Source organism: Carettochelys insculpta, chromosome 6 (assembly GCF_033958435.1).
Source record: "Carettochelys insculpta isolate YL-2023 chromosome 6, ASM3395843v1, whole genome shotgun sequence".
NCBI lineage: Eukaryota > Metazoa > Chordata > Testudines > Carettochelyidae > Carettochelys > Carettochelys insculpta.
This window is the reverse complement of record NC_134142.1, coordinates 102,112,105-102,256,283: the sequence shown is the minus strand read 5'-3', so window position 1 is coordinate 102,256,283 and position 144,179 is coordinate 102,112,105. Positions and strand designations below refer to the sequence as shown.

General features: G+C 42.1%; 2 protein-coding genes across 7 annotated transcripts; one reads left to right on the top strand and one right to left on the bottom strand.

The window, feature by feature from the left end:
- Positions 1 to 44,340: 44,340 nt before the first annotated feature.
- On the bottom strand, positions 44,341 to 133,606 carry STK33 (serine/threonine kinase 33). 6 transcript variants are annotated; one of them, XM_074999027.1, is made up of 16 exons: positions 133,365 to 133,606; positions 132,754 to 132,917; positions 98,812 to 98,947; positions 97,621 to 98,057; positions 90,436 to 90,552; positions 88,716 to 88,829; positions 83,022 to 83,126; positions 81,190 to 81,328; positions 80,024 to 80,112; positions 71,126 to 71,210; positions 66,847 to 66,922; positions 59,306 to 59,418; positions 58,945 to 59,030; positions 48,875 to 49,117; positions 46,692 to 46,775; positions 44,341 to 45,271 (listed from the first exon to the last, which is right to left on the bottom strand). In XM_074999027.1, exons 4-16 carry the CDS (start codon positions 97,828 to 97,830, stop codon positions 45,104 to 45,106), a joined length of 1,629 nt encoding a protein of 542 aa, XP_074855128.1. In that variant the 5' UTR covers positions 97,831 to 98,057; positions 98,812 to 98,947; positions 132,754 to 132,917; positions 133,365 to 133,606; the 3' UTR covers positions 44,341 to 45,103. The 6 variants fall into 6 exon arrangements, with proteins under 6 accessions (XP_074855128.1, XP_074855130.1, XP_074855131.1 ...); XM_074999031.1 differs by having other exon boundaries at positions 44,351 to 45,271; positions 97,621 to 97,738; XM_074999029.1 differs by lacking the exon at positions 98,812 to 98,947.
- Positions 133,607 to 136,415: 2,809 nt separating this feature from the next.
- On the top strand, positions 136,416 to 136,895 carry LOC142015124 (putative CENPB DNA-binding domain-containing protein 1). Its single transcript, XM_074998543.1, has one exon. The coding sequence runs from the start codon at positions 136,416 to 136,418 to the stop codon at positions 136,893 to 136,895; it is 480 nt and encodes a 159-aa protein (XP_074854644.1).
- Positions 136,896 to 144,179: the final 7,284 nt, after the last annotated feature.

The window sequence follows — 144,179 nt, the reverse complement described above, 5'->3', positions numbered from 1 at the left end:
ATTAAGAGACCCCCTCAGCCTACAGAGGAGAGGAATAAGCCTCTGTAATTACAACTCAAAATATAATGACACACACACGGGGAGAGAACTTTAAATCTCCAAAAACAATTTAGAAAGAGAAACTTAAATAAAGAATCAATAAGGGTAGGGCAGATAGAAAAGTGATATTAACTTTGTTTGATGAGCTATACAAGTATTTTGCATTCTCACTATGAATTTAGGACCAGTATATGAAGTTTTATTTCTGTGTAGCTCTGGTTGGCAAGATGCCATCACCAGCTCCCTTGTCTGTCCCAGGATAATATCATTGTGGCATTCACATTCATTTACAGGCAGCAGGAGTTGCAGCAAATGGATATTAGAGAGTCTAAACAAAGAGAAGCACCATTTAAGATTCTAAGACCACCTGGCATCTCTCTTTAGACTGTTAGCAGGTGCTCCTCTTCTCCCAGTTATTCCAGATGCATTAGCTCAGGTAAATTAACACCCTACCACCAGGCTTTTTCATCTCTTGCCTGAGGAACTACCAGGAATCAGTGGGAGTTTCCCCCCAGCCAGGATGGGGCTTGGTATTTTTAACCCATTAGTGAAGAACTTCAGAACATTTTTCATCATAAATCATAAAAAACAGCATGTCAACTCATCATGGCTGGCCTCATCAGAATAAAATACAGTCTTTAAAACATGGGTGTCCGACCTTTTGGCTTGCCTGGGCCGCATCGAGTGAAGAGGAATTGTCTTGGGCCGCATATAAAATATAGCTAATGTATATAAATCACATACTAATGTTAAAAGTTTACGATCTTGTGGGGCCGCATTGCTAGCTGTCCAGGGCCACATGAGGCCCGCGGGCTGGACATGTCTCCTTTAAAACCTCTTCAGTATACTTTTACCATCAGCTCCAGTTGTTTTGTTAATGCAGTCACACCGTCAGCCTGTACTGCAAGGTCAACACTGCCTGGATCTGAAAGGACAGGCCCTAAAGTCAGCTGAGGAGGGGAACTGGCTCATAAATGAAGATTTCCTCACTCAGAAGGTGAGTGACCATATCATCATGTCTTGAGGCTGCACATGGTGATGGAACAGGATAGTTAAAGTGAGATGACCTGAAGAACTGGAGGGAAAGATTCCTCGAGCTTTGCTCATTGACTCTTAATGGGCCAAATATCATCTGTGGAAATGGATTTTTATTAAAGAAATAGTCACTGCAGCAATTTCACTAAGTAAAAGTATTTCAGTATAAGGACTATTTTAAGCACAATGAGTTAAACCAATGTGACAACCTCGTGTGTTTTAAATACATGCTCAACTTTAAGTACCTACTAAGCTGAGGCTTTAATAACTTCTCAGAACTTGCACTCCAGTCACCAATCCCCTACGACTGGAATTTTTACTAACATAACATTGTTGGCTGGGCATCTACAGATGCAAAAGAGGACTCTCCTTAAGTAGCTTTTAATCTGATCCACAGAGATCATTCAATAAAAGGTGACCATCATCTTTGACTGGGAGATGACGTAGGAAAGTTTCATCCTGGAAGCACTCTGAGTGCTAGAAGCTGTCTTTTGGCCATTTTTTCCTGTTGCAATGGAAGTCAAATCTGAATTGTTAGTTAGCTCTACCACAGAGAAAACAGCCCAAACTTTCACTGCTTACTAGAGATAATATTTTAGGCTACGCTAAAATCGATTTTCTTAACATCAATTTATTAATGCTGGGTTTTATCAATTTGATTTTAAGCATCCTCATACGCTCCCCACAAAAATCAACTTATCGCCGCCACACACAAGTAGCTTAAATTGAGTGCTGCAGCAGTGTATTGTGGGAACCTATCCCACAGTTCCCTGAGCCCTGTAGCATTCTGGCTATTTTCACTGGTGCAGCAAGGCAAAAAAATTTCCTGCAAATAGATGTGGGTGTCTGACGATTTCTTCCCACATTTCATTCCACTCTTTCCCCTGCCATGTTAAATAAATGTCCCTTTTTCCAGACGGGGTCTGACTTGCCTTTGTAAGAGATGTGCTTTTTATAATTGAGGGGGAGAAGAGGGGAGGGGCAGTAAAGTGCTTAGGTTGGTTTAGAAAAAATATTCTGGGTTTCCCAACAGACAGGTTTTTGAAAATGGGCTGCAAAAGCACCGGATCTTTGCAGGCTTGGATCTGGACTTTGACCTCCTGGCAAAGCAGAATTTGTTTAAGTAAACATTGGTGCTACACTGAAACTGCAATGAATCATTGAAACAGTTATGGCTAGGGGCAGCTAAAAGACCCCGGGCTACAACCAGCCCTAAAAATCATGACCACCCAGGGAGACCCACCACCTACTCCTATTAACATGCATAGGCTTGGATCTAGGTTTGGACCCACATCTGGATGTAGACCTTCTGGAAAAGACCACCCTTAGAAGAAGAATATGATTAAGTAGACACAGGTGCTATGCTAAACCTGCAATGAATCATTGACCAGTTACAAGTTAGGGCAGGGGAAAGACCCCAGATTATAGCCAGCCCTGAAAATTGTGTCTGCTGTGGGAGACTTCCCCAGGCAGCTAAAAGATCCTAGACTACAGCCAGGTTTGGACATGCCAAAAAGACCCTCAGAACAAGAATATTCCTTGCAGCAAGCCTTACTTCGAGAACTGTGGTAATTGTATAGCTACTACATTGCCTTCATTGAAACTGTTAAGTCTAAGGGCATCTGAAAGACCCCTGACTACAGCCAGCACCCAAAAATCATGACCACCAAAGGAGACTTCCCCTGGGTGGCCAAAAGACCTCTGACTATAGCCAGCCCTCTGGCCTGTGGCTAAAGCCCATCCAAAAATTTCCCCAGAGGACAGCCATGCTAGTAACAAGAGTATTTTCTTCTGTTGCCCAAAAATTGTGACTGACCAGAGAGACTTCCCCGGCTGGCTGCAGGATACAAAGGCTGCCTGGCACCTTGTGTAGCACATTCTTTTATTGGTTCAGGGTCAAGCCAGGCGTGAGGCAGCTGGGCATGAGAAAGTTCCAGACTATGTAGCACCTCCAGGGGGAGGGGTTGGGGGTGGAGATTTGGGGATCAGGACAAAATGTAAGCAGCTGAAAAGAAGTTTCTCATCCAAGCATGGCCCCCCACCCACAGACTAGCTGCCATGTGCTGCAGGCGAGGGACACTTCCAGAATGTGTGGCACCTCTTGGGAGGGAAGAGAGGGGATGTCGGGGAGAAGACAACATGTAAACAACTGAGAAGAAGTTTCTTGTCCTATCACACAAGCATGACCCCCACCCACAGCCTAGTTGCCACATGGTGCGTCTGGGGGGCAGGGCGGGGCAGTGGCTGGCACCAGACAGCGCAGAAAAAAAAAAAGACAGCTAGCAGAAATAAACACAGAACCACAGACTCCACAGCTGCACTAATAGCAAATGAAAAGAACAATTTTTCAGCCTCTCATGACCCTACAGCCATGGGCTTCTAGGTGCTGAATTGAAACAGTCTTCCTGTCGCTTAATTCTGCTGCACCTGAGAGCAGTGGAGATGGAAGAGGCCAGAGCAGAGAACTGTGGGGCATTGTGGGGCACATGGGACATGGCTGGAGGCTAATGAATTCAATTTAAAGACATGGCACCTCCTCACTACCCTTCATTCGGAATTTTAATTTCAAATTGAACACTACCCCCATCAGTTAACTATGACATTACGATATCAATAGTATGTCGATTTTAGTGCACCATAAATCAAGCTAATGGAATTTACAGTGAAGACAGTCACTTGGAAATATCGGGCTAAATGACTCAAAATCGATATCTCATAGTGTAGACATAGTCTTAGTTTACGGGGTTGCGAAAGCTGTAGCATTCTCTGGCTGCATTATGCATTGCCAATAAGAATGTACAAATATCATCATAGGACATTTAACTGCTTGCAATCTCCCAGACTTGTCTCAACAGAGTCAGAACATATGAAGAGGGGAGGAGAATGTGTATTATGAAACGGCCTGTAGCTCTGTCATTCCTTGGCTGCAGATCAGTTGTGAGGAAGGCAAGAAGGCTGAAAAGTGCACAGTTTCCTGAGTACACAGCATGGCGGCTTGTGCTAAACAGCTAGACATCATCTGTGCCTGCTCATGGGCTTCTCCTTGAACGAATAAAAAGGTCACAGGGAGAAGTGGCAAATGAGCGAAGGACAGGACAAGATTAAATGGATGTTCTCACCACAGCAGAAGAGATTTAACACAAGCAACAGACTGTGTCTGGCCCTTGAGAGGTTATTGGCATGCTTTCCCCCTCTGCCTTTTCACCTGACCCATGTAAGAGCCATTCACAGGAGTTAACCCCGTGATCACTACTGGAAGCAAGTTACCCGGAGGGATGGAAAGGAAGGAGGACCATAGCCCCACACCAGACATCAGAGCAGGTTGAACACACCATGGAGAGCATTCTGTGACATCCTAATGTGTGGTACAACTGAGTGAATGCTCATACACACAGAGTGCACTCTGAACAGACAGCAGCCATCCTGCTTCCGCAGCAATGCACTGCTCCCGACACAGAGCTATGCGTAAGATGCCCAGTGAAACCCTGAGGGAGAAAAGATCAGGATTCCAAACAAAGGATAAAAGCAAAAGGCACACTGGCAACCACAGCGGTGCTGTTAAGGGAAGTATTTTGTTGAGCCAATAGTGTACAAACAAACAACATAAAAGTAATTTATAAAAAAAAGTTACCCAACTGGGAGCCAAAAGAAAAAAAAAAAAATCTGATGATGCCTTTCTAATTAGCAACAGAATGTGCTGCTGGAGCTAAAGGCTCCTTGAATTCAAGAACTGAAGTGCAATAACTGCCCTACACTGCCAGTCTAAGCTCAAAGGGCAGCCCTGTTAGTCTGTAACTTCACAGTCAACAAGCAGTCCTGTGGCACCTTAGAGACTAACATTTATTAGGCCAGGAGCTTTTGTGAGTAAAACTCACTTCTTCAGATGGAAAAAAAAAATAAAACCTTTTCTCTCACCTGAGGAAGTGGATTTTACCAATGAACGCTCATGGCCTAATAAATATGCTAGTCTCCAAGGTGCCAGAGGTTTGCCAGACTTGAGTGCCTTCCTACTATTTATGAAGCAAAGTTTTTCTAGATATTCATTTGTAAACAGAACACTTGGAAACCTTAACTCTAATGTAATTAAGTTCCAGTCAAGAGAAAGCATAACAAGGACCACATCCCTAACACAAAGCACTATGGAAATCACAACTTACAGTTACTCAAGTAATTCAGACAACCCCTGTAAAACACCCACTTCCTGAACACCTTTGTCAAACCTAAGCAATTCAAAAGGCTTCCTTGTCTTCCAGTCTGATTTCTTATCCCCCACCAGGTTCCACACCCCATATCGAACCCACACAGCTCTCAACAGGTTTAGAATACAGTTAAGTGCTTTGCACTTAAGCCCAAATTTTCAAAGTGCCTGGGGATTTGGGGCATCCTACTCAAGACACTTTAAAGGAAACTGAGCTCATCTCCTCCCCCAAATATCAGGTCCCTTTCCTAGGTCTCAAGTTGGGCCTCCAAAAATCAAGCTTAAAATTTCCAAGAAGTGTCCAAAACTGTAGGTGCAGTTCAAGTGTTATTGAAAAATGTAGACATCTGGCAATTAAATGTTAATTGTTCTAGTTTAATGAATAGTTTGAAACCAGAGTTGTTTTTACAACTAAGAATCCAATAAAACATTCTGTACATCAAGATGTGCCAAAATCGCAAACATTTATTTAGAGTCAGGCAGTTTACATTGTGTTAATGTTTAAATGATAGAAGTGACCCCAAAAGAAAAAAAAGCTAAAAAATTTTATATCATCTTTAAGTGCCCAATTTTTATATCTAATTCACATGTATTCTTTCAAATGCCACATAAATTTGGGTTCCCAGGACATCTCCTTGCAACAATTGTTTATTTTTAAAATACTCAATTGCTTTCAAAAACATTCCATGTTTGGTCCTCAGGCTCCCGGAAGGATTTGAACAACAACAAATACTCCCTCCACCATGTTATATTTTTAGAGACGACAAACACTATCCATGACAATAGTAAGAGAGGGCAGAGAAGCCAACCCAGACCCTGCCCCCAGCCCTGGTGGTTGACTGAGAAGAGGTATGCTGGGACACATGGTGTCTTCAACACTCCCCTGCAGCCCCTTGTGAGCCTTTCACCCAGCCCCAAGTCCTTTGCTAGCTTCATAGGTGATGGGGAAAGAATATGCAGGATCAAGTGCCCCCAAATTGCTGCTTGGCCTGTTGCCAGGAAGGGAGAAGAGCTTGGTCCTCCTCTCACTGTGCCTGCCTCCCAGAATGCCTGGCCCCTGTCCCTAGCAGCCAGACGTTGGCTGCCCCAGCCAGGCACTCTCTCAGGCAGTCACTGCTTTGCACAGAGGCAGTGACTGGGAGCAGCTGGCTTCAGCCACATGAGAAGCACAGCTCTCTCCAACCCTCCAGCCAGGGGGAGGCACAATAAGGACACAGCCTCTCTCACCCCACAAGTATCAGGGAACCAAGAGCTCAACAGCCCTGGAGTGGGCACAAGGTGGTGGGGTGGTGGGAGGTGGATAGATGTAAGACATGGGGCAGTCACACATCCTCTCCTTTTCATTATGTCCCTCACCCCCACACCCAAGTACAGGGAGACATACCCAGGACTCACTGCTGAGTTGTCCTCTTAGGACATGAGGTAGAAAGGTCACCTCCTGGAACGGAGCAGGCCCTCAAGTCGCTCAAACTCTGGTTTTCCCTTGGCTTCCAGGGGAAGGAAGATCTAACAGATGAGGCTGACAGCAGATCCTCCCATGGACAGTAGAGTCTGTGTACTCCTTACATCCCCTCTCCTTTACCAGACCAAGGCAGGCTATCTGTTGTCTCTTCCTGTTAACTCCAGCTAAATGCTAGGAGAGGCAGGAAACTGAATCCTTTTTACCCACAATCCTTTCTCTAGCTCTGCTATGGGTAGGGCAACTTCTGAGAGAGGAGCTGTTTGGTTTGCAGCTGGCCAAGCTTCTCTTGCTGAAATGCAAAATGGAGCACTCTTCTCATTACCATAGAGCACAATGGAAGGGCTGCATGCATACATATGCTTCTACTGCTGGGAGACAATTCTCTTCCCTCCCAACATTGGGCTTGTTTGGTCAGTGCCAGCCATGGGTGGAGCATTCTAGGCAGGGGTTTGGTTGTTCTAATGTGTCCATCAAGTTTCTGGCCCAATAACTCCGCCTCCCCATGGCTGCCTGGATCTCAGTTACAAGCCAGACAGGCAATTGCAGTTCAAACAGTAATACCATCCGGTGGAAACACACACACTTGGTACATTGTTAATAAAAAACACAATATTTTGCTGCAAATCTACTCCAGCTGTAATAAAAGAAGTCCCATGGAAACACATCTGATCAATAGCTCTACTTTAATGAAGTACACGCTTACAAAACTAAAGCAGACTCCTTTGTTATGAACACATGTTTAACCCAGTGCATTAAGGATAAGTACAGCCATCTCAACAAAAACACTAATTCCCTCTTTTTAAAAGACAAAATGGAACAATGCAAAAATACATGCCTAAAACTCAAAAGAGCAGTTTCCTCTATAGTAAATGCAATAGGGACAGCCTACAAGGGCCCTTAATAGAATCCCTCTAATTACAGATACACACCCCCACTGCATCAAGCTAATGAGGAATATTTTGTTTCTCCCACAGTCTACCTAAACTTTCTTTAGCTTAAAATAATAATCTTTCTTCTACTGAGTGTACCCAATTTGCTAAAATATAAAAGTATCTTCAAACCAGAATTCAGCTCTAACCCTTCTGCCCTCAGTTGTGTGTAAGTTTGGAGTCAGAGCTCAGTAATGCAGCTTTGGCCTTTTTCCTCCTATGATCCAGAGAGGCAGGATCTGATCACCGTCAGTGGAGTTTGATTTGAATCTGGACATCATGACTCAGGGGCCTCACTGGTAATCAGTGATCATTCCAGCACTTGTTTTGTTGACCAAATGGAGGTTTATATACTTCTGGGTTTTTGCTAATGGTTCCCCGGACAATTGTGCTCAACTTGGTAAGCTGCATTGAGAAGTTGTTCCTATGCTTTCTCTGACCCAGTTAATATTTAATACAGCATGGAATAGCTTCTACAAGAAAGACTGAGAAAGGCCCCTAGTTTGGTAGTCAGGGAACAGTGGAACACTTGTGAACAGTGGAAACCCATTTTCTCTGCTTCATTAGGCATAGTGGGGCGGGGAGATTGAACTAGGCTGGTTCAGAACCCAAATCACTGGGCTAACATAAGGCACTGAGGTAGTCCCCTAGTTTGAGGACCACAGTGGGGTTTAGATGAGAGAGAGGCACCCAGATACCTGCAAGAGACAGTAGGATGTAGCGAGTAGTAGAAGTTCTAGAAGTTGACAGTTCAGTGCCATGGAATCTTTTACAGGAAAAATTGAGTAAGGTTAGAAACCTCTGGAGTTAGGCAGCAACTGTGTAGGAGTTTTGTGAATTGCAAATCACCTAAATCAGGGGTTAGGCCCCTAAGCCCCCTTGCAGAGCTAGTCCTTTATTTACCATCCATGCCAGATGCTACACACAGAATTCATGTTTTGGATGTTTGTTTGGGTTTCTGTATTTTAAAGTCTGTGGGCAGATTAAACGAGGTACGTACCTCAGTCAGGTAAAGATGTTGAATGTGTTACATATAAACTACAGAGAGATTAACTTTTAAAGCCATTCTTGACTTCCTGGTGCTAACTGAATTCTCCATTTTTGAGTTCCTGCCATTTAAGAGCCAATGTCTTTGAACTCATACTGCAATTACATGTCCTTTTTACCAGACATCTCTGTTTATCCTATGATAGGTGTAAAGAGTGACACTCTTCTGTCCACTTTGCTTCTAAGGAAGCATAACCCCAACCACAGAAATGTAGCATCTAATACAAAGTAGAAGCTGAATCTGTATGACTTAGGTAGGGTTGCCAACTTGCTATTCACACAAAGCCAAACACCACTGCAGCCCCTTGCTCAATCTCCCCTCACTCTTCCACTCCCTCCCTCCCTCCCTCTCTCTCTGCAGGCAGTGGCAGGGTATGAGGTGCAGAAGGAGGTATGGGCTCTAATCTGGGGGTGCAGGCTCTGGTTATGGTCAGAAATCAGGGAGAGGAATCCAGGCTGGGCCAGGAGATTGGGGTTCTCAGAGGAACTGAGTGCTCCAGCTCAAGGGTAGGGACAAGGGGGCTGATCTGGGACTGAGGGTTCAGAGTGCAGGAAGGGTTACAGACTCTGGCTGGGAGCCTAGGCTTTGGAAAAAGGCTGGACATTAGAGCCGCATCTACACGTGCTGGCTACTTCAAAGTAGCTGCGCCAACTTCGAAATAGCGCCCTCCATGTCTACACGTGGCGAGCGCTATTTTGAAGTTGACATTGACGTTAGGCGGCGAGACGTCCAAGTCACTATCCCCATCAGGGGATGGGAATAGCGCCCTACTTCAGCGATGAACATCAAAGCAGGGAACGTGTAGCCGAGCCGCGTCCCGCAACATCGAAAGAGCGGGGTCTGCCATGGTGGCCATCAGCTGAGGGGTTGAGAGATGCTCTCTCCAGCCCTTGAGCTCTATGGCCGCCACATGCAGCGGCCCCTTAAAGCTCCCCACCCCTTGCATTCCTGTGCAGGAAGCTGAGAGCACGTGCAGGCGGCAGCACTGCCACATGGCCAGCCTGCACGCCCCTCTGCAGCCCCAGTCCACCACCCCCGCAGTGCTGGCTGCTCGCCAGCCCTCCAAGCACCCCCAGGGCACCTCCCCAAGGGGAGCCAGGGCTCCCAGCCAGCCAGCCAGCCTGGGAAAAGGCAGCGGGGCCCCTCCTGGAAGGAGGCCAAGATCCGGGACCTGCTGGGGCTCTGGGGCGAGGAGGAGGTGCTCCAGGTAATGGGGAGCAAGAGGCGGAACGCGGATGCGTTCACTTGGCTGGCCGAGGGCCTGGCTGCCTGGGGTCACCCTGCCCACACTCCTGACCACATCAGGAGTAAGGTTAAGGAGCTGCAGCAGGGTTATGCCTGGGCCCGGGATGCGGCTAGCTGATCTGGGGCCGCCCCCACCACTTGCCCCTTTTACAGGGAGCTCAGGTCCATCCTGGGCCCCCGGTACACCTCCTCCCCGCCGGCCACTCGACACCTCAGCCGACAAGCCCCAGCAGGCCCCAGAGACAGAGTCCGCCCAGAGGCAAGCCCCGCACCCCAGGGGCCCCCCAGGAGCCCACCCCTGGGATGCTGGAGGGGGAATCCTCCTCCAGTGACGGGGGGCAGGGGGGAGGCTGCAGATCACTATCCCGTCCCAGAGCTCCAGCAGAGCATCCTCCCAGAGGGTTTCCCCCGACCGTGGGAGCGGACCATCAGGTATGTACCCCCCCGGTGCACACCCCCCGGGGTTAAGGGGCGGGGACAAGAGACATGACCAGGGCCCTCCACATGCCCAGACGACCATGGCCCCAAGGACGGCAGTGGCATGTCCCTCAGAAGAGTGCATCATCCCCTGCCCCCAGCAGGACAGCGCCATGCCCCATCCCTGGGGATGGGGGGAGTGGAACCTAGGGTCCCCCGGGGGGGGACACCCATCAGCAGCAGCAGCATCTCCCGGGGATGGGGAACCAGCAGCAGAGGGGTGGGGGGACAAGGGCCACGGGTCGGGGCCCACACTAACGGCTGTCTCCACTCTTCCTCCCCTCTGTGTTCCACAGCTGCACCATCGGACGGCCCGGAGAGCGCCGGTCTCAGTGGTCCCAGAGAGCCCACCGGGGCCATCCCAGCAGGCCAGCCCCTCGGCAGAGCACCAACCAGCCCCAGGACGAGGCCAACAGAGGAGGAACCACCAGCTGGAGGTGTTGGTGCGGCACTTGTGGGTGGAGGAGCGGCAGCTAGAGCTCCAGAGCAAGCACTGGCCTGGTGCCAGGAGGCATGGGGGGCCTTCATGCGCACATTCGAGCGCATAGCGGAATACCTTGCCCCCCTTGCCGCTCCACCCGCCGCTCCGACCGCCGTCCCACCACTGTCCGCCACCCTGGGGCCTTCCACCGAGGGGGACCTGGGGCCTGCAGACACCTGGCGCCAGACAGTAGAGGGGTGCGGGGCCGAGGACGTGGCCCCCCTCCCCCTTTGTACATATCCCCCATTATTTGTATATAGTTTGTGTTGGACCCCTGTTCTTTTATGGTACTTGCCCCCCCATGTAAATAGTTCCCCCCTTTTGTTCTACTCTCTCTCTATATATATATATTGTATTAATAAGAGAATTCACTGTTTTTTGGTTTCAAAAACAACAGGTCCATTTTTATTTGCAAGAAAAGTGGGGGTGGGTGCTCTGTGGTGTGGGCGTGGGGGCAGGGAGTGTTGTGGAGGATTGGGGGGTGCAGTGGGTGGCCTGCCAGCGTTCACCCCACAGCCTGGTCGAAATGGGCCCGCAGGGCCTCCTGGACCCGGATCCCCTCAGGGTCCACCTGGTGACTGGGGGCAGCGGGTGGCTGCATGTCGGCCCTGCCAGCCTCCACAGCCCAGCCCTGGAAGAATGCCTCCCCCTTGCTCTCCACCAGGTTGTGGAGTGCGCTGCATGTGCCCACAACCTGGGGGATGTTAGTGGGGCCTGCATCCAATCAGGTGAGGAGACACCTCCAGCGCCCTTTCAGGCGGCCAAAAGTGCGCTCGACCACCTGGCGCGCATGGTTCAAGCGTGTGTTGAAGCGCTCCTGGCTGGCTGAGAGATGGCCCGTGTAAGGGTGCATGAGCCAGGGCCGGAGGGGGTACGCCACGTCTGCGACGACGCAGAGTGGCACAGGGATCTCCCACTGGGGCATGTAGGTCCCCGCCTCCAGCCGGCGGCACAGACCCGAACAGACTCCAGACCAGGACAGAAGAATTGGTGTCCTCAGGGTGCTTACCATGACTCCCAGGACAGGGATGTGGTTTCCATGTAGTCCTAGGCACATAGGTGGCCCAGAAAGCCCAGGGGCTCCACTTGCTGACACCGCCTCCTTCAGCTCCTATTGGTCACTGTTCCTGGCCAATGGAAATGCAGAGCAGGCTCTCAGGGCAGGTACCTCCCAATGTCTAGGGAACAACAGAGATCTGGTGGCCGCTTCCAGGAGCGGCACAGAGCCAGAGCAGGTGGGAAGCCTGCCTTAACCTTGGGCTCCTACTGATCAAGTGCCCAGACTTAACAGCCAAGCCGGCAGGACCCCTTGTCATCTGGGCTTTCCACTCAAAAACTGAGACTCAGCCCTCAATGTTGGTTTGCTGCACCTTAAACTAGTAAAACTTCCTGGCACACTAAACCCCATTCATGCTGTGAGGGTGGGCTGCACAATTTGCTTTCTGGCAGGGGTTGGGCTCTCCCTCCAGCACTCACCCCAGCAGCAGGAGCCATGGGAAGTGGAACATCCCAGCAGCTTCTGCCAGTTCCCAGATGGGTCGCTCTGCTTTCTGCAGCTTCTGCCACCACGTTGAGTGGGCAGGGGGTCTGACCCCTACTGCTGCCTACTTTCAAGTCCCCTGGACCTCATAGGCTACTATAAATATGCAGGATGATCCTGTCCATAGGACAGTTGGGACAGGTTCCTCAGTATCTGCCTTCCCACTCCCCCACAACATCCAGTTCACTTCCGCTTTCTGGCTCTACTTGCTAATGCCTTAAAGGGAGCAACTCCATTTTCAAAGCAAGAACAAAACACATGCAGTATTTACTTACAAAGCCCACACAGGGCCTTTGTTTTCCACAGTCTCCAATGATTTCCATTTTGGCTCTAGCAATTATACTCTTTGTCTGAATTCCCGTGGCTTGAAACTTAACTTGTACTTGTAGGTCTTTTCCACCTCTATGACTCTATCAAGTGCAACTTGCTTGGTTTTGTTTTCTTTTGTTTCCCAATGGTATTTGCCACTGTCCTACTGCTAAGCCACAGCTGCTTTCGGATGCACGATGTGTTCTTCCCATGCTGCTGAATAAATGACAAGATCATCCAGTTAGGCTAACAAATTGGTTCAGTGAAACCAGTCTCTGAACTAGAATAAGGGTGGTAAAAACCTCTAACTAATTATCAAAATGCTTACACCTTGTAGCCCATAGGAATGCACAAGACAGCTGTGGCCCTCCCAACCAGAACAGCCTGACTGCAACCACTTATCACACCTAATGTAGCAAATTACTTTGCCCTTTCCAGATCACAGAGGCAAGAATAAGGCATCTTTGTGCACAATAGACTTTGGTGTTTCAGAGACAAGCCCTAAAAGCCCCATATTTCCTAGGCTTCAAAATTTGGGCACATAACTGTAGCAGAAACCAATAGGTCTAATGTGCATGATTTGGATTTAGGTTTATAAAGACATTCCCATTACAGTAGCCTGCAGGTGCCTTTACTGAGATCAGGGGGAGGTGGGTTCCTGAGAGCAGAGTTTTTTGGTTTTTTTCCACATTATCCTTGCAGTGGCAGTGGACATGGGACAGAAGGTGATCTGGCAGAGGACAATCAACAATACAACATGGAAAACTGGCACAAACAGGGTTACATCATCTGAGGCAGAACAAAGTGCAGTACGGATCAGAATGGATTGTGGCCCCAGCAGATAATTCTTGCAGGGGAATTCTCTTGGGAGGAGCAGCACAGAAAATACACACTTGAGGAAGAGCAAAGGTGACTTTATGTTACCTTCATGCTGTCTCAATTCTGGGCTGCTATGGGAGTCAGAATGGTGCAGGGCAGGAGAAGGAGTTTCCTCAGGGATTATGCAGCAGTCCCGAATCCTCTCTTCTTTCTCCCAACCCTCAAGTTTGATATTGTGCTAATTTCCCTACTGCCACCAACATGGCTCCTGTTGTGGGGGTGGAATGGGTGAGCTATATCAAGTCTATGCAACAGCTACACTGAAGGACTTCTCCAGTTATTCACAGACCCTACACAGGGCAATATGTATGTCTAGGGAGTTGTCTACTGTATTAAAGTTGACTAAGCAGAAACCAAAGTTTATTCAGTCCTCTCAGAACAAGGCAGGACTGACCGCATATGAAGTATCTTGGAAATACTTGCTGCACATGGGCACTGCTTATTTTTAACAGTGTAGCAGGAAAGCATTTTGTCTTGCAATTTAACTATGTTTGTGCTTCATTTCTCCAGATCCTGTAATTCTCCTCTGCATTCAGTTTACAGAATGAATGTAGAAAGCTAAATATTGAGAAGCAATAAAAATAAAATATTCAGGGATCCTGGCACATATACTGTCATGAAACAAAGAGCAGAGCTCCATTTCCAACCAATCTGCTCAAGTATGGTACAAGAGGGACCCTAATTTTAGTCCTCCCAGCAAAACTGTAAAATGATTTACTTTCCAATTGGTGCTTTATATAAATGAAAGGTAATATAGAGCTTTTGATCAAAGCTCTGCAAAAGGATAACAAAAGGACACAGCACTAAAACAACATATAACAAATAGCAATGAGTCAATAGCTGGTGACCCTGTGAGAACAAAATATTAGATGGACAAGACAGCAGATTGGAGGAAACATAATTAAAAAGAGGGAATAATGGGGTGTTTTGAAATAGGATTTTAAGTCATAAAGAGAATCACGCAAAAGAGGGAGCAAGAGTTCTAAAGAACCTGACCCCGATGACAAAAATGTAGATGAGGATCAATTTAGAAAAGGCATTTAGAAGAATGAAAAAGGAAGGATAGGTAAATGGAGTACACAGGAAAACAGAGAAGAATCCAAAAAAATAAAATAAAGGAAGGCCCAAGCCCATTTCAGGCAACAGCATTAAATCTACGTAGGAGCTGTAAAGTGGCCATGCAGCCACAGAGCTAAAAAGAAAGGGTGGTTTTGCAGGTCGACCATGGAATTTGAAACTCAGGGGATCTGGGATCACTTCTGGGCTCTGCCACAGACTTCCTGTCTGACTCTGGGCAAATTACTTAATGCTTCCATGCTTCAGTTCCCCATCTGTAAAATGGAGATAGCAATATTTCCTTTCTCCCACTCATTGTCTGTCTAGTCTATTCAGATAATAAGCTCTTTGAGGTGGTGACCATCTCTTCTGGGTGGTTGTACAGCAACTAACACATGCTAGCCCTGATTTCACTTGGGACCTGTAGGTACTACCATACGTCACATTAATAATAATGATGATAAAGAGATGGTCAGAAAATGAACTGAAGAAAAGAGAAAGGAAACATAGTGAAGCAAAGCAAAAATTGGGCATGCTGGCTGGTTTTAGGCTGATTGAAGTGGCTGTAGAGAGAATTTTGGAAGGTCAGTGTAGGTGGGACTGCAGAAATGAAGGCGTGCAATCACAAGGGCATGAGTCTCATTATATTTCCCTTCTCTTTATTTTCTACCTATCCATTTATCATTATTATTATCATTAATTCAGTGCTATGGACATATAACTAATTTAACCTGAGTACTGTGCACTACTAAATGCAAGCAACACTCATGCCTCAGCCCACAGATGATGGTTGTCTTTGATGCTCCCTTTTAGTGAGCTTCTTCTAACTAGACTTTTGTTTTACTGCAACCTTTATAGATAAGAGAAGGTATGAAGCTGGCAGAGATGTATTTTATTTATACCTAGACCTAGCCTTAACAAGGCCTGACAGCACCTCATTCATTCATTCCCTCCTCCATCCCAAGGACTCCACTTCTTCTCATAGGTACAGCAGCAGTTCAGGAAAAGAGGTTCTTCTATTTTAATGCCTTTGAGCTTGCAAAAGGATTTTCCTTAAATCTCAGCACAGTGTTATTGCAGCCCTGCTTGCCACAAAGCCTTGCAAGCTGTTAAGGAGCTGTGCTCCTTCTTCCTCCTCCTCCTCTAAGGGTGGTTCAAATCAGCACAGGTATCAAGCTGCTTGTGTTACCCCCAATCTGGCTGCCAGTGTTATTTGCCAGCACAAATTATCTCTGAGTAGTTCTGCACATCTACAATTTTTAGTACGCGCCTTTTTTCTCCCATCAGCCTTATTCCCATTAGGAATAGCCCAGATTCTTTAAATGACAAGAGACTGCCCACAGTTTGACATTTTCATGTTAAACTAACAGTCACATTACGTTTTCATTTTTAAAAGCTACTATTCTTGATCAGCGCCAACACACATATTATTGAGTGCCTTTCAAAGCTGGCATTTAAATATTGCTAATGGAATTTCTTTGTAATCATTCCCACTGAGTTTAACTCTGTGCCGCACAGCAAAGCCATCCTAGCATCTGCCATCGACTCAAATAATAACAGAAGATTCATAACTGGCTCTCACTTTCAGTTTTTGTAAACATGATGAAACAAGAAAGTGACTTCAAGAAAGAAGGCTCAGCAGTGGAAAGTCTCACCTGGAGGGTAGTGGTACTTTGGGGAACCTCAGAAGACTTTTCTGAACATGGCAATTAAAATAACAATTATGCAAAGAATGCAAACCCATTCAGACTTCTTTTCTGTTGTTTGATTCGTCCCTTTGTGGACAGAGACAAACCGTGCTGCCATGCACATGCTGCACTAACAAAAGTGGTTCTTTCAGGTTCAAAATTTTACCCTTTTCCTTTTTAGAAATAATCTTCTTAATACTTATTCCTGAAGTGAACCTATCATTAAAATAAAATCTGGACAAGGACAGGTTGGTGGTCTTTGTTGTAGCTGAACAGTCAGCTGGTTTCTTTTAATCTGCTACTATTCTGGAAATAAGAAGATATTTTAACACTCCCAAAATGTGTCAGCCTGGTTTGTGTAAAATCGGAAGCATTCATCTGCAGCTGAGTCAAGTTCATTCACTCAGGTAGCCGAGCAATGCTGCAAAGTGGATTATAGGCTCTTTGGGGCAGGAACTAGCCTTTTTCTAGATTTTTGTATTCTGGTTAGCAAGCCAGAGTCCTGCTCTGTGGCAGAGGCTTCCAGGTGTTAACACAATGTAAATAATAAATACTACTGAGCTGGACACTTCCCTTCTAACATGGTAACCTCAGATAGCTGAGATTTGCCTGAAGGCCCCAACATAGGAAGGGAAGGCAGCTATTTTTTAACACTTGTGTGCCAGTTTGTATTTGTATAAGAATTCTTACAATACAAGTCAGACTCTGCTCTACATGGAAAGCACTTCTGATGAAGTCAATAGCATTGCATTCATGTAGCTCAGAGCTGAATCTTGCCCTATTAATTTAGAGTGCAGTTGTTATAGCAGATCAGACCAGTGGTCCATCTAGTCCTGTATCCTGTCTCTGACAGCATCCAGCACCCACTGTTTCATGGAAAGATGCAAAAAACTCCTCAGTGGACAGTTTTGAACTAACTTGCCCACTGGGGATGACTTTGAATCCCTGCCAGCCAGTGGTAGACATGCCCGGAAGCATAGGAATTCATATCTTATTAAAAATTAATTAAAGAAAAGAAAATATATAATTGGAGGTTCACATCTCCTAGAACTGGAAGGTTAGCTACTCTAGTCCCCTGCCTTCTTGGCAGGACCAAGCACCATCCCTGACATCTATTTGCCCCAATCCCTAAATGGCCTCCTCAGGCATTAAGCTCACAGCCCAGGGTTTAGCAGGCTAATGCTCAAACCACTGATTGATCCCTCCCCCTGTGGAACTTGAAGGGACCTTCAGATGTCATTGGGTCCAATTCCCTGCACTCATAGCAGAGCCTCTCACCCTCCCTGATAGTTTTTTTTTTTTTTTTAAATCTATGTACCGCCAGGGCCCTAAATCACCCCCTCAAGGGCTGAGCTCACAACCCCAGGTTTAGCAGGCCAATGCTCTAATCACTGAGCTATCCCTTCCTACTACTATCCTGGTTGGTGTAACTGTGGATCTTCATATTCTCTTATAAATAATATCTGGTCCTTTTTCAAGTCCTACTAAATCTTTATCTTCAAAAATATACTGTCGCATAGAGGTACCTGGATCAAAAACACACTTTTGAAAATATCTCCATTACTTTGAGATGCTCTTCATTGTGAAAATGGTAGATGAGAGTGCCCAATATTGTTCTCTAGTAGCCAACACTATCATGTCCCCTGCTATTTTTCTCCTCTTAAACTAATCAAAAAGCTTTTCAATTTCACTTCATATGGAAATTTCTCCCTGGAGTATCTTTTCGTCTGTCTTTGCAAACCTTCCATTTTCACTGTGTCTTTACCCAATGCCTACAGTAAGTACCGATAATTAAGCATAATCCTTTCCTAAATACATGGATACAGTAATATCTTGTAGCCAATCAACCAGCATGTCTGTGTGATGCTGTCATAGTTATCACCCTTTCCTCACTGCAGCTGCTACATCTCACTGGTTTCAATATTGTCCCCAATCTATTATATGGGATTCTGCACGTATGCTTTTCAAAGATAACATGGGATAATGAAAACACTGGCTATAATCCTCCAGTACATGAGAGAAGCTCTTTATCAACTCACAGTCCTGGATAGCCAAACAGGTCAACCTCCACAGTAGGCTGCGGCAGGGTGATTCATGCGGCCAGCAGACACACATCACTTGGTTTTACAAAGGCCATTTTATTTATCACGCAAAGGATTTGATTTCACTGAGGTCCTGTTCTCTTGTACCAATGGCAATCTTCTTTTGGATTTAATCTACTGACTATAGCCCCTGAGCATGGCCCTGACAGATTTGAGAGGTATCTGCTCATGTCACTCCTTTTCTGCAGCCTGTCTCTTGATACAGATCACTGACTGCCCCCGCCGGGCCTGGGGAGGTATGCTGGAGCAACTGTACACTACTGATGACCATGAGCCCCTTTGGCTCAGGCCCTATGTCAGAACTGTTGACTGGCTAACACCACTGTATCAGTTCCAGAATTATCACCCATGTTTTCTAATACCCCCAGAAAGATAAATGGGAAACTATTCAAAATGACAATGGATGGGAACGTATTTCTCCATGTTTGCAGTTACCTGCACTTCAGTTTTTATTTGAAGTACCTTGTTTATGAGTCTGAGAGCTCAAGAGAAATCAGACTAAGTTATGGTGCATTTATACTGTGCGAAATTACTGTTGCGGGCTAGCACTGAAATTATTTGTGTATTTTTATCATGACCTAAACAGCACAGCCACATCTACATGAGCAGCTTTTCCTGGTAAAACCAAACTTCTGCCATAAAAAAAACAAAAAACAAAAAACATGGAGCATCTACACGGTAAATGTGCTTTTGCAGAAGTTTGTTGAGAAAACCCAACACATCTGCCAGCAGGGTTATGCCTCTCATCCTTCAGGTATAACGCCCCTCTTGACAGTGTTCTGTCAACAAAACAGCCGTGTAGATGCGCCGAGGCCCTTTTGTTGATGGACAGGGCTTCCAGTTCACCTGGCAGCCCTATTCGCAGAACTGCCAGTCAGCCATTCTGTCAAGAGAGGGCCAGGCAGTCTGGCTGCTCTCTGTCGACAAGTCAAATTGCTCTTTTAATCTGCTTTTATGTGAAGGTGTGATCAGTCAACAGAAGTTTTGCCAGGAAATCCCATCTGACAGTAACTTCTGTCAACAGATGCTTCTCATGTAGACGTGACCTACTTGAAGACTGGTCTATTTTTCTGGACATAAAATACTAGTATACCACCTTGTTCTCCTAATTTTTCTGTGTTACATGGTACTTCAATCTTATAAAGCCAGAAGTTACAATTTTCTGTTTTTAATAGTTAGTTAAAAGAATAGTTCCTGGAGCCAGTACCAGAAAGTCCATCACATTGTAAAGTGACAGTCCTCTCAGTAACACTGGAATAGGTCAGGAATCCCACCAGTGAAAAGAATCTGCTTAGTGCTATGGAGTGTGGAATTTGGCCTGTGTTTGGCAGGAACAAGTCTCTCACTGTAATTGACCATCCATTACAGAATTAATACTTCTGCACTGATTCTTTTACTGAGATTGTTGAGTAAAAGGGACATTCCTATGTGAATGAAAGAAGTAAAGTAATAGGAAATAAAGGCTAGTCCACAACCAAACAAGACAGACTGGTGCTGAGGAACAAGTGACCTATTTTAATTAGAGTCCATTAGCGGGGCCAACAGCCATTGCGGGCCCCAAGAAAAGGTGTTCAGGGGACCTGGCTCTTTATCCTCGGAAAAGTCGGAGTCTCACTGGAAGGGATGGGGCTGGGCAGCTCAGAGAGCGGCTAGCAGGTGGTACTCCAGCTGCCACAATAGCAGCAATTGTGACTAGGAGCCCTGGGCCCTTTCGAAGTACCGGGTCCTGGGGCAATTGACCCCTTTGCCCCATCTCCCCCCCATCAATGCCCCTGGAGTCCATGAAGGCTTGTGACCAAACACAGTGAAATGTAACTTAGTGGAAGCGTTATGATGTTTTTACTTTCTGCCTTTCTAATGTGATAACAGACCTCCAGGCAACATATATCATCATACAGTTTATGGGGTTTCATGAACTATAGGAGCAACTCACGGATCTGTATCCTGGTTTATTTCCACATAGTGCATTCTTCAGGGTCTTACTATTTAGTTTTACACTAGAGATGTTTTATCTGGTTGCAGAGGTTGCCTGGAATCTGTAAATCTATACACTGCGGTTCCACTGAGTCTGCAAACAGAGCAAAAGAAGGTGCTATGTTCCCTCAGTCAGCCTAATTCAGAGTATGGCATTACTGCCAAAGCCTAATTGTAACCAATTCCTGCAGCCATTGCTGAAAATTGCAGAGTGTTCCAGCTGCAGGTGATGCACAGTTGATGGGTTCCTGTTGCGCTAAACCACAGACCAGACTGTACATTCCCTGCAGTGCCCTGGGCCTGTAGGAATAACCCTGCACTGGTCAGTGATGTTGCCATGATATGCTAATATTGTTAAATCATCAGCTAGGACAGAGCAGTTGTAGCATTTGGGTTCTAGCACCAACCACCCAATTAAAAAAACAAACAAAACAAAAGCACCTGAGCCACCAAAAATATTCTCATTGCCAGCTCTATGAACTGAAGCAAACGAATATGTTATTTATACTACGGGTATAGGTGATAGCTCCTTGGCCAGTGTCATATGGCATATGCCAATGGTGCCTCACTGATTTACACTAATTAAGTCTCTGACTCAATACATTTAAAACAGTTTCTACTCTGTAACCCAGAATTTACAGCCATTACAGCAGATCTCTTCCCTGGTTCCTGCAGCCCTGAGCAGGCCTATGAAGAAGAAATTTTCCGAATAAGTAAAGCAAAATCTCATTCATTTTTAAGTGCTGAGTATTTCGACTGTGGAATTCCATTTCCCATGAATCTAAAGATCATGTAAGCTATAGGTGGCCATAATTTAAATGCTCTTCATGCTGCCATCAATCTTAATTAGAGCAACACTTCACATTTCTTCCGGTAAGAGTATTTGAGTACTTCCCTTGTATACCCTTCATTTTGGGGCATTTAAAACACAGCCATAAACATAGCACCACACTGGAACTTGATTTCGAAGGTCTAATTCTGAAAGTAAATGTTTTCTTAGTAGTTTTGAAAAGAAAACTTATTTTAGCAATTTTTTTAATTTCTAACTGAACTGGACATTGACCTGTTTGAGGGACATTTTTGCCCTTGTCTACACTCAAAACAGCTGAGGTTTGTTTGTTTTTTTAAAATATGGAGATTGAGAAGTTAGCTAATGCACACACAACCTACATTTCATTAAGATTTCACTCATGAACCCAGAGGCAGATTTCCAAGACTGCATGTAGCAGATTAGATGTGAAACTGTCCCTGTGTATCTAATATATATAATCCTTGCCATGTTTCAATTTGATATGTATCAACAGCTCCAAAAAAGCAATACCAAATGATTAATTTTAAAACAAGTAAACACACCCATGTACATATTTAACTGGTACAGGAGAAATTTTTCTACTTTACTGTCACCATTATATAGTGGTCTGCTGGGAAGTTAATATGCATCTGTAAACACGCATAATATGCCATTCTGCATGCATAATTGGGAAAGCACCGGGGAGCCAACAGCCTTGCCAATCCCTGTACAAGGTGGGGCCCTCCTCCTTGGTCCCAGAAGATTCGAGGCCTCAAGCAGAAAGGGCTGGGGCCAGCTGGCTCTCAGCACCACAGGAAGCATCCTGTGCTGGGCTCCCCTCCCCTTCCCCACACCCAGGGGCTCTGACTCTGGCTGTCACTGCTCCTGCAGTAGCAGCAACTGTGGCCCAGAGGCCTGGGTCCTTTTGAAGCACCAGGCCCCAGGGCAACTGCCCCATTTGTCACCCTGGTTGGTGGACCTGGAAAGCACAAATATATCACTAGTGTACTTGCATAAGCCAAAGCACATCACTAGTCTAGTTTCTCATCCAAGGCACCAGAGCAACTCTGAAGTACTCAGACATGGCAACTGATCTGCATTATACCTAATATACTGATTTTTTTTTTTAAAAATGCTTTTGATACATGAATTAAGGGCCTGATCTAAAACTCATAAAAACCATTGGAAAGCTTTATTTACTTCACCAGCCTTTGGATCAGGCCCTATTGACACAATTAGTAAGGACTAACATGACTACCACACCCGACCTGAGCCCATGGGCCTTCAAATCATTGTTTCCTTTGTTGTATATGGGTTTGAGGGTAGTGCTACATGTTAGATGAGTTCTACCTAAAGTCCCATAGCATACCTGACTCCACAAAGCTGTCCAATATTTAGGATAACTGTAGACAGAACTGGAAGATTCTACATTAGATTGTTGGGTCAAAACCAAATGTTCCCTCTGCCCTTTTCCAAGCGTGTGTGAAATAAATTTTTATGTGCACCGAGGCATCTGTGAATGTGCACCACCAATGAAATATTGACAGCATGTTGACCGTGGGCAAAGGACAACATTAATTCAGCTATACAGGATTTTTAATTCCAAATTTCTTTTCATTAACATTTGTTGACTCTGTTTTGAACTCAGAGGAATGATTACTTGGCTACACATTTACATACAATGCTATAATTTACAAACCAAAACAAACTGCCTTGGTGTAAGGTAGCATGGAAATAATTGAACCTACCACTCAAAAGCATCTTCTAAAAACCAAAGGAGGAGGCACCTCATCTTCTCTTCGTGCTAGAACTGTCCCCTCAATTCCTAAACCGCCTGCAGACTAAATTGTGTGTCCATCAAGCCTATCCTTTTTCACAGATGTGAATTAAAGCATAATTTAGCCTAAACAGGCCTAGCTCATTAGCAAATTTATCTTTAGAGGACACAAATATTCTGTTAATTATTCATCATCTCTTTGTTTTCCTTCCACACCCTGCTTTTGTTCTTAGCTGCATGCCACCAGTCACTTCTGTTGTTTGGAGATCATATCCCACATCTAACACATGCCACTGTTCAGCATATCTGTAACTGCAAGCAAAACATTTCCATTCTGCAGGTTGCTGGCCTGCTCAGTAATTACTGTTCCATCACTGTCCCTAAGGGGGAAAAACCTGCCATTGCCCCATTACCAGCTGTCTTCCGATCTTAATGTAGCCGTGCTCTCCCTCAAGGTATTCCTGCTAATGTTGACTTTGTGTTTTCAGATGCAGTTTGTGATCTTTTTTCACATCGAAATGAATCCATTCATATATTTGAACATACAGCATTCTCAGCTCTCCAATCTCTATCGTGTGTTCAGGCTGCCAAAGACTGAAGTTTGCACCTAATCCCTGGGCTACTGTATATAGTGCACTGGGGCCATAAAGCATTTTTTGGGATAATTTTTGCTGTAACTGTACCCCGATCCAGCGGTCATTTACAGCTTTGCATATGATGAGACTTTTGCGGTTCAACTAATTTCAACTATCTCATTTGGAATGTAAATTGACTTTTCTCATCTCTTATCTCCACCCCCTTGCTGGGCTTTTCACGCCTCCATCCTGGATTGTATATTCTCACCAAAAATTTTTTGCCATCTTTGAGCTGCAGCAGAAAGAATACTCTTCCCCCATTTCTCATTCATTCAAAACTGTCAGTTTCCATTTTTTCTTTCCAATCTACAAACAATTTCCATTAAAGTTTCTTGAGGTTATGACACTGAGGGAGATTTCTTTTAAGAGTTATCAGGGAACTATCACTTTTTTAGCCCTGAAAATGAGCCTCTCCTGATATAGTAGCCCCTTTTGGAAAAACCTCTCCTTCAGATTGCAAACAAGAGGGGGTCTCCGTCCATTACAATCAGAGCTATCCTACGGTGACTGCTTTGTTCACACAGTCACATAGAAAGCTGGGGGGTTGTTCTGTTTTCTGTTCACAGGAAAAATAGTTGCTAGGGAGAAAATCTTTAGAGTAACACCTTCTAAATGGGATTCCTTTCAAGGAAGGTGAACGTTTAGGCCCAATAGCCTTGAATGAAATTAACCACAAACTTAACCTTTAATGCTTGGGTGGGAATTCAGTGGTGCACAGGCCATGAACAAGAGTGAATTTCACCCATGGACAATAATACCATATAAAGCACTGGACTGGGGCTTCATACAGTTCTACCACTAGATTATACTTGTGGCTGAGAAAACCTGAACTATCCTTGCTGATTTCTATAGCACTGTAGTTTCATTTTCCTTTCATACTCTATGCCTGTGTACGCGTCATCTTCAACAATGGTGAACAATCCAAATCCTTGAAAACCATGCTCTTTTATTTGGTAGTGTATATACAGGTTCATTTCCTGCTTCTACTGAGGTCAATGGTCATTTTGCCCCTGACTCCAGTTTGTGTAGACATGGTATCTTCATTCCATTCACATGACTTTTTATCCATTTTCATCTCTTTGCTGCAAGTCTATTCATGCTAGGAGTATTCAAATGCTGTTTTCAAAATATGAAGAAACAGGAAACTGGTTGATTGGGGGGGGTGATAATAGAATACACAGGGCTTTTCATCTTTAACCATTTGTCCCCCATTTGCCTCTGGTTGCTACAGATGACTGAAAAAATTATTCTTAAAGAGGACAAATTCAGGCCTCGATTGTGGAGAACATTTTCATAAACTAAGCCTAATTTTCTTTGAAAATACAAGGGCAGGGAACTGGACTTGATGACCTTTCGAGGTTACTTGCAGTTCTGGTATTCTATAATCCTATGGTTTTCAGAAGTAGTCACTGACTACTTCAGATTCTTGGTTGTTGCTGAACTGATTCTCTCAATCATATGCTAGTCATATTTGTATTTTTTGGTGAGTCACCTAAGGGCTTGTCTACACAAACAATGAGTTCATGACAGGCTGGTATGTAAACCTACCCTTCCCTATCCTACCATGCACTAAGGCTGTATCTACACTAGCAAGTTCTTTTGGAAAATCGGGCCCTTTCTCAAAAGAACACACGGAGCATCCACACACAAAATGCACTCATTCAATCAGAAATCAGAATGTTGCTCTATCTCCAGAAGCCCTTTTCTGCTCCCGGCTCAGGAAGAGAACCTCCTTGTGAAAGCTTCTTTTGAAAAAAAGCACGTGTAGATGCTCCACGGGCCCTTTTTTCAAACAAGCAGTCCTCACGGTGACAGATTTTTCAATCCCTGTCCCATTGTTCAAAAGAGCAGGGGCTGTGTGGACACTATCGAAAGAGAGACTTGATCTTTCAATCCACTCTTTTTGTGTAGGGATGCGTTCTTTTGAAAGAAGATCTTCCAGAAGAGATCTTCCAAAAGATCATCTTTCGAAAGATCGCTCCAGTGCAAACATGAACTGTATGTCCATGTTGACCCTGCTGCAGTGCACTTACAGTTCCACTGTAAGTAGAGTTCATTTTGATCTCTCTCACTTCAAAGAGGGTAGATCAGCGTGCACTAAGGAATGGTTAGCATGCTGTGGCAGCACCTGGAGTGCAGTGTTAGATTATACCTTGGCTTCCTGCAAAATAAATGCTTGTATAGATGAACTATAAGTTGTACAGAATTGTTTCTATATCCTGTTTGGATTAATTAAACTTTTAAAGCAGTTGAATTGCAAGTAATTGATGACTATTTTAGACTGAGATTTTCTAAGGCTTTTAAATAAATTAAGCACGCATCATCCACTGACTTTTAGCTATCTGTCTAACACTCCAAGTCCCCTGAGTTTGGATGAATAAAAGTGCTAAAATTCATGAAATTTTCAGGCTTCCAAACTTGTTCACAAATAGCTAGCAAAAACACAAGTCCATGAATCACAGCAGAAAAAGAACTAGTGCTTTTATTCATGAACATATTCACAAATAAATTATTTAGTATTCTAGTTATGATGACAATTCATGAGCATAGAGTTGCCCTGTGTGAAATTAATTGGGGATATCAGTCCAGATCATAGTAGGCTAGTATTTAAAGCAATATACTGTTAATGAATTTATACCGGGGATACATTTAATACCGTGGGTCAATATATTTTCTTTAATGGGACTGCACTAGTGTTACTGAAAGCAGGGAAACAGAGGTTCTGGGACTCAAAAATTCTTGGCTCAATTCCTGGTTTTGTCAGTGGTTCCCTGTATGACAGAGCTAAACCAATCACTTTGTGGTTCAGTTTTTCATCTGTAAAATGGGGATAACACATGTTATGTCTGTCTTGGCTATTTAAGTTTTAAACCCTTCTGGCTTTTAAGATGTGTACATACCATGGAGCCCTGAGTTTAACTGGGGCCACTAAGTGCTAAAATAATACAAAAATAAATTTAGTTTATAATGTTGGGAAAAGAAACTTCAGGGTAAAATATGAGCTTAGCACCAGCCCACACTGCCTGCAATAAAAAAATGTATTGAGTTCTAGTCTTGTCCTGTATGACTTGTTTTCAGCACACCTACCATTTGGAAATACTCTCAATGCCCCAGCAGCCAAGTGTGCACCCTAGTTAAAAAGCTAAGTCAACAGCCTCAGAGTTGCAGGAAATACAGTGCTAGAAACCACAGTTATGGCAAAACTAGTGATCAAATTATCAAGCTGAAAGGCTGCTAAAGTGAAATTCGTACCTACATCTAGCTAGCCTTGCAGCTACAATTCACATCTGCTGCATATAAATTCTTCACTCAATGCTGACAGTATGCGTTAGGCCACTTCTTTGAGAACCAAACCCCTTATCTGTATGCAGACTGCTTTGTCCCGAGCCTTTCTTCATGTTCTCCCTCTCTTCTTAATTAACAGAAAACAGTTATGAATATTAAAGAACAAATTAACAACAGTGTAAATAATTTCTGGGTGTTTGTAGATTCCATATTTAGTTTTTAATTAACCCCCACTGGTTTCAAAAGGCTGTATTGGAGACAGTGCTTCTTTTAAAATTCTCCTTGTGTGCGTGTGCGCGTGTATGTTTAAAGGTAACAGCACTAAATGGCAACTTAGTATTGCAGGCAAACACATCACATTTAGGCCACTGTTCAGGCTTTACCTTGCCCTCCCCGTAGCGCAACTTGGATTGCAGTTTCAAGAAAAAGTCATGTAATGCCAATGTCAGCTCAATAACATGTTAGGATTCTGTGCTCTAAAATATACAGTATAGCTATGGTAACATTTCAGGCTGTTTTCAGTCTTCAGTTGCACACATGCAGACATTTTGGTACGAATGAGACTAAATAGGAACATAGCAGTTGCCGGACTGGACCAGGCTAGAGGTCTATCTGGTCCAGTATTGTGCCTCTGACATTGACCGTTATCAGAGGAAGGTACTAGAAATGTTGCAGTAGGGTGCCTAGAATAACTTATATCTCGGTAGGTTTCCGCATAACTTCTTAATAGCCCTGAAACATAAAGATTTATTGTCCTCCCAAAGCTTTTGGCTTTTGTTTTGATCATCACAAGGACTGCCTGGATTTCCTGGATTGCCATATAAACATCCAACCTGTTTTTTGGAATCTTGGTAATTTCTCAACATCACTTGTACCTTTTGGCGATGAGTTCCACGGGCAAACTGCCCCTTGCAGAAAAAAGTATGTCCTTTATCAGATTCAACTGTGTTGCTGTTCAGCCTCAATGCATTCATTACAGATGACAATGAGAATCAGAGTTCGTGGTTCAGAGCAAACCAGTACCATATGAAGTGATATATGCATGTGTGCCAAGAAGAGCAATTTATCACTCTTTTAAACCTTAAAAAAGAAAGAAAGAAAAACAACTGGGACATCCCCTGCCATTGATCTATGCATATGTCCTGCTGAGTTGTGTGTGGGGAACAATGCTAGGATAGATGCCTTTGGGAAGCTAATTTAAAGAGGCTTCCGGAAAGCTTTAAACTGCATTTCCCAGGGAGCATAATGGGGCATGTCAGCCTCTCTTCTGTGCTCAACACCCATTAGTGTTAATCTGAATACTCTCAATATTCATTCTTACGCCTACAACAAAAAAAGCCACTTCTCTGTGTTTCAAAGGCAGTTCTAACGAATTGAGATAATAAAACAGACCTTAATCTGAAAAGAGATGAGTACTGTCTCTCTGCTGTAACTACAAAAAGCAAAAGTGTCGTCCCTTGAACTAACTCAGACCACAGAGAGGAAATTATGCTTTTAACACTGTTATTTTATAACTGGACACCTTGAGCCCCTAGGCAGGCAAAACTGGCTTTGCAATAGACACAATTGAGTCTGTGGGAGCTCTGCTTTAGTAAAGACTGAGGTTTTGGACACAGTTAGTATATTTCTGGGGAGCCCTTTCTAACCACCCCCTTTCCCTTGCTTCACTCTCGTTCATGAGCCTTCAGAAGAGAACCCTAGTAGAGCTACATTTTCTTTTGTCTTCAGAATATAATATTGTTACAATGAAAAGGGAAAATGAAAGGCAAGTGTGCTGTTAATTTGCTGGTAGTGACACAAGCCAACTGAAATAGCCAGTTAATAGGCTGACGAGAACTACCACCCATATTCTCAATAGAACCTCAGTAGAACCACAGTGGTTTCGCTGTGGGAGGTGCAATAGTGGGAGTTAATAACCTGCACACTTCAGAATGTCACTTGAATGTGGCCTTCGCCTGGGATCCACAGCAGGGACCTGGGAGCAGAGGAGGAACATGGCACAGTAAATTCATGAGCCAGCACATCCACCAAACTAAAGCCTGCACAGAAAGGCTGAGCCATTACTATAGCCCATGGCCAACAGTAAGTGGCTACATGGCAGAGGCAAAGCTGTCCTCAGACCTGCCACTGCGTGGGCACGTAAAGAGTCCATTCTCATTGGGGCTTACCTATGTCTGCCACAAAAGGCTCATTTACTCATGCTTGAGGGGTTGGAGAAGGGGAATGCCCAGCGTATGCTCCTCCCTCCCCCACATATGGAGGAAGTACCAAAACTGAGCAGTTGTTGTAGCAGGTGCCTCTTTGCACGAGAGCTCCCCAGGGCTGGAAAGAGAGAGACCCCTTTAGAACACCTCAGAAAAGAACTCCAATCCCTGGTACAATGTTACTTCAATCACCAGCTGCTTCAGGATCCCCTGTGCAAGACCACCAGAGTTCCCTTATGTGGGTGCACGCCCACTTGTGACATGCAAAAAAGAGCACAAAGGGTTCACTAATGTAGAAATACTTCCAGAGATCAGGGACACTGAAGTCATTAGAGCTACACCAATTTTTGCCAGCTGGGGATCTGGTCCCATGAGTGCAAGTGACAACATCAGCATGTCAGAAGAAGCAAGAAACAGGGCCAGAAACACAGTATCAAAACACCTAGTTATGGCCTCTGATGCCATGAAACCAGCAATGTGATCTGAACTAGTGTGGTCCTTGCCATGGCTATTCCCTCAACCCACTTTGCTGCTGCTGAGGGGGAATGACAGAATTCCTGGACAGATGCTCCTAATAGCATGTCTGGCAAGGGACAGGTAGCAAATGTTCTCTACTTACATCTGTTAAGTTACCTTTCTACACAAGCTGGCTTTCATGTTAACTAGGCCATTAGCAATCTGCAGTTCCTACATATTACAAGTGAATCCTGCCTCAGGAAGCATTAACTTACACTGAGTTTTTAATGTAACATCTGCAGGGTTGGAGAAGGAATATATGGTCTGAATATTTCCTCATAGGACTCCATCTACTTCCCCACTAACCACTCATGCAAGTCCCTCTTACACAGCAATCTGGGAGAGCAGAAAATACTTCTGCCTTCATGAGGCTACAATTATAATGGCAGCCTCCTGTATGTGGGTTTTTTGGTTTTTTTTGGCAGGGAGAAGCTGTTTTTGGTGTATGTTGAAGAATAACACTGACCAACTAGCTAAAGTGTATTTTCATGACTAAAAGCACTATATTCAATTCACTATGAATTACAGAGCATTTAAGGTACATGTATATGGGGTTAAAAGCTTTGCAGCAGTGTTGCGTCCGGCCCAGACTGTTTATTCAGGTCACAGGGCTCTGGCTGTATGGCTAAAAATCTCAGGGCAGACAGTCAGGCCAGAGATCTCTTCAGCCCTGGAGCCCCAGCCATCAAGCTCGAGTCAGCTGACCCAGCTGCAAGTGTTTTACCTCTATGTAGACCTACCCATTGTTCCAGATTCATGCACCCTTGCACAGCTGCTAAGTGTTTATGCAGATATCTGCTGACCTTGAAAACCTGTTACCAGATGCTTATTATTTAAACTATTTCCATCATCCAATCAGGGAGCAGAAACAAGGCCTCATGACTCAGGGACCATCCATGCAATATGAATGACACACAGCAAATAGGTGGAAGTGAACATTTCACAAATAACCTGAATGTGGGCCTGATTCACAGCAGATGTAAATCAGTATAGCTCCTTTGGCTCTGGCCTTACATGTCTGAACTAGTCTGCAAATGCTCCCAGTAATGGCTATATTTACAGATAATCAGGATCGGCTCACATTTGATCAACCAACTCTAAAAATGAGCTAAAGTCATAAGGCATATAATTCTACACTATTAGTTCAACCCAGCATGAGCTTAAAGCAACAATCTTTTCATCTGTTCATTTGTTCATTGTGGAGAATACTTATAAAACAGGCATTGATAGAAATTAATGTGAGATAAGGCACTAAGAACAAAAAAAAGACAAATTTGATGTAAATAGGTATCTGGAAACATTTCACAAAAGAATCTCTAAGGAAATCCTTGGAGAGCCTGGGTAATCTTTAGTTCAACAATTCAACTTTAGGTTCCTTTTATTTCCTTTTTCTTTTTTCTCCTTTTTTCAGATGTTCCCCAAGGTGTCTGTGCTCAGAAATATCTTTATGGCTAGACATGTTCAAACACAACTTAAAGAAAATGTATTTTATGTCATTTTTACAAGCTGAGGTCAGTACCTTACTGTTCAGTGAAGTCCCAAGCAGATAAAACACAGGAGAAAGTCAGGGACAAGGCAAAGCAAAGGAAGAGAATTATGTTAAATTGTTAGCAAACCATAATCTAGTTTAAACTGTGTTTTGCTAGTTAAAAATGAATGTTTCCTGACACCCTCCTTCACTCTTTGTCAGCTTCTTGCACAATCACCACTTCCACGCATCCTCACCTTACGTGGTACAACCTTCCTGAAATCATCTTGAGATGATTCTATCTTACCCATGCTCACTTCAGGACTTACTTCTGCCTTTGGTTTTTGTCCGCTGATTGCTTCTTGTGCTGTTACTCCTATTATTTCTAAGAACAGACTGAATTGTAGCTTCTAGACATGGCTATAATTTAGCTCCTTTCAGGATTGTTCCCTCCATTATATTTTCAATTGCTATGGCCAGGCTAGTTTTAAATTATCATACTATGGGACTTCCACCACTTGCTTTGGGAAACATTTTACACTCTGAACTAAGTATGCAATTTTCTTCCAAATAAGTACCGTCGTCTTCTCTGCTCTCATCATAAACAGGGATTCTCTCTTTATAAATAGGGATTTTCAAAGAAGCAAGAAGGAGTTAGGCTCCCAAACAGTGGTCTCTTTAAGCTGAGAACTTGGCCAGCCACCCAGGGCAGATTCAGGTGCTGTCCCACTGATTAGCAGAGTGCCCACAGCCGGCAGCTTGTATTTCTATTGGTGGTGCACATCTGCACAAGCCTTGGTGCACAAAACACTATTTATTCTACCCATGGATGGAAAAAATTCAAGGGAACACTGCTCCAAAAGCCCTTTAAAAATCCTACCGATGATTCACAGCTCTGCTGTAACCACAGCTGAACGGTTGTCTTAAAATGTAGCCCCACAAATGCCATTTACTCATCATTATTGAGTATTTTCATCTCCTCCATTATTGCTCCTAAACGTTCCTGTCCTTCTAATTAAACAGTAATGCCCTATGTGTTTTGATGTCTTTGAATTTGATCGTGTTTCTATTCATTAAGAGCAATAAAGGAACCACTTCCAATTCATAAAATTATAGTAAGTGATAGAAATACCCACTTTTTCTCATGTGAGCATCTGCACAGCTGAATTTTTTCCCTGTGCAGTTGGGAATCACCCATCACAGTACATTAATATTGTATTAGAGGATGTAGATCACTTTTTCGTTCTTAATTGGTACTTAAAATTTTCCTCTAGTGAAAATCCTGATTGATTGGATGTTTAAATGAACTTGTTCATTGCAACTGCAAATATCTTGAATGCAAAGTAGTTAAAACTAACAGATGTCATGAAAAAAGAGTGATAGATCTTACCTGGGAGAAAATGCTATTAAAAATTAGCTTTATGCCACTTTCACATCTGTATGAAGATACTACAAAACAATTTTGGGACATATGTAGACATATGTAAGGAACCTTGAAATAAGTCTGCAAAACTATGCTGCATTTTTTTAATGTTTGACCCTGAATGTTTGAAAACCATGACTCAGAACCCCAAACATCACGAGATTATGAAGCATAATAAATACTGTGTTCTTAGAATCATAAAAATGGTGGCAGGGGCTGAGGCTAGAAAGAACATTAAGAAATCATCTAAACCAGCCTCTTGTGCTGAGGCAGAAAAAAGTATATCTAGACTATTCCTGACAGGTCTTCATCTAACCTACATATAATAACCCCCAATAATGGGATTCCACAACCTTCCTTGTTAACCTATTCCAGAATTGTAGTTAAAAAGCTTTTCCTAATATCTAACCTAAATATTTCTTCTAGATGATTAACATATTACATCATGTCCTATCTTCAATAGACATGGACAACAACTGCTCACCATCCTCTTTGAAACAGCCCTTACAACAGTTGTAGACCATTATAAAATCCCTCCCACTCCCCAACCCAGTCTTCTTTTCGCAAAACTAAATATGCCCAATTTTAAAAATCTTTCCACGTAGGTCAGGATTTCCGATCCTTTCAATCCTTTTTATTTTATTTTTTGCTGCTATTCTCTGGACTCTCACCAATGTGTTTTTAGTTGCCTTCCAGTTTCTGAACTTTTTAAATTTTTATGCTTTCAGACATTAATCTATAACCATGATAGCTATAAACAATTTTTATCAAAAACCACTGAAATCCTTGAGTAATGCCACATGACTCCAGGAGCTGAAGCTTTACAAAAAACATCAAAAATCATAAGGGTAATGATAAAACCATGAGTTGGTAATGTTGATCTCTAAGCCATGCATCTTAGTTCACTGGCGTAATCTGTCACTTTTGGGGAAAAATACTCAAAAATGTGACATTGGAGTATTATTTTCCCCAGTAATCTTTCTCACCATTTAGGTTTCATTGCATTCTCTTACCCATCAGTGTAGTATGCTGCATGCAACTGTAGAAAGGAGATGGGTTTTCAGACAGAACATATGCTGGTGTAGAACTAGAGGCTCAGAAATGACAAGCTGGGGTTTGCTTCAAAGAGCTGGTTGGTGAAAATAGCAGAGTTTTAGCATATAACTTTGGTTTCTCACTATTTTCACCGATTTATTGAGATGACGGTCAGAAGAGATATTATGATCGTATAGTCTAACCTCTTGCATAATCCAGGCCATAGACTATCACCTAGTAATTTTTGCATCAAGCACTTACCGGATCTATGCTTAATAAAGCCATATTTCTCACAAATTTACTTGCTTGCTGAATCACTTATTGCTAATGAACATTGAACCCACAGTTCCATTGGCATCTGTACTAGTGAAGGAATTAAAGCTTAACTTTTGGTCCTTGGATCTATTCTCTTCCACACTTCCCAGTTTGTCTGGGACCAGTTGCAAATACAACCAAGTGAGTTGTAAGTAACCACAAACACTATAAGCATCAGAGGAAAAAAAAACAGTTATGAAAACCTTGAATATGTGAAGAAATTGTTGGGTTTTTCAGGATTAGAGAATGAGTCAGGAGTTGGTGAGAAAACAGGACTTGGCTCTCATCAAGGGAAGGTTAAAAAGCAGCTTGCATCCTGCACCCTGGTGGCCTCTATCTTTGGGTTAGTATTTCACCCCACCCAGCCTCTTGGACCAGAACAAGAGAACATCTATTAATTTACACACATTTGCATGAACTGCTGGCTGTTGGAGCCTTGGGATGGGATGGAAAGCCAAAACCACAAATACCAGTTCATGCCAGTAATTCCCACAGCACATACATAAATAAGCATCACCCCATCAGATACATAACAACTGCTTCACCCTCTCACTAAATCATTATGGAAGGAAAGAAACTCCTGCTCTGTTAACAGACACATGAAAACTGTGTGTCACTTGGACAGAGGGATAGCCCCAACAGACATGTAGCAGGAGCTGAGAACGCACCAGAAAACGCTTCGAATTGGCCGGTCGGCCATTAACAGAGCTCAAAGGAGAACATTTTCAAGAACTACTACTAAAAAGGGGCTCATGATCAACACATTTCCACACCAGGCCCACCCTGCAGAAATGTTGCTTGGTCAGCAGTGTTTGGGGGCATTTCCAGAGGATCAGCAAAGGACAAATGGCACACTAGACAGAAGCAGAGAGCTGCACCTGCCCACATACTGTATACGTGGAACAGAAGGCCCTGAAGCCGGCATTGACTAAGAAAAGGAATTCTCAGCTCCCTGTTGTACTTCAGCGCGGTGTCCGCAATGCAAAGCTCTTGTACCTTTTATCTTTGCTCTGGTTTTTGGAACATGACCTCTGAAATTTATTTGCAGATACGGTATTTTAAATCCATGTTTGGGAATAAGCAGCCAAATCCTGGTCACTTACCACCATCAGGCTGTATTTTAGGTGTTCTTGCTGAATACCACAGTCAGTTCAGCTTTAGCATTCTGTTTTCTAATGAGGGCAGAAACAGACGGGGAGAAGACGACGCTGGAAAGAACAAAGGCTGAAGGCTCTGAAACTATTAGCAAACACCACCCTACTGAACTTGTAACAGCAACGAAGGGTCCTGTGGCACCTTATAGACTAACGGAAAAGTTTTGAGCATGAGCTTTCGTGAGCACAGACTCACTTCATCAGATGCTGGTCATGGAAATCTGCAGGGCCAGGTATAAATAAGCCAGAGCAAGGCTGGGGATAACAAGTTAGCTTGTATCCCCAGCCTTGCTCTGGCTTATTTATACCTGGCCCTGCAGATTTCCATGACCAGCATCTGATGAAGAGAGTCTGTGCTCACGAAAGCTCATGCTCTAAACTTTTCCGTTAGTCTATAAGGTGCCACAGGACCCTTCGTTGCTGTTACAGGTCCAGACTAACACGGCTACCCCTCCGATACTTGCCTACTGAACTTGGAACTGAGCCCATTATTCCTGGGGCAGGGAATGCCAAGGAGAGCAAGGATGGTCTCGTTGATAAGGTGGTTAGAAGGCTGGCCCAGAGAATTGGATTGTATCCCTGTGTCTGCCTGAGCTCCCAGGTAATGGTAGGCAAGTCACTTAAACTATATTTTCTATACGTGGCCAATTTAGTTTCTGAGTACTCAACTTGAGGCACCTGGGGTCACTTCTACTAAAGTGCTGAGCATTCACAGCTGCAGTTGAGGTCAATGGGAGCTTTACCCTGAACATATGAAGTGCTAAAAAATGCAAAGTATTCTGGAAAAACAGCCTCTACACTCTTCAGGTTGGGCACCTAAAACTAATGAATATGTCTGGCAATTCTTAACTTTAATCTCTGGGCATCAGTTCTTCATATGTACAAAACAATACAGTCTCATTTCACCCATGACTCACAGAGATCCTTTTTAATGCCTCTAAAACACTAAGACACTACTTCTGCATCATAGAAAATCAGGTGAGGAAATTAGTAATGCCCTATTCAGTGCAGGGTTGGGATGACATGCAGGAAAAATGGCATGGGACCATACACTGGATAGTGAAAAATATATATCGACTAGCAATTCCTCCTTTCTGTGCACTGAATGTGGCAGGGTCCTGAGGAAAAAATAGTACATAATTGTGTAATGTGTTCTATAGTACATATGCACACAAGGGGGCAAATTAAAATAGCACAGGCAACCTTCATTCTAGCACTTCCAAACTTTTGAGTGCTTGAATTTGCAACCTTAATATTGTTTTAATATCGTTTCTTTGGATGTGATCTTAGAGGAGACAAAGTCAGTGTGTGCTCTGCACTTGGAGTGGTAGGTAGGGCAGATTAAATGTATTGTTTCTTTGAGGACCACAGGATAGATACATACATAAGTGCAAGATCAAAACTACATTGATTAACCTATTGTTAACCTATTAGCTCTGCTGTATATTTATTATAAACTAAACCAGTAAAATTGTAACATGGAATTTTATTAAATGAACTGACCTTTCTCAAAAGCTTCAGTTCTATTTCCCAACTCTGTGTAGCCTATTTTATGTTTGGTTATACAGAATCAAACATATATAAATACAATGGTCTACATAATCTAATGTAATCCAACTTGAGACACTCAGTTGAAAGCCCCTGAGTCTGACAAAATCCTGAGCACACACTTTGGAAAAATCAGGTTTCCTTACTTCAGCTCAAGCTGAGCACCTAAAAATTGAGATATTCAAAAGCCTTTGAAAATTTTAGCTGCTCCATTTATATGTTGTGACTTCTTAATTAAATTAAAATTAAATGTCCTTACTTACTGCTTTTTTCCATTATCCAAAAATTGATTTTGTTTTTAATAGAGCTGAAATTAACATGGCTCTTTGTTTTTTATATTTCTTTGTTCATCAGCATTGTTGATTATTTTACACGGCCACAACTCTGGAGAGGAGGTTTGCATGAGTCAATTAACGCTGCTGTAGAGCAGAGCCCAGGGGAGAAGCTCACATATGGCAAGATATGATGCGCAATTTGCTAATTTTTAATTTCTCCATCAGAGAATCTTGGCCTGTTTAATATTTAGAAACCAGAGGACATTCCTCATCACATTAGGATGTTTTAAGGTAGGCAAAAATTGGAATTTCAATAATCATATTATTTCAAATGTATAGATCCCTTTTGAGACAAGTATCTTAACTTCTTGAATATATACAGCAGCGAGATTTAAAAATCAAGACCTTTTTACTACTGAAAAATTTGCTTTCACTATGCATTTCCTTCACCTGAAAGTTACAGCAGAAAATCAGTAGACCTAATAATAGTGCATTAAAGACTGCCAGCTTTAGGTCTAAATTTTGTCCACATTTACATCTGTGTAACCCAACTGCTGGAAGGATGGCATGGCAGAATTTGGGCCCATATGTTTAATATTTATTAGAAATATTTCATTGTGACCGATGTTAGATACAAAAAAATCCTACTAGACCACTGTGGTTTTTTTCTTCTGCTCAACTATGGTCTCACCATGCTTCCTTTTAAATATGGAAAATACCATAATCATATTTACACCAATAATATATATGGCAATTATTTAATAGCATGTATCCTATCACCGTCCTTCTCTAACGTAAGCATCACCATGATGTTTCCTCACGGAGGCCATTTCTACACAGGCCACTTCCTTTGGAAGTGGTATGCTAATACAGGGAGCGCAAGATGCTAATGACGCGCGGATGCAAATTCCCCATGCCTCATTAGCATAACGTCACGTGATTTGGAGTCTGGAAGACCGTTCTTCTGGACTCCAAAATGCCGTGTACAAGCGCGGTCGCAGTGGGGGGGCTTCCGGAAGGAAGTCCTTCTTCCAGAGGCCCCTTCTTCCCAAAAATTTTTAGAAGAAGCACATCCTTCTGGAAGTCCCCCCCCACCCTGGCAGCCACGCTTCTACACAGCATTTTGGAGTCTGGAAGAACAGTCTTCCAGACTCCAAATCACGTGACATTATGCTAATGAGGCACAGGGAATTTGCATACACACTTCTTTCGCATCTTTTGCTCCCTGTATGATTAGCATGCCACTTCCGAAGGAAGTAGCCTGTGTAGAAACAGCCTGAGTGTTTTCACTATGGCCATTTCAGGGGGGAGAGGAGGGACAGACACAAGAACAAACCACAAGCCCAGTATGGATGGATTCTAAAGGCCAGCTGGAGGCCCAAGTTATGTGGAGGTCATGTGTCGCTATCCTTATTCTGTCAAGTATCGGGGGGGTGGCCGTGTTCGTCTGGATCTGTAACAGCAACGAAGGGTCCTGTGGCACCTTATAGACTAACAGAAAAGTTTTGAGCATGAGCTTTCATGAGCACAGACTCACTTCATCAGATGCCATCACTTCATCTGATGAAGTGAGTCTGTGCTTATTAAAGCTCATGCTCAAAACTTTTCTGCTATCCTTATTCTGTGCTCCTAGTGCCTTTCCCTCCCTGCCCCCATCAACACTCTGCCAACTCATCTGCAACAGAACCTGTAAAAGGATTCATCTGTTGACCCACCCTGTTACCAGGTATGGGAATGACACAGAGACACTTATTCCTGATGACTTGTTGCAAGGGAAGTGACAACTCTCTATGAGCACAGGTCTCTGGCCAGCATTAGGGAGGAAGAATAGACTCAGGTGGATGTTTTGGCCCAGGAAAAGGCCAAGTTTAGGCTAAATACAGAGGGTGTAACTTCTCTGCAGAGGGGATACTTCATTCTCTTCCTATAAGGAAGAAAGCTGTTGACAGTGTGGAATATTCCCTTTTCATTTTTCTGTGTCTTCTCCCCTTAAGGTACAATTGTCTTTAGCACTGCATTACATGTCCTGCTAATTGCCATGAAACTTCTCTTAACCAATAATATTTCTGTTAAACTAGCCAAGTTAATCATCCTATTGTACACTCTTTCAGCCCAGGCCCCTAAGAAGAGAAGAATCCCAGAACTGGCCCTTTTGGCATGTCTGAATCTTTTGTCTTCTGATCAAACTTCCAGTCTTTGGTCACCACGTGTCAGGGCAAGACCACCCATTGATATGTTAGGTCACTGCTACTCACTAGCAAGTGGCCCCAAGAACTTGGAATACAAAATGGATCCACAGATTCAAATCTAGATTGGTAGCACCTGAAACTCATGACAGTCTGTCTCTGTGAAATGAGCTTGGACTCTTGGTCTAACTCCAAAGTGTTCACATCATCACCGTATGCTGGCAGTCTCAGCAGTGGTGCCAACCGCTGAATAGGACATCGAAACTAGAGTACCTCATTACTGCTAGAGGTGGGCTCTACAGGTCAGGTGAGGGGCCAAAACAGCAGAACTGTCTAGGCAAGCTTGGCCTGTAGTTGCCCAGGCTGTCTCCCGTTTTAAATAAACCAAGGACATAAGGGATCAGAGCTGTCTATCAAGCACCTTTTTGAGCACTAAAATATACTCAAAGTAAACACAGAAAGGTCAACTGACTGTTCCTTTTGTCTTTGACAAGTGCTCTAACTTTACTTTATTATAAATTACGTGGAAACTTATTTCCTCAGCAGTCATTTCTAATAGCTGAACCTTGGTGCTGATGAGTTTTTACCTCGTCCGACTCACACAATCTTTTCTTTGATCATACACAGCAATGCACAAGCTTTTTCAACACATTTCTTAGTTTTAATGCTGAGAATGCTGTAATAACTCCCTAGTGCATTCTCTGAAAGACAGTGTTATAATTTAGACTGCTGTAGTACTGTGGACTACCCTGTACATATATCTTTTTGGATAATTAGCAAACCAGATACTTAAGGAAAAGGAGCAATTTTTACTGCAATCTTTTATTTTATTAAGAGACTCCAAAAATGGAAACAGTGATGCTTACAGTAGTTTTCTGCTTTTCGTGCAGATTACAAACAGATGCATGATGTTATGCTATACTGTGACATAAAACACAGCATTAACATGAAAGATAAATTCACTTCTTGCATACTTTTTAATTAAACTGCCTATTATTAAATTAAAATTATGCCAGCCAAAAATATTAGTTCAAAGTAATTGTGTATCATCTGTGGGGCTTCTTGACAGAGATTTGTTTTGATTGGTGTAGCAAAACAAATTAGCCATTGTCCTGGTTCAGAAATCATATGTGATGTAAATAAGTGAATGATGATGAAAGCTGTGAAGTACCCAGATCTTAGCATTCAAGCTGTTATGAAAACTGTAATTTTCCAGCACCCTCCTACATATGTCATGGGGGAAAACAGGCTTAAGGTACACCTCCAAGGCACGCTCTTTTCAGCAGTGTGTGGAATACATAGACTGCATACCCTTGCCCAGCACAGGTATAAACAGCAGTGTGGATGGGGAGGCACTGCTTAGTTAAGGAAAGACACACCTGAAGATGCTGGGTATGCACCCTATATAGTTATCTATCTACATTGCTATTTTTAAGTGTAACCCCCATCCAGGACTTTTATTACCGAAAACAATGCTCCTAAAGCCAGATTATCCCAGGAGATGGGCACGTGCATTTTCTAGCCAAATCAGCAGGAGCTGTGTGTTACTTTTCTGGGATGATCAGATTTCTGGCATTGAGATTACAGAATCATCCTGCCTTTTGGTCACTTAATAGCAAACTGTTACGCAAGGGTGGATTCAGGCTAACCAGTATCTATATTCATCAGCATTTTGGGTTCATACGAAGTTATCTCCCACCCACTTCCTTCCAGCCACCCCTTGCTAGTTAGCTTACTCTTAAGCAAAGCAGATAAAATCCTCCTAGCAAGCAACTGACCAGCACCAATCAGACTCATATTCACAAGTACTTAGGTGCCACAGCATAAAAAACACCTTGTGAACTTTTGCTATTAAGTCACTAGGGCAAAATATGCTACGGTGCAATAATGCAAACGTTCCGTAAGGAAAATTCTTCTCTTTCGGCGTCTGGAAATCAACAGGTCATCTGTTTTGGCCCCATCATGTGATAACTACTTTGAAACATTTTACATGCAAACTCTGAACACCTGAAAGAGGGGAGGTGCAAAAATACACTAGTCAGCCTCTTCCAAGAAAAGACCAAAAAAACTGACATTGCTATCACTTAATTAGGTCTAACCTAGCAACAAGTAAGTTTCTGATGTATAGTAAACGTGATGTCCACATGGCAAACTACGTGCTCAGTTCAAAACCACTGATCATTCCATATAGAAAAAGGATCCTGCTCTATAATTACACCTAACATTAATATTTGAAACATTCTTAAGGGTGATTGTAGCTTTTAAAATTTTATGTGTGGAATGAGAAATAAATGAACTGGTGTTTAATCAACAGTAATCTGATCCTTTAAAAATGAAAGCCTTGTCTACATTACTATTTCAAATTTCCCACCGGTAAAGTTCTACTGCTAGTGAAAATGGTGAGGGCACTAGTGTACACAGGCTGCCAATAGCCACCGACATTGAAATTACTGTGTCATTTAGACCTGCTCTGCACAGGGTTAGACACGACAGTGGTTAAAATGCTGATAGACAACTTGCATCAACTCCCCCAGCTTTCCTGCAGCTAACAGCAGATAGGAAGGAAAATGTCAGCAAAGATGCAGCACAAAAGGTAGCAGGAGCAGGAAAGGCTGAGGTGTAAGTTTGTAAGAGACACATAATATGTTGATCTGAATGTTACCATTGACTGATCTTTCATTTTAATGACACGGCGGCAGGCAGGTGGTAAGGGGATAGACTAAAAAAGCATTAGGAAGAGGTGGAAGAAACACACACACACACACACACACACTCTCTCTCTCTCTCTCCCCCCCTCCCCCACGCAACACACACACACACACACACACAGAGGATGGGGAAAGCACAGTAGTGGAAGCTGGTTAAGTGGCTATAAGTAAGATAGAATAGGAAGCAACAGAGCGTAGGACAAATGGGGAGAAACTGGCGTCATGGGAAAGGGGAGAAACAGAAGGGAAATAGGCGAAGTCCCTTGCAAGCTATTGAGCTTAGTGGAGCAGACAGGCAGTGATGCAGGAATGGCTGGGGAAAGGAAGACAGGAAGCAGTCAAGACATAATGAGGGAAAGGAAGAAAGACCAAATCAAAGAAGGAATGAAAGAGAAACTCAATTAAGAAAAATAAAGCTGTTAAAGAAAGAAAACGTCAACAGGGAGAAAAATGTGGATACTGGCAAGGAATGAAGAAAATCGCATAGAAGCAAGAAACAAGGTAAAAGGATGAGTAAACCACAGAGCTTTAGTAAGGGATAATTTTTAGTCTGACAATTACTGATTTAATGGAGGCTTCTCCAGCTGTGGGATCCTAACAAGAGACAGTGTCACAAGCCCTGCCCAATCCCTGCACACTTACTGGATGTTATATTTGATCCAAAAAATCTGAGGGATAAACATGGACATTTTATCAAGTGCATGAAGGAGGAAGGGTCTGTTATCACTTCTCAGTGGTGAACAAGAATGACAGGGAGAAAAGGGAAGCCAAAAACCATTAGTGTCTTGCCAAGTCCCCAAAGCCATACTGCAAACTTGATCATTTGCTGGTACACACATGAGGAGTGTCACCCAAGGAGCTGTACCCATGTAGTTGCAGGATCGGGTGGCAGAGGAAGGTGCATCCCTGCAGCACATGCTGCTGTCTGGAGATGCCGATGACAACATCCACTTGCAGTACTGCCCAGGTGCCAGCTTCCTCTTTGTGTGATAAGGAGTACTGGAACAGGGGTAGCAGTAATGCAGCTTTTAAGCCCTGCTCCCACCCGCTCTACTGCTGCGGGGGGGAATACCATTCTGTCTCCCCTTCCACCACTGCAGGGGAAGGCATATACTACTTCCTACCTAAGGAGGAAGAATCAGAAGAGCAAGTGAAAAAACACTGGAGGACAGAGAAAACAATAGCACTTTAAAACAAAACCAGAACTGTACACAAAGGAGGAGAAGAGTTACAGAGACCACTAGGAAAAAGAAAAACAGGCAGACAGATGAGATATGGCAATTGCAACAAAGAACAGCATGCCGGGACTGGGCAGAGGTTATGGAGAGGGCCCAGGCACTGATCAGCCAAACAGGAGTGTTCAAGTCAAAAAGAGCTGGCAACCCACAGAACTCGGTACCTATGTAATTTCTCAGGAGAATGAGAAGTAAATAGGTCTCTTGACTTTAAAGGTAAATGTTACTTATTGTACAGTGCCTGCACTGTAAAAATGATGTGCTCCTTTGATGTGGGGCAGTAAATTTTCAGGTTCTCATGGTTCAAAAGAGCAGAAGTAGCAGATTGTCAGCATGTCTGCTGGGCTTCTAAAAATGCCATATATATTATAAAAGAGCTAATCTGAACACACAACACAGGCACTCTCAACACTGTACCAACTCAGTGAAGAACTTCATTTTGCAGCTATGCAACTACTGTGATCAGGTAGGACTGACCAGAAGTTGACTAATGATGCAGCCACAGCTAAAACAGAAAGTGAGTTCTGACAGGCCCTTCAATTGACTGTCTCACTAAAGGATAAGAATGAGCAATGAGATTTGATAGTTCTTTAGGCCACAGTCTGACCTAACACATTGGTATCATGAGACTCAGAAAGCCAGATGGACTTTGTAAGAGGCTTTGTCCACTTCAAATCAAAACAGAGAGACTATTACATCCAGTGTGTGGAACAGGGCTTTGCAGAGACCATTGAGAGTGTATAGAAAAAAAAAACTGGAAAAACTGCCTGGTTAAGGTGATATCCTGATGGAATTAAAGTAAGATAAATATGGAAATCTATACTCATCAAATATACTAGAGTCTGTAGAATTTCTCATTCTACATCCCAAGATAGAACCACCAATCAGAAGATCTACACATATAAGGTACTTAAATGTGCAAATATCTATCTATAGGCTTCGGAGAAAAATTGAGTATTTTTTCATTGTGTTGCATGATTCAACAGATATTTTAACAGATTTATCATAAATGTGATTTTCTTAAAATTTCTTTAAAATTCCTGTACCATCTATTTAAATTTTACAGGATTATTTATGACCCAAGTGGAAACAGGTAGAAATATGTCACATCTAGGTTCTCATTAGAACAAAAGCTCGAGGGAACAACAGAAAAAAACAACTTAAGTATTTGGTCCCCCTATATCCTTAGAAAAAGTGACTGAATAACTTGTAATATAAAGTTTTAACTAACAAAACATTTGTATCATTTGTTCCCCCAATGGAACAATGTGAAGGTGTATAGGTGGGACTTCTCTATAGGTGGAACTTTCCTTCAGAGAAACACACTGAGTTTGAAACAACAGAACATATTCTCATTTTACACAACTGCACAAGCCTTAGCTTACCAGCACACTTCACAGTTCTTTAGAACATGAAGATAAATTACCATGTAAGGGCCATTATTCTAACATCTGCTTTTATTTTAGTATTTCATCAAAACACCAGAAGTTTATCAGCAAGAAGCACAACAATTTCATCATACTTCAAAAATACATCTCCCATTTATCAAGGTTAAAATAAGTTTTATAAGCAGTCTATAGTGACCTAAAATAGCAGTAACAAATTTCATTGACCCAAGTGCTTGTGCTGTAATCCTAGAGCAAGTTTAAAAGTCATTTCCTACAAAATTCTTACTGCGTAAAGGGCATGTTGTTATTAGGAACCCCCATTACAGATTACGGCCTTTCATTTTTTCCCATAAATGTGTATGACGAAAATAATGAATCTAAGTAGAACATAGTGAGGTCTCATAGTAGAGAGCTACTCTCATGTACAGTGCCTGCTTAGCGTAGAACAAGTATTACAAACATATTTAGACATGCTGGTAAGTTGCAGTTTGACATCAATACAGTCAGTGGATGTCCTCTTATAGGTTAGGAGTTCACACTACTTTGGAATCTGCTTCAATGTTAAAGGAGACCCAGCTCTCTCTGCTGAATATAGGGCTGAGGAAAGCAAACAGGCGAACAGTTCATTTTTATGCAATGTCCTCATTTTGGCACAAATAAGCCGCCCCATTTCTATGTTGTTCAAAATTGCTGAAAAGCCTATGATTTCTTTTTGGTTCTAAGTGTGGTAGTAGGCTTTTGTATGTTTTTATTTCCTAATCCCTGGCTTGAAGGCACAAAGGACTTTTCTGTCTCCTCCTTCTTTTCTTGACTGTCCTGATTTCGTCTTGAATTTGACACTGGAGATACTGACCTACCTGCAGAGGCCTATAATTAAAAAAAAAGTTTAATATATATATTATAAATAGATAAATATGTATAATGTTAAAAACCATTGAAGAAAAAGCAGGTGAGTTGCACTATTATTCCAGTATTATTCCACAGCAATGTAAGTTATAAAAAGTAGTTGAAGAAGGTAAAGGATATTATAAAGTGCAAGAGAAGCTGCTTTATGAAAAATCAAATTCCTAACATCCTCTGTGGTATACTTACATAGCTTTCATTCCACTAATGCTACATTCTTAATACCTGTTTAGAACTATTATATTCAATCACAATACCAGCTGATGTTAGTCTTCACTAGCCAGACTTCTACATCAACCTTTATGATTTTAAGAATAAAATATAATCATCAACATTATTGTTATTCAATTATCATAACAATCCAAATAACTTTAAAATCTCTTATCTTTATATTTTATAAATGTGTAATTAGGGCACCTGTTTTGTTTTGCCTCATGATTAAAACTTCACCACTGCATAAGCATACCAATATTCTTTAGCGTGCCAACTCCTATTCTCTATTTTCCAGGTTTCTCATCTTACAAAGGGTGATTTAAAAAAAATTCCTAAACTGATCAAGCAGTCCACAGACATCCTATAAATAAATCTCCATAATTTCATTTTTTTTACTTATTGTCCAAGTGCAATTAACTATTGAAATAGCACTGCTTGGGCCAAAGCCTCAACTGGTAGGAATCAGCTGGTGACTTCATTGGAATGAAGCCAACTTACACCAGCAGAGAAGTAGCCCTTAAGGTCTATATTTACAAATTCTCATTTTTTTCCTACAAAAATCTCATCCTCTAAAGCATGGGTAGTGTGGAGCCAAGACATGCCTGACCCCAATCATCCCTGGTGGACAGGGTGCTAGGCTGCTGCACCATGGCCCCAGTGCTCCCCATTGGATGGGAAGCTGGGCTGGTGGCTGGGTTGTTCAGCTGCAGGTCAAGCCTTTCCAGGAGGCTGGGAAATGCAGACGATTTTGGGAAGGCAATGCCTTCCCTTTCTTACTTTACCCACCGCCCAAGCTGTAAAGGTTTTCACTCACTTGGGTTGTGTCCTTTTAAGTCAAAGAAACTTCAACATAAAGAACAAAGGATTTACTACAAACTTTTAAAAACTGAGTACTTGCTTACGAACCTACAGTGGCCTGATTTTCCAAGACAGTAGACACACAAACTACTACTGATTTCAATAGGACATGCTGGGCTCCAAAGCACTTTTGTTTCATCAAATGTAAATCTTATGGTGAAACAGTATTTAAAAAAGTGACTACAAATTCACCAGTCCCTAGTTAAACACTTTTTTTCTTAAAAGGTCTTAAAATAAAATGTCAGCAAAGAAAACATAAAACTAAAGTAAAACTGAAGATAATTGATGGAAGTGTTTCTGAGAGAATACTTACAGCACTGGAGGGCTTGGTGCTTGTACTCTTCTTCTTAAGTGTCCCATTTGGTAATGCACTTGTGCTATTTTTTTTCTTGCTGACCTGTGAAAGAAGAATCAAATAGCTGGCGTAATAAACCAAGTATACTTAGGAGGATAGAATAGGGATTGCAATCTCTTTCTACTGAAATAAAAGACCTGGGCTGAAGTCAGGGCTCTTAGACTGGTGCCACACACTTTTTATTCATAGTTTAGCGATACTGGGTATCCTCAAACACAGCTCTTTTGAGAGTCAAATAGATAGATTAAATATTTAAACGGAAAGCATTAGACCCATTTATGATCATTAGGATTTTTATACATGTTTACCACTAGTAAGCTTCGTACACAGCTCATCTCTTCTGTATGTGCTATACATACCTTTACCTTATGGCAAAATCATACAATCATAGAATACTAGGACTGGAAGGGACCTTGAGAGGCCATCCAGTCCAGCCCCCTGCCCCAATGGCAGGACCAAGTACTATCTAAACCATCCCTGATATACATCTATCTAACCTGTTCTTAAATATCTCCAGCGATGGAGATTCCACAACCTCCCTTGGCAATTTATTCCACTGTTTGACCACCCTGGCAGGTAGGAACTTTTTTCTAATATACAACCTAAACCTCCCTTGCTGCAGTTGAAGTCCATTGCCTCTTGTTCTATCCTCAGAGGCCAAAAAGAACAAGTTTTCTCCCTCTTCCTTATGACACCCTTTTCTTCCATCTCCTTTATTGAGGAACCCAGATGAAATGGCCTTGGGAATCGTTCCACTGTATGAAGATGGGGGGGTTCGCATTTTAGTATGTGTCTTTAGACAGCTGATTTGGAGGAATATGATGATCCAGAGGACCATTTACTTTTCCAGTCCACAAGGCATTGCCACCATGCCTCTTTCCCTACTGAAGCAGGGGCTACCACAGCATCAGGGCTACAATTGCAGCAAGAAGCAGCTCTGCAGTTTGCACAAAGAGAAAATTTCTTCCCCCTATACCTGTGGAACTCCCTATGTCAAGCCCAGTTATTCAAGGAGTAGAGCAGCTTCTAAATCAAAACAAAAATATTCTGCTATGATACATTCACATTGCAGCTCCATATCCAATGCAGACACTCTGTCTTGTTGAAACTTTTCAAGAGCAGGCACCATACTGTATAACACTGAAGACTCCAGCATGCTGCACAGGAACATTCTGAATTTTGATCAATAAATGTAAGAGCCACAGAGGTCACAGCTAGCACAGAACCACTAGCATTTACATTATGGCTTTCAGTCTCTTCAGGCCAGGGATTCATCTGCATGCTATAAAAATTCAGTATTTTAAGCAATAAGTCATCTGAGAAATCTAAGCAATGCCAATTACAGCTTGAACCTCTCATGGACAGCACCTTCACAACCTGACTGGTGCCAAACCATGAGAGATCAATATTGTCTAGCAACACTACTAACACTTCACTACCTCCTGGGCTCTTGGAAGACACTTAGGGGTAAATCAGAGCTAAATAGCAACACAAAACATTAAGACCTAGGACTGGCAGCTGTAAACAAACTTTATGGGACTGCGGGAAACTTGGCTGTACCCATGATAAGTGGATACTGGATAACTAAAATCATGCCCAACCATGAATTTTGCTGGATAAGAGTTGCTGGATTAGAGGGTTTCATACCTTGGGGCTTCAGTACGCCACTAGTGGTTTATACAGCTGTTGCTTGTGAACTGTTTACCTTTTCCTTCATTTCCCTAATGACAGTTTCTCATTACTTCTACTTCCAGAATGCAGAAGGAATTGTAAGAAAAGAATGGAATATCCAGCAGAGATTCCTACTCTAAATATCAGTTTCTTAATATCCTGTTCTTTTTCAGTTAAGTTTCTGCACACTTGCCAGCGTAAGGGAGTGAAGAGGAGCAACAGATTTTTCAGGAATTGGTACTCTCAGTTAATTTGGTTTGTTTCTCTTCAGAGAGTAATGGCACAGTACTCATCCTGTACCCTTGTATTTATTCAGACTCTGTAACCTATGTCTAAATCTTTCACCAGGCTCAGCGATCCTCTATAGCATTCAGTTATGTTCACCATTCTTTACCTTAGCAATTTATTGCTTCCTAAGAATACTTCGCAGTTATATAGAGCTTTATTTATTCAGAATATTGCACACATACTTGTTTTGTTGATGTACAGGGTTTGCTGTTCCCATTCTCTGTCTCCACTTCTGCACCAACGTCTGAGTTGCCATTGCTGCTACCAGAATTTTCCTGCTCTTCACTCTTGTTATCCGGATGCAATGCAGTAGCTGTGCTATTCAATTCTTCCACATTGCAAACTTCACCAATGTCCAGGTTGTTTTTCCATTCCTTCATCAACTCCAGGACATTAAATGGTCTTTGGACAATATGTGTTTCACCCTACACGGCAACAATTGGTTTTATTATTTTTTCTGTCTTATTGACTCTAGAATACACTAAATTAAGACAATTTAACACCAAAATAATTGCTTGAAGACCTGTATCTGAAAACACGTATCTCATTTAAACACTATTATCACACTGATTTCTCAAGAGAGGGGCATGGTTTGCACCCCCACCAGCCCCAACATACAAAAAAATTTGGACCAGAAATGAACAGCAGATACACCAACTGCCTTCTGACCCCATAATCCCTCCAAGTCTTCCGACAAAACAACACAGTGTGACTCTTATAAGACAGTGATTTCCCTCCTCTACCAGTATTACTTTAAATCTGTGGGGAACATGAAGGTGTCTCTGGGAATGCACTCTTTCTTCCCAGCTTGAATTCCCATGGAACTTCTACAAGGAGTGGGGATGGAAATTCTATGGGCTTAGAGTAAACGATGCTGTGGAGGCAGTGCTGCCCTTAGTTAGATCCATATTTTCCTTCTGCTCAGGGAGGCTGAGGAGACTACAAGAACCTAAATAATTATTCTGTTTACCTTCTCTCCACTTTTTTTGTGCAATGTTGTAAAGCCTGTGCCACTCATTCCCACTCTATGTGTTGTGATTCTGTAAGTTTGCAGAGAAGTTCAAATGTGTGAAGCGTGTCAAGTTAGGCTTGCTTTGAAGAGCAATATTATCTTGGATTTTTTTTTGAAAGGGGGGTCTAATAAATAATACTCTGTACACATATCAGTCATCTGAGATGATCAATGAGTTTTACAGGCTTTAATTAGATACATTTTACTGGAATTCATTGGAAAGAGTTATTGTGCAATTTAATTTTCCCCTCTGAATAGATAGGTAAACTGAGGCATGGAGCATGAGATTTGTCCCAAGTCATATAGTGAATCAATGGCAGAGTATGAAGTAGAACACATGAATCCTCACTGAAAGTCCTCGAGCTAATTGCTAGACACACACTGTCAACTAGAAGTGCTCGCTCAGACTTTGTCTTTATGTGAACATTACTGCCTGAAATGAACTTCTTTTGTATGAAATAGGGCACATGTTCCAGCTACACCAGGAATGGATTCATTTACTTACATCTGCAATTAAATATGGGCAAAGTGGATGGCACAGACACTAAACTACTACCTCATTTGCAGGCACAATTGGGCAGTTAAATATGTAAGTACATTGAATTGTACCCACAAAATCAGAGGCTGAGTTTAGCCCTTTTAAAAAAAATCCAGGACTTAAAGAGCTGCAGATAATTATACAGCACATAAAGAGAAGTGGGAGTTTGTATTCTGACAATTTTTAAGAAAGTGGAATCACTTAAGTTAATTGTCTGTGTTGGCTCATTTGAACACCTGTTGAGTTTAATTGCCTAGCATCTGGTGCTAATTGTGGGTAAGGAGAGTGGTGGTTTACTAATTGGCTGTCTTTACAGTCTTTCATTTTCTTTTGTCTTTCCTTTCAGCTTTTCCGTTTGGGTTTTAAGAGAGCACGTTTCAGTAAGATTCAAAACACAAAATGAAGAGATGTCCAGTTATTTGTGAATAATGTAAGAGGTAGTTCTTCCTCCATGAAAAGGCCAAGCACAAATCTAGAAGAGCACAGATTTTCAGCTTACTGATCACAGTGCTGATCTCAAGAATCAACTTGCCACACTACAGAAAACTCAGGAAAATTAAAGGTTCACTGGTGAGATTTTAAGGCAAAGCAGAGTGGTCTGGAGTATACAGTTTAGAAACCACTATGGGAGTTAAAATCTGGGGTACAGTAAAATGAATAAACCAGGACTAACAATCCCACTAAATCTTTCTCAGTTCAATAATTAATTGATTCTGTGTGAATCTGATACTTAAAAACAAGCACAAAACAAAAATTCCCCTCAAAAATAATTAAAACATTGAAAAATACACTGGCGGACACAATAAGAACAAGAGAAGTAGGTGTGGCAGAAGCAAACTCCATAGTTCAAAATATGGGCTCTGACCCTCTGCCAAATATCTGTTGCAAGTGCTAAGTTCCCTCAAGTCCTATAAAACTTCGAGTCATTAGAAGTTAACAAAGGACAGCACTTCTTTGACAGGAGCTATATAGAGAAAGTCACAACAGAATCTGTGTACAGAAACAAACTATATTGCCAGGACAGAACTCAAGCACCAACAAAATCCTGTCAGCTGTCTTGAGTCACATTATAGAAATAACTGTGGAGTCCTCAAATCAGGTTGGAAATGTTGTAAGCCTAAGAAAAAGATTTCTAAACATTACCAGAAATGCTACTGACACTTTGAGGAAAGTTCACATAGGCAGATAACCTAAATAAACTGATGAAATGTGGCACACACTGAGGAATTTTAGGGATAAGAACCTATAGAGCATTTTTTTAAATAAAGAGCAAAATAACTGTATAATGAAGTACAGGGGTGCAATCATGTTACCTTGCACATACTTAACTGTAACAGAGAGGAAGCCATGCTAGTCTATACACTATGAAAACAAAAAGCAGTCAAATAGCACTTTAAAGACTAGCAAAATAGTTTATTAGGTGAGCTTTCGTGGGACAGACCCACTTCTTCAGACCATGGTCTGGCTATGGTCTGAAGAAGTGGGTCTGTCTCACAAAAGCTCACCTAATAAACTATTTTGCTAGTCTTTAAAGCGCTACTTGACTGCTTTTTGTTTTGATACTTAACTGTGAGAAACATTAATTTTTATGATTTTCTATTCAAAGTGAAGGGAGACAATAATTAGCTAAGAGAACTCTAAATGCATCTGTCAAGATATGACAATTAAAAGAGACAGCAGCTTCTCACCCACAGCAAATGCAATATGAACATAAAATAACTAGCATGAGATACACTTGTAAGGACAACAGCAACACAATCTATTATTAAACATAGTTTGTAAAAGCAAAAGGGAAAAGTAACTGAAAAAATTATTCTACAGACCACTGTACAACTACTTCTCTTCTTGAAATGTGTTAATAAGATATACTATTTTGCTTCAAGTGGGAACTTGTTGAAACCAAGTTCTGAACGCAGTGGTAGCATAAAGATGTTTGTGACAGACCAGCTCTCATCTCTGTTTTAAATGCATAGAACCTCATCATTCCTTTCAAATGCATGCTCTACAGAATCATAGAAATCACTGGGTTAAAGTGATTGTCAGATAGGTAATTTACTCTATATGTAAGCTTTTGAGATAGCTCACCATCCCAGGAAAGAACTAGTGCCATGCCTGAGTCTATCGCAGAGTCTATCGCCTCTGGGCACAATTGATTGCTCAAGCACAAAACTTGTAAACACTAAAACAAAGCAATTTCCCTGACCAACACAGGAGGCAGTCCCCAGAGATGTTCTCCTTGCCTCCTGCAGTCCCCAGAAAAGGACATACTTTTCCTTAACTAGTTCATTGAATTATGTGACAAGACAGGTAGCCCTTGTCCTGGGTATTTTACCCTTTCCCACCACTCCTCCACATTTTTCCACACTTGATAATGCTACGATCATAATTTCTCATAGAGATGGATCAAGTCTAATAATAGCACTTATAATAACAATTCCACCAAATTCATAAGTTGTTTTTATACATAACAAAAACTGAATACGGAAAAGTTATGTTCTCGCTTTAAGTATCATGTAAATTCATCACTGCTCTCTGTGCATCTGTCTAATATCAATTTGATATGTAAATAAAAAGTCTTTTTTAAAAAACTGTCATTTTGTCACCTCCCTCTAAACTGCTGTTAATTTGTTATAGTTTTCTGTTTGTGTCATCTTAAACTCTGTTACGACATCAAAACTTGCTCTAATTGCAGACACTGTTCTTTCTCTGTTAGCTGTGAAGCCTTTGTGCCTTTTTTTTCCTCTGTCTTCAGAGGGTGCCTTTCCTCTTGGATTATACATTTTCCATGTTTCCATCCTCAGTTATTTACTATCCCCATCCCACTGGGGACTTTTCCAGTAAATCTAGGTAGCCGCTCTACCATTGCCATGTTTCATCTCTCTACCACTCCCATGAATTAAAAAAGTGTCCACAGAGAATTGTGTTCTGTGGTACAGAAGCAGGATGGACCTATTTGGGTGTCTCCGCTCCCTGTCTCTTCTGCAGCACAAGCACACAGGTTCCAAATGTGTTCAGGGAGGTCTGCTGCTGCCATATGTGAGTAGGAAAACAAGATTAAGGACACTAAAACACTTTCTCTATGTCTACACTCGAGCAATCTGTCCACAGAAGTCGGACAAATCTGTGGCAAGCAGATAACAAGAGGGATACACTCTGTTGACTGAGCACAGCCGGACTGCTCAGTCACTCTCTGAACAAAATGGCCAGCTGGCAGCACAGCATTCAGTGCTGCCCAGTGTTCCAGAAGCCCTGTCTCTCAATGGATCCCCCCTCCCCCTAGGAACATCCAGATTGGCTTTCTGCTGACAGATGGGGGAGCAGCAGAATGTTGTTGGCAGAAAAGTTGCGTTCCGCCAATTTACCAACGACAGAATGCCTGTGGAATGTGGACACCCTGCAGGTTTTACTGACAAAACTCTCTAGTGTAAACATATCCTAGTGCTTTTTCTTGGGTTACTTAAAGAAGGAGACTTCTCTGTAAGGCCCTAGTTCAGGCAACTCTATTAAGCAAAGCACTTAGCCTAGAATTGTAAAGGCATATATTCATAGATTCTTTAGCCAAAAGGGTCACTTTTTAACCTCTTTTAAACTAAATCAGTTGAGCTCCTTGAGTCTAGTAGTGCAAAACATATTACCAATCCTTTAGTCAGTCTTGTGGCTCTTCTCTTAACTTTCTCCAATATATCAATACCGCTCATGGACTATGGGCATCAGAACTAGACAGGGGATTCCAGCAATGGTTACGCCAGCATCAAAAACAGAGGTAAAATAATCTCTATACTCATAGTCAAGATTTTCCTGTTTTTGCATCCCAAGATTGACTCTTTTGGCCATGCTGAAACAATGGAAGCTCACATTCAGCTGATTATCCACCATGATCACCAAATCTTCCTCCGAGTCACATATTTCCAGGATAGAATCCCTCATCCCAAATGGGTAGCCTACAGTCTTTGATCTTAAACATATTTACATTTAGCCAAATTAAAGCTCATACTATTTACTTGTGCTCAGTTAACCAAGTGACTTAGTTGGCTCTAAAAACCTGTCATCTTCATTATTTATCACACCTCAAATTTTTGATTTATCTGCCAACTGTATCATGCTGATGTAATGCATTCTTCCATGTCATTGATAAAAATGTTAAAGGATAGGCCCCGATCCCTGTGGGACCCCACTGGGAAAAACCATCTGCTTGGTGATGGGTCCTCATTTACCATTTGAAGTATATCTGTTAGCCAGTTTTAAATCCACTGAACGTAAGTCAGGTTAATTATATATCTTTTTAGCTTTTTAACGAAAATGTTGTGTGGTCAAATACCTTATAGAAGTTGAAATATAGTACATCAACACTTATCTTTGGTAATCAAAATTATCATCTCATAAAAATATCATGTTAGATTGACAGGATCTATTTTCTGTAAGTCCATGATGATTTACTTTAATTACATTACCCTTCTTTACTATTTGAGTCCCATATAAGTCAGTCCATTATTTCACCTGTGATCAGTCCCAGGCTGAAAGACCTATAATTACAGTGGTCACCCATTTACCCTTTTTAAAAATTAGCACACCATTAGCTTTTTTCCAGTCTTTTGAAACTTCCCCTGCACTCCAAGATTTATAGAAAATCAATTATAATGGTCCTGTGGACTCCTCAGCCAGCTCTTCTAACACTCTTGAAGACAAGCATATGCACCAACTTCCCCTGCAGCCCAAGGGTGCTCAACTCCACCCATTCTGCTCCACCTCCACCCTTTTCCCCAAGCCCTTGACCCAGATATTCCTCAAGTGTGCCCTGTTCCTGTTCCTCTCCCCTTCCTCCCTGAAGCTTCTTGAACACCAGGAATCAGCTGTTTGCAGATGCAGAAGCAGGGGATAAGCAAGTCAGTCCAACATAATCCAGTTCATATGGACACAAGAAGCTGGACCTACTGATTTAGAAAAGGTCTTCCTTTCATAGCTTTCATTTAACATCCTTCAGAAATACTACTGGAATGGAAAGCGTTATCATATAATAAGACTATACCAGGGGCTGGCTACCAAAATAGCAAGAAGAGCCATTTCTTCCAATTCAGTAAAAAACTCAATAATTCAAGAGCTATAATGCACGGGACCATCCTTAATAAATAATGTCAAACCATACTTTTTATAACCCCTATTTTAAGAACAGCACACACATGATGATTTGTAATGTGATACATGTTTACCACAGGAGGTTCACAACTTTTTACATATTCTATTTCCTTACACTTTACGTGTGTGTTTGTACCACTGTCTTCCACTTTCACTCCGGAACCTTCTCTCTCTCTGGAGGCCATGAAGGGGAGTTATCCAACGTTTCGAGATCACATATCATTTGCTATTTAGATATGAGTTGTTTCACTTTTGGGCTTTTAGATGTTCACCATTTACTGAAAATAATCAACAGGTTTGGATTTTTTTGGTCTTTGTTTTCTGTTCTGTTTTTTTTTTTAAAAAAACTTTGCAATTATAGTGTTGCAGGCCCCTGGACTATACCATCTCTTTTTCCCCAAATAAAGAACAGAAATAATTATTGAACAATTTTGAATTTTCTGCTTTATTTATAAATCTACCATCTTCATGCACTAATACTTTCTAGGATTATTTTTGTATGTAAAACTATTGAGTTCTTTTAATCACTGTTCAGCTTGACATTGCAAATACTAACCGATTTTGGAGACTAAATATCTCCGAAAAAAATCAGTAAAATTTGTGCACCTAAATAACTTCTGAAACTCAGAGTTAGGAGCCTAAGGCAGTTAAACTTCATTAATTGCTTTGGCAAAGTCACAATTTCTTGGTGGCTCTACCTGCCCATCTATAAAATAGATATAAATAATAGTGATCTATTTTCAGGAATGTTGTGAAAGTGAAGCAGTTAGAATCTGATCCTGTAACTTCCTTTCTAAGGTAATGCCTAAGTACTTTTAAAAATCTGGGCTTTACGGTACTGTGTAACATTAGCAACATGATTAACTGTGACTGACAAATGGGAGTAAAGCACACGTTTATGTAATCTGAAGAACGGGAACAGGTTTAACATTTGGGCTTGAATGTTTTCTTGAACTGGGACAGCAGATTGTTTTCTTTAGAGCAAACTGATTCTGAGAAATTTGTAGCCAAAAGAAATGAAAAATCACACTCTGTGTGTGGGAGTTTATATTCAGAAAAATGCTGTGCCTCCTGGTTCCAAGTCAAGCACAATAATATACTGGTAATTTTACCAAAAAGAAATTGTATCACAGCAGCAGCAACACCACCAGAAAATGATAAAACATTCAAACTGTGGAAGAGTTCAGCCTCAACAGTATTCACAGACCGTACCAAGAAAAAATATTAATAGCAGGGGAAAATCCAAGCCCCTTGTCTGTAAGGAAACAGCACCCTCTGCCAGTCTCATTGCTGAGAAAACACCTCAGACATTCTCAGTGGGCAATGAAGCAAAAAAGAAACGTAGTGCCTTCCCGCTTGAAATATACAGTGCTAGACAGAAAGAAAATGGAATATAGGTTGTGTGCAAATATCAAGATTGAACAGGTGAGAGGAAGTTACAGGATTGCACTGAACTATGTACATAATAATAAACTATATTGGTTCTAAAATTTCTGAATAGGATTATGCTGATGATGTGCTAAACACAATGTATCCAACAATCCTTTAAACACAACATCCTACTTGCCACACAATTATTTGCATTCATCTAACCTTAACAATATTCTTCTATTCTGGTCTTTTTTTTTTCCATATTTTAGATGAGGAAAAGGGAAAGTTAAAAAGGATGGGAAATGCAGCAAAAGAGCACATATCAAAAATAATCAAAACACGAAATGAAATTTTGTATTAATTAATCAGCAATCTATTGCACAGCCCATAGCCAAACTACATATGGTTTGAAATTACTATCTAAAATTGATGTTGGCATTTGTTGATTTAACTGTAAGTACAATGTAATTCAATATTTTCTTGTTATTTTGCCATGTGACCTTATGTTTGACATGTGACTTTTTGTTAAGCAGGATGACTAGTGACTTTATAACTTTCTGGCACAGGTGAGTTGAGTTTCCCAGTGGGAAACTGTAATGTCAAATGCATTACTCTGACACAAGAGCTCATGTGTCACATGGCATCAAGGGGTTAATTTTTTATTTTTTTAATGCACTACAAATCTCTACATGATAATGCACTTTCAAGTTACTCATCTGGACCCTGCAAAAAACAAAAATGCTATCACAGCACAAGCATGAAACAGAAGCTAGTGGCCTAATTTTCAATAGTACTGAGCACCTACAACTCCCACTGAAGTTAAACAGGAGCTAAAGATCCCTCCGACATCTTAAAAAACACTGATGACAACTCATAAGTAGTATCACTTTATCACTCAAAGTCCCCACATTCTCACCTTATACTCCTTAGCAAATCTAGTGAGTTTCTTATTGGAAAAACATTTAACTGCTCTTCTAACACACCAAAATACCAGCATCTCATATGTAAGAAAACAAATCTTTTAATTTATTTGCCCCAAATAGATTAATGATAAAAATGATTGTAGGACTCAGGTCTGAACAGAGATATTCATGTATTCAGTAGAAGTTCCTCCTTGACTTAATGAACCAGCCATGTTAAATGTGCCCATTAGTTAAACAGAGTAATTTAACATGCATTTTGTTAGAAGTCAGTTATGCATTCCCACAGCTTAATTTATAAGAGTGGTGGTAGAACAGCATAAGAATGGGCATACAGAATCCTGTCTTCTGACATTGGCCAAAGGCAGATGCCCCACAGGTAAGAACAGAACAGGCAACCACCAAGTGATCCGTCCTGTCACCCAACCCCTATAAAAAGAGGCTAGAGATACTATCTCTGCCCTATATGGCTAATAGCCATTCCTGGACCTATTCTCTATGAATTACCCCTTTCTCCAGATCATTTCTGAGTATGCTGAATCAGAATGATCCCAACAGAGACACCTGAAACGCAGCTCTAGCTGCCCTTCTTCATTCTGAAAACTGATCATTTATACCAACCCTTTTTCTCCCCTATCTTTTAACAAGTTGCCAATCTATGACAGGTCCTTCTCTCTTATCCCATGACAGCCTACTTTTCTTAACAGCCTTTGGTGAAGAAACTTGCAAAAGCTTTCTGGAAATCTAAGTCCACTATGTCCACTGGATTCCACCCTTGTCCTGCATGATAACCATTTGAGTGTTTAACATTTTCAAAATTTAGATGTTCTACATTGCAGTGATTACCAAATTTAGACAATAGGTTTGGAGCTCTTAAATTTCTTCCTGGCTCTAGAACTCACTAGTCTAGGAAAAGTCACTATTTCTCAGTGTCTCAATTTGCCCACCTAAAGTCAAACATTGACCTCAATTACAGGAATGTTCTGAGATTTAATCAGCTAGCCCCTGGTCTTGTACTTCCTTACAGAGATGAAACACCTTTTGAGGGCAATGGAAATATGCCTAGATAAGAAACATATTCTCGGGCCCTTATTTAAAGCCCAAATGAGTCAGCAGATATACTCCCACTGACTTCAGTGGAAAAAGGATCAGACTCAACTAGGAAGATATGTTTCAACATAGCATCCACGGCTGAAAGGTCAAATTTCAGTTAGAAAACACATAAAACGGGAAGATTTAAAAAAAAAAAAAAAAAAAAAAAAAAAAATGAAAACTTACTGTTATCCACAGGTTATCAAGCAATTCATTAGCTGTGATTCGGTGGGCAGGATCTACTCTCAGAAGTAGATGCAGTACATGTTTAGCTATAAAAAGACAGTATTATAAATCTCATTTTCTATTAATTATAACAAACCCAGTACCTCTCCCAAATGTCTCTGACTGCTTTAATTCAGCAGAGAACATTTTACTTATAATGAGGTGAAGTTAGTTCATGAAATCAGGTAAGTGATTTTTTTTCTTAGACTCCATTTTACTGTTATGAGAAAACACATTACTTACTGTCCAAAACAGTGTAATGATTTGCTGAGTTCATTGTTGTATTGCTGGTGTTTATTTTGACAGAAAGCTGAGTACTCACCAGCCTCACTAACTGTTTCCCAGATTGGATTATCAAAATGAAGGTCTCCTTTCTTTATTAGGTCAAAAAGTTTTTCTTCTGAGCTTGCTATAAAAGGCGGCTCACCACATAACCTGCAACAAAAGTTCAATTAACAGATTCATACTATTTTCTCTTGACGGAACAACAGGTATACAAAATAAAATAAACCAGTATGACTGGAGAAGTTTCAGAAGAGACTAAGAGCTTTATCAATAAGGATCTAAAGAGGTAATTTCATCATAGACTCTAGGTACCCACAAAGGGATAAGACAACTAATATCTGACAGATTTTTTTAGCCTGGTAAAGATCCAGCAGCTGGAACTGAAGCTAGAAAAATTCAAAATGGAAATAATGTACATTTTTTAACAATGGGGATAATAAACTACTGAAACAATTTACCAAGACATATAATTGATTATAAGTTGAAGTCTTTAAATCAACACTGGATGTCTTCCTAGGAAATATCGTCTAGTTCAATAACAAGTCTTTGAGCTCAATTTAGGAATTACTGGGCAATGCTTTGTGGTCTATATTAGGAAGGTGAGTTGAACTACAGTAAACATTGTCTTAACTGGCATTCTATCAGCTGGAACTCTCAAATAACTAGCATTTTAACCATAAGTAAATTTTAATCACTTTTTCCCTAAGAACAGTACAGTGAGAGTAAATACAAATAAATACAGCAATTACAGCATAAGTTTACAGTGTACAATATTACTGTTGTTGGTAAATAAAGTATCCTGCATACATTTTTGTTTGTTTTGTAATATCTAATCTTGTTTTTCTTTAGTGGTATGCATTGCTAGGCATACCTCTTTATTATCCAGAATATTTGAATATCCAGCAACCTCCTGGTCCTGTGGCTGCTGGATACGAAAGAGTTTACTGTGGATCGTTATCATGGTCCCTGCAAGCCTTTAAACCTAATATATTATTTTGTATGGGATTATTCAAACAGCAGCCCCAGCCCCCAAAATGCTTGAGTGAGAAAAAGCCTAGTTCAGTTCTCAAAGCCCAGGTTGAGTTTGTGGCACTAGCAGTTAAATTTTTTTCAAAATCTGTAAACTGAAACCAAAATTGACATAAAAGAGAAACACAGAAACTCACCATGTCCTTTGAGGAAATCAGTTTTCAGGAAAGAACTACACAATAGCTGTGTCTAGACTAGCCCCCAACTTTGAAGGGGGCATGGTAATTAAGGTGCTGCAAGATTGCTAATAAAGTGCTGCAGAGCATATGCAGCACTTCATTAGGCTAAATCTCCCCTGCAGTATCTTCGAAATGTGGAACTTTGAAGTGCCAGCTTGCGTGTAGCCACGGGTCAGCCGCGGGTACTTCGAAGTGTCCACACTACTTTGAAGTCCCTTTACTCCTCATTCTGAGGAGTAAATTTTGAGGAGTAAAGGGACTTTGAAGTAGCGCGGGCAGTTTGAAGTACCTGTGCCTGACCTATGGCTACACACAAGCCAGCGCTTTGAAGTTTCATACTTTGAAGTTGCCGCGGGGGAGATTTAGCCTAATGAAGTGCTGCATATGCACCACAGCACTTCATTAGTAAACTCACAACACCCTAATCACCATGCCCCCTTCGAAGGTAGGGGCTAATCTAGGTCACAGCCCATAGGAAATTATGTAACTCTGACCTTTTTAGATTTGACATTTACCGTATGTAGTCATATCTTGACACTTTCTTCAGTTGCATGATGGGGCAATTGCCTAATGTGGTATAATCTAAACTAATGTATCAAAAGAAAAAAAATTATTAAGAAAATAAACCTATAAAAGTGTCAGAAAATATCTAGGAGATATATGCATGTGCCTGTATGTATGTTTGCTAATAATTCGTGCGCCCAGATATTCCTGGTATTTCTCTGTATCAAATAAATTATATAACAACTTTCTTGATAGTAAAGTACGGTATTAAAACAAATGACTGGACTATGTGGTATTGGGCTTCATGAATGCCAATTCAGTTTAGATTTAAAGGAAATAACACAGTTTAATGTTATTACATTGTATTATTTTTATCCTTTATATTAACTGTATCCTGAATAATGTGGGGAAAATAAATACATTGAAAACAAAGCTAGGCAAGTATGTGTGAAAACATTTGTGCAAATATTAAATAAATGAATTTCCTTTGCCTATGTTTTTGACCCTTTATTGTTTGGTTTCAATGAAAATTGTAGCTTGCTAGCAGAAGTGTTCACAGAAACATCAAATTCCAAGTGATAACTATATACTATTAATTGAAAATTAATTTTAGGATTATAAATGCAAAATATTTACAATGGAATCTACAAGCTACTCAATGGTCAAATCAGAGAACAGATATATATGACCTATGTTTTAAATGAAAACTAACCAAGAGAAATAAAATTTCAGATATCAAATATTTGTAACAAGTTGCATGTGAACTACTTAAAGACTTACATTGGCAAATAATTTCAAACAGTGAATAAAATCTGCTTGCGGACAACTGAAAACAGAATGAAGCCTAAATTCATCAAATAAATTATTTGCAACAAATTCAGTTTTTAGCTCTACTCTCAAAACACAAAAATAGCTACTGAAAATGTAGCTGGCATCTTCTAGTGAAGGATGCATGTCACTTTATATCAAAGTATGTAATTATTATTTCTGGGATTTCTTTTCTTTATTTTAATGTTTAATGTTGTTAAGGTAAAACATAAAATTAATATTTTAGTACTTTTTCCTCCCCTAAAGGTTTAATCTCAAAATCACTTTTAATGGAAATTACTCTGTTTTCTTTTATCCTTCACTACTTTTTCCTCTCTCTTCCTGGGCACTTACCTACATGGAATGCAATTTAAAAAAAAAATAAGCATGACAAGCATGACTTCATTTTAATCTATGATGCTGTAAGTAATGGGACAGTGTGGGGGCTGTGTACGATATATCTGTTGTTAGCTACTGATTGCTGCTAGGAGCAATGTATACACCAGCTAAGGTGGTGTAAAGGAGGGCAGGGAGGGCTAGATTTGCCTCCTTAGGAAAAAGGCTTACCTATAGGGCAAATAGCTAGCTGTCTCTATTCATATCCTCTGAACTGTTACAAAGCAGTGCTGATTACATATGGGAAAGAAACTCTTTATCCCTACCAAGTAAAAAACAGGATTTAGTGTACATTTAGCATACTGAGCAATATTCCTTTTTTTCCCCATCACTGGTCTAACATACTTCTACACTTTAATGGACTCTTCATTGATTACTATTGTTTATGGTTCTATTACCACATGTTAAAATAGAAACAAAATGGAAAGTTTAAAGTACATTGCCACTTCAATTATATACAAAAATGCATCATGCTGGCACTGTCCCATTAAGCACAGATAGTCCTGTGCATTATCATTCATGAAAACTGAGTTCATGGGTCACCTTCTGTTCCCCAGATAAGTAGAGATCAACCCTGTCATGGCAATAATACACTTCATGCCAAGATGGAGCACGTCAGAGAGGCATTAATAGTAGCCTCCACTAGAAGTGTCAAAGTTGTGATAGTGGCAGTAATGGTTGTAATAGCTTCTTTAAACACATTAAGGGAAGACCGCAGCCTTATGCTGTGAAAATGAGGGAAGTGCCACTTACAAAAACAGTGTTCAAACACATTAATCTCCTATGGCTTTTTCTAATACTATTTTCAAATTAAAGCAATAAAAATAAGAGTGAAGTGGATTCTATTAACACATGTACAGTATGGTCAAGCTTGCCCTGCCAACACAATTAGGTATGAATAACGTTACATTGTTCTGACACTGTTGTGCTTACAACATGCTAATATAAAATAATTATATTGCTAATGAAGGAATAAGGTTAGAAGTTGTGAGTTATGACTGCTATCAAGACGATTCACTGCATTTAGTAAATTCCAAGCAGTGAATTGTGCTGATTGCAGACTCAGGTCAAAATTCGTATTAGCCAATCAAATCACCCAATTTCTGAGGCCCATTTTACAATATATTCTATTATGTTCAGTATATTGTGCCACTGTAATTACTGCCATGCCAACCTTAATACCATAAAGTAAGACCATAAAACTCATGATGCATAAGTGTAATAAAGTTCACATAACACAATACACACGGGGAATAAAAATAAGAATACAGGTAATAAAATGATAGTGAGGCCTTTGTCACGTTGAGATCAAAAACAAAAGGTGGGTTAGTTGCAAAGTTAAAAACAAAAGATGGAGGAACCAACGTATGGAGAAAGATGAAAAAAAAATCCAGAAAAACGAAAGTATGAGACTCTGAATTGTAAGTGTGTGTGCGTGTGTGTGCACATTACTTTGCATATACTAAGACTAGGACACAAAAGGATCAAATTGCATGCAAGAGATATCTTGGGGTAGAAAGCACACCAGTGGACCTAAAATTAATGCGTTAAAATCATGGATTAGGGCAGGGGTAAGAAACCTGCTGCTTCGAAGCCCCATGTGGCTCTTTTATGGAGTCAGTTGTTGCTCTGGACAATGCTGCTGCTTACACCTCTTGCGGCTCCCTCCCCTGCCACTGCTGAAGTAATGGACTAAATGTAATTGGTTTAATGGCCGGCAGGGCAGCAGGAGGGATCCAGTTGTTAAACCACTTAAATTTAGTTCCATTATTTCACCAGCAGCAGGGCAGGGAGCCACCCACGCTGCAGGTGGGGGGAAGTGCTAAGCCCACAGGAGAGATGGCTGGAGGGGCGACCAAGTCTGCCCCTGCTGCAGCAGCACAGCCCCTCTGAGGAAGTGGTAGCCATGGAGGACCAGTGACAGTGCTCGCAGTTGGAGGAGCTTGTTGCCGAAATGGGTTAATCCTGAGGATGAGGGGGGACAGGTTTGGAGCTGAGAAGTGATAAGCCTGAGGATGGGGGGGCAGGTCTGCAGGGTTGGACAAAGCTTGGGGATGGGGGCACAGATTCAGGGACCGAAGGCTGAGGTGGGTATAGCCTGGAGATGGGGGTGCAGATTTGGGAGCGAGAAAGTAGAGTTGGGCGGGGCGTGGAGGGTTGATATGAACATTGCTCCTTCCTGCTTAAAAGCCCATCCCCAGGTGCAGCATTTTCCTTGTCCTCATTTGCTGTCCAATCCAGGGGTGACAGTAGTTTAAACTTTCTAACTGGTACAAATCATTGTTTGTGTGCTGTTCTTAAAACGGGGGTTACAAAAAGTATGGTTTCATGTTATTTATTAAGGACTGTCTCATATTCACATGCACTGTGGCTCTTGAATTTTGTAACTGATTTTGAAAGAAATGGCTCTAGCAACAAAACCTGCAGAGCATCCAGATTCTCAAGGTGGGTCAACAGTGTCATTGTCAACAGTGGGTAGGCAGAATGCAGCACCTTTTCCAACAGCTGTACCCTACACCCCATGAGGAATAACGCCTCTGTCGACAGAGATCTGTCCACAGAAAGCCTGTCTGGACATTCTGGGGACTCCTCTGTTGACAAAGAGGACTTCCAGGACACTGGGCAGCCCTCTCTACTGTGCTTCCAGTTGGCCGTTCTGTCAAGAGAGCTCTTGCGATCCGCTTGGCAGTTTGGGCACAATCTTTTGACAGAAGTTTTGTTGGAAGACATCTTCCAACAAAAACTTCTGTTGACAAATCCTGTAATCTAGAGATATCTTAAGAGAAAGACACCAAGAGAAAAATTAAGAGTAGCAAACCAAACATAAAACCAAAATGAGAATCTGCAAGCAAAGCGACATTTAACTTATGAAATTCTCACTTTTCACTCTTTATAGACTGTATTATGCAGGGCACTGCTGTTGGTATTTTTGCTGTAAATTGTTTTTAATAATTGGGATATGCTCACATGATTTTTTTCAGCTAATAAGAAATTTGAGACATTTCTCTCTCTGAAAATAACATCTCATAATTTGGTGCCATTGAATGATTCTCCCTTCTACAACAGCACACTTGGATAGCCAACATCTTTTTAGAGAGACATGTAAGGCCCAGAATGAAGTGGAATTTCTCCATTATTGATACATGAAGACAGACCACCTGTGCAGGGAAACTATGCAGCCCTTGCATACGTAACTGCCTGCCAGCTACTATAAATGGAAAAAAGTGGACAAGGTGCCACAGTGCAAAATATAATGGTGTGAACTGCAAAATACTTTAATGTGTCATGTTCTATCACATGCAGGCTCTGCTGATGCAAAAAAGAGGGTACTTTTCAGTCACTTTTCAGATGGGTCTATGTTAGCATGCAATAGATACATCTTAGTTCAGTAGTTCCCAACCTTTTCAGTAACACGGCACCCTTCAATGAGGTAAATACCTCCATGGAATACCACATTTTTCAGCTGAATTGATTGCTCATAAATGTTACATTTACTTACATTTACTATGGTTACAGTCTTACTAGGGAGGTTTGCAACACAGTAGTGCATACAGCAAGCTAAACAAAACAAGGATCAAATGCATTAATGTTTCAAATCTACCACAGAATACACCTTCTTAGACAGCGAGCACAGACACATTTTCAAAATCTGCTCAACACCATGCTAGGGATGTGGAGTAAATGAGTAAAAGCTAGCTGCCCTCCCTGCCAGCCCACTGAAGCCAGGACATAGCATTTAAACCGCATCCCAGCTCCAGCAGGCTCCCACCTTCCCTCCCGCTGGCCACAGCAGAAAGTGGGGGTGGGCTCCCCGCCAGCTCATTCAGGCAAAGGAAGCAACATTTCAGCTGCCTCCTGGAGCGAACAAGGTCTTGTGGGCTCAGCATTTCCTCCCATGGAGGTTCCGCAAAGAGCAACAGCGAGGAGAAAAATTATGAAATTTCATGGCACACTTGGACAATTCTTATGGCACACCAGTGTGCCTTGGCACACTGGTTGAAAACCACTGTTTTAGTTCATGACTGCAGCATCAATTCAAAGAATGTCACATTAGAACATTCTACAGTTCACAATGCAACACCATTTAGAAATGTCCCTATTGCCCTGAGTACATGGCTTTTGCCCTTGGGTTGTACACTCCATTTGAGAATTTTCCCTATAATTTGCACATCGGTGTCAATTTCCTTAAGTCAGCATGTTAAAAAGACAACAACTAAATTCTTAGTTTAATTTTTTTAGAATGACAATACACTGTTCCGTAATCTGTTATTTCAGGACTGTAAACTGGTTCAGAAACAAAATATGTATTCAGGTTGTTTCTTTTTCTTTCAATCCATTCATCTTATGAAAGGAGTGGTACCTCATAAAAAATTGTTAGTCCTGAAGATGTCAGAGTGGAGGTGTTTTTGTTAGTTTTTTTACATAGATATTCTTCAACACTCCTTTTTTTAAAAAAAAATAGGTATTCTTCAAAATAGGAACATGTTTAGCTCTCTTTTTGGGACAGTCATTTGTAATATGTGTTAAATAATTTGTTATCTCTAAGCTCTCCCAGCTATAACCTCTTTGCACACAAGTTTACTTTTTATTTTAATGAAAATTCATAAGTAGTTTTATTATAAAGGGACAGTAGATTTTATATTGATTTTTACAAACTACTTACAGCATGTACATAATGACGCCAATGCTCCAAATGTCACATTGTTGGCTATAGTCATGGGCACTGATAACTTCTGGAGCTATCAACCAAGCAGAAAAAATAATATTAATAATAGAAAAATTACTTTTAAATGCTTAAATGCAAAGCATGAAGAATGTGCTGATGTGGTATAATTTATTCCCTTGTGAAGAAAGAACCAATAGCAGATGTTTAAATGAATAATGTCCAGGCCTTAACAATTCATGTTGATGTGTTCTCACTTTTATCATTTAGCTGCTAATGGAATTGTGACATTGTGACATTAACTGTGTGACTAAATGTGATACTGGTTTTCAATTCGTAAAGTGTTAAAACATTATTTATAAAATACTGATTTAAAGGACTGCATGATACCACACAAATGTATTTTCTTTTTGAAAAATATGTGTTTCACTTTTTCTTCACAAGACATAATGTATTTTGGTAATAAACAATGTGTAACAGATCTTCTGCACAGTATACGAATTTTTTTTAAATTAACAATCTTTCTGAAAATAAAATGCTTTTGAATATTCAAATGGTGTTATATCATTATTTCTGTGTGCCCTAGATTAAAATATGCATACACTGTAATGTGTTCACTAATCATTTTTATGTTGATCTAGCCACATTTTTTAAAAATGATGGTTTGGAAGCAAAGTGGCAGTGCTTTATCTACTACATCACAGGACTGAAGGTTAGGATTTGAGGTTCCTTTTCCCAGCATCAATGAAGATGACATGTTTTGCCCCGGAGAGAAAAAGAAAGCTTAATGCTTCATACATCAGTACCCCCAACCAATGCAGCACTGGAGCAAACTCACACTGGCTGTCTTAGCAGGTGTTCTCCCGCCACCTCAACAAAGTCTGATGAACTGTCTCAAACTCAATGAAACTTTAAAATAACAACAGAATGGTAAATAGTATATTAAATTCTCCTTTTCAAAGCATCTGACTCTTGCTTTGAAGATACTAAGCTACAGAATATACATTAAAATATTGTCACAATATCACAAGTGGTACACAAGACATGTAAATGAGTATTTTCATTGTCAGTTTTTGCCAAATTTATCAAAATCTATAAACCCTGAGATCACCTCATCCTTAAGATATTACCAAATTGGCTATATTTAAGAACATTTTATACTAGCGTTAATTTATTCCATTAAAAGCAAAGTGCCAGGGCTGGAGAAGTCATATAATTTCATGTCTCCAAAAACAATAAAAGACATAGGACTATATGCTTTACTGGTGTAACTCCAATAAAAGCAATGGAATGACATCACCAGAGGATGTAGCACAAAGTGTTTTTAAGTGCCTAGCTTATACTTGTTACACACAATGACTAGGAAGAACGGCTGTTTCTAGATTAGCTACAAAGGTTAGCTACTTATAACAAAATAATTTCATCCTATAAAAAAGCCCTCCTTTTAAAAGGTATGTTGAGATACCAATGCTGGAATGCCTGTGGGGCTAAATTTTAATCTTCATGATCTTTCCCAGAAGATTTTTTTTCACTTTGTTAAACAATTCAGAATCAGCTAATCAATCTGTGAAACTAATTGCCTGAATGCATCAGAGGCAAATAGTTCGGGAGGACAAGAAACAGAATTAAATAGTAGAGGATGAAGACATCCACAGTACAGTAGTCCCTCGAGCTATGTGAGGGTTGAGTTCCCACGCACCTTTGCATAACTCGAATTTCACAAAAGTTGGGGTGACTGGCAGCTTTTTTTTCTGGCGGAATGCACATTCTGCAGCTGGGTAAGCAGCAGGAGCACCTGGAGCTCCTTTTGAAAGCTAAGTCCTGGGGTTGGCAGAGGCAGTTGGGGAGGGTTAAGCATGGCAGTGGGTTGGGGCCAGGGGAGGGAGGTTGAGCCTGGGGTGGGTTAGGGCTGCAGGTGGGGTGAACCAGGCTGCATAAGGGGTGAGCCAGAGCTGGCGGGGGGAAGGGGGGGGTGAACCGAGGCGGGGGGGGTGGTGTTTGAACCAGGGCCAGGCACAGAATGGGGATGAACCGGAGCTAGGTGTTGGGAGGGTGAACCAGGCCATGAGAGGGGTGAACCAGAACCGGGAGAGGCAGGGGTGAACTGGAGCTTGATGCACTTGGGTGGGGGTGTGTGAGCTGGAGCCACAGCTGGGCATGGGGGGGTTGGCAAGCAAGAGTTGCACAGGGTGGGAGCGAACCAGGGCAGGGGTTGTTTGAACTGGGGCTACGTGGGCCGGGGGGTTACACCAGGGCCAGAGGGAGCAGGATTTTGAGGTGTGCTTAACTCATGTTAAGGCGAGTTAAATGCAACTCAAAAATCGAGGGTTTACTGTACATGGGATAAAATAAATGCTTAACAGGTCAACGGCCATCTAATAACTGATTTGGGAGGAGGAAGGAACTTTTCACAAATCTGACTTATGGGCAGGTTACTCCATAATTACTAAATTTCTTCCAACTTCTTCTGAAGCATCCAATACTGGTCACTGTCAGAGACAGAACTACTCATGGCTGACCGTTCCTATGTTAGGCACTATATACACTAAAAAGGTAAGTCAAACCAGTTGTACTACTCAGGGGCTGTGTCTACACGTGCCCCAAACTTCGAAATGGCCATTTAAATGGCCATTTCGAAGTTTACTAATGAAGCGCTGAAATGCATATTCAGCGCTTCATTAGCATGCGGGCGGCAGCGGCGCTTCGAAATTGACGAGCCTTGCCGCCGTGCGGCGCGTCCAGACGGGGCTCCTTTTTGAAAGGGCCCCACCTACTTCGAAGTCCCCTTATTCAGGGGACTTCGAAGAAGGTGGCGTCCTTTCGAAAAGGAGCCCCGTCTGGACGCGCCGCACGGCGGCAAGGCTCGTCAATTTCAAAGCGCCGCTGCCGCCCGCATGCTAATGAAGCGCTGAATATGCATTTCAGCGCTTGATTAGTAAACTTCGAAATGGCCATTTGCATGGCCATTTCGAAGTTTGGGGCACGTGTAGACACAGCCAGGGTGTGAGAAATGTACATACTGATCAACATAGTTGTGTCGATCTAAGTCCCAGTGTAGGCAGCACTAGGTTGATTGAGAATTCTTCCATTGACCTAGCTGCTACCTCTTGGGGAGACAGATTAGCTACAGCAACAGGAGATGCTGCAGAGAGTTGGTTACACTGAAGTACTGCAGTGGTACAGCTTCAGTGCTGCAGCTAAAGCATAGACATAGCCCAGCATTTAACTATTTGACTGGTGGGGACACGTGAAATCTGAGCAGCAGAAAATTCTGTTTCTAGTTAGGACCTTAAATAGTAATAAGGGATGAGCACGCCAAAGGCCAGAGTAAGGGTTGAAATTCTGCTTTTTGGCATGCGAGAAACGTGTTAATGCCTCCTTCCCTCAGATCCACAATGTGAGATTTCTGCAATGCCTCACACCTTTCTAGGCTGCTCTCAGGCTGAATGGATAGAAGAAGGACATCTGAACAATCATCAGTCATGCACACTGTTAATATCCAACAGCTATTTTGTCCTTGTTATGCTACAGGCTGATTTACCAGATACCTGTCTCAGAACTCTCTCATCCAGCAACACTTATAATCCAGCATGATTTTAGTAGCTGGATGACCACTTTTCAGGGGTGTGGCCAAGCTTCCCATGGTCTCAAGAAGTCCTGCTTCTCAGTTTTCTGTGCTGTTATTTAGCGGGAGGCGTACAGGACGAGGGTGAAGTTTTGGGCAATGAAAGGCACACTTACCCAGAGCAGCTCCCCTGTTGTTCCCAGGCACTCTCCCCACCACCACCCCCCCTGCCACTGCTCGGACTGGCCACAATTCTGGCCAATCAGAAAAGGAGGGAAAAGTCTCCCCGGGCAGTGATGCACAGCCATTCTCCCAGCTGATGTGGAGAGAGAGTGGCAGCGTGTGGAGCTGCTTCTCCTACCCACGCACCAGGCAGAGCCAGTGGGCCAGATCTAACCCCAGCTTGCCTGACTCTGTCCTGCGAGGCTTGATGCTCCACAGCCCTCACCAGGCTGGATGCTGGGGAGGGGAGCGCTGAGCCTTTAGGGCTGGATTCGGGCAAGGCCCAGGCTGGATCTGGACTGCAAGCAAGGGAGAGGTGTTCCTCAACCCTGCTATGAAGGAAGGGGAAGTTCCTGACAGCAGGAGGTTAGAAATAGGCACTTCTTCATGGCTACTTGTGAGCAAGAAAGAAAATGGAGATTTATAATTTATATTTCTTCATGTGATAACGATAAAGAAACATTCATAAATGGTATGACATACTGAACTTACCCATGTAGGTAGGAGTCCCACACGTAGACTGAAACATGCTCTCGCTACCACCTGCTTTCTGTACAGCTAAGCCAAAATCAGTCACCTACAAGAAACAACACAAATAGTGAAACTGTCTCTACTAACACAATGCTGAAGTTCTTCTGTCCAGCATACATATCATTGGTTGTAGCAAAACTGCTGTATTCAAAGATAATGGAGTTTGACTTGACACATCAAGGCTGTGTCTACACGTGCCCCAAACTTCGAAATGGCCATGCAAATGGCCATTTCGAAGTTTACTAATGAAGCGCTGAAATGCATATTCAGCGCTTCATTAGCATGCGGGCGGCAGCGGCGCTTCGAAATTGACGAGCCTTGCCGCCGCGCGGCGCGTCCAGACGGGGCTCCTTTTCGAAAGGACGCCACCTTCTTCGAAGTCCCCTTATTCCCGTGAGCTCATGGGAACAAGGGGACTTCGAAGAAGGTGGCGTCCTTTCGAAAAGGAGCCCCGTCTGGACGCGCCGCGCGGCGGCAAGGCTCGTCAATTTCGAAGCGCCGCTGCCGCCCGCATGCTAATGAAGCGCTGAATATGCATTTCAGCGCTTCATTAGTAAACTTCGAAATGGCCATTTGCATGGCCATTTCGAAGTTTGGGGCACGTGTAGACGTAGCCCAATCGACCTCATTCAATCTCCCACCTCAAACAGGAAGGACTCCACCTTATTCTTTTCTACATGTCTGGTGTATTATACCAAACACAGTTAATATTTGTTCCATAACTACCTTGCTGGGCAACTTGTTCCACTGTCTAAGCATAAGATCAGGTTTTTTCCTGATATTCAAGACAACCTCAGACTAAGAGCTCACGAACATGAAATGCACCAAGGCCAATGGGCAAATTCCTGTTAATCATTTTGCTTTTGTTTGTTGACAGGCAAGGCTAGGAGGCTCACTTGAAATCAACTACAGATAGTAGAGGCAGTAAACAAATACAGTCCATGGTAGGGGAAGTCAAGTGAAGCAAAACCAAACTTCTGGCAAATTGGAGAGCTGTTTATAAAGAGCCACATGGATTTTGGACTAATGCAGAAAATAACTCCTTACTCTAGCAGTGACTAGAGCATGCTCCCATGTGGGCCAACCCCTCACAATGACTGCCTGTTCCGTGCCAGCAATAGGAGAGTTGAGAAGGAGAAGGGAGCAGCAGCAGCAAGGGCAAAGAGATGTGGAAAGCATGCATCAGCTGCCTGAATCAGAGAAAAGAGGGTGAGAAGATTCTTCTGCAGCTCTTCACAAACAATCGCTTGGCTGGTCAGAAGCATGGGTCCACTGCATTCTGCTTTACTTAACACATTCTGCACTGCACTCAACATGTTTGTGCCTGCCTAGTAGGTCACCACTGGCGCCCTTGGCCTCACATGCTGGCTCTTCAATGAAAAAGGCAAGGGGTGGAAAAGTAAGTATTACAGGCATTTCTGCTGGCCACATCCAGACTTCAGAGTGGGATCCCAGCACCTCCTCCCTTGAACCAAGAAGTGAAGACAGACACTCAGGAATTTGATCTGAAACCTCCCCCCCGCCGACACACACCATTTTTGTTTATTTATTCTTTAAATACCAAGTAAGATATTTGTTCTATATGAAGCTGGTTATTCTGAGTAGGTTAAAAAAAAAGGGACACGCTTTAGAAACTCTGTCTAATATTAAAGTGAAATTCACTATTATTTGAGCACATAAAATGCAGTATATGGTTTTGTGACTCTGAAGTACATTTGAGGTTATACTGATATCTGTTAACCACTTTGGACTCTCATGGAAATGAGAGGTGTATCTCATGAGAAGTTTGCAGTGAGCAAGTTTTTTAAAAATGCATTTCCTTTTATTTCTTTAAACTTAGCTGTTCGCTCTTTTCTCATTTCACTAGTGTTTAACAATGGGAATAATTTTCCCAACTTTACATTACATACTGAAAGGTAAGATTATTGTACACTGTATCTTTCGTTCCTTACACATATTTCTGACGTACACAAATGACAAATAGGGATCAAACCCTCTGGAAGGGTTTTCTGTGGGGAGAGGGTGCAAAAAATCCCTTCTATCCCAGCACAACCATAATGGGGAAGGTTGCTTTTGGGTACTGGGGACATGATGCATGTCCCAGAGAAGAGATGTGCTGGACCATGGAAAGATCGTCACCTCTGCACGCCAGGATGTGATGGTATAGCACAGAATTTACACTACAACTTTAAAAAATGTTTTTAAAAGTGCAGTAGTTTCTCTTTTTCTGCATACCTTCTCTACCATCTTTATGGGCCTTACCCAATACTATACAACCACAAAGGGAAAATCTGTTACTTGATCATTTCTTTTCTCTGAGTGACCTTTCTCCCAGTCAGATATATTTGGACTACATCTCTTTTCCTGGAAATACTAGAACAGGGGTCAGCAACCCCAGCACGAGTGCTAGAGCCAATTTTGAGTGACACACTGTGGTGGCTCCTCCCTGGCCCTCCTTCCCCATGAAGGATGGGAGGAGGCAGGAGAATGGGGCCCCTGCCACAGAGCTCATGCTGCAGGACCATGGCCGTGGAACAGGGCTGGCGTGAAGTTGGCACCCCCGATGGAGTGCAGGGCTGTAGCTGCCCCCTCTTCCCTGCCAGACCCCATGCTGGAACATGCAGCCAGAGCTTGGAGCCACACACATCCCGCTGGAGCACAGGGCCTCTCCCATCACCCACCAGGGCACGGGGCTGAATCCCAATCCCCCACTGGAGCATGGGGCTACAGCTGTTTCCCCCCGGACTGCAGGGCTAAGGCCAGAGCCCCTATCATGTAGGCCCCCACCACAGCATGGGGTTGGGGTTGGACCCCCCCCACCAGAGGCAGGGTGCTGAAGCACAGGGCCCGGTCTAAGAGAAGGAGAATATTTCAGTTCCACACCAGTCAAGGTAAAGCCCTGCTGAGACCTGAGACTGAGGGGTGCACTCAGATCAAGAGCAGGAGAGATGCAGCTAGCCCTTAAACATGGCTCTTGTCTGATGGAACTGTGGATGTTCGGGTTAAGGTCTTGGCCTCAGTGTCACCTACTGACGGGGTTCCAAAGGTGAAGTACAGATTGTGTAAAGACTCATTTTTGATCATTTTTAAATTTGTTGCATTTTAGTTTCTTTTCACTACCCTTTTTCCTGTGTTATGAGCAGGTATGCTAGTTTTCCATGATAAGCTCACCAAAAGTCTCCTCATTTTCTGTGATTAAAATGAAATCTGACATAGCGCTTTATTTATTTATTAAAGAACCTGTTGTAAGTAAGACTATTATTGACTTTAAAAAGTACCACTGGCACTTCGGCTGTACACAGAAGCCAAAAGGTCAAATTTTGGCACTCTGCTTCCAAAAAGTTGCTTGACCCCTGTACTGGAAGCAGTTCAGACTTGTCCAACAAACTTTAGGAACTGGCCACGTCCTTCAACCTTCAGGTAAGTGTGATGATTTGAGTGATCTGTCTGTACTATTCTGAATTGTGGATAATTGTATGAAATTATATCATTAAATACTGTATCATGGATAGCCTACATGGATGTGGACCCACCAAGAATTAGCAAACTGTGTCCTGTCTCTGCCAGGCCAAAGACAATGGGGGATGATCACTACTCAACTATCACCTATTCAAAGTAAAAAAATCTTGGAATAATGGCTCTGTTGTAGCACAGAGAAGACACTTCCCTCCATCTGTCTGAAGGGAGATGGGTTAAGAAAACAACAGAAGGCAGAACAAATGAAGCAAGTGATCCCAGAAGTTATCCATAAAGGGACTCAGAGCAGGGGAGCTGGGAGAGAGCCATCTTGCACCCAAATGAAGTAAGGGACATGGCTGTAAGGCCAGAATAGGTAATAGTATGAAAGACCTTGTCTGCCAAAACACAAACAACAAGCTGTCCTATGGCACCTTAGAGACTAACAGATTTATTGTATCATACGTTTGGGAGTGGGTTTTACCCACCAAAGATTGTGACCTAATAATTTGGTAGTCTCCAAGGTGCCACAGGACTGCTTGTTATTTGTGAAGCTATGGACTAAAATGGCCACTCCCTGAGACTTTTTACCAGAATAAAATGATCTCCCAAGGACTCCCAAAGGAAGGGTAAATTAGTGAGGGACACTGTGTTTATAGCTTCCTTTGCTTAATACGATTAAATATAAACAGCATAAATTTGACAGAGTGAACAGTCACAGTGTGCGTGTGCGCGCATGCACGTTTGTGTCTACAAGAGAGGAAAGGTGTATGTGTGCATATGGACCAGATGTTAGAAGTAGCTGAACTCCACTAGCACAAAAGATTCCTAGGAATCCAGAGTATGAAGGCTTGAACTCCCCTCACAGCAGCGTGTTGCAAGGATGGGGCACTAGCTAGGATCTTGGAAAACAAGCACTTCCAAAGGTGTACTGAAATGCTGAATTTGAACTGGTTGATGGATGTAAGACTTGTGATAGTAATGTCTGTATACAACTTTGGGGCCCACAAGAGCCCATTAGAAAAATAATTCAATGGGATAGGTCTGTATCAGAAAGGGGACCATCTGGTAATGAACTGTTTTCCATTCTATATCCTGACCTCTCCCCTAAGGGGAGACATTTGAGATATAGTGAAGAGTAGGGAAAATTACAGGGAACAGAAGGTATGTAAGGCAGAAAGGTTTCGTCTTCCCTAAAATTAGCAGTATTTACCTACCACAGGATCACCACCTGGAGCCACTTTCGGCCCAAGAATGAGACTGGAGAATTAAAGATAACACTTAAAAAGTGATTTCGAAAGGATGAACTAGTATCTGGATTGTGAAGGAAGGTTCTTACATTACATGGGCTTCATGTGGCTAAGCCTGTCAGCTGAGGGACTGTATCACTCTGAATGATATCTTTATTTCCCTTTGCACCTTTTGTAGGCAAAAAATTCTAAAAGCCTCTAAAATTAATCTCTGAAGCCCTGTTGTGCATTCATATCCATATAAGAATCTCCATGCAAGACTTCAGAAGATGCATTTAAAGATGCTTTGGTGACTCTTGGCTCTGAACCACCTTAAACAGAGTTCGAATGTTGCTGAAATGCCTATAAGAGTGTATGTCTTTAGCTGGGTCTTTTGGAAGGGGCATAATGAGGCTAATGAGGTGCTGACATGAATATGCAGCACCTCATTAGCATAAAGGAAGCTACGCACAATTTGAAAGTACCACTTTCAGAACACATGTGGCTGTACAGACAGTGCCTTTTGAAAGGACACCCCCTGACTTAGAAAGCCCCTTCTTCCTATTTGTGCCATGTCATCTACATAGATTCAGAATGTGGCCTTTAGAAAAAATGTTGGTAAGTGAATGTTAATGTGAAATGGAGAGGAAACCCTAGGAAGAAACTTGGGATGAGGGCGAAGGGTGACCCAGTCCTCGGTAAACACCACATCAGGAGGTTCAGCCATGAAGGCCGGAAAGCTCCCCAAGCTCTCCCGGCTGACGTGATGGTGACTAAGAATGAGATCTTCATCAACAGATGAAGCCAGGAACACATTGCCAGCGGTTCAAATGGTGGTTTTGTGAGGTACTTAAGGACGTGGTTAAGATCCAGATATGGACTGGAGGGTGTACTTGTTTTGCAGGCCCATCAGAAATCGTTTGGTGATAAGATGCGTGAGGAAGGAGATCCCATCATTCACCCGGTGGAAAACTGAAAATGCTGCGACATGCAGATGGACAGTGCTGAGGGCCGAGCCTGACTCACAAAGGTGCAGCAGGTAGTCAAGAAGAATGGGAAGAGGCACGGTATGAGGAGACACAGGATGGCTGATGCCTAGCCAGTGAGAACCATTTCCATTTGCAGAGGTAGGACTTACGCGTGGACTCCCATCTGCTGTTAACAAGAACCCTATTTACCCTTTCTGAGCATGTGATTTTGGCATTCTGCAACCATGAAGAAGCCACATATGGGGATGCAGTTTGATGGGATGAGTGTGAAGAATGCAGCTAAAGTCCTGAGACAGAAGGTTGCAGTGAGGAGGAACGGAATAAGGAGCCGCCACTGACATCCAGTACAGGTAACAACACCAGGTTTGTCTGGGCCACGCCAGGGCTATCAAGATGAGGTGGGCCCACTTCAGTCTGACTTTGACCAGAAGCTTGTGAATAGGGGAAAGGCAGGAAACACATAAAGAAGGGGTACATCCCACCTGATGGAGAAAACATCCCCGAGGCGGTGTCTCCCCAGACCCACTCTGGCGCAATATTGGTGACACTTCCTGTTGACTCAGGTGGCCCCAAAGTTGAAACTGAGATTGAGACTGAGAACTGCAGTATAGATTTCCCACTTGTGGTGGCCGCTGAATGAACAGCTGAGAGCATCTGCCATGACATTTAGCACCCCAGGGAAGTATGTAGCAGTAGGGATGATGTGATGCTAGAGGCACCAGGTCCGCAGTTTTATGACCTCTGCTCAGGGACAGAGACCAAACCCCGCCCTGATGGTTGATAAAGTACATGCAGGTGGTGTTGTCCACAAGGACGTTGACTGACTTATTTGCCAGGTGGATCTGAAAGTGCTTGCAAGCATAACAGACCACCCAAAGCTCCAGGAGGTTGATGTGGAGTGCCTGTTCATTGAAGGACCATTTGCCCTGAATGGTGCAAGAGCCCAGATGGGTCCCCCCGTCCATAAGGGAGGCATCTGTAGTAAGGGTGAGAACATTGCCTGGACATGTTCACCACTGGAAAGAGCCCAGAACGCATGGCAGAAGGCCATGATTTTGGACAGTGGGTCACTGGCCACAGTATAGCACATAGCCAGCCACGACTGAAGACAGTGCACACAAAGTCTGGCCATTTGACCACATATGTGGTAGTGGCCATATGCCCCAGCAGCTTGAGTCAGGCATGCATGGTGGTGGTGAGGAACAGATGTACCACCAGCATGAGATCATGCAGGGCCTGAAACCAGTGTGGCCCTGTCGGTGGTAGTGTTCATGTGAGCTCTGATGAACTCTACAGCCTGCATGGGCTGAAGTGTGGACTTCTCATAGTATATATGGAAGCCAAGGCTGAACAAGAGGTCCGTGGTGACCCACACCACGTGAAGGGCCTCGGTGAACGACGGTCCCTTTAGAAGGCAATTGTCCAGATAGGAGAAGATGACCCCGTGTAGGCACAGGTGTGTGGCCACAACCACCAAAGTCTTGAAAAACACTCTGGGTGTGGTGGACAGCCTGAATGGGAGGACCTAGTACTGATAATGGTGGGGCTCCACTGTAAACCAAAGAAAGCACCTGTGCACTGGCTGGACGGCAATGTGAAAGTAGGCGTCTTGTAGGTTTAGGGGAGCCAGTGCTGCAGGGCAGGAGGAGCTGAACTGTCTTATTGAGATGGGCACTGACCCCTGCCTGTGCCTCCCCCCCAGCTACTCTCAATTAACCAGAATATCTGCATAACCGGCAACCTCCAGGCCCCAGTGTTGCCAGATATGAAAGATTAGTAACAGAGAGAAAGCCGTGCTAGTCTATATACTATCAAAACAAAAAAGCAGTAAAGTAGCACTTTAAAGACTAACAAAATAATTTATTAGGTGAGCTTTCGTGGGACAGACCCACTTCTTCAGACCATAGCCATACCAGAACTATTGAGTCTGTTCTGGCATGGCTATGGTCTGAAGAAGTGGGTCTGTCCCACGAAAGCTCACCTAATAAATTATTTTGTTAGTCTTTGAAGTGCTACTTTACCGCTTTTTTATTCAGATACAAAAGAGTTTACTTTATATTTAAGTGAAAGAGTCTAGATGTGCTTTTTTTCTAAACAGTTAATACATTTACATTAAATAGGTGATGGGCATAATTTTAAAATTATAACTTAGAATTGCTGCTAACTTATTGTAGCTAAAAAATTGGAAGGTAGATCTAAGGTAGATCTAGATTAAGATAGACTTTTGGAGGGTTTTTTTTTTTTTTCAACTGACCTAAAAGTATACAACTCATATTTGACTTCCCAACTCCAAAAAGTCTCTTTCAGCAGCGACACTTAGCTTCCAACATGCTTCATTTCAATACTACCCACATTAGACTGGATAGGTTTCTTTGTGTTCTTAACAACATGATACGGTGTTCTATTCAAAAGCTACAGACAGGCATTACCGGGGGCTTGACTGATACCTGGGCATCTAAACCATTACAGTCATACCCCAAGATACACCCATTTGAGCTACGAGAATTCAACTTTATGATGAGTTTCATTTAATACCCCTACTTCAGCTTATGAGGCATTTCTTCGCATTTACGAGTCCCAGCAGTAGATCACACCGTTCTGCGAGACGTGTTGCTGGGCACGCAGCCCATCCCAGCCCCACTGCTGCCACTCACCCCCTGGGCAGCTAGAAGGCCACTGCCACCCGCCCTGCACAGCTCTGCCTCGGGCATCGCTTGCCATCTGTGGCGCCCCCTCCCATTTAGCGCCTGGACTGCCCGCCACTGCCACCTCGACTGCCGCCAGCGGGGCTTCTCCGCCGTGTAGCCCCACACAAGAGAGGCATCACCTCTCGCCAGCTGGGGGCCCCCTGTGCCTGCCTAGCTCCCCATGCGGCCAGCCCTGGCAGCGCCCCCTCCCCACTTAACCTAAGCTGCGCTCAGGCCGGGCTGCCTCCCCATGCCCTGCTCTGCCCTGCCCGCCCCCTTGCACCGGATTTAATGGAACTTGGTGTTGTTTTAGCGTAAATGGGTGTACATTTTGGGGCTCAGAAACACGTAAAATTTTTTCTCATTGAAATTAATAGTAATTACGTTTTCAACGTATGAGAATTCACCCTAAGAGTGGTTTTTCAGCAATGAATTACCCTCGTAAGTCGGGGGAAGATTGTACTCAAATGAAAGATTTGCTACCATTACTAGCCTTACCTTTATATTTAATTTCATTTCATGTTCTTCATCAGTTTCACTGCTTTTAACTAAAATGTTTTCCAGTTTTAGATCTCTATGAACAATATCTGTCAAGGAAGAGAACAATAAATATAAATGTATTCATCACTTCTAGTCAAAATATTCTGACAAATGTTTTTATCTCATGGAAATTACTCATTCAAATCAGTTTCAACAAATTTAGCTTTCCAACAGTGAAAACTTAAAATAAAGGAGTATTTGTCCTTTGATCCAAGGAGTCTTTTAAAAGATTTTAAATCTGGATCAAATCTGGATCCATCTTCCCGATGATCTGTCATAGGGAAAACACTTCGAATTACTGTGTTGTAAAGTAGCAGGCATGAGAACATCTTAAAGAAAAAAGTAGTAAATTATAGAGTTACAAAATGTGCATATATTTTCTTAAATCTAGTCTCACCTCATATTCAATAGACCAAAGGGGATGGGACTGTAGATTGTCCCTCCCCGCTTTCTCTGCCTACCAAAACCAGTGAAGACTACAGCCATACTTGCCCTAAAGAAAGGGCCATTCCACGGACAAGGAATCATATATCTGTGGGGAGGCATGGGGGAAGGAGCTGCTAATTCTTCCAACTAATTCCAACATATAGAGATGAATAAAATTTTCTGTGTTATTCAAACTCTATGCTCCTATAATAGAGGGGGAAGTAACTGGATACACTAAATGCTAGTTTTCTGGCTGAATTGGCTAACTCTGTCATGGACTGTGCAAGATTTTAACATTTCCCTGGTGTGAATTAAAATGCTGATGCTGACTACATCCCACAAAATGGAGGACAATTAAGGAATATCCAGAGCACTCCACGCCTGCTTCTTTTTCTCAGCTGTAATAGGCTATTTACTTAGCTGCTGAAATAAATTAATGCTGTCATGAAAAGTGGTTGAGACTTCAGACGATGAAATTCATGTTATTGTCAGGTGGATGGTGCAGGAACAAAGTAAAAGGAAATGTTCACATTTAAATAGTCGGGGGAAAGCACTAATGCAGGATGTTTCACTTCTTGGTAACAGGGACACCAATACTCTAAGAAATAAGATATATATGAGCAACGATCACTACTACTTTTAAACAAAAAACTGACACTCAGAACCAATGAATAAAAACAAGAAATGAGCATCCTTGCCTTTTTTGTGAAGATAAGCTATTGCTGATGCAAGGCTTTGAATTATGTGCCTTGTCTCATTCTCTGTAAAACGTCCTTTCCTGCGAAGAATTTCTTTCAGTTCTCCATCCTCACACAGCTCCATTACAAGGAACATCCGCTAATATTAATAAAGATACAAAATAGTGATTTTCCCTTATACAGAAGATTGTTTTAGTACTCAAAATACAGTAAACCCTCGATACAGAGGACCCCAATTTGCCAGACATTGCTAATAACAGACGTCCACCATCCCCCCGCCAAAGAATATAGGATCACCGCAGCCAGGTGGCTCAGAGCCAGAGGAGCCAATGCTCTCAGGGCAGAAAAAGCCACTGCTCTCAAGTTGGAGCACTGCTGGGACATGCAGGAGTCACCGGGGAGCTGTGGAGCACAGGGGAGCTGGAGTCAAGAGGAGCGAGGAAGAAGAGTAAACCCGCGGATGCAACAGACTCTCTGTTTTAACAGACACCCCCCTCCTCTCCATTAGTCCATTATATCAAGGGCTTACAATATTCAAACTCTCAAATTTTCAAGAACATGTACAATAAATAAAAAAAAAATATTTCGTAGGTTGTTCTAAGAGTTCTTTATTCCAGATACTAACGGCTTTAAAAAAAGAGAGAGAGAGAGAGAGAGAGAGAGAGAGAATCCTATAGGAGCATGACTAAACCTAAACACTTAACATGAGATTCTGCAATGGACTATGAATAAAGTTATGAATACTTATTACATGAGATATCTTTGACTAATTAAATAAAAGATAAAATTTATTCTTACAGCTCATCAAAAGCGATGTGTGCCACCATAATGGCATCATTACAACGTCCTTAAGCTTTGTGCTCTCCCACACAATAACAACTCCCTTTCACAAACTGTGAAGTAAGCGACTAAGAAAATGTCATTAATTCACTCTACAAAAGTCTACTCATCAAGCTCTACTCTTCCAGCTATTTCTGAGAAAATGGAACAAAACAGAACTGAAAGCCAGTTTCTGGCAGAGAGATTTCTGCCTATAAAAAGTGGCAGGATCACACTGCAACCAGTGCACTATCCAGTGGAGCCAGCCACTACAGGCCCCACGGCAAAGTGGGAGAAGGGCCAGGCTCTGCGCCCCTGAAGGGGTGGAGCCAAGGGCAGAAGGGGTAGGGCCATGGGCAGTCACCCTTAGCACCACCAGGGACTGTGGTCCCCTCCACAGCCACGCAGCATGGTGGACCTGCACCGGCGCTTCAAAGGGGCGTGGAGCATATCCGCTGCCACTGCTACTACTTCAGCAGCAGCTAGAGCTCCAGGCCCCTTTGAAAGGCTGGACCCCAGGGCAACTACGCCCTTTGCTCCGCCTTATCAGCAGGCCTGGGACTGCTTGCTCCCTCACACAGTTCTACAACAAACACAAAGGCTGTGTCTACACTTGCATTCCTCTTTCGAAAGAGGTATGCAAATGAGGAAAATCAAAAAATGCATATGAGGTACAAATTTGCATACCTGACATCTCATTTGCAAATTCTTATTTTGAAATAGCCTCTTTCAAAAGAGGCAAACCAGTGTAGACACTGCTCTTTTAAAAGTAAACCCCATCTTCGAAAGAATCCTTCTTCCCACAAAAAAGGGGGAAGAAAATATCTTAGGAAAAATTAAAATGCAAATTTCTCCATCATTTTCTAATCAGCAGTGATGAGGACATAAGTCCCATAAGAGAGGGGTAAGTACTAGAAGCCAAGTGGAATGACCTCAGAATGCGGAAAAAGTACGTCTGTATCTTTCATTAAGTATTAATAGCATTGACAGTATTGAAGTTAATGAACCCTTACCTTTGGGGTCTCAAACACCTCTTCTAAATGTATTATGTGCTCATGGTTCACTCTCTTTAAGATGCTCACCTCCCGTTCAAGTAACTTCACAGCAGAGCTCCCAGCCTTAATTATAAATGGGAAATGCATGTAAGAGAATATGACAATATTCCTGATATGACCTTATATATTCCAAAATGGCAACTTCTATTAAAGAAATCTACAGAATAACTTTAAAAAATGAACACATATTACATTAGGAAAAAGAATTACAAAATAACTCCTATTTTACTTAGGGTTGCTACCATTGTAGCATTAGTATTAGCTGCTTTTTCAACTAATAGCAGCTTACGTTTATATGCAGCCTTTCCAGCATAAACCTTCCTGAATCACTTCCTAAAACTGTATGTACATGTGTATATGTGCATACACATGAAAAAGAAAATAGTAATTGTTTTCCCTAAAATGGAAAAAAGGTGAACACACGTGTGGGAGACACACAAAAAGGAATTACTTCATCTAATATGGAAAGAATTTGACCACTGTTTAACACACAGAGCAATGCTAAACAAATATTTAAGACGGAAAATGACGAAGGAGATCAGGAGAATACAGATAAACAAAACATAATTACTTGAGTTGGAAGTTGGCCAGCTCTCTGGAGCTAACATCTCTAATACTGGGAACATTTGCATGGGAATCTCAAATAAATGCAAATGATTTTTGTCTTGTTCATTAGAAAGTAACGGACAGAACACCACCACCTTAGGCTTTGGCTTACTAGCAACTTGGATGGAAGAGAAGACCCCACTCATCTTGGAGATCTGCCATCCAAATATGATCAGACCGAAGCTTACTATTCTTGTCTATGATAAGACTTGATTATAAGAACTGTATTTTCCTAACTTATTTGCAGTAACTTAAGCATTATCATTTTAGCAAACTGAAAATGATAAAACTACAAGCAGTAACAGAATAGCAGCTCTAAATCTGGGTCAGCTAGTAGCCTGTCACACAACAAAATAATAGGAGCTACTAATCTTGAAGTCTTCACCTTTTCAGGATCTGTCATTCGGCTATATAAAAGTCTTTTGCTGGCTGAAATTTGGAAGTAAGCACTCTGAATATGTCCATATAGTTTTGTGACTACTCATCAATAAAATAAGTCAAGCTACTCTTTTGTTTTATTTTAAGTTTTTAAAAATTCTTTAGCAAAAAAGAATTAAACATGAAATGGCTTTCCTTAACTTCCAATGGTCTCTAAATAGATTTGAATAATTAAGGGTCTGGTCCAGCAAACTGTCTTCAACTGTGACTTCATGTAGGTGTACGAACCCAAAATTCCATTTTTATACTAATATTTAAGGCTGGATGTGACTCATGCTGCTGGATAAGACTATCAACTAAAAAGTAAGAGTAAATACGAGTGTGGCATATTCCCTCCAGGCTACCGCCTGGAACTGCAGTACCACTGAGCCCCCAGACCCACTAGACTGGGTATCCTTTTCCAATGTACTGCTGTCACAAGCTGCTAGGCTCTATCCAGCCTGCACTTTCATCAGCAAACATACAGAGGGGACACACCTAGCCGCAGCTACATATAGGCAAGTTCTGTAACTAGCCTCTGCATGGAAAGACTTCAGCTACGGCATCTCTCACTTCCTAAGGCATGTACCCCATCTGGAGTATAAACCCATAATCATACTGTCTTGAGCTGCACAGGGAACTGTATGTGTGAGTTCATAAAATTCGCACCTTTCTCCAAGAGTGATTCTCAGGCTACATCTACACTAGAGGTTTTTGTCAACAAAACCCTCAGAGTGTCCACATTGCCAAGATGTTCTGTTGACAGTAAATCAACCAAATGTGGCACTTTTGTCAACAGCCATATCCACACCAAATGAAGAACACCCCTGTCAACAGAGATCTGTCAACAGAAAGCCAGTCTGGATGTTCCGGGGGGCATTCTATTGACAGAAAGGCTTCCAGGGCACCACGCGCATGCTCCGGGGGCACCCAGTCCACGGCAAGCGGAGCTCCATGGTCCCTGCCTCCAGCCATTCTTAAAGCTGCAAGGAGCCTGGGAAACCCTTTTGCAGGAAGCTGAGCATTGGAGCAACAGCGTGTCGCACAGCTCCCTCCAATGTGCTCACAGCCACACCAGCCAGCAGCATGGCAGACGCACAGAAGCCACAAGACCCTCCTGGGCCGGAGGGGTCCCATGAGCCAGCCCGGGGCACTAAGCATCGCGCCCCCTTCCTGGACCAGGTCTCAGGTCCAGGACTTGTTGGACTTCTGCAGCGAGAAAGAGATGCTCCTTGACCACAAAGACAAATGCTGCAATACCCCTGCATATGCCTGGCTGGCAACCACCCTGGCAAAACAAGGCCACCCCACTCATACTATATAGCAGGTGTGGGCAAAGGTGAAAGAGTTCTGGCAGGGCTAAGCATGGGCCTGCAACACCAGGGCAGGTCCCATGACCTGCCCCTACTATAGGGAGCTGCATGAGCCCTGGGGGCAGAAACACACCCCTCTGGCCACCCCCACTGACATGGTGCATGACCCCTCCCCGCCAGCTGGAGCCCAAGGAGGAGAAGGAAGAGCAGCACCCAAGGATCCAACCCCCTGCCGGAACCAGAGGCAAACATGAAGTCCTAGGTGAGAGGCAGCACCCTCGTCATCATCCTTGAGTCAGGCCTATCTACCCAGGCCACCTCCAGGGCATCCCCAGAGCTGGACGAGGATCCCTCCAGTAAGTAGGCTCTCTCTAAACGCCTTGCAGTCTGTTCATGAGCTGTCGACAGAAGCTTTGTGGGAAGATATCGTCTGACAGAAACTTCTGTTGGCAGATCGCTCTAGTCTAGACTTAGCCTCAGAGCATACATCGTAACACTTTGAGCTCCCCCTCAGGCACACATATCACCTTTGGTTATGATTCTCATGCCCTGATTTTAGATAAAAACTAGTTTACCAATTACAAAAGATAGTTTTTTAAGTTATTATAAAGGAAAATAAAGAGATCAAAACAGACTACAAAGCAAATAAGCCAAAAAACTCAAGCTTAACATACTAACTAGATTGGTATGAATAGCAGATTCACTCCTTAAGGTGATGGTACAACCAGGTTGTACATTCTTAAGGGGAAAGCTGCACTGGATTACAACCTGGAATCTCCTATAACTCCACTCACAGGCTAAACATCCTGTTAGCCTGGGTCCAGGGCTTCTCTCAGTTCACTCTTTGTTTCCTAGATGTTTTTAGGAGTCTTCTTACGTCGGGGTGGGGGATCAGTTAAGAAGCAAATTCATGTCACGCCCCTGCCTTGTATAGCTTTTGGATATGGTGGTAAAGTGGAAAAATACCAACATTCCAAAACAGTCCTGCACCAGGTTACCTAGTCACATGTCCCTGTGTTGTCAAAGCAGCCATTACTCAGAGGCCATATGTAGCATCCTCTGAAAAGCTCCCAAGGTGGGAGACAACTTCTCTTCAGGCAGGGGAGGTAGAGTGCTGAAATGTGACCTTTTGACCCCTCTGTACAGTCCAAGTGCGAGTGATACTTTTTAAAGACATTAATAGTCTGATTTATGACAGCTTCATTAATAAACAAACAAACGTGGAGCTTTAGACCATTTCTGTCTGGCCGATTTTTTTAAATATCTTAAAATGCCTGGAATTTTAACACAGGTTGAACCACTCTTATCCCAGATTCTGTGACCTGGAAACATCCCTTGTCAGGCTGGAGAATGTGACATGCCCCAGCCCACCTCACAGACTGCCACCTATCCGTCCATGGGAGAAGAGGGGGACAAGAGACATCCCCGACCCTACCTATCTGTGCAGAAGGAATGTTGGGGTGGATGCAAGACACACCCACCTGTCCGTACAGGGGGAGGCAGATGCAAAACACACCCAAACCTCAGACTTCAGGAGGGGGAGGCAGGGCAGGAACGAGGGGAGGCAGTGCAAGCCCAGAGCCTATGTACAGTTGCTGAGCCAGCCCCCACCCCACTCCGTCCCACCCCACCAGGGTCCCTCGTTGGCCAGTCCCAACCCCCTCACTTTCTCTCTTACTGTTTGCCAACTGGACTGAGGCTGCAAACAGGAAGAAAGTGTGAAACATATGGAACGATGTTAAAGTACAGGTTAAAACTCTATGGTCCTGCACTCTCTCCTCCAGTAACATCCCTCTTTTGGCAAGACAATGGATGTTGCAGGACCAGAAGGCACCTGGACCAGAGAGCTCCAGCTGTGCAGAGCACAGCAGAGCCCTGCTAGTGGCAAGGAGACCCCCTGACAGCCCACTCTGAAGAACTCCAGGGGCAGCCCCAGGGCAGAGAGCCAGGTTGGGGAGTCCCACTAACAGGAGCCCAGCTGGGGTTGGGGAGCCCTCTGTGGGGAGCCTGGCCCTAGCTGTGAGTCCTGCAGTGGGAAGGCCAACAGGGACTGCAGCACCTCGCCGGCAGCCCCGCAGCCAGAGGAACCCTAGCTGGGGTGACGGCAGTTGGCTGGCAGCCTTGCAGTGCCTCACCGGCACCCCCACAGCCGGGGAACCCCAAGTGAGATCTGCAGCCCTTGAGAGACCAGCTGGGGCACCTCACCAGTAGCCCTGCAGCCAGGGGGCCTCAGCAAGGTCCCAGCCCCAAGGGCACCCAGCCCGGCTGAAGGAGGCTGTGCTCCAGGGACGGAGAGCTGGCTGAAGCACAGAGACACGATGACAGCTCAAAGGCCCCAGCTGGGATGGGGCCAACTTGCAGGGCCACGGCCAGGGCCATGAGCTGGTTGGTGCATGGAGCCCTGCCAGCAGCTCCAGGGACCCAGGCTGGGGCTGGAGAAGACCCGTAGGGCCGGGGCCAAGAGCCAGCTGGAGCATGGAGCCCTGTGGGCAGCCCCGCAGACTGTAGCCAGGCTGGAGGAGACCATAGCCCAAGGCTGGGGAGCTGGCTGAGACAGGGAGCCTTGCCAGCAGCCCCACAACTACCTCACCCTGCCACCAGATGCTCAGCCATCTCCCAGGTGCCCCCCATCCTGTGCCTCTCACCAAAGTTTCGCAGGCCAGAGCACGGGTGGGGACTCTGCTCCACATGGAGCAGGCAGGAAGCCAGGTGCTAGAGCCATAGGTGCTGTGTGTGCCCCTCCGCTGGCTTGGGGTTGGGGCTTGGCGTTCTCTCTCTGCTCCCCCACTGCATGGGGGGAGAAGCAGATGTGTTTGGCTTCCCTGGAATGCCGCTGGAAAGAGGCGTACATGCCAACCTTAGCACATATGCTGCTGTCTACTGTTCCCTCCAAGGACCCTTGCCTACCCACTACCAAGGCTGAAATCATCTTGTCTACTGGGTATTTCCCAGGTGTAAACACATTTGGGATACAAATGCACAGCCAATATTCTTACTCTCAGATACAAAATGATACATGGATACAAACAGGATAACCCTATTCAGCAAATTGCAACTTTTCCAATGACAACTCACGAGATGTAGCTTGCATAAAATACAACATAATTATGACATGATTATATCAATACTAACATCACTATGAAGATTATGGAGTACAGTGACACAATATGCAATGATTGCAATGGGAGTTTTGGATATACAAAGAGAATGAGAAGATGCACAAATATTTCAGAAACAGCCTGGATAAGAAAAAAAAAAAAATCAAAAGAAAAGAAAGAAAGGTTTAAAATAAATCACATATCTACATCATATTTACCTTTTCCCTGTTCACTTTTTTGATCGCCCATTTTTTTCCAGTTTCCTTGTGTTTTACTTCAATTACCACCCCAAAGCTTCCTTGACCTAATTTTCTTCCAAAATAATAGATTTGCTAAGGAAAGAGAGACCAGAAAAAGGGATTTTAATTTTAAAATCTTTGCTGGCAGAATATAGTTGTCATTGTTAAAGGTATCTGGTTTGGAATGTTTAAAAGATCTCTTTTAAAATGATAAACTATCCAGGTACACTAAGATTAAAGGTTACATTAATTTTTAAGGCAACACTTGTCTCAATATTCCGTGACAGTTGATATAAGATATTAAACGTGTGATGAGTTACGCAGATTTCAATAATAATTTTTCATCTGAAAATTCTGTGGGCATATCAATAAAGAATTTTGCTTCATCATCTATTTATTATTGTGCAAAACAGAGTGCTGACTTCAGGTCCAAATGAATAAAAGACAATGTAGGTTAAACCATAAACATGTAGTTCTAACACGGAGGACTCCTAGCATGTTAATGGTAATTCAGTCGTAGAACAGCAGCAATCATATATGTTGCAAAACAAAATACATTTAAATCACTATTCTTCTATACTATCTAACAAGAGACAAACTTAAGGTTCCTGTGTAACTGTGATTGTAGATCTGTACGTACATGATAGGTGCTGACTGAATCCTACTGCAGTTGCTGACAGCCATTCAACTGACTTCAATGGTGAAAGGATCAAGTTCTTAATTATTTGAGATTTAAACCATTTTTCTCTCATTTAAACAAAAGCTTAGTACCTTTAAAGGTGACTAGCGAAGGAAACTACTTGGTTTGTGCTCCAGTTTTCTTTCTACTCTAAAGACACGATTCTAAGATATTTCCAATGTACTAAGATTTTGTCATGTTAATTTAAACACATTTCCAAACAGCAACCCTAGCAAATATAAGAGAAAACAACAAATGTTTGTTGTGAACCCTTTACAGACATCTCACCTCACCTATGGATGGATCTTTTGGTTAGCTTTTATGCACTGGCATACAGCCTCAATCAATGAACTGTTAATTTGAGTCTGCTCTTTTTTATGCGTCAGCATAGGGGGAGGGGAGGAATGTTCTCTCAGGAAAGAGTAATTTCACCGTTCTAACAAATTAATGTCCTGAGTCACAGGGTAGACTGCAAATGAAGTGCTGCACTTGGCCCACATAGAGCAGGTTATTTTAAAGCACTGGCTTTTGCACCTTTGAAGAAACATTCATGGAGGAAAACAAATCTTTATTAACCAAGAATTTTGAAGTTACATATTATGAGATGTCTCACTAGATGCACTCTTCTTCTGGGACTCAGATAAATTAACAAGAAAAATAGCTTGAATACACCCTTCTATTTTGGTACTTGTTAAAACGTGTTATCCTGTCATTTAAACAGGAGGACAGTGACTTTCTGGTATTTGCGCCTTTTTAGCGTCCCAAATATGGGACCATTCTGCCCAATATGGGACAGATGGTCACCCTACTCAAGTTCCTTTGACTGAAAAACAGTTGTAATCCATTTTAGGAAGTGCTGAAAAAATCAAATTGTTATGTGGGGGGTGGGACACAGAAGCTCAGATTCCCTGAAACAATTCAATGTTATATAAACAAAGCTATGTATCTTTATCTACTGAGGCAGAACTGTAAATCCTCAGGATGCACAGTATATTACTAAATGATAAATTGGTCACATACCTGAATAGCAGCTCCATCATCTATTCGTGTGTGACGAACTTTGCTTTCTGCACTACTGTTGCGAGCTGGCTGGGTGAGCATTTTTCTATAAGATTCTGTTAGCTCTGATTTTGGCTTCTTTATACAAAAAAAGTGAAGCATGAAGTTAAACTAGAATTCACTATTTTAAAAATTCTTACACCGTTTCAGATATACAATACACTAAATCGCAACGTACAAAATTTTAAAAGATGGACAAGATTTATAAAATGCAATTTAAAAGAAATTACAGGATTCCTCAAAACCTAAGATTAACAGCAAATAAACTGAAGGTGCAAACATATCTATAAAGAATGATGTAAAAACCAGAAATAACTTTTTTCATTTGCAGGTCTCTATTGCTTCTATCCAACGGGCTTTATTCTGCCTTAATATAAATGGAACTATTCCATTAAAAGCAGATTTGTCCCTCTTGAAGGGGGACTTAACTGTGCAGGCAGTTGCTGAAAAACTTGATCACAACCACATTTAATAACGTCTTCACACATAATTTACTAATCTGTCCAGATGAGTGCCAATATATGACTGAAATATTATATGGTCCTACACTACCAATTTTAATGTGTGTTTTTGAATCTCTCTCTCTCTCTCTCTCTCACACACACACACACTCTCATACTATAGTTGACAGTGAAGCTGGTCAGAAAATTTTCAACTAACCAAGTTTCTGTCAGAAAATACAGATGTGTAAAAATGAGAACCTTTTGTGGGAATGTAAGAATTTTGATAAAACTTTCAATAGGACATGGTTTTATAAGGATGAATTTTCTAGTCAAAAACCAAAAGGAAAGTTGAGGATGGGGGTGGGGGGAAACAAAATGGCTCAGGCACTCACATGGGACCCAGATTCAAGTCCCTAGTCTGAATCTCTTGGCTGTTCTGGTTAGAGCAGTCATCTTGGATGTAGTAAACTGGAGTTTAATTAGTTAAACAAAGTAGAACAGCTTGAATAGGAGAGACAGAGAGACCCACATCAGAAAACCAAATAATCAGGCGGATAAGGCACACACTTAGGATGTGAGAGATCCATGCTGAAGTTCCTTGTCTGAATCAGTGAATTCTGAGAGGGCTCATTCTGCTTTTTTTCAAAAATTTCAAAGTCCTTGGTCTCCTTCAAGAAATCTCAAAAAAGTTACTGGGATGAGCAAACCATTTTCTGTCCAGTTCTAGATCCTAGCAGATTGAATCTCAATCTTTCAGATTCTTGGATGGTAGAGTACAGGCATTCCATAGAAATTACATATTTAAATCTTTCGTGGAGGTAAGAATTACAGCCATTACCCAAAATTAATGACTAAGGCCCATTATACAAAGCACTTAAATACATAGCTTTAGACATGCATTGATGTTAACCATAATACTCACATATGCTTTACTAAACTGTGATCTGAACGAAGAGGCCACACACTCTTAATCAAAGAAGTTTAATTGTAGTTAGATCATGAGTTGGGAACAAAAAAATCTTCACCTAAAGCTGGTGACTAACTAATAATAACAGAATATAAATAGAGTAAGTATAAATATCAGCTTTTGGATGAATGATGCAACAAGTGCCCTTGACTTTCCTGGTCATAGACCTATCTATAGAAACAGCTTCAAGTGATAACTCTAGAGAGAATGCATTTTACTCATATAACGAGGCAGGGGTGGGCAATAAGTTATGATATATGCCACTCCAAAATTTTGTTGGGTGGTCAAGGACCGCACTTTTCTCTGTGGGGTGAAGGGTCTGGAATGTAGGTTGGGTGCAGAACGGAGCTCAGAGTAGGACACTGGAGTGCAGGACAGGCTGTGGGATCTGAAAGGGAGTTTCAGTGAAGGAGGAGGTTGACCTTGCATAGGGTATTGAGGGGCAGGGTCTGGGAGGGGCATGGGTGCAGGAGAGGATTCTCCCCTGTGGTAGGGATGTAGGAGCAGGTGCAGGGACTGAGAGGAAGTTGTGACCTGAGACAGGGGGAAGAAGGATGCAGAAGATCTGGGTGGTAACATGGGGCAGGGGTTGGGGTGCAGAGTCCAGAAGTGGGCATGTGTGCAGCAGAGGGTTCTGAGAGGTCGGAGGGGTATAGGAATGGATGCAGCATTTTGGAGGAACTTGGGGTGTGGAGCCAGTGGCAGGCTCTGGGTGGGAGTTGCTTGTCTAAGCAGCTCCTGAAGAGCAGCACTCTCAGGCCGGCTTCCCTGCCTGACAACAACCTTAGCCCACTGGCTGTTCCATGTGGCTCTCTGCACCGAGGAGGGATTCAAATGCTGCCCCAGCCTCAGCAAAACCTCTCAGCTCCTACTGAGCAGATACGGGCCACTGGGAGCTAAGAAACTGTGGTGCGCTGCTCCAGCCCCTGGTTTCTGCCCAATAGAAGTGGAAAGACAGGCAGCACCTGAAGCTCTCCCAACTCTCCAGCCATACGGGCTGATCAAAAGACTGGATTAAAAGGTTTGGCAGGCTGGATCTAGCCCATGGGCAAGATCTTGTCTGGCCCTGTGCTAAGGTGATGGCCAGCATACAAATGCATGTCATAAATAAAATAAACAACTATCTGTAATAATTATGCCTGAGAACAAGAAAATGTATCTTCAATTGATGAAATATTGTTTGAATTAAAGGAATATTCTGTGAATCTGACACTGAATTAAGTAATACAAAGGAGAATATAAAGGGTTTCTTATATTTTAGAAGATGATTGCCATTTTATCCTAATTCCCTCATTTATTTTCAAGCACCACATATCTCCAGGCGAGCCTATAATTGGATATTACTTATATACTAGTGGCTAAATAGTCAGCTGTAGGTTTACCATAGCTACAATTTTTATTACTAATTATTACTACAATAAATAGTCAGCTATAGGTTTACCATATATATTTCTAGTACTATAATTATTGCATTAGTCTACAATATTATCTACACTCTATACTATTTAAGTAGTGAGGGAATAATTGAGACTGAATGTAATTTAGCTGTCTGCTAAAATACATTTCCTGTTTTGTCCCCCTACTTACACAAACGCTGGAAAACAAGTCACTGACGGTTTGTTCAGATATGACTGATTTAAGATGATATTTAGTTTACATCCATCAATTTTGAAGTGCTTCTTTAAAACAGACCCATTTATATTAATATATGCCAAATTATGGATTTTCTTCTGGCATTCTAAGTGCTTTTTTCATTTCATTCTTTTCATATTATATTTAATACACACTTTTCCTAAAAAAGCTTTTAAAGCTTCCAGCTGTACAATTTTAGAACATTCAATATTAGTGAGGAGACTGTGATCTGTGATGAATAAGTCCCCAATCTATGCATTAAGTACTGCAAGAACAATAGTTCAAAAAGAAACTCTGTACATAAATAAAAATGGCCTGAAAACAAAGACAGACAACTTAAAAAGTACATTTGTGTGAATTTTTATCTATTCTTATTAGAGCATATCATTATTATTATGTACTATTAAAACACTTAAGATTACTACAATTGACAAAGATGGGAGCGGGGGAACAAACTGACACATTCAAATCTGGGCGCCTAAAGTAAAAATCCTGAATCAAAAGCCTGATTTTCAAATGTGCTGAATTCAACAATTCTTGACTTCAAGGCAACTTGTGAGAACTCAGCACTTCAGAAATTTAGGCCACTTCTATTCAGAGCTTTGATTCAGCAAAAGTCCATCTTTGTTCAGGATGTGATTCAACAAATTAGCCATTAGCAAAAAAACGTCAGCATGTGCCTTACTGAATTGGGTCAAGACAGCCTACATATGGATTTTTCTAGGTAGTTTACTAAATGCTTAATCAGCACTTTGTTTACAGTTAATTTCACTGTATAGTCCAGACATTTTTCTTAGAACAATAATGTAATTTGTCTCAGGCTATGTCTACACTAGAGGGTTTTGTTGACAAAATTGGTGTTTTTGTCAAAAAAACCTGGGGAGCATCCAGATTCACAAAGCATTCTGTCAACAGTAAACTGACAGAACACAGCACTTTTGTCGACTATCTTATCCCACTCCCCATGAGGCATAATGCCTCAGTCAACAGAGATCTGTCAACAGAAAGCCAGTCTGGACATTCCGGGGGGGCCTTCTGTTGACAGAAAAGGCCTCCAAGTTCCATGCAGGTGCCCCGGGGGGCACCCTTTCCAGTGCAATCAGTGATTTATGGTGCCCTCCTCTGGCCATTCTTAAAGCCACAAAGAACCTGGGAAACTGTGGCGGGAAGCTGAGAGTATTGAAGCAGCAGGGCTACAAGACTGCAGTCCCCCACACCCTCACAGCCACTCTCCAAGACCAAACCTTCCCAGATGGCAGACAGCCAGGCACCCCAAGATCCCCTGGACCTGAGAAGGTAACAGGACCCACCCTGGGCCACCAAGCATCAGGCCCAAGGTCCAGGCCCTGTTGGACCTGTGGACAAGGAGGAGACTATCCTCGATCTCAAGGCTAAGCGGTGCAATACCCCCGCCTATGCCCAGATGGCCATCGCGCACTCAGAACAGGGCCACCCCACCCAGCACATGGAGCAGATATGGACAAAAGTTAATGAGCTCCAGCAGAGCTATAGTCCAGGGCATGACCAGCCACCTGCCCCTACTACAGAGAGCTGCACCGGATTCATGGAGGTAGGGGAGGGAGGCGATGATGCATCACTTCTGACAAGCCAGGTCAACAGTGCTGGAAGCCCCCCACCCCCAGCGCCGTCAGAGCCTCCGGAGGAGGAGGAGCAGCACTCCAAGACCCAATCCCACCAGAGACAGAGACAGAGTCTGAGGCCAGCAGCAGCACCCTCATGATCATCCTGCAGTCAGTTCCTGCCAGCCAGGCCACCACCAGGACACTGTCGGAGATGGATGGGGGTGCCTTCGGTAAGCCTGCGCATCACGCACCCCAGGGCACACGAGGTGGGTGCAGACAGGGCGTGCTATAAGTGTTGCCCGGCCATCTCAGGTGAGACACCGTGCTGTGGTCCCAACATGTAGAACCATGTGCAAGGTAGTGCACGCCACCTGAGCCAACCAGGTAGCCCTCGAGTATCCTCAACTGTCAGCTCATGGTGGAGGACAAAATGTGCCCACCTCCATCTTCAGGCACTGGTGGATTTGAAGAACACCCACAGGTCATGTGCCCAGCCCCACCACCCAAGATAAACATCTGTGATGTGTCCACAGTGGACAACCAGGGCCTGCACCACCAGGGCCTGCAGTATCCCTTTCTGTTGTGATGTGGGTCCTGTCGATAGCCACAAAGCAGTACAGGAACCCCAAGGCAGTGAATCCAGCCACAACTGCATCCACGTCTGCCAGACAGATGATCCTCCACAGCAGGATGGTGTTGATGGCCATCACGACCTGCAAAGGCGGGGACCAAACACATGTCAGGGACTAAGGGAAAGAGTCCCCTTGCCCCGCTGGGGGTCCCCTGCCCCCTGCCATTCTCTCCCCCCAAACTCTCTAGGAGCACCACCTGTGAAGCCACTGCCCCAGTAGCAGGTCTGTGCAAGGGTCAGATGGCACAGGCCCTGGGAATGGGGCTTCTCCCCACAACCCCAATGCTTGCATGCCTGACCCCGTTTGCCAAGGATCCCCCTTTCACACAACACCACCCCCCATGCAGGGTTTGCAGCCCAAGAGTGCCTTACCTCCATGAGGAGGGGCCTCGATGGTGGACTTCCCCACACCAAACTGGTTTCCCACGGAGCAGTAGCTGGTGGGGATGGCGAGCTTCCAGATGGTGACTGCAACCCACTTCTCCATGAGAGCAGGGCAAGCCAGACACAGAACTCGAGGAAGGTGTCCTTCCACATGCAGAAGTATTGGAGCCACTGCTGGTCATCCCATTGCCCCATGAACTGCCACTCACACCAGTCAGAACTGGTTCGGTGCCTTCACAGCTGCCTGTGCACCAGGGGTTGGGGGTGAACACAGGTGCGACCATGCACCAGCAATGGGAACTTTCTCAAAGCTGGTGTCTGGCTCACCCTCCCAGAAGAAGATGAAGATGGCTGTGAGGAGGTGCAGCAGGTGCTGAAGCACCTATGGGTGGGGCCAGTGCAAGCCTGGGGGCTGCTCTAGCACCATCGCTAGCTGAAAAGTGCTCTCTCTCTTGACAAACACCGAGGCCCTGCTGGAGCAGCTGTGCTGTCCCTCACGGAGGTAGGCGTGCCTTGGCATGGGCAGGAATGGGCATGGGGGGGTGGCTTTAAGGGTACGTCTCACTGGGGTTCCCAGAAGAGATTGCCAGCCATACAAACCTCTCTGACAGCATTCTGGGTGGCTGTTCTATCAAGAGAGCGGCCAGGCAGTCTGGCCACTCTCTGTCAACAGAACAGATCAAAAGGGTGATTTGCTTTGCTTTCTGGCAGCGATCTGACAACAGAAGTTTTGTCAAACAATATCTTCTGAAAAAAAGGTCTGTTGACAGATCACTCTAATCTAGACATAGCCTCAGAGTACTAGAAATCATTGGCCTATCTCTTGGGGAGGAAAAAGAGTCCTCTACAAGTGGTTTCTCATCATATGTTTACAACTTAGGTTAAAAAGTATTGATATGGGAACACCTTCACTCTGAGTTAAATGTACATAGTAGTGCATGAATAACTTACGACTTATAAATCACTTAGTTTCAAAGCATTAACTAATTAATTCCATTTAATAGGTAAACTTTGTGTCTCTTGAGGTAACCTATTAAGACAGCATTTCCTCCAACAGGGAAAAAAATCATGAATTTACATGCTTTTAATATTTTAGGATAATTTGTTTCGCAAACTTTCTAACAAACTATTAGATTTTTTTAAATAGTGAAACAGCTTTTTCCATATAACTGGTTCTATATGGGTATGGTCAAGGTTATTGTGATGACAGCTACACACCTTGTGAGGATATTCACAATTTCAAGAGGACCAGAAATTTTTGAAACCATTGCAGATTGTTACATGCAATATATGAGAGATAGGTAATAATAATAGTAAGTCCTAATAGTAATACTTCAAAAATAAGAATATGGAAGATTGAAAATATTTTAGAATGCATTTGGATCTGAGAGTCTACCGAACACTGGGGAATATTGTTCTTATTGTTCTAAGCAGAAATGAACATTGGTCATTTGGGGTAGTGGAGTAGGAGAAAAGGAACAGTATTTCTAACCCTAATGTGCTCACCTCTGTTACAAGAGAGATTTTTTCCTCTGACTGGTGAGGAAGGGCATCATCATGGGAGCTTGAAAAATCAGATGTCTCTAGCAGAGTACCTCCAGAGCACACTGGATCCTTGTGGCAGCTGGAGCAAAAATATACAACATTGCTTGATTGAAATGAAGCAGAGCACTTGGTGCACTTTATCATCTTCTTGCCTGGACTGAGATCGGTCATCTGTTCAGCGTTGTCAAACTCGTTGTGCAAGTTAATGGTGGCAAGAATGACTGGTAAAAAAACTGTCCACTGTTGAAAGAAGCAGCAAAATGTTGTCTAGAAGACTGGAAAGGTCACAATTAGTTAAGTTTTTTTTGTGCCACAGCTTATGTTCTGATTATGAATATCTGCCACACTGAGAAAGAACTAGACTGGTACAACACAGTATACCAGTTTGTACAGCAGATCTGCAAAAAAAGAAGTTGTAGTTAAGAAAATTATCCTTCAGTTTTTCTACCCACACCTGTGTTTTCGGGGAGTCAGAAATTTTTTCCATTATCAATTTGTTTCTTATTACCAATGCAAGATTGTTTTCCACATTTACTTTCTAGCTGTTCCTTTTTTATAAATGGGATATAACATACTTATTACAATATTTTGCAATATTTAATTAAATCTAGGAAGTGGCTGATTTGGATTATAGCATAAAATATTAATTTCTTCTTCTAGTTAGCACAGTGGGAAGTTATAAATCAGAGGCATTGCCAAAATGGGGAGGCCCAGCTGTAATGAAAGTCTACTGGATATTCGTGTGCTTTTTTGATTCACATGGGACTCACTGGGGTGGAGAAGATCCCTCTTTAAGGGAATATTCACTCAAGTTAATTGTACCCAGGATTGCATTTCTTTAGCAAATGGAGACCTAGTTCTCAAGACTATATTTTACAAAATGTTCTTTCTTCTCTATCACCCAAGGAATCTTAATGTTAAACAAGAAGCAAGTGATCTGATAATATAATTGAGCTATTTTTAAGTTCTTTAGTTTCTTTCCTGTCCCTCATTAAAGTTCTCTTTTTTAATGACAGGTTGCTGTCACGCTGATAGAACACTGCAGTGAGGGCCCTTAAATTTAGGGTAATAATAAGAATATATTCTCTTCAGATGTACTGCTTTTGTAGTGAGATATCTTCTAATCTCACTAGATAAGAAAAAGTTACTCACCTTGCACAGTACCAATGGTTCTTTGACATGCCATCCCTGGGGGTGCTCTATTATAGGTGTATCTGTGTTCTTGCACTGCTGACTGAGGACCTCTGGTAGCAGCATCCATCTTGCTCACACATGTGCAGCTCCTTGCCTGCAACAAGGATAGCCAGCAGGCACAGGCAATACCCCCTCAGTTCCTTCTTTACCAGAGTCCATTACTAGAGCTCCAAAGTAAAGGAGGAGAAGGATGGATATGGAGCACCCATGAAGACGTGCACCTCAAAGAGCCATCACTATCGCACAAGGCAAGTAACTCCTTTACGTGGTGTCCTTCGGGGATGACCCCCAATAAGTGACTCTTAAGTAGTGTTCACCGCTGGAGGCTGGGACACCAGAGTCAAGACTGATATGGACAACCTGTGGCACTGAATTTGGCATCTGCAACTGTATCCCTCAGGATGACATGCTGGATAGCACCCTCAGAAAGGTGTTCTGCAAAGGTGTATACTGCCCACATAGCTGCTCCACAGATTTCTGATATGGGGATACCCTTGCAGAAGGTAAGGGAAGGGGAGAGTGACATCACAGAGTGCTTGAGTATTGAAGATAGGGGTGTTATATTATGTAGCTGGTAACAGATTATAATACACCCAGAGTACCACTTAGGCGGGTCTACACTAGCAGCCCCCTTTCAAAAGGGGGATGCTAATGAGGCACTGCAATGAATATGCAGTGCCTCATTAGCATAATGGTGGGCGCGGCACTTCAAAAGTGCTGTTTCCATCATGCGCAGCTTGTCTACACAGGCTCCTTTTCGAAATAGGAATAAGGGGATTTCAAAGTGTGCAGGGTCCTTTCAAAAAGGACCCCATGTAGACAAGCTGCCCGTGATTGAAAGTGGCACTTTCAAAGTGCCACAGTTGCCATTATGCTAATAAGGCACTCCATATTCATTCCAGCACCTCATTAGCATATCCCAAAGTGTCTCATTAGCATCTCCCTTTCGAAAGGGGGTGCTAGTGTAGACATAGCTGTACAGTATCTTCGAGCTGAAATCACTGTACCTACTTGAAGAATTTATATTCTGCAATTTACACAAAATGTAATTATTATATTTCATTATTGTGTCTCTCACAACATACCTTGCCTTTTCTTCTACTGCCTTGGAAATTTGATTTAGCTTTATTACTATTTATAATTCTCTGAAGCCTACTCCCCAAAACACCCCATGTTGGCTGGCACTAATGATAGGGAAAAGGGCATGAAGGAGGGCTTTCATTATAGTTATGAAATAGTTCTGCTCACTTAAAAGAAAAATATGTTGCTTTAAAAAAAATGGACCAACATCATGTCATAGTCTGCACTTCCTACCTGAATCAAAGATTTTGCAAGCTAACATCTTGTGGAATAGTAAAGAGGAAGCCGTGCTAGTCTATACACTATCAAAACAAAAAGCAGTCAAGTAGCACGTTAAAGACTAGCAAAATGGTTTATTAGGTGAGCTTTCGTGGGAGAGACCCACTTCTTCAATATTGAGTCTGTTCTGGTCTGGCTAGGGTGTTGTGGAATGGTGCTTCTCAAATTAGTCGTCATCTCTTGGCTGGCCAATGAAATGAAGAATTAATTTCTCATTATCATTATCAATTAAACTATGCAGAAAAAGATGGATACTTTTTTTTTAATAAACAGAACCTTCATGGATCTTTCTATCTGACCACAACATAACAGAGGAAATCATTTAAAAGATGGAACAGAAAATGAAAAAAGAAAAAGGACCTGCTGCTGTAAATCAAAGAACTTCCTGAAGTGGAAAATATTCATCCTATGTTGGCTTCTTTCTTCAGACTTCTTTTTGCATACACTTTTTTCGTGTTCTAAGAGTCACGTGACCATCCTTGCAGCCTTTAGGTGGATATCAATAGAACTAAGACAGGCCAGCCCTAAAAAGCACTTATCTAATAACTCCTTTCCCAGTACTTCATTGGTCCTTTATACTAAAGGCTATTTCAGAGAATATAAAAAGCCAATAGAGAATGAACAATACATGACAGAGAGCTTTATCTATCCCAAGTAGAAAAACTAGAAAAGGTGGGAGGGGAATCCACAAAACAGCAATTCAAGTGAGCACAGGGCATTTGTAAGATATATCTATCATAGTCTATTATATTCTTAACAATAAAAATAAAACAAAAGGAATTAAGATCCAAGCTCCTAATTTAAAAATATAATGTGATCAAATCCTCAAATATTCTAACACAGTTCCTGGCATTACTATCAGCTCCAGTTTCTATCAAAATTTGAAAAATGTAAGTTGAAAATAAAAGGCTTTCTGGAGAAAGGAGAGAAATTTGGTGTATTTTTTAATCTAGTAGGGCAATAGGGTACATGTGGTACAAATAGGGAAACAGCAGAGAGAGAAGACAAAGTGAATAATTCAGATGTGAGCATGCTAGTAACGGACACTTGAAGCATAAGGAATGTTTTTCTCACTTACTTGCAGCTGTCTATTTTTGTCACTGTGAATTAAAATTGTGATCAAAGCACAATCTGAAGTTACTTTTCCTTTACAGCTCAAAAGAGTTTTTAAGTGCTTTTGATCAAGTTAACCACTGTGAGGAATCCGGGAGAGACCAGAACTCAGGGGTACATACAATTGTTATTTGGCAAGGCAGTTATATTAATAGCTACTTTTTCTGTTTGTGAAAAGAGGCATGTTCAGCTTTCTAGTCGATAAAAGTATGAATTTCTAGTTTTAACAGGCCATGAAATACTGGACCTTAAATATGCATCTCATTTGTTGTTTTGTCTTTCACTTCAATTCCAACATGATTTTAGCAGCTATATATTCAAAACTGAATTTAACTTTTTTTTTTATTAATCTCTTATCTAAGTAGATTTGCTTCAAATCTCACAACTGCAAAATTGTCACTGACTGACTTGTCTGTGGACTCAAGGTAGTCACTTCACTTCTCTGCCTCATTTTCCTGATTTGTTAAATCAGGAGTCAGCAACCAAAGTAGCAAGAGCAGCCATTTTATCCAATTTGATAAAAAAAAATCAATAATTCAAGAGCCACAATACATGTGAATATGAAACAAACAGTCATCAAAAAATAATGTTAAACCATATTTTTAACCCCTGATTTAAGAACAGAGCACACACCAATGATTTGCAATGTGATATATGTTTACTATGGGATGTTCACAAACTTTTTATATATTCTACTTCCTCACACTGTGTGTGTGTGTACCACTGTCACTCCCAAAACTCCCCTCTCTCTCTGGATGATACTGGGGGAATTATCTAACATTTCAAGATCACGTATTGAGATATGAGTTGCTTATTTTGGGGCTTTTAGATGTTCACCATTTTTCGAAAATAATCAGGAGAGGTTTTTTTTTTTGTTTTGTTTTTTTTTTAACTTTTCAGTTATAGCATTGGGAGGCACAAAGAAATCCTTAAAGAGCTGCATGTGGCTCTGGAGCCACAGTTTGCAGACACCTGTGTTAAACAAAGATAATGCTACTTCCCCTAATATTGTTTTGTCAGTGTTTATAAAATGCTAGTGATTACAAAATACTTTAAACAGGAAGAGCAATACAGGTGCCAGACTATTTTTTTTTTATTATTATGATCTGCTATTGCTATATTACAAATAAAATAACACCTTAAAAGCCCAAATTACTCACTCAGACTTACTCAGTGAATCTGAAAATACTTTTAAGATCAGTATGTGTTTTCCTCAAGTCGGGTACTGGATCAATCGTTAACCAGAAAAATGGAACCCTTCCCCCCCTTGCTAATGAAAAGCTTGTCAGATAGTCAGAACATCCTGTCAGCAGGCTGACCCTAGCCAATAGGGAAGTGGTCAAGTATCTTGTACTCTAAAGCAGTCAAAATGAAAAAAAAAACAAAACTATGCGTCTAGTACCATTTGTTTATTAGTATATGATCATGTACCACAAAAGCTGACCCTGCCAATTAATAAAGTAATATATAACCATGCAAAGAGGAATATTTGCATTCATGAATAGCCATGGGGATACTCAATGATATTGTGTATGCCTACAGAACAGACTACCTAATTCTGTTTTTAAAATTAATGTGAAAGTGGCAATTTTATAATACTCAACACAATAACTGCTCCCTTATTTACTAGCCATTTTTCTTTGAGGCCTGTAATTTTCCTTGTCCATTTTGGCTCCTGGGTAGGGAAAGCAGGTAGGAAATTTAAGCTAAGAAGTTGAAGCACTTTTATATTAGATTGTACAAAATCTTTAAACAGATTTATTATCAGTAACTGACACAGTCATAGAAGTTCAATGCGTAAAAAATACCACAAACTGATGGAAACAGTCCATGCAACCTTTAAAATCAAGTAGGTTAAATCATTATAGAGATACACCAGAGCACTTTTAGGTGCTGTGACTGTTCTCCACCAACTTTTCTAAGACAACAAAAGACAGACAAGAAGACAAATCTTGTCACTGAGTCCCTTGATGTATAACAGACAGTTAGGACGTGACTTGTGCATGGGAAGATTATCTACTTACAGCACAATATGCACTGACTGTCTCAAACATCCTCTGCTGTGAATGTGACTGTTCTGGTCTCATCACATTTTTGTTTAAAAAGTTGGTAATTGAGCCAAATGTTAGCTGCAAACACATATATGTCTGGTTCTGAAATGAGGTGCTCTGTAATGGCAAGCACAGGTTAGGTATTGGAACAGCACTTTGATACCAAGTTTTAAAAAAAAACTGAGAACCAAGCAAACTATTAATGTGTGTGATATGCACTTTAACAGAGTGCCTTTTTATGTTGCCCCTTTGCAATTCTACTCTTTCCTGTGTTTCTTCTGGTTTGGGTAGGAGCATGATATGAAATGTGCAATGTAGACAGCTTTTTCCCCATTAGTCACCTAAGTTTTTTCTTATCCTTCCCAGAAAATAAGAAAAAATGGCAAATAAGGGAATACATCTTCCTCTGCAAAAGCTAATGTTGGTGGTCAAGTTTCTAATGACTTGAACAGGTGTATCGGCCAAGTCATGGCACACAGACCATTCCTCCGAAAGTCACATGCTAATAAATGTCCCAAAAAATGCTAATGAGGCATGGATGTAAATTCTCGGTGCCTCATTAGCATACAGTCACATGATTTAGAGTCCAGAAGAAGCTCTTCCAGACTCCAAAACAGCATGTAGAGGCATGGCCCCTGGGGGATCTCCCAGAAGGAAGTCCTCCTTCCAGAAGCCCCTTCCTTCCTCAAAATTAGCATTTTTCAGTCTGTTTATTATTCAGAGAAAGTGGCATGTGTAGAAATGGCCACAAGGAAAAAAATGGACAAACCTCAAGTGAAAGGAAACTAGCCATAAAAGCTCTAATTTAGCGCTCACTCGTAGCCATAAAATTATTTGGGCTAAGATGCCTTTTTCATTATTTAGGGTAACCGTAGTTATGACTGGATACGTTTTGGTTACTTTCCATATGGTGAGATAGATACACACTAAAACACTCTGTTGTATTTGCTGAAGCACCAATTTTCTTTATAATCCACCACCATGACGACTGGGCTGGAGACAGGGCCAGTGCACGAACACTCCTCGCCCCTGTCCCTGCTGCAAGGGTTACATTGTGCCTAGAGGCAGCCACCAGCCATTCTGAGCAACTTGGAGCTGCAGCATGCAGGGTGCCTACCTTGGGGTCCTAGCGAGGCAGGCTGCGAGCCAGATCAAAAGGCCTAGTGGGCTATATCTTGCCCGCCTCTGGTCTAAGTGCACCTTAGAAATGATTGTTGAAGCAGTGTTAAATGCAGCTCAAGATGACTGCCGAAGCAGCAGTAACTGCAGCCTTCACAGAGGCTGATTTCCACCCACCTGCTGTGGGGAATCTAATGATACAAGCAATAGTATTATGGAAGGAGACAGGACCAATGCAATGGTGAAAAGGAAGTCACCAGTGTCAGCTCAGTATCTACAGACAGAGGAGAAACAAGGGGAAAAAAAGTTAGCTATAGCAAGCCAAAGCCACTAAATTTACCAGAAACTAATACTATAATAAATTATGGCTTTTCACGTGTAGTTAGATATGGAATTATTTCTCCTGAGCACTTATTTATTAACCATGAATTCAAATGAGCTTCTTGTTGTCCAAAAATGAAATATTTTAACTCCAATATAACCTTAAATATGAAGAATGCAAAAAGCAAAATCAGTCATGCAAAACAATAGAGTGGATCAACCACACAGGCATAAACCGCAAAATTACAATAATCCACTTAATGTGTGCAAGTCTGAATTTTGCTTAGGAAAATTATGGTGGACAAAAAAAAGGCCACAGTCCGAGTACTCCCAAAAATGTCCCTTAAGCCAAATCCTGCATTAAAATCCACACAGGCTGCTGAGCCTAAGTGGATCAAAACGCTGAATGGAGGCTTAATATTAATCACTGCAGGCATGATCTAAAGCCCACTGAAGTCAAGGGAAACAAACTGATTTGAGTGGGCTTTGGATCTGGTCTTCAATCTTTCAATATAATATTAAATTTATAATTTCATTATCAGGAAAAAATGCAAGCCATTTCCCAGTATACGGATTTCTATATTGTTCTTGTAACCCTTCCCACCCCTCCACCACACAAAAATAGAGTTTATTTCCACCTGACATGAAAAAGCAACATCAGAAAACATGCATCAGCAAAGAGTTTCAACAAAATACATAATGCACTTTTATCAGTTGATCTTACTGACAGCTTTAAAAACCAAATGGCCAAACCTCACTGGGCAAAAATGGACTGAAAAGGCAAGGAAAGAAGATTTTCTTTGTCAAACTAGAACATTCACACTTCTTTTTTCAGCTTGCCACCAGAATTCTTCACTAGAACTACAGCTCTTATGTGCAGCGGAACTGTGCTCTTCCTATATTATAAATTAGAGCAATATTCATAAATGTAATGCATTTGTCTTCTTTTATTTGTAATTTACATGTATCAGAATCTAGTCAAATACGATATATGTAACTGGAAAACCAAATTATTATGTGTCTGAAGATACCTATTCATTTAGCAAAGGTACTTTTATTTAGTAACCATTATAATTAGGTAAGTATATTGGAGGTCTAGATAAAAATGAAGACTACAGACATTTTGCAAATCTGGGAAAGAAATAATACCAACACTGACAGGGAATAGGAAAGACATGTCAGAGATGGCACCAAATTAATGGCATTTCTCAATGGTTCTCATCTCAGTCAATAAAAAATAATTTATGAGATGAATATTTTCATTTTTTAACTGTGATTAGAATATAGCTGAATAGGTATTTTGATTAAGGATAAAGAATAGTACTTTCTTTAACTTGAAAGAGTGTCACAAGGTTTTATGGCGCCACCCCAGATCCAGTCACTGGTGTTAACTTGACCTTGTACCGATATGCGGAAAACATCTCAACACCGTCAAAATTCCACGCACATATCACAGTGCAGATTGTGACATTGATTGCTCCTTGATCATCAGGAGAGTGAAAATCGTCCCAAAGAAACTGTATATGACAAAGGTATGCAATAAGCCAAAAATCAATACCATCAATACCAGAGATGTGCTGAAATGCTCTGTCTTCACAAATGATCTCACTCACAAAATGGAACACAAACCTGACCAACAAACCATTGATGAAACATGGTCTATGCTGAGAGATGCAATGTACAAATATGATAAATCTGCCTTTGGAGCATGTAAATTCTCTAACAAAGACTGGATCAATGAACATTCTGACATTCTTAGGCTTCTTCTTGAAGAAAAGCACAAGGCACATCTGAATAACACAAAGAATCTCTCTCAAAGCACATAAGGTCAACTTTGACATGCAAGATCTGTTCCTCAGAGAGAATCCAGGCAGTATGCAAACAAGTATTGGGCCAACCTATGTTCTAATATTCAAAAGGCACCTGATTTGGGTGACCTGAAAACCAGGATGATGGACTGAAGAAAGCACTCAGACCAAACATCACCAAAGATGCCCCACTGAAGCATTTAAATGGACAAGTGATCACATACAAAAAGCTGCAGCTGTCCAGATGGGTGGAATACTACTCTAGTCTTTGTTCCCACAAGTGTACATTACAACCTGAACTTGACAACCTCATCCCAACTCTTCCAGAAATGTCTGAGCTAGATGCAGAGCCTATGGAGGAGGAACTTTCTCAAGTTCTTGATGTCCTCTCCAATGGAAAAGCACCACGAAATGACAGAATTCCAGCTGAAGTCCTGAAGGCAAACAAGTCTGTGCTCTTCCCCTTCCTCTATGATGTACTCCTAAAATGTTGGAGGGGTGATGTCCCACACGACATGAATGATGTAAACATCATCACTCTCTATTAAAACAAAGGCAACAAGGATGACTGCAACAACTACAGAGGCATCTCGTTATTGAGCATCACAGGCAAAGCATTTGCGCATCTCATTCTCAAACACCTGCAAAAACTCACAGATTGAGTCTATCCAGAAACACTAAGTGGCTTCAGGGCTAGCAGGTCAACAATGGACATGATTTTTTCATTTAGACATATACAGGAAAAATGCAGAGAACAAGGAAAGCCATTATTCATAGCATTTGTGGACTTAAAGGCGTTTGACACGGTCAGTAAATCAGGACTATACAGAGCATTAACCAAGATTAGCTGCCCACTGACCCTACTCAAGGTCATAACATCATTTCATGAAAACATGAAAGCAACAGGGCAGTATGATGGATCTACATCAGAACTGTTTGCTATGAACAGTGGGGTCAAACAAGGGTGTATTCTTGCCCCTATCCTCTTTGGCATATTCTTCTCAGTTCTCCTAAATTGCGCACTTCAAAACCCATGCAGCGATGTATTTCTCCACACAAAATTAGATGGCTCTCTCTACAACTTGGCAAAACCCAAGGCCAAAACTAAGGTCAAGAAAGTCCTCATCAGGGTACTCCTCTTTGCACGACACAGCTCTCATCGCTCATAATAAAGACACACTACAGTTGCTGATGAATTTTCTATCCAGAGCCTGCAAGTTGTTCTCCCTTGACATAAGCGTGAAGTAAACTGTTGTATTCACTCAAGGTATAGCTCAGCGACTCAATGTCATTCTGGATAACAGCCCATGAGAAGTGGTTCAACAATTCTGTTACCTTGGATCTATTGTCGCCACAAACTTATCCATGGACGAAAAACTGAACATCAGAATCAGAAAAGCAGCTATAATTTTTGGCAGACTTACGAAATAAGCATGAAACAATCCTAAGATGACAGTGAAAACAAAGATACTAATCTACCAGGCATGCATATTGAGTATCCTGCTATATGGATCTGATGCATGGACCACCTACTCAAACCAGGTGAAAAAACTCAACTGCTTCCATCTTCGCTGCCTCTGCAGAATTATGAATATCAACTGGCAAGATAAAGTTTCAAATGCAGATGTCCGGTCAAGATATGGCATACCCAACCTCATAGCCATCCTCAACAGCAGAAGACTATGATGGCTTGGTCATGTGAGAAAAATGGGTGACAAATATCTTCTTAAAGAAATCCTCTTCAGTGAACTGTCACATGGGTTGAAAACAAGAGGAAGACCAAAGCTAAGATTCAAGGATACATGGGAAAACCCCATGAAAAAATTCAACATCAATCCAAAATCCTGGGAATCTATGTCATCAGATTGAAATACTGGAGACAATTGCTACAGCAGGGCACATCATCCTTCGACAGCATGCATGCAAGCCATGCAAAAGAACTTCATCTTAGAAGAAAAGTTCTCAGACTCAAGATTTCAGAAATAGACTGACGTGGTTATTGCAATCAACTGTGAAAATCCAGTATTAGACAGAAAAGCAACAAGAGAAGCTGCAGATACAAACACTTCCCATAAATCCTCACCACTCCTGCTAAACAGTCTCTCAAGACAAAAAGCGGCCATGTAAAGAATAGTACCTTATCACACAAAAATATTCACAGAAACCAGCATCATTGATAATACAATATAGGTCTGGTTACAGTGTTATTTCGGTTCAGCGGAGGGAACAAAGAGGACAAAACCTTGTTTAAATGCAGCCCACAGAAATGGTGTCCATGATTTCATTTAAACTGTGATCATAAACCAAATACCATACTGCTTACTCTGATTTCAGAAGAGATTAAGTGAAGAGTAACGATATTATTAGAGAAGGCCACAGGCACCCCCAGCATCGCTGCCCCACCCCCCACTTTCATTGTCAGCACTGCGCTGCTTTCGATGAGCACAGGGGCAGTCCCTCCCTCCACCTGGAGTGGTGCAGCTGAGAGCAGCCACTCCAAAGAAAGGGGAGACTGCCCCTGCACCCACCAGAAGTGGTGCAGCACTTCCATGTGAAGAGGCAAGCAGAGGCTGAGCAGGGGCAGGAGATGGAGAAGCAGGGTTGCAGCAGGGGTGGGAGGAGGAGATGCAAGGCAGGGAGAGAGAGTGGCAGGGACACATGGCTGGTGCCCCCTCAGAATTGCCACACCAGTCACCTCTGTCCATGAATTTGTTTCTTTTTTAAGCTCTCGTATATTCTGGACGTACACAGCAACCCTGGTGAAGAGTTCCACAAGGTGGCTGTGAGGTGTGAAGAAAAAAATCCTTTTATTTGCTTTAAATCTGCTGCCTATTAATTTTAATGGGTGACCCTCCTGCTTACTGTGTTATAAGGAGCACTTCCTTACCTACTTGCTCTACACCAGTCATGACTTTATAGACCTCTGTCAACTCTCCCTTGGCTGTCTCTTGTTCAAGCTGAAAAAAACTGTTATACTGTTGTAACTGTTGTTCTTCAAGATATGGTTCTCACATCCATTTGCGTTAGGTGTGCATGCACTGTGCACACAAAAGCCGTTTCTATACATGCCACTTCCTTCAAAAGCATGCTAATAAACAGCCTCATTAGCATACTCCCACGTGATTTGGAGTCTGGAAGACGTTCTTCCGGACTCCAAAACACCGTTTAGAAGTGTGGCCCACGGGGGGTCTTCCGGAAGGAAGTCCTTCTTCTGGAGGCCCCTTCTTCCTGAAAATTTTTGGGAAGAAGGGGCCTCCAGAAGAAGGACTTCCTTCCAGAAGACCCCCTGGGGGCTGCACTTCTAAATGGCGTTTTGGAGTCCTGAAGAACATCTTCCAGACTCCAAATCATGTGACCTTATGCTAATGAGGCATGGGAATTTGCATCCATGCCTCATTAGCATATTTCAGGCCGTTTATTAGCACACCGCTTTTGAAGGAAGTGGCATGTGTAGAAACGGCCAAATTGTCAGAAAGTTGTACCTTAGCTGCTACTGTTGGAAAGTTTTACCCTAGCTACTGTGGAGCACCCTGGAATGGTGACAGTACAGAGCCCTATATATGTGACTTGCAGACCCAACTGCCTCTCAGTTCCTTCTTGCCAGCTACTCCAAGAGTGGGGAAAGAGGGTGGGTACTGAATATATATGAGCAACACATCTCAAAGAACAGATATAATGGCGAGTAACTCTTTTCTTCTTCAAGTGCTTGTTCATAGCTATACAAGTTAGGTTATTCACAAGCCAAACCCAAGAGGAGGGGTCGGAGTCAACCCATGGCTGACTCAAGGGCAGCACCCCTAAAGTCTGCATTCTGTCTAGACTGCTGCACAATAGCACAGTGAGATGTGAAAGTGTGTGCAGGGGACCATCTTGCAGCTTGACAGACCACCTGGAGAGGAACATGAGCCAGGAAGGTAGTTGAGGGAGCCTGATCTCGTGTAGGGTGCACCGTAACAGGCAGTGGGGCAACTTTAGTGAGGACACAGCACATCTTTATATAGGATGTGATCCAGGAAAAGATGTGCTGTGATGAAACCAGAAGACCCTTCATAACAATTATTCATACAAGAAAGAGCAATGAGTACTTATCCACAGTTCCAACAGCCCATGCAAGCAGTAAGAAAGGACAGCAGGGACAGTCATACATAGGTCTCTGTACTGGTGCCACTCCAAGAGCCTCCACAGATGACCTGATGGGTAGCAGCTAGGGTAAAATTTTTCAACAGCTTGTGCATGCAGCATGCACACACAACTCAAATAGATATGAGCAAGCCCTCAAAGAAGAAAGTCCCTGTCTCGTTAAACTATTCTCAGATGGAAGCTGCTATAAACCCATAATTATGTTGCCCTTTTCTGAACCTTTTCAGTGAAGCGTATTAAAAAAAAAACCACACACACACACAAGCACATAGTCCCAAGGGAATGGGCAACAAATAGAAAGGTTATATAAAAAAGAATCCTATTGTTTGGCAGCCAAGGATAACAAAAAACACACAGCCTGAACAAGTGAAATTTAATTACTCATTGCCTATTGGTTAAGTGGCTGACTAGTGCTTTAAAATTCTTCGTGCACTGAATAACCAGAACTCCTTAACCTCAGATTGAGACTAAAGATTGGCTTCCTGCCTCATTATTGCAAGCTCACAGCTCAAGGTTTGACATTATAATATTAATGGAATATATTTTGTGTTTAACTAAAAATCAGATGAGCCTGTGAAAAGGATATTCTGTCCTCCGGTGTTCCACCTTCAGCTGCTAGGGATATTTGCTAATAGCAATCACAGATGAGCCATATGCCATTGTAGGCAATCTCATCATTGAATCCACTCCATAAACTTATCGATCTCAGTCTTGAAACAAATTAAATTTTGGGGGTCTTTTGTTATTTGCTTTGGGGTTTTTTTGTTTGTTTTGCTCCCACTATTCTCCTTGGAAGGCTATTTCAGAACTTCATTCCTCTGATGAAAACCTTTGCCTAATTTCAAGTCTAAACTTACTGATGACCAATTTATATCAATTTTTCTGAAGCCAACATTAAGTTAATTTCTCTCCCTCCCTTATTTGTATAACAGTCATAACTCCTCTTAGCCTTTATTTGGCTAGGCTAAAGAAGCCAAGTCTTCTCCTTAAGTCTCCTCTCCTAAGGTAGATTCTCCATTTCTCTCGTCCTATTAGCCTTCTCTGCATCTGTTTGCATCTGAAATCATTTTTCTTTTAAAATGATAGGCCAGAATTTCACATATATTTCAGGTGAGTATTACCATTACTTGTGCTTTTTATCACAGTAATAACACTTCCATATCTTTACTGGAAATACCTACCTGATACATCCTCAGACTGTGCTACCTTTTTATGGCTCCATCCCATTGGCAGCTCACAGTCATCCTGTACCTGACCAAGAAGCCCTGATCTTTCTTCTCCTCTGTCCCTTCCAAGTGATATATCAACAATTTATAGTAAAATTTGTGTTGTTAGTCCTTAGGTGCATGACTTTTCATTCTGACTAGCAAATTTCATCCCTTTTCTATTACTCTGGTTTTCAGGGTCATTCAAAGCTCCTTGTCTGATATACTGGTCCTTCTGTGTATCAGCAGTTACCTCCCAATTTTGTGTCATCTGCAATTTTGATTAGCACACTCCCATTTTTGGTACCAAGGTCATCAATGAAACTGTTAAATAAGATTGATTCCAAGAACATCACCAGCAACCTCCCTTCAGTCTTATAGTTCACCTTTCAGCATGAGCCGTTTTAGTCTCCTTTTTCATCAGTTCTTTATCCACTTTTTAATTTTCATATTAATCCCCATCTTCTCCAATTTAACTAATAATTTCTCATGTCAACTCGCATCAAATGTTTTACTGAAATCCAGGTAGATTAGCTCCACCATGTTTCCTTTGTCTAGAAATTGGTTATCTTCTCAAAGAAAGAAATCATGGAGGTCTAGCACAATCTAACTTTTGTAAAGCCACATTATATTTTATCCCAATTACCATTTACCTCTATATCCTTACCTATTTTTCTTTCAAAATTTATTCTAAGGTTTGCACACACCGGCAGCTTCCCAGATCACCTTTTTATTTTTTTTTCTTAAAGATAGGTACTATATTTGGAATCTTCCAGTCATACTAGATATGTCCCTTGAGTTCACAGATTCATTAGAATACTTTACTATCGGGCCTGCAATATCATGTGCCAACTCTTTTAACACTGTTGGATGAAGATAATCCAGGACATCATAATTACAATTAAATCTCATTACAAGCATGCTACCCATATAGAGAGCAGAGAGATGCCCTGGAGGTCATCACAGCATGAAAAGTCACCTTTTCCCTTGTACACGTGTACAATGAGGATACCTCTGAAGTCCTGGGGGAGTAGCTCTTTCTTCCAAATGGTGATAAATAAACGGGTAAGCTGGTCCATCAGCTGGCTGCCATCAGCAGCCTTATAAATTTCCCCTGGCATAGCATCACTGCCAGATGCCTCTCCAGATTTCATTTGTTTAGTCATTGATTTTTCCTTGTAACCATAGAACTGCATATCCAGCTAGTCACTGTTAACCAAGAGGAATCAACGTGAACAAGCAGCGTTTAGGGAATGTTTTCTCTCTCCACCTCTTTTGAGGGATGCAGCACTGTTCCTACATACAGCTGCTTTGTCATGTAGGCAGGATAGCGGAGCTGCTGTTGTTCTGGTTCAGCAGACAGACAACCACCACACCTGGGCCACCTCCGTGCAGGTTTGTGGCAAATGCTTCCGGTGGTATCCTCCATCTGCATTTGAAATCACTTGCCCATCGCCATAGGATTTTCATCAAGAGGTCAATCTTTAGCATCAAGGGATACACCTTCACATATGAATGGGTGTAAGTGAGGCTGGGTTGTGAGTTCCAACCCTACTCTCTCTTCTCATACCAACCATCATGCACAAGCACAAAAACTGCGACATGTGCACTGGAAGGAGAGCGCACAGATTTGCGATTAGCATTTTCTTCTCCTAGACTGATGTGCCTAAAGAGGCTTAGCAAACTCTGCCTTCCACACTTGGGAACAGAGCTTCCCTTCTCCTAGGTACTGTTGGTCCATGGTGCCTTATTCCATAATATTACTTGGTGCAACCCCTTGAGATCACTCCATGGAGGGCTACCTCAATCTGCCACTCTGAGGACCGCCTCAACCCCCTACTACTCCAGTGCAAGGCATCAATTCAATAATTCACTTTGCAATGAATCATTTTTCAAAACTCTCTCTATTCCATTTCGTATATGTGCGATTTGACAAGTAAATTCCCAACCTGTTTGCTGTGTTAAATGTTGCTAGAAAAAATGTTTAATTTAGCTAAGTCCCATGGCTTTTTTTAATTAGTTAACCAGATTTAGACTATCACTCAAGGACACAATACAGAAAGTTTCAGTAAGAGAAATCTAAATTTGCTAGTTGCCACAGAGTAGTTGCCCCAGCGGGGCAGCAGGTGAATGAGCAGCCTTCAAGGGTGGCCAGTGGAGTATAGCGGATAGGCAACTGGCAGGAGCAGCCAGTGGAGTGTAGTGGACAAACAGCCAGCAAGGGTGGCCAGTGGAGCACAGTGGAAAGGTGGCCAGCAGGGGAGGCCAGCGGAGCATGGTGGACAAGCATCTGAAAGGCAATCTTGCCCTCCTGGGGCAAGCAACTCCATGCTGATTTGCCTGTAAACTCTGGGTTCATATGGACCAGAGACTATGCCGTGATAGGTACACCCTGTAAGAGGGGGTGTGCAAGTAATTAGCTCTAAGCAAGGGACTCGGCTCAGCAAACTCTGCAGACAGTGCCTCGCTTTATGAGGTTCTCCTTTCCTTTTTCAGCAATTCTGAATGTATTGCTGTGTAAATTTATGTTCGGCTACTGTTAGTAAACAAGCTGTTTCTACTTTGGACTGTGCTTGCAAGAGGGGAAGAAATGTCCTTATAGGCACCCAGCAGATAGGGTGAGATTGTTGCAGGCTACTGTATAGGGGGCTCAAGCCACTTAGGTTGCATAGTTGACGGAATCCCCTCAGAACTGAACCTGGCCCTTCTGGCTGTCACCGGCCATTAATGGAAGGGTTATAAATACACACCCCTCATTTTTGAGCATCATGGGCACAGATCATAATGGTCTTGCTGTAAATCTATTCCCTATTTTAATTCAGCATAACTCAGCTTTTCCAAAGAACCCTATTCTACACTTGTTTTCTTAAACAGAAGAAGTGCCAGTGAGTTCAATGGGGCTTACTACAAAATTAAGTGTACTCTAAGAGCAGTCAGTCTTAGCTTTTTTGAAGAAATCAATCCATCTTTTAGAGTGCCCACAACTAGGTTTATGTTTTTCCCAGTGTGCGTATTTGCACATGCCTCAATATGCGTAACAAAATTTATTCTGCATACAGATGGAAAAAATCTATACATGGATGAGAAAGATTAGAAGAAACAGCACCAGACCATAAGCAAGAGGTGAAAGACAAGCATAAAGAGAACCATTAGAAAACTGGCTTCTGTATTTTGAGACACCTATGTCGTTTAGGGGTTTGACTGGGAAGGCAAAACCTCACTTGAAGGAGACACCATGCCCTGACAAATAAAAAACTGAGATTTAACAAAACTAGACCAGAAGAAGTGTACAACATCCTTCTGGAAAATAAAATAGTCTATTCCATGAAGCACTCAAATTGCAGTGTCTAAACCTTGCTCTATCAAATGTGTTTTTGGACAAACTATTTTTCTTTGTGCATTTAGACTATAAACTCAGCAAAGCAAAAAACTTATATCTTTTTGGTGCTGGCCTACTATTGTATGGTACTGTGTAAATTTACAGTGTCATATATTACTTACCAATTTCACTAAGTCTAAAGAATTATAAAAGAAATCTAAAGATTTACAGAAAAAAAATCAAGGAATGTTATTCTTGGTCTCTTTCTTTTAAAATTCAGTTAGAGTGTGACACTGGTAGAACAGGTATTAGCTCAAGCTGAAGCCCCAGGCCTCACCAAACACTTAGAAACGCATAGCTGGAAACCAGTCATGTTTACTTGTGTGTTAGCATTATCAAAATAAATATTGGATGCTCAGTTGATGAGAATGTGTGTGGTGTTTTACAAAACGCTTGCAGAATGTTGCATGTTTTATTCTCAATCAACTACAATGCCTGTTATAAAGCATTAACAAACATTTGCCTTGTATATACTATACCCCTGTAACTAAGTAACCCATCAAATGAGAAAGCAGGCTTGTGTAATGCAAATGATGAATTTTAACAGGAAAATGCTAATTTCAAAGCATGGAAAGCAAATGGTCATTGCCTGTGAGACCAAAGTCTCAAAGTGCATTCCTCTTAACTCCCCATGAAGAAGGGACCTGTTGCTATCAGCTTTGTAGAAGCATAGGCTTAGGTGGCACATATCACAGGCAGACGAAAGGCAATGCTTTCCCAAACTGCCTCATCAGGCCCTGACGCATATGCTTCACCTGCCTCCCCCAGGCTCCCTATCCCAGGCTACTGTTGCAGTGTCAGAGTCTGAAGCAGGCAGGAAAGGGTCTGCATCACACTGGCTGCCCTCCTGATCCTAGTACCTTTTTGGCTGGCAGCTCAGTTGGGGGCGGAAGGGGAGCATGTTGCTGGTTAGAGGTCTGGCTGGCAGGCATGGCCCAGGGAGGCTGGGACTGTGCTGCTGCTGACTCAGCTCTCTGGAGCTGCAGAGCCAGGGGAGAGTGGGGCCACACAGCCCACCGACTCTCCAGAGCAGACTGTTGCCCACAGGCTCTCTGGAACTCTAGGGCCAAGAGAGGTTGAGGCTGCACTATCCCAGGCTGGGGATGCTACCCAGGTGCAGGGAACTAAGGCCAAGGGCAACATTATTGCAGGGGTCTGATCAGGGATTAGTAGCAACCACAGTGAAGGGGTTAGGCTCCAGTGGGCATTGAAAGGGTGGAATTAGGGGGTCTTGCATCCCCAAACCATGGGATGACACACTGTCCTGCAGCCTGAACAACTTCCCACAACCCCCATTGGCCAGGAACAGCATACGGCAGCCACTGGGAGCTGCAGGTAGCTGTACCTGAAGATTCAAGTTAAACAACCCTTGGCAGCCTATCAGCAGTTTACACTGAGAAGCTGCATGAGCCCACCAACCTTGGGGACTATTTGTACTGCAAAGGATGTATGTGCATATGCAGATGTATATCCTTTGCAGTTCTCCAAACAGCAACCAGGTGCCCATACACCCATGTTTCCTGCATGAACTACCAAGCAGTGTTAAGATGTTACTAATAAAATCATCCAAAGTGCAGGATTTGATGGTGATGGGGGACTTCAACTATCCAGACATATGTTGGTAAACTCACTCAGCAAGGCACAAACTATCCAGAAAGTTCTTGGACTGCATTGATGACATTTTGTGACTTCAGAAGGTGGAAAAAACTACTTGGGTAGGGGGGAGCAGTCATAGATTTGATTTTAACAAGTACGAAGGAACTGATTGAGAATTTGAAAGTGGAAGGCAGCTTGGGAGAAAGTGACCATGAAATCATAGACTTCATGATTCTAAGAAACATTGAAAGGGAGAACAGCAAAATTGAGACAATGGGTTTCAGGAAGGCAGATTTTGATAAACTCAGAGATCTGGTAGGTAAAATTCTATGGGAAGCAAGATTAAGAGAAAAAAAACAACAGAAAAGAGTTGGCAGTTTTTTGAAGGGACATTATTAAGGGCCCAAAAGCAAGCTATACCGCTGCATAGGAAAGATAGAAAGTATGGTAAAAAACTGTCTTGGCTTAGCCAGGAGATCTTGCATGATCTGAAAATCAAAAAGGAGTCACACAGAAGTTGAAATTAGGAGAAAATTACAAAGGATGAATATAAGCAAACAATACATGAATTCAGGGGCAAGATTAGAAAGGCAAAGACACAAAACGAGCTCAAACTAGCTAGAGACAAAGGGTAACAAGAAAACATTCTATAAATATATTAGAAGCAAGAGAGAGACCAAGGATAGGGTAGGTCCACTTACTCAGTGAGGAGGGAGAAACAATATCAGGAAACATGGAAATGGCAGAGATGCTTAATGACTTCCCTGTTTCAGTCTTCACCAAGAAGGCTGATGCAGAATTGCCTAACATGGTGAGTGCTAGTGGGAAGGGGGCAGGTTTAGAAGATCAAATACATAAAGAACAAGTTAAAAATTACTCAGAAATACTATATGTATTCAAGTCACCAGGGCCTGATAAAATGCAACCTAAAATACTCAAGGAGCTGATACAGGAGGTATCAGAACCTTTATCTATCATCTTTGAAAAATTCTGGAAGTAAGGAGAGATTTCAGAAGACTGGAAAGGGGCAAATATAGTGCCCATCTATAAAGAGGGAAAAAAGAACAACCCAGAAAACTAGAGACCAGTCAGTCTAACTTCTATGCTGTGAAAGATAATGGAGCAAATAATTAAGGAATTCATCTGCAAATATCTGGAAGAAAATAAGGTGATAGGTAACAATCAGCATGGATTTGTGAAGAACAAGTCATGCCAGAACAATCTAATAACTTTGACAGGATGACAAGTCTTGTGGATAAGGAAGAAGAGGTGGATGTGGTATACCTAGACTTTACTGAAGTTTCTGATATAGTCGCACATGATCTTATCATGTCTTGTGAGACATCTTAGGCAAATACAACTTAGATGGGGCTACTATAAGGTGGCTGCATAACTGGCTGGATAACCATTCACAGAGAATAGTTATTAATGGTTAACAGTCATGCTGCAAGGGCATAACAAGTGGGGTTCTGCAGGGGTCTGTTCTGGAACCGGTTCTAGTCAATATCTTCTTCAACAATTAGATACTGGCATAGAGAGTTCACTTATAAAGTTTGCAGATGATACCAAGCTGGGAAGTGTTGCAACTGGAGGATAGGGTCAGAATTCAAAATTATCTGGATAAACTAGAGAAATGGCCTGAGGTAACCAGGACAAAGTTTAATAAGGACAAATGCAAAGTACTCTACTTAGGAAGAAACAATCACCTTCATGTATATAGAATGGGAAGTGACTGTCTTGGAAGGAGTACTGTCTTAGTGGACCACAAGCTAAATATGAGTCCACAGTGTGATGCTGTTGCAAAAAAAAAAAACAAAAAAAAAAAACAAAAACAAAAAACACATGATTCTAGAATGCATTAACAGGAGCATTGAAAGCAAGGCTCGGTGCTCATTAAGCCTCAACTGTGTCCAGTTCTGGGCACCACATTTCAAGAAAGATGTGGAGAAAATGGAGATGGTCTAGAGAACATGAACTATGAGGGAACACTGAAAGAAGTGGGCTTGTTTAGTTTAGAAAAGAGAAGACTTAGAGGGGACATGATAGTAGTTTTGAAGTACCTAAAAGAGGGTTACAAGTAGGAGGGAGAAAAATTGTTGTCCTGGGCCTCTGATGATAGGATAAGGAACAATGGGCTTGAACTGCAGCAAGGGAGGTTTAAAGTTGAACATCAGGAAAAACTTCCTAACTGTCAGGGTGGTTAAACACTGGAACAAAGACAGAGAGAGATTGTGGAATCTCCATTACTGCAGATATTTAAGAGCAGGTTAGATAGACATCTATCAGGGATGGTCTGGACAGTGCTCGGTCCAGCTGTGAAGGCAGGCAACTGGACTCTGTGACCTCTCGAGGTACCTTCCTGTTCTACTGTTCTATGAAATCTGACTCTGAAGCCCCTAAGTGACACTCACTGAAAGAGCTGAACTAACAGCATTAGGCCAGTGAGGTACCAAGTAACCAAGGTTTGCAATGCCATAATGGAATTGGTACACTTGCATAAATTCCAGGCTGGATGCCAAAATGAGACACAAGACCTGTCAAACCAAATCACTGACTTCAAATTTCTGTTCTCAGTTTTAGATCGGCACTTATCCTTTCCCACGCAAATAGTTTAAACAAGGCATTACAAACTCAGTGGTTGGACATCACTAACATCAACTACTTTGATGAGAAGCTGCCCTGAGTTCACCATGGCCTACAGACACAACAGATTTGAAAACATCATCACTCCTGCCATTGAAATGGTAGAAAAGTTAGGAGCTTCCTTTGAAGGAAACTGTTAGAAGAAAAAATTCAGTTATAAGAGTAGAGATCAGCTGACGAGCACCTCAGAATCAAAATTCAAGAAGACACTGAGTGCCTACTGAAGAAAGGTTCAGACAAAAAGAACCACTGAAAAATCTGATATTTTTGCATGACCTCTAAACAGCTGGCAGACAGGAAAACACTTTTGAGTAAGAACAAGAAGTCCTGTGCCACCTTACAGACTAACAGACATTTTGGAGCACAAGTTTCGTGGGCAAAGATCCACTTCGTCAGATGCATGGGGGGGAGTGATTTCAGAGGAGGGTTTAATGAGGCAATCTCAGTCAAGGAGAGGGCCAGAGTTGACAAGGTCTGTTCAGTCATGGAGGATGTGGCCAATTACCAGTAGCCAATGTAGAGGTGTGAACATCAAGAGCAGAGAAACTGCTTTTGTAATTGGCCAACCACTCCCAGCCTCTGTTTAATCCTTGGTTGGTGGTGTCAAATTTGCAAATGAATTGTAGCTCTGTAGTTTCTCTCTGGAGTTTATTGTTGAAGTTTGCTTGTTGTAGGACTGCTACTTTTAAATCTGTTACTGAGTGTCCAGGGAGACTGAAGTGTTCTCCTACAGGTTTTTGTATGTTACCATTCCTCATGTCTGATTTATGTCTATTAATTCTTTTACTTAGAGACTGTCCAGTTTGGCCAATGTAAATAGCAGTGGGGGCATTGCTGGCACATGATGGCGTATATTATATTAGTAAATGTGCAAGTGAAAGAGCCCCTGATGGTGTGGTTGACGTGGTTAGGTCCTGTGATGATATTGCTGGTGGAGACATGTGAGTAGAGTTGGTGCCGAGGTTTGTTGCAGGGATTGGTTCCAGGTTTAGAGTTATTGTGGTGTGGTCTATTGTTACTGGTGAGAATTTGTTTAAAGTTGGCAGGCTGTCTGTAGGTGAAGACTGGCCTGCCTCCCAAGATCTGTGAGAGGGAAAGAGCTTTGTGCAGGATGAGTTGTAGATCACTGATGATGTGCCACAGAGGCTTTAGCGGGGGGCTGTATGTGATGGCCAGTGGTGTTCTCGTTTTCCTTGTTGGGCCTCTCTTGTAGCAGGGGGCTTCTGGGTACACATCTGGCTCTGTCAATCTGCTTCTTTATTTCCTTAGGTGGATACTGTAGTTTCAGAAAAGCTTGGTAAAGGTTTTGCAAATGCTTGTCTCTGTCTGAAGGATTTGAGCAAATATAGTTGTACCTTAGTGCCTCGCTGTATACAATGGATCATGTAGTGTGTCCTGGATGGAAGCTGGAGGCATGTAGGTAAGCAGAGTGGTCCTTGGGTTTCCAGTATAGACTGGTGTTTATGTGACCATCACTTATTTGCACAGTAACGTCCAGGAAATGGATCTCTTGTGTGGACTGATCCAGGCTGAGGTTGATGGTTGGGTGGTAATTGTTGAAATCATAGTGGAACTCTTCAAGAGCCTCTTTCCAATGGGTCCAGATGATGATGTCATCCATGTAGCAAAAGAGGAGGGGTACTAGGGCACAAGAGCTGAGGAGGCGCTGTTCCAGGTCAGCCATAAAAACGTTAATGTACTGTGGGGCCATGTGGGTGCCCATAGCAGTGCCACTGATTTGAAGGTATAAATTGTCCTCAAATCTGAAATAGTTGTGGGTGAGGACAAGTCACAAAGCTCTGCCACCATTTGTGCTGCGGTCTCATCAGGGATAATGCTCCTAACAGCTTGAAGTCCATTTTCATGTGGGATATGGGTGTAAAGGGCCTCTACATCCATGGTGACCAAGATGGTGTTTTCAGGAAGGTCACCAATGAATTGTAGTTTCCTAAGAAAGTCGGTGGTATCTTGAAGAAAGCTTAGGGAGTGCTGGTAGCGTAGGGTCTGAGTAGAGAGCCCACGTACCCAGACAATCTTGTAGTGTAGCGAGAGTGCCAATACCTGAGATGATGGGGTATCTGGGATTCCCAGGTTTATGGACCTTGGGTACTAGATAAAATAAACCTGGTTAGGATTCAAGGGGGTGTGTCTGTGTAGATTTGTTCCTGTGTTTGTGTAGGGAGGGTCTTGAGCAGATGCTGTAGTTTCTTTGTGTACTCCTCACTGGGATCCTGGAACAGTGGCTTGTAGAATGCAGTTCTGGAGAGTTGCCTGACAGCCTCCTTTTGGTAGTCTGTCCTACTCGGGATGACAACAGCACCTCCTTTGTCAGTCTCTTGGGTGACAATGTCAGAGGTGAGTAACTGTACAGACCTTCACCAAATGCTGACACATGGGCAAAATTCGTAAGTCAGTTATAAAGACTTCTATGTCAAACTGGACAGCAGTAGTCACATTTTGCAACCCAGGAAGCATTCACCAATCCAAGTCCTACACCTGTGAGCCTAAAAGCTCATAAGGTCAAAATCACATTACTCACTACACAGCTGTGAGAGTTAGTAATACCATAAATTGTCACACTCACAGTGGATTTGGGGACACAGTAAGTTCAAAAGTTAGAAGACAATCATGATTGTTGAGCACAGCATTTTAAAGCTAAGGCTCATTTGAAGACATAGATCAGTCATTACGCTGAAGTTACTGCTGTGGATCATCTCTGCTGTTCTATTCCCTTGAGTAAACACAGAATGTGAAAATTGTTGGGTTTTGGGTGTGAAAGACACCTATCACAAATGCAGGCACTGATTTAGTTCATCTGTGTATCAGGATGGTGCATGTACTGATCTCATTTTTATCTGTAGGCCATAGTATAAGCTTAAACTGAATTTTTGTATTGCAAACCTCTGTAATTAAACAGGAGAGAAGCCTGCATTTGCATAACAGAAATGTGAGGCTATCCTACTCAAACAGAAGCCCTTTGAAAGTAGAAGAGCCATTTTGAGTCATCAAAAAACAAACAAAAGATTTTTAACTGCATTCCTCACCCCTTCCAGAAAAAGTACTTCATCAGCTTGTCTCTGGGGAGAAGAGGATAAAAATCCCCAACAGGAAGAAACGGGGTTCTTTTTACTGCAAGGACTCAAAAGGGGCAAATATGAGCAAAACAACTCCAACTATTTTGCCTGGATTACCCCTAAAGGACATATGGACTTTGCTTATCAGAGAAAATTCTATTTTCTTTTGGAATCTACAACCACAGTTCATTTGTTACCTGCTTTAACCTTGTAAATAACAATCTCCTCTTTTTTATATAATATATCTTTAGTCCGTTTATTACAGGATTGGCTGCAAGAGCTGTCTTTGGTGAGAGCTCTGGGGGTGCAATTGACCAGAGTAATGTGACTTGTCTGTAGGGACTGGGAATAACCTAAATATTGTTGGGATTTTTGATGTAAGGTCTCATGTATCACAAAGGCAGGCTTGCCTGGGTGGCAAGTTGGGCGCTGTGGTCTAGGTGAATCCATAGTAAGGCTGTTTTAGGGCTTGTAGAGCTCACTCTTGCTACTTGGTTGGTGAAATCTAATCACAGAACATACAACCAATATGGGAGATGGACCATGCTTCTTGACAGTGTGCCCTGAGGTTGGTACCCACATTTGTGATCCACTCCAGATAGCTTGACCAGTTATTCCATTAATTTCACCCTTCCTGGATCCCCACTGCCTGCTGTGTTATTCAGCTAGTGAAACAAACAGATAACCCCCTAGTCTCCCAATACTCACTATTCCTAATTTGCTTTGACCACATAGTCCTAGTTGAAATAAATAAAAAACTCAAAGATTGAAGGGATACTCCCAAATTCCAAATTTAGTACATGCATGTAGAATCCATGCCTTTACCCGAGAGCCATGATTCACTGAACTTAGAGCATACCTTTGTGTTGGGCAATATTTTCTAAACATTTATGAAACAAACAATATGAACGAGTCATACAACTTCACTTTAACGCAGAAAAACAAAAGCTTAAAGAATTTGGTGCCAAAATTATGAGAACAGTGGGCACAGAAGAACTTACCTTTAATTATTGTGGCCATTCGTGTAGTAGACGAGACTAGAAAGACAACTGTAATTATTATATATAGCTACATCATCCAAAAACCTGAGTGAACAATAAAACTAAAATGAACCATCAGTGCTTACTATACGAAAACAATCTAAAACCTAACTAGCAGCCAATGACACCAACTAAGTTATCTCCCACAAGGTGGCATCTTTGTTCCACATTTTCTTTCAATCACAGCTTACATGGAACTGATCTATCATTTATTAAAAAAATAAGTACTGTCTCTTCTCCAACTGAAATTGTTCTTGGAGGTCAATTTACAAAAACATAAATAAGAGTTTATATTCAGCAGTTAGCACTTACTTCTAATCTAAAAATCACACACTCATTTCACATTTTGGAAATGAACCAATTTGCAAGTTAAGGTTTTCATCTCAGAACTTCTTCAGTTACTTAACTACTAAGTGTGAAAAGACAAACTGCTTTCTAAATGGTGTAAGTAGTAAGCTCTTTGGGTATTCGGTCATTAAAACCCTATACATTTATTTAAGGTTTACCTTAAAACTCATTTATTTAGATTTTTAAACACGAAAGATGTCAGGCTTAAGGTGCTGTATTCTTTCAAAATGCAACTAATAAAATACCTATTCAGAGAAATTTACTCATTTCTCATGTTTTTTTTCTCCTTCTTGTCCCCCAAATGTAGGTTCCAGCAAAGAAACTTGGTATTTGCCTTGTGTCAGAAATTAAACAATAACATTTACTGAGTTTAAGAAATATCAAATTGTTTTTAGAAAAAGGACTGGTAGAAAAGAAAGATGGAAATGATAGGATTAACAAATTCACATGTGGAAGGCATATTGGGTTTCATGTTTTCTTCTTTCTGATCCTGCTGCTTGCTGGTATATATGTCTTGAATTACTTCAGTATATTTTTGTGGCTTCTCATTCCTCCTACACTGAAACTTCACTTTCCTACAATCTGGCATTTCTGCCTTAACCTGTCGGAGTGCAGCATTCACTATTTAGGAAGGATTTTTCTGAATTTGTGGAAACTTCTTCTAAGTTCTAAAATCCATTTTGAATGACCTGTTTACTATCTGGACTATATTTTATTTGACTTCCTATGATTAACATATCGTTCACACGTTTTTGTACTAAGCACAAAGGTCAAGCAATCTGATTCTCTAATGTAAATTATACAAAACCTTTATCCACCAACATTAGTTATGCAGCACATAATGAAAGCTAATCCAGAACACACTTTTCAGTTCACAGCTTGACATAAGGACGTTGCATGGAAAAAGGAACTACACCAGCAGGAATGCAAAAAGAACTTATGAATAAATAAACGGTATTGTAAAATAAGAAAATCAGAGCAACTCTCAATAATGGATGTCAAAAACATTAGCTCTATAGTTTGAAGGATGTCCTTTCCCACAACCTGGTGTCTTCAGCTATCTTCTAGATCATTTTAGCTAGAAACACACCTTCATTTTACATGAGGTAACTTTCTTCTTCATCGCACCATTGCTGTTCCTGAGATGAGCATATTGAGAAAAATGTGAACAAGTTTCACTCTCTCTCAATCTACCAAGAATACATCCCAAGTTACAGACAAGGTACTTGCCGCCTAACTGTAACTATTTTTGCTTTCCTCCTCATTACATCTCAAGACTCCAGTTCAGCACATGAACAAATTAGTTGTGGTAACAAGCAGCTTTACCTTCTATAGTTTTTTTGCCTAATGTCATGAAAGAATTTCAAGAGGGCCACTTCATGCACTATCTAAATGCATACAGTGGCACAAACAGCAGAGGCCACAGGCTCTCCTTGCACATCAAACATTGCAGCTGCTGAATTTCAGTGTCAGCTGGAACAAACTCTGATAACAGTTCCTTTGAAGACACATTCTTTTATTATGGTAAATACAATGTACAATATATTTGGAATGAGAATATGAGTATTAACAAAACCATGATTAAGCTCCCCCTAGATATATCAGAAATCACAGGCACATGCATTATTTACTGGACTTTTTCAGAATTCCATGAAGCAAATGTACTTGTTAAACAGTGGACTATATATATAAAATTTGAACACACCATGATCTCAATTTTCACAAATTTAGAACACTCACCATGCAAACTGGAGTCAAAAGGAATTATAGTTGTGCTTCAACTCTGAAAACAAATTCACTGTAAAAACACTGATGAATGAGGTCTGCTGAGGTCAAAAGAAGTCACCAATGGTGACAGAGACTAATTATCCAGATTGCTAACAGATTTATTTTTAAAAATTATAGATGAGGTATTACAGCTGTGGATTCCCATAGTAAGCATCTGCAGACCAGAAAAATCTGTATCTGCTAAAATATTATAAAAACACATTACATTTATTTCAATTCCAGGAGAGCATGTAGTAAGTTCCACTGATAAATGGGCTTTTTTGCTAACAAATACACTGATTGTGAGACCATCACGAAAGTTTACTAAAAAGATTTTCATCACATCCCTACTCAAAATCTGAGTCATAGAACAGATACAGCATGCAAATCTCTGTTCCTTTGGGAAAAGACCCGCCAATGACAACTACATATAAAGGATTTTGCATGTCTTCTATATCGGGTTTCACATAAAAAGTAGATTTTAAAATGTTACATGCAGTATTTAGATGTGCACAATACCTGCTTGAATAGCAATACTTTTAATATTCCAAAAGACAGCGCACATATATATTCTAGTACAGGTAAGTATGCAGTTATTGTCATTTTTCTCCTCCACTGAATTTTGATCTTCTTCTTAACTGTATTATACCATATGATGTATAGTTCTTGTTTGTATCTTGCAAGGACCTTCAAAAATGAGATGCAACTACTTTCTGAAAACTTTTGCTCTCACCACCATTCCATGTCTAAAAAAGCCCAGAAGTTAAGTACAGAGATTATTCCATATCACCTTTGTAAGTGATCATTTTATTTTTATAAAGACGATTAATAAGTGAGGGACTGCATTTTCCCAACTTCTTGTTTTCCTAACACAAAATCACACAGGATTAGAGAAAGAATTGTGTAAAAAGGATGCTGACCTCTTTTAAACCTGCTGACCTCTTTAAGTCAAATGCAATTACACTAAATATATCAAAGCCGTGCTGTCCAATACAGTTGGTGAACAGGGCACCAGGGTGTGGTGAAATGCAGCTCAGCAGAGCTGCATGCATAGAGACCCCCTCTGCCCGCTCCCCGCACACCCCCCAACACCTGGTGTGATGCACGTGCAGCAGTAGCAGCAGAGGCAGCCCCTGCAGCACTTTCCCCAGCTGTGTGGCTCCTTCAGCCCCTGCGCAGACGCACCACTCCCACCTGGAGCTGTGAGACTCCTGCACCTCCAGCTGGGAGCCAAGCAACTCCTGCAGCTCAACACGGTCCCAGCAGCCCCAGCCTGACATGGCTCCTGCTTCCCTGGCATGCCCGCAGAGTCCCCAGCCCAGAGCAGCACAGCTCCTGGGATCCCATTGGCCCTAGCTGCAGTGAGTTACCAGAATATACAGCTGGGGGAAGGATGGGGATGCTTGTCTGTGGGGAGGAAGGGGGCATTCTATTTGGCTAGCTATCTATACTTTCCTAATGAAAATTCTCTATGCATACTCAATCCTTTGAAGTATTCACCAGAGTAAGGGTATATCTACACTAAGAAATAAAGTCAACTTTATACCACTAAATTTTATGAAGTTGAAGTTGAGCATCCACACCTGTTCACAAAGTCGACATAGTGTGTCTCCACTACATTGCCTAAGGACAGCTGAACTCGAGAGTGCTGTCAATCCCACATATTAGGGTGTCTGCGCTCCAGCTAACTGCACCATATTAACAGGTACCTCAGTTTTCCCCTAGTGAAAGAATACCTTTCACAGGGTCAGGCAGCACATAAGGGAGCAAAACAAATCCCAAAATGCAGCAGGGCTGCAGAAACTGTGGGATAGGTGCCACAATGCACTGCTGCAACAGTTGACCTTAGGCAATATAGTGGAAACACACTATGTTGACTTTGTGAACAGGTGTGGATGCTCAACTTAGACCTCATAAAATCTAGTGGTATAAAGGTGACTTTCTCTCTTAGTGTAGATATACCCTTACTCTGGTAAAGACTTTGAAGGATTGACTATGCACAGCAAATTTTCATTAAGAGAGTACAGTTAGATAGCCAAATAGAATGCCCTCTTCCTCCCCCCAGGAAAAAATGCAACAAACAGGATACTGTGTAACGTCCCCAAACCACACAGTTTGGGATGGGAGAGTACTGAAGCAGTATGCATAGGTGGGGAAGCCAACCCAGAACACAGGTACAGCCAGGACCGGCCCGCCAAAGCTCAGCTGGCAGCGGCCAGCTGAGGCACCTGTTAACTGTCTGTCCTCTGGAGAGGGGGGTGCCAGCCCACATAGATGCTGCCAGTACTGGCCCCCCAAACCTCAGCCAGCATCTGTTAACACGATGTTGTCTGTCCTCTGGAGACAGGGGGGCCAGGCCCACAGATGCAGCTAGAACCAGCCCCGCAAGCCTCAGCTGGCCCTATTAACAGGGTGCAGTCACCAGAACATAGATGTGGCCCTGCTGGGGGAAGCCTCCCCCCACCCCGTCACATGTTGCCTTACAGGGGCCAGCCAGCCCCAGAAAATCTTTGCCATGGGCAGAGCCTTCTCCCCAGCAACAGCCCCTGAATATCTTTGCTGCGCAGGGGGAGCCTTCACCCTGGGCAGGCCAGGACATGCTGCTGCCTAGAAAGAATGGTCCACGCTGCACAGCTGGCATGTGGTGTGGCAGGGCGTGAGCAAGCCACATGGTCTGGTTGGGCAGGGACTAGACCCCCCAACTGCAAGGCGCCTGTCAGGGAGGAGGGCTGCTCTATAGAAATTTGAACTGCAGAAGTTTTCTCAGCCTCTCCTACAAGCATGACCCCCACAGCCTAGCCACCACGTGCTGTAGTAGGGTGTAGGGTGGACCACCAGCTGCATGGCACTGGAGGGGAGGCGCTAACCACGTGATGAGATGGCGGCTAAACCCCCAACTGCATGGCACCTGTGTGGGAGGGAGGCTACCACGTACAAATGTGAAGTACAGAAAAATGTATTTTAGCCTCTCCTATGTCCTGAGCAAGGAAGAAGTCTTCATCTCATGCAGGACATGCTGTCCAGCTGTCTCATGTGCCGCTGTCTGGTCCTCACAGCCAAGCTGCCATGTGCTGCAGTTGGGCAGGGGCTAGCCAGCCAGTCGTACTGAGACCCTGGCTCTCCTGATGGTTCCATGTTTGGGCTCCCTGAAGTGGCTAGATGCAAGCAACATGCTGATCATAAAGAAACGAATTCAGAATACCAGGGTTCCTGTTTCCTACTTCCTGCACACCTGGGGAGCAGTGGGGGTGGAGCAATGACCAGAAAGGACACCTTGAGGAGCACTGGGGGTTAGTTTAAAAGCTCGTAAAATCAGTTTTACTAACACTGCAGTCTCCGCCTATACAGTTCAACTTTATAAATTCAACCTCTCAAGTTACTTCCAGGGGAAGTCAGCATTACAAAAGTCGACATTAGAGATCCTTAAAATTGATCTGTTGAGCACTGGAGTGCAAATGCATAGTTTATAAAAAAATCAAACTTAGACCCTTAAATTCAACTTAATCTACTAGTGTAGACCAGGCCTAAGTATTGTTTAAAGAACATATTTGTACTTTTCAAGAGAACATCAAAACCACACATTCTTTCTAATACTGTATTATATACATAATTTATTACTATATTTAATACACTGTGATGTAAAGCATGTCTATAGGATACAAAAATGCTATTCAATATTTCCCCCCATTAGAAAGCTAAGGCCCACTTCTTCACTCCTCATTCAGCTAAAATTTCAATTGAGGAAAGAAGCAAAAATGCAGGATACTAAACAGCTTAATATGATATGATGGTATCACAAAGATACCATTCCATGAAACACACATTGGACAATTTTCAAATTGCATCTGACTAGTGTCTTGTGTTTCTTCAATCTTCCGCATGATTTAAACAGTAAACATTGTTTGAAGCTGATAAGAATTAATCACAAGAAGAAGAGCTAGATACATCGTTTGCCTACTAGAAATTGTGGACTGAACCTTCAACTAAAGATAATTTTGCATATCTAGAAAAGAGTGAAAATTAACAAATAACAACAAAGAACACTCAGATGGCTTTATGAAAGAAAGAAAAACGGTCTTTAGAAAAAAAAAAAGCATATAACTTGTCCCTGTTTTCCTTATACAAATTAATCCAATTAAATATAAGTCAGTCATCTGAAATGCACTATAAATATATTATCTATTGTGGACAGGAGAAAAATTTTCTGAGAGCCAAAGTTCATAATCCACCTTTAGCTATACAGAAATAATTTCCACATATTTACTGTCTTTTCCCATATTGACTTAAGACAGATCAGTGTACAGTTTAGTTCTAAATGTGTTTTATGCATAATGAAAATATTTTAGACATTCCAGTCATTTGCTTTTACTTTTAACAAGTCCTTGAAGACAATTAATTCCTTTCTTACCTCACCAGAATCAGTTTTTCCCAAGTCAGAATTATAATAAAACTGTTAATACTACATTTCAATTCCACAACATTTCAACAGAAGTTCAACAGGGTCAAAAATCAATTTCAGAATGACTAATTCAGCTCCTTCAAAGAAACTGAATCCATCCACATTAAAACGGAATTTGGCTCCATCAGTTCTTCAAATGGCAGGGAAATTCTCTAACACAGACAAGCATCTTACAAAGCATCCAACAAATGCCTCCTGACATGTATTTGACAAAGTGGGTCTTTGCCCCGTAAGGCTTATGCTCCAAAAAATCTGTTAGTCTGTATGGTGGCACAGGACTTCTCATTTTCGTAGATACAGACTAACACAGATACCCCTCTGATACTCATCCCCATGGCAAGGTACTGTATTTAGCCATATGGAGTGGAAATTCATCAACCTCAGACGCATCTGACAAAGCGGGTCTTTGCCCACGAAAGCTTATGCTCCAAAAAATCTCCAGTAGAAACATCAGACTGTACCTCACGTAGGCTGTTCCACTGAGTATATAAGCAAAACCGCAATGGTTAGATGCTAGCATTTTAATTAATTCTTAAGACCCTTTCAGGCACTATAGACAGAATGTGAAATACTTACGGTAAACTCAACTGAGAATCAAGTATGTTGAGTTGTTTGATTGCAAATTGTTGTTTTCCCGGCAGGCTATCAGTGCCATTTCAGACAAGCATTTAATTAAGATACATACATAGCTCTTCATAAGCTTTAACTATGTTCAACAAAACATTGGGATCAGAAAGCAGTCAAGCTTTTTAAGCTCTCCTTAAATTCCAGATGTCAGGTCACATAATGTACAATAAATCAAAGTATCAGTTCCTATACAAAAATGTTCTGTGCACCAGTTAAGATGCCAGATCTGAAGAAGTGCATCTGCCCTACAAAAGTTCATTACCTAATGAATTATTTTGTTAGTCTTTAAAGTGTTACATGACTGCTTTTTTGTTTTGGTTACCTACAGTAGAAAGGCTAAAGTTTGAGATAGCACTCAGACTTCTTTCACCTGGTCTCCAGGCCCAGGCTAGAGCACAACTGATAAACTGATCTAATCTGATAAGGCTGCTGTTGCCTTATCTGTTTTGTGACCAATGTCATTTTCCAGGACTCTATTTAGTATCTTTTGTGAACACTAATTTCAGTTAAATATACTAAAACACTTACTGCTGATTTAAAACAGACATTTAAAATATTTATTATTGCTATAAAAATTTAAATAGTGCTACAATGCAAGTGAAGAATTGCATGTGTTATGCCACAAAGACTATACATAGCAGGATCCACAAAATTCAAATATTTTTTCTAAAATTAAAGAAACACATAGGTTTAGGAATTTTATGAGATGATGATTATGCAAAAATAGATTTTGATTTCTGATTCTTACAAAATTAGAATTAATTGGAAAAGGATAAATCTTTGTTATAAAATGTCCTAGTAGCCAAGATGATGGGCAGTTCAAAAGTTACAGTGGCTACTAAAAATGACTGCCTTCCAATCAGGCAGCCTAGTCTACAGTTTTTTGACTCCATGCAGACAGACTACATACAGGTAGCTGTCTTATTTCCCTAGGCCTGTTATGCATTCTAGACAACTGTTTTGAAAACAACCTCTATCTTAATTAACTAATTAGTGTTAACCTTATTTCAAAACAGATCACAAGTAACTGTCTATATACAATGCAGCTGATTTCCAAAGGAATACAAGTGACAATTGCGTCATCTGCAGCACTTCAGTCTGTTTTGAAGTATGCTTTCCAGAACACTTTAAATGGTTTTAATAGTACCATGGGCTTCACCAATTTAACCGGGGGCAAGGGCTGCTGTTAAATGAGTTAAGAGTTCTCCACTGTCATATAAGAAGCTGATGATATGCCCTTTGCCCACAGTGACCATCTGTCCCATTTTTACCAGGACAGTCCCTTATGTAAGCCATCTCACAAGCATCCTGACTTTTTTAACAAAATAGACAAATTGTCCCATATTTTGAAGGGCTTCCTGTTCCCTGGCCCCTGTGTATTGGGGTGGCAGCCTGTCCTGTCAGGGAACTCCTCCACTGCATGGCTGCCCTATCCCTTGTGGCAGCAGCTCTTGGTGCAGGGAAGCTTCTCTGCGCGGCAGCTGCACTATTCCCTGACACCCCCTGGTGACAGACCCTGCTGCCAGTAAATGCCACAATAGGCTAGTTGCCTTTTTCTTTAGTGCCGTACACTTAGGGGAGGAAGTGCCCGCTGCCAGGGAGCCCCTCAATGGGTTGGCTGCCTCCTTCTCCTGCTTCATTCCCTGAGCCCAGATGCTGGGAGGCTTTGGAGCCCCCATCCTCCACATCCCTTCACCCCGACACCTGCCCTTTGGAGGCTACAGAGCCCCCATCCCCCGTGCCTCACCCTGGAACAGCAGTCCCACTGGCAAGGAGCCCTGACATGGGACAGCAGCCCTGCCCCTGTCCCCAGTGTCCTGTACTTGCCATAGGGCAATGTGGCCACTCTACCTTTGCAATACTTGTACAGATGCAGGACAGCACTGGCAACAACCCTCTCTCAACAGATGAGAAACCAGAATGAAGCAACGGTGCTTCTGAGCTGCAGTTTTAATGCAGGTTCATCTTCACTACGACGACGCTGAAGAGAAGTACCCGGCAAAACCAACCTCGCTCTTTAGGGTTACAAATAAGGAGGAAGGCATGAGAGCGGGATCCCGCTTCCCACAGTTGCGGCCGTCCCCCCAAAGCGAATGGAACAAAGGCCAGCTCAGCGCCCTGCCCCGGGAGCCGCCTCTCCACCTGCTAGTGCAGCCCGCTCCGGGTCTGGCCTTGCCTGGGGTGCAGCGGACGGGGAGGCGGCGCAGCACGCGGCAAGGGGCGGTCCGCACAACCCCAGCAGCGGGGAGGGCGATCACAGCACGGGGACCTTCAGCCCACACTGCGCCTACAGGCGGAGCAGGGGAGCCTGAAGGCCCTCGGCCAGCTGCGGGCGGCCACACAAGGAGGAGGTCTGGCGGGGGGGGGGGGGGTGAACGAGCTCCCGCCAATGGCCCGGAGCTGTGACTGGCCCCCAGGAGTACCGGCGGGGTGGGAGGCGCTGAGGAGCAGGCAGCGCTTACCTCTGCGCGCCGCGCACGGCTAGGGCCAGGGCTCAGAGCGCGGCCCTGGCGCTGCAGCTGCCCCCGCTCTCGCAGGCAGGTGCCGCCCGAGCACTGACCAGAGCTGGCGGGGGCGCCCCACCCGCGACGCAGGGGGCCGGCCGGCCTCCGCCGCGTTGCCACAGCAACCAGGCAACTTGGTAGCTCCCTCTCTGCCGGCTCCAGCTCCCAGGCGTTCGGCCCCGGCCGCCTGCCGGCCTGCGCGCCGCTCGCTGAGCAAACTTTCCGTCCCGGCCGCCGCGCTGGGTACAGGGGCCGCGCGGGGTCAAGCGCGTCGGAGCGCGGAGCCGCAGGAGCCTCCCTGGCCTGACGATGGGGAGAAAGCAGAGACTCCTGCGCTCAGAGCCACAGGCACCACCCCTGGGGGATGTGGGGCAGGGGTGATTCCCCCCCTCACCTGCTGCCCCAGACCCACGTTCCTGGGGAAGGAGGCTCCCCCCCACCCGCAGCTGCTGACCCAAACCCCCCATGCTAGGGAAGAAGCCAGCCTCCCGCCCCATTCACAGCGCTATGAAGTTAATTACTAAATTGCACACACCAGTGACATTAGGTTGATTCAGTCCAATGCAAGTCACTGGGGGCAAAGTTTTTTCATGGATGCCAGATCATACTGTGTCTGTGCTATGGTCAGATCGTGCTGTCAGTACAGTGTGAACCCACCTAGCAACACCTGCCTTTGGCTGGCAAATGCAGAACTTCCAGGGGGCTGCGTTTGAGAACTTGTGCAAATTAAAAGCATAATCCTGCAAGGGGTACTCAGACAGGCAATACTATCAAATTTTAGGGTTATCCTCACAGTGTAACGTGTAGTATTGTAGTACATTATCAAACATACAACCTAGCTTTTAAAAGTCAGAAAGGTATATGTTAGTCTGAACTCTGAAATATTAGATATTTAGTATGCTGTAGTGTACAAAACAAAATGGAATCCAAAACAAGTTTACTGTGTGCATAAACAACTCTTATACAGTGAAATTGGTAATATTTGTCATTTGCTGTGCAGCCTCTATATGGTTTAATGCAATCATCTTACATATACACATGTACGTGCAATGGAGTATTACTGTAAATTATTATAGGCATTAACAGGAGTGTTGTGAGCAAGACATAAGAAGTAATTCTCCTGCTCCACTCTGCACTGATTAGGCCTCAGTCTGAGTATTGTGTCCAATTCTGGGCCTCACATTTCAAGAAAGATATGGAGAAACTGGAGATGGTCCAGAGAAAAGCAACAAAAATGATTAAAAGTCTAGAAAACATAACCTATGAGAGAAGACTGAAAGAACTGGGTTTGTTTAGTTAACTTAGATAAAGAAAAGACTGAGAGGGGGCATAATAGCAGTGTTCAAGTACTGTTATAAGGAGGAAGGAGAAAAAGTGTTTTGCTTGGCCTCTGATGATAGTACAAAAAAGCAATGGGCTGAAATTGCAGCAAGGGAGGTTTACGTTGAGCATTAGGAAAAACTTACTGTCAGGGTGGTTAAGCACTGGAATAAATTGCCTAGGGAGAGTGTGTTATCTCCTTCATTGGAGATATTTAAGAGCAGGTTACATAAATAAATATCTGGAATGATCTAAATCAGGTCAGCAACCCCTTGGCACATGTGCCAAGAGCAGCACATGAGCCGATTTTCATCAGCACATGAAGCAGGAGGTCATCCTCCCCGCTCCTCCTCCATGCAGCCAGAAGGTTGCTCAAAGCCACGCCGCCAGTGGATTAACAAAAAAACAGCGAATGCTACCAACCATCACCTAAATAATAAAGCTCTGCATCTTTATTTATTTATTAGTGTCTTTTAAAGCATCACCACCATTCAGACAGTACAGAGAGGTCAAAAGGTCAAATTTCTGCACTCCACCTGAGAAAGGTTGCTGGCCCTAATATAGATGGTTCCTTGTCCTGCCGTGAGGGCATGGGACTGGACTGGATGACCTCTCAAGGTCCCTTCTGGTTCTAGTATTCTATGATTCTAAGATATCACTAAAGTAATAAATTCACAAGCTCCAAATCCTTGTTACCACTACAGATGGTAAAATATCTTTATGTTAGGTAAACATACTGTCTAGATCTATTCGAGTAATACTTAATCTGCAGTCAGAGAATGTATTGTGTACTGTTTGCTAAAATCTGCTATGGCAACTTCAGTGATTAGATTATAATGTTTAATTGCTCAGCTGTTACGGATGACAGATCAAAATTAAATACAGTTGTCATTATTCTGTAGCACTAGCAACTGTTGCTTTTGTCAGTTTTTCTTGTGTGTTCTACAGTTATGGTTGATAACTAAAAAAGGGCCTGAGGTTATAAAAAATTAAGTTAATACTTTTATTTTTATCATCTATTCACTTTTAATTTTTACAACATTTTAAAAAACATTTAACTTAGGAAAGTGGCCACAGTGCATGTAGTAAATACTCTTTTTTTAATAATAATTATTAATGAAGTTTGCATATCCTAGTCTATTAGCACTTTCCTCTTCCTATCCCTTTTCTTATGTGGTTTCCATTTAGTGAAAGGGCAAGAGTAGCAACATTTTCTACAGCTAAGCGTAATCCAGGTACCATGCTGATGGTTGCAGTATACATGTACCTGAATAAAAATTATACACATTTCTATAATTCATCTGTCAATTCAATTCAATTTTGATGCACAACACACCTTATATGCCAATCCTTTGCCTGTTTAAAACCAAAAGGGTCAAGATTGTCAACTTGTCCAATGGCTTTGTGACTAGAACAAAAAGGTGTTTAGACCTGAGATCATCACACATATTTTCATTAGGGACCTATGCAGGGGGTCCCCATTTTAAGTTGTCTTGTTATAAGTTGTTTCACATATAAGTCGTCAATTAATTACGGAAAGTAAATTAATTATACATCACACAGATCCACACTTAGGTTGTTTTTTAAGGGACAGCAATCCTTTGCATTGTCCTCCTTATTGTTTGTAAGTTTTGAAGTGAATGCATTGCGAGTACACATATCTTAATATATTTGGGTAATCCTTTAACCATGACTGGGAAATCAAGTGTTCGTGCAAAATTAAGTGCTATTTGCAAGAGGCAACATGTTAATGTGACTGTTGTTGTGAAAACAGATGTAATAAAGTGCATCAGAAATGGTGAACGGGCTGCTGACATTGCTTACTATCTTGGCCTACCTCCGACAACGGTTCATACCATTGCCAAGAATACTGATGATATAATGGAAAAGGCTAGGCATCTGATGCAGCATTCTTCTGTAAAGATTGCTCAGCAAAGAAGCAAGGTGATGGAAATGATGGAGACAATGATGGCTGTGTGGTTGGATGGCTCGCCTATGCAGAATATGCTGATAAGTCTCAATGCCATTCAGGAGAAGGCAGTGAGGTTATTCAAATTCCTGAAGGATAAAGAGAAACAGGAGATGGGAGGCACTTTTAAAGAAGAAACATTTAATGCTAGCTGTGGCTGGTTTCAGTTTCCAGTCACACTAAGGGTTCAAGAATGTTAGAGTGTAAGATGAACAAACGCCAACACAGAGACAACCACAGCATATCAGGCAAAGTTGAGAGAGAGATCATTCAGGAAGGAGGATACGATCCCTGACAAGTCTTTAATGTGGAAGAAACAGGACTTTATTGGACACAAATGCCAAAATGAACTTACATTTCTGTTAATGAAAAATGTGTGCCAGGTTTCAGAAGACCGTCTGACACTCTTGCTTGGTGGCAATGCCAAGGGAGACAAGAAAATTAAACCACTGCTCATTTATCATAGCAAGAACCTGTACAATGAAAAATTATGTCAGATCTTGTCTCCCCGTCATATGGAAGTCTCAGTGAAAGGCTTGGATAACAAAGCAAATATTCTGTGACTGTTTGTGGATTACTGTGTTCTGGAAATGAAAAGATATTGTGAAGAACAAAATCTAACATTCAAAATTCTTTTTATTGTACATAATGCTGCTGCACATGACTTAGATTATGAATTGTTATGTCCCAACATTAAAGTTGAGTTTTTACCACCACACTGATTCAACTAATGGATCAAGGTGCAATTGCTAACTTTAAATCCTATTATCTATGTAGGATGTTCAGGAGACTCATCAATGATACAGATGAGGAAGGAAAACCAACCATGCAGGAATTTTAGAAAACTTTTAACATAATGGATGCAGTGATGCACACGGGTGCAGCATGGGATGAAATAAGTGTTCAATGCATGAACAGTGTGTGGAAGAAAATCTATCCTGAACCCGTGAATTACTTTGTTGATTTCGATGAGACCACAATTTGAAAGGAGTTGGTGATGCTAGCAAAGATGGCATTTGACAATGTCAACAAAGAGAATTTGACTGAATTACTTGCTTCTCCTTCAGAACCTCTAAGTAATGAAGACTTGGAAGGTCTAAATAAGCAAGCATTTGAAGAGGAAATCCAGGAAGAAGATGAAGCTGAAACGACGAAGAAGGAAGATAAAGGAATTACAGTGAAGTCTCTTTGCCATATTTTTAACTTTGCTGCTGAAATCATCAACACAATCAAGACTCGATCACCTGACTGATCACTCTTCCAAGTTTGCACATCATCTAAATGACAGCTTGTCATGCTATCGAGAGATTTTGGAAACAAAAATTTGTAGTGGGAAGCAGACAATGCTAGTCTTTCTTCAGGAACATAAAGAAACTCGAACAAGTCACTGAAGAAGCTGGACCTTCAGGCCTTCAAGATATGGAAGACGCAGGGCCAACAGTTGTTACACTGCCTTTAGCATTGAGGAAGATGAAGAAATTGACATCTTGGATGATGATGAGATGGTGGTGGATGACTCCCCATCCCATCTCCCCTCTCTTCTGCCTAACTCTCACCAAGAAGGGGGTACTGTTTCAGTATCCCTACTTCCACCATCAAGCACATCAAATCCATTTACAAGGTAAGAGTAACAGCATACTTGTCTTATCTATTTCTATTTATTGTTTTTATGGGTTATGGCTACATTATATGTCTAAACATGCATGAACTGTATATGTTGGGAATGTAACTCAAGCTAATTACATTATTCCTTATGGGTATTAATTCCCCTTTATAAGTTGTTTTGCCATAAGTTGCATTATTTAGGAACATAACCTGGATTTATAATGGGGAACCCCGTACAAGATTTGAACCAAGGTGATGAGTTCTTTGGTTAGATTAATCTAAATAAGGAAAATAATTGTTTATTTTTAAATGTTCAGATACCCCTGTCAGAGATATTAATGGAAGGCACATGTATTATATTTGAAGTTTGGAGGACCGTTACTGTTTGGCCTGGAGAAGAACCAACAAAAATGTGAAGAAAATGTGGCAGGTTTTGTTTTAAGGGAGCATTTTTAAATGTTTATTTTGCAAAAGTTACAAAATATTTTCATAAAAAGTTGCACAGAAAGTTCAGTTGTCATCCAACATGTAAGTGCTTCAAATCTGGAGACTAAATTTAATCATTAAAGTGTGAAACAAAAGAATTTAGGCATGCTTTTCACGTGTAGATCTCAACATAATCTTAACCACTGGAGTTGCAACTTTTGCCTCCATTACACTGAGCTGAGATACAGTAGATTCTATTAATAATTCTCATCTGCAAGTTTTCTGTTGTTTTGGAGTGTAGGAATGCTGTGTAGTTATTGAACCATAACTGTGTATTCCCCATCTGCACCCCAACTTTGCATTAATCAATTCTGGTTGTCCAATTTGCATAATTATTGCACAGCTCTCTTCAATAACCATGCACTGTGTGAATCCCTATATCCTATCTGACAGGTATAGTTAGCCAATCCATATGCAGAGACTTATATACTCACAACACAGCTATTTTTAATTTTTAATAACAGCACTGAAAATATGCAAATTTCTCTACTCTGATTAGCTACTATAATCCTTCTGCTCTGATCATCTCTTCTAATCAGAGTTCTTTAAGCTTTTTCCCAGCAACAAAGAGGCTGTCTCAACTTTTTTCTTCCTTTGGAGGAAACATCAATTCCAAAAGTCACACTGAAGTAAAATAATAATAAATACAATATTAGCGAGCTATTTTTTGGTTTTTTTGTACTTTTCTTCTTTTATATAAAATTTCAATATTTTAAATTCCAGTCCAATGTTATAATAGCATCAACATACTACAAAAGATGCTTTCTCTTAGCTGTGTATTAACCATGGGCTAGATCAGGGATGGCCAATCTGCTGCTCTCAAGCCACATGCGGCTTTTAGTGAAATGTGGCTCCTGCTCAGAGCCACATGCCCCGACTGCTCACTGCTGTGAACACCCCCGCCCCACAAGTGGCTGGAGGAAGAAGCACATGGCAACGGCGGTGGCTCCGGTGAGTCCCAGGCATTGGGTTAGGGCAGGTGGGGCTAGGGTTGCCTGCCTCTGGGGGACATGTGATTGGGGGCATTGGGTTAGAGCAGGGAGGCTGGGGGTGCCTAGCTCTGGAAGAGGGGCGGAGGATTGGGTTAGAGTAGTCAGGAGGAGGGACAACAGATCTGGAAGTGCCTGGCTCTGGGGGAGGGCATTGAGCCATGTGTTATATATTTATTTTTATACATCTATATAATAAATAGCTATCCACAGCTATTTTGGCTCTTCATCTCCAAGGCTGTGTCTAAACCACTGTTTCTCAAATGGCGTTCCACAGAACCTCAGGGTTCTGTGAAGTGAATATAAGGGTTCCAGGAGAAAATGATTGGGGTCAGAAACCTGCAGCTCCAGAGCCACATGCTGACTCCTCTGCAGCTCCCTGCCCTGCCACCACTGAAACAGAAGAACTAACTTTAATTGATTTAATGGCCAGAAGGGTGGCAAGAGAGATCCAGACGTTAAACCAACTTGAATTTAGTTCCATTATTTCAGTAGCAGCAGAGCAGGGAGCCACAGAGAGCCCCTCACTCACAGCGTGCGCACAAGGGGGCTTGGGCAAGGGGAGCAATGGCTATCCGGAATGGGCGCCAGATGGGTCCTGCAGTTCCTGCATCATCTCTGCCTTTCATTGGCTGTGACTGGCCTCTCTCATTGCCGTAGATGGCCAATTAAATCAGGCACTGGGGCTAGAGTCAGGGGAGCAGTGTGGCTAAGGTAGGTTTGTCTGCCATATTGAGTAAGGTAACAGGAGGTGCTAACTCAAGTGGAGTTTGTTCAGGCAGGGCTAGGTTTGGGTGGATGGGTTAGTTCTGGGGAGTGGCTTGGGCTGAGGCAGGTTAATCCTGGGGATGAGAGGGTGGGTTTAAGGCTGAGAGGAGTTAAGCCATATATAAGACTGTTATTAGGGATTCTGCAAAATTCTTTCGGGTTTAAAAGGGTTCCATGGCCAAATGAATTTGGGAAACACTGGTCTGGACTATTGTTGCTATTTCGGGATACAAATGTATCCCAAAATAGCAACTCCATGGCTACTCACCATGCTCAGAATAGCGCAGCTATTTTGAGCACAGTATTCCATTTCTGCTACCCCTCACCATGAGAGGGTAGCAGATACCTCAAAAATAGCCATTTGTTTTGAACTTTGGTGCTGTTTGGATAGCACCAAGTTCAAAGTAAGTTAACTCAAAATAATTTAAATTGTTTTAGGCAAATTATTTCAAGTTATGGCTACAGTCTAGGTGGTTGGCCATCCCTGGGCTAGATCCTATAGCTGGAGCCACTGCACTGCTGCACTCAGGTGAATCCTGTTGTAGTTCTTAGCCTAACAGCCTGAACTACTCAGCATGGTCCATTTACAAGCAGCTACCAGATTTGTCAATAATAAACACTTTAGCCTCTGTTCCAGAGAGTTTATTCATACCAAGGGAAATTTATCTTATAAACAATAACTATTCTCAATATTCACCACTCATTAAGAATATCAAATATAATTGCATTTTATTAATCTACAGAGATCCTTTATTCATTGTATTAAGAACGTGGCACTTGCAAACGTGTTCAGCTACATTATTCCTCAGATTTTTACAGCTTTTCTGGTACTAATACTGTGCATACAAATATATTTCAACACTCTCTTATTAAGTTAAGTTATTTTAGCCAATGTTCAAAGTTTCTACTCTATGGAATACAAAATTTCACAGTCTGATAACCTATAAGGCAAGACTGAAGCCTATAGAAATACTGCATCTTTTATCTGATGATTGGTAAGAGCTTTTGTTATGAAAACAAAAAATACTAAACATTTGTTTTCCCAAAGATGTTCACCACTTTGAGAGATGGTAAAACCATCAGGTACTAATCACATAGCAACCCTTGCTCCTGTAGTAACGCTTAGAAGAAGAGAGAGCACCTTTGGGAGTTAAGGTACTAATAACTAAATGCAAAATAATAACTACGCACTTTCATTTGTGGATTTCTCAATAATAGTCCCCAAAAATAGTGATCTGTGTCACTTACATACCTTAAGTGCAAATGCTTGAATTTTTTCCATTAATTTTTAATCACATTTGATGGGTTTTAGTTGAAGGAAAATCTATTTTAGATTAATATTTTTCACCAGCCCCTATCTTGATTGCTTTTTGGACCTCAAGACATTAAGAAATGTACACTTCAGTCTAATGCAGTTTAGTTTACCTAATGCAGTGATGGATTCCCTTGATATACTGGCTGGAAATGACTAACTTCTAATGAGGATCCCTGTGTAAGGTACAAATTTAAATTTTTTTCTTCTAAGTAGATGGTATAAAACCTATTTTACCCATATTTTGTTCTGGAGTATAAATATACACATTAAAGTAAACAGATGCTGCCAGAAAACAGACTAGTAGAATTCTTGCATTTCTAGATCATATATGACAATGGTTTCAAGGAGATTCATCATTTATTGCAAACATTTTGTTAAATCTTAAGTATCTTATCTGAACCATGATTACAGACAAGATAAAAAGGCAAGGATAAACATGATACTGTGTTAATGAAGGGGCAACTAAATCACAAAAAGGAAGCCACTGTACTTAGAGAAATACATTTAGGGCCCAGTAGCACACCTTTTAAAGTCAATCTGATTCTTTTCAATGGTCCCTTGACTTTTGGAGATCTTTTAAAGGGCCTGACGTCTCTCACTGAAAGCAGAAAGACTCCCATTAACTTCAGTTAGAATAGGAAAAGCCCTTAGAAAAGTGATCAATCAAAACTTAAACTTGTTCTCTGTGCATTTAAAATATGGCAATTTTATATACAAGGAAGAACTATACAAACAAATGGGCAGTAAAAGCATTGTTACATTCAGTACATATGGCTAGCACTTCAAGTCAGACTTCACACATGCACCATTCTGTATCTGAGGTTTTAATTATAATTTATCCTGAGGAGGATAATAGTTAAATTAATGCCCTCATATAAATTAGTATGCACTTCTTAAGAAGGCCAATTTGCTTTCTGTAAAAAAAACAATACTCTTGAGTCCCGCAATCTGTGTTGCATGGGTACACTGTTATGTCAACCCAAGCAGGACTGAGCCTTGAACTGTAGTCTCCTGGTACTCATTGTGCATAGCTCAGTTCAGTACCTGCAGCACTCTTCCCTCTGGACCTGTTGCAGCAGCACCCAGGGACTGGCTTGGCTTCTTAAAGCAAAGCGTTGTTTATTTAAAACCAAACCATTTCAGAAGAAAGCTCTCCAACTAGTAAATAGATGAGCTGCATGTGTAACTTGCTGTCCCATCGCAGTCTGGAATGGGCCCACCTACTTCAGACTTTCTGTCAGGACTCAATTCTAGGTCCCAGTCAGATTAACAAGTAATACCCTCTTCTTCAGGTTGTTTTGCTCACCATCAGTAACTATATACGTAATCTTTTAAAGCAGTTAGTGTGCTTTTGAGCTCTGAGCTCCCAGACTTAGCAGCATAACTACATAGAATTATAGAATACTAGGACTGGAAGGCACCTTGAGAGGTCATCAAGTCCAGCTCCCTGCCCTCATGGCAGGACTAAGTACTGTCTAGACCAGCCCTGGTAGACATTTATCTAAACTGTTCTTAAATATCTCCAGAGCTGGAGATTCCACAACGCCCGTGGGCAATTTATTCCAGTGTTTGACCACCCTGACAGTTAGGAATTTCTTCATAATCTCCAACCTAAACCTCCCTTGCTGCAGTTTAAGACCATTGCTTCTGGTCTTTCTATGCCCCTGCAATACATAGCTACTGAAACAGACTTTTGGGGACTTTGCAACCATTGTAAATTAGAACCTCCTTCTATCCGCTTGCCTCCTGAATTGCAATTTGTGTGTCTTGGTGATAGCCTAGACAGGGATTCTTGATTTGCAAATAGAAATAAACCATCTGTTTAGAATTAGAAGGTTCCAAATAATCTTTCACTGCTCTTACCCTTGCATCCCATCTACTTACATAATCTCCCTCTTATCTGGATGGGTCTCACCCAGCCAGCCCTCATCCAGACCCCAATCTCAGACACCAGGTCATTCATTTTACTGCACAATAATATCATCTGCGTAATTCTTACTCACGTATATGCCCAGTTTGTGGTCCATATTCAGAAACAATACTGAATTCTTATATACATTCTATGGAATGTTTTGGGTCCAGGGGAAGATTAAATATTTTAGTTAAATAGGCTGTTTCTACACATGCCAAGTGGCATGCTAATAAATGGCCCAAAATAGGCTAATGAGGTGCAGATGTAAATTCACGGAGACTCATTAGCATAAGGTCACATGATTTGGAGTATGGCAGAAACTCTTCCAGACTCCAAAACAGAGTGTAGAAGCGTGGCCCCAGGGGTTCTTCTGGAAGGAAGTCCTCCTTCTGGAAGATCTCCCAGGGGC

Excerpts from the sequence above, each read along its gene's own strand:
- STK33 (XM_074999027.1), bottom strand. The coding sequence starts at position 97,830 with ATGACCGATCTCAGTCCAGGCAAGAAGATGATAAAGTGCACCAAGTGC. Across the intron at positions 88,830-90,435 it reads ATGATGGAGCTGCTATTCAG|CAAATCTATTATTTTGGAAG; the intron begins GTATGTGACCAA and ends CTCTTTCCTTAG. Across the intron at positions 81,329-83,021 it reads AGGTGTTTGAGACCCCAAAG|CGGATGTTCCTTGTAATGGA; the intron begins GTAAGGGTTCAT and ends TATTAATATTAG.
- LOC142015124 (XM_074998543.1), top strand. The coding sequence starts at position 136,416 with ATGACTGGGAAATCAAGTGTTCGTGCAAAATTAAGTGCTATTTGCAAG.